Source organism: Mustela erminea, chromosome 1, assembly GCF_009829155.1.
Source record: "Mustela erminea isolate mMusErm1 chromosome 1, mMusErm1.Pri, whole genome shotgun sequence".
Classification (NCBI taxonomy): Eukaryota; Metazoa; Chordata; class Mammalia; order Carnivora; family Mustelidae; genus Mustela; species Mustela erminea.
Window position 1 is genome coordinate 62,613,387 of NC_045614.1, and position 143,683 is coordinate 62,757,069.

The window sequence follows — 143,683 nt, forward strand, 5'->3', positions numbered from 1 at the left end:
AGTGACATTTTGTCTCTTTATCCCTGGGAACAAAAGGACTGGCATAAGCTAATGGAAAACAGTGTGATAAAACAGACTAGTATTAAGCAGGCTACTATGTTCTGAGCCCCCAACTTGTTTCTTTTTTATCCAAATAAAGGAGCAAAACAAGGTCAATCTTTATCAACTTACCTTTATCTTAAAACCTTGGCATTTCTATTAGAGACAAACACACAATACACCACAAAAACTGTTCTGGTAACACCACTTGGAAAGACGGCAGAGCTAGGATACATTTAGACAAGCTCCTGGGCCCTATTTTAAGGTATTTTGCTGTCTATACTTATGGTAGCCCTTGAAAGGATTCAATGTAAACCCAAACCTAGAGATCTGACTCAGAAAAACAGCCAGTTTCCCTTAGAGATAATCAGAATTGTCTTTGAGTCTTTGGCCCAAAGCACCACCTTCCCGATGCTACCCAAGTAGGCAAGCGGGCCCGAGGGAAGCAAACCATGAGCTCGTGAATCTGTGGACACAGGCCCTTCTTAGGCCTCGTAGTCTTTGGAACAAACTGTTCACCTGGAAAGCAAAGAACTTAGCAATTGGGCATCATCTAGTCACTAAAAGAATTGCATCCCTGGAGGCAAGTAGGAGCTCTGGTAAACCCCACGAAGCAATGCCCTCTAATCTTCAAACACCTGTGATTGTTTCTTCCCAAAGAGCTATGTACAGAGTGTTCAAGTCAGAGAACATTCAAGACATTTTGGCTCAATGGCAGACAAGAAACCAAACCCCTCTTAGCAAGTGGGCCCAGAATCACCAAACCCATGTGTATACATTTCTAAGTCAAAACCTCTGTGTCTGGATTACTTCAGTCTGTCATGCTGTCTTTCTTCTTGGCCCCACATGCCTACCTCTGTGAGTTACTTCTTTGGAAAGGTGAACCTTGGACAAAATACTTAAGCTTAATTTCCTTACGTGTAAAATGAGGACAGTGGTATTTACCTCAGAGAGTTGCTATAAGATAATCCATGTAAAGCACTGAGCTTAATATACAGAACACACTAGGTGAGCAGAAAATGTCACTGAGGGCTTCTATAGGGCAGAAATGGAGGACCAGCAGGTCTGTCAGAGGAGCAAGAAATGAATACATAACACAGTAATACATGTGGATAGGACAGCCACAGAGGATATCTAAAAGCCATCTCCAAGACCAACTCAGGTCCTAGAGAAAGAAAACATGTAACACTGGGCTCCAAGAAAGCTGAGGAGATACATCAAAGATAATGCATGATTCAGTGGCACAAAAACAAAATGCCTTCAGGTGCGAACATCCAAAGAGAGACAAAAACAGCGTTGTCCTGTGGTCAGAGTCCTCTGTGAACCTGACACAAGATCGGCATCCAATCTGTAGGTCTTACAGTTTCCTTAATAATTAGTTCCTGTGTCAAATAAAAAACTGACAGAATTTTTTAGATCTTTCATCTTTTGGGGAGAAATTTAGTCTGAAGTTTAGGATTTCATCATTTCTACAAAGCAAAGCCACTAAAACACATGAGCCTGAAGAGGACACATCTTCGGAGAAAAAGACTAAGATTGCTTTCCCTCCAGGATTCCTGACTGCTCCTTAGCTTTGAGTTCTTCTAGTTTCTTCTTATAGCAGTTCATGAAGTAATCATCTGGTTCAATCCCTGCATTCTTCAAATTTTCCATGACCTTTTCCAGTCTGAAGACTGATTGGGCTCCCTCAACTTTTCTTGTGCTCAGGTACAGAGTGAACTCCTGGAAATCCAGGAGCTTACAGGTGTCCACAGAGCAGATATTCCTGATACCACTAGTTCTATCCAAACGAGGGAAAAACACCAGTCCTGATAACTTCTCCAGGTCCTGAAGGCTCACTTGGAATTCACTTAACTGGGGTTGGAAGCCAATGGCTTCATTGGGAACCACGAAGGCCCCTAGTGCCAGCGGTTCAGTAGACATTGGGCTTCTGCGAGCCAGGATCACCTTATAAAGGTGCGAGGGAACAGCCACATTATCCTCACCAATCACCTAAAAACAAAGCAGCTGTGTTAGCAATGCTAACTGATGCTGGCAGTTCCCAAATTTCTCCTAAAAAGATTTTCAACACATTTCTGTAAAGACCATTTATAAATTACCCCACCAATGAATTTAAATTCAACTGTCAAAAGTAATAATAAGCCAAAATACAGATTCACAGAGAAGATGAGAATCTAACAGGTAGATTCTGATTACAATCTTTAAAATAATGCCACCCCAGGGGCGCCTGGGTGCCTCAGTGGGTTAAAGCCTCTGCCTTTGGCTCAGGTCATGATCCCAGGGTCCTGGGACTGAGCCCCGCATCAGGCTCTCTGCTCAGCTGGGAGCCTGCTTCCTCCTCTCTCTGTCTCTGCCTGCCTCTCTGCCTACTTGTCTGTCAAATAAATAAAATCTTCAAAATAATGCCACCCCAAAGAGTAGAGGTCACATCCTCTGCTCTGACTGTAAGACAAAGGGCAAAAGAATGCCCAAAAGAACAGGCAAGAAAAGCTGTTTCATCACATAATCAGAACTTCTGGTGCTCTCAACATTCAAAGGTCAAAACTCCCAGCTTGAGATATAAAAATATGGCCTTAGTTTATCAAATTCGCTAGGGAGCTAAACAAATAGCTCTCAGCCAGACACACTACATCGGTATCACTAGCTCCAGTTTCGCCTAGACTGGCTCATTTTAAATTAAATTAAGTAAATGTAAATGTTGCTTGCTCAAGAGTTTTGCACACTCTTGGGCCCATTATCAAACACAGAACTTCTGAATGTGCCCTCAAACCAAACACTTTGGAAAGATATCCAGACAACAGAGAAGCCAGGGTCAGGCCTGCAAACAACTTGCTTGCCTATGTAGCTTGGCTCTAATGATGAAATAACATTATTATGGAACCTTTTCAAATTTCCTTCCAATTGGCTTAAAAGCCATATCTGTTTTCTGAAAAAAGAAAACTGAATATCCATTTCCTTAATGGTCTCCAATAAAATGATACAATCCAACTACAATAAGCGTATGTACTACTACCCCTCCCAGGCCCTTCCTCGGTCTGCATGGGCATTCACTCCTGATCAAACCTGACTGCTGCCAGAGGCTGTGCTGGGAGCCCAGATAAGGCAGAGGGATGAGAGCTACAAGGATTCTTTCCTGCTTTTTTCCAGCTTCTACCTACATGGCACACAGCCCAAGAATGCCATGGCTATCTGCTGTCTGGCACGCATGAAGGTTCCATTGCCAAGACCAACTGTGGGACTGCAGGGAAGCCCCATATACAGGACTGATTTCTCCAAATACTATCTCTCAAGTTAGTGGAAGCAGCTGGTCAGGGCTCATTTGAGAGTAAAGTTTATGAACATACACAATCTATAAGCATGAAACCCTACAGCCCTCCAACAAGTCATTTACGCAGCTAGGAGAATGAACATACTCTTCAAGAAAAAATACTGAAGGTGAATTCTATGGAGGTCCACAGTTAGGCCACAGGTCACCAACAGATGTTACTGCAACAATACAACTCAGAGGGGCTATGGCTGGCACTGCTGGAAACACAGAAAGGAGAAAGATTTACAGTGAATGCCCTAGTGTCTTAAGAAGTTTCCCATCTAGAGGAGTCAACCCCCACTGCTTTCACGGGAGGCAGAATGTGGTCAGATGCCAATACAGGGCACAAGACAGCACTAAGGGAAGCAAGGGACCGGACGTGAGGGCACAGCTACAGCTGAGCCATAGTTCACAGGGGGAAAGAAGTTTAGTTGGGCTTCCAGGGTTAGCTGGGGCGCCAACAGTTAAGCAAATCCTTGATGCCACCTGGTGGACATCCTTCATCACTGCATCACAGCCTCAGATTCCCAAGTATGAGGAGCCCTCCAAACCATTCACTTGATTGTTTTCTCTCCTCCTGGACTCTCTGCCTACAAATAAATTACATATTCAAGAATAATTAATGGTCACGCCCATCGGCTGCCAACCAGGGCTTCTAATCAGAGTAATTAAACTCTAGCCAGAAGTATAGAAGTTTGACATTTTAGATTTATGAAAATAAATCATTTCTATGAGGTTTTCAAAAACCCACACAATAGCTAGAGGATGTCCAGTACTACTTTTAAGAATTCTCATGGGACACAAAAATTCCTACTAAGAACCAGAAGGCAGGATCATTTCACCTATGACCTTACAGTATTTCAACAAGGAGCTGTAAAATACTATCCCTAAAAATAAAGAGAAAAATGAAAATTTAGCCTCTACCTTCTCTGATTCAATCTGCTTTGTTCTTAGGAAGTAAGCATCTATAACCTGTTAAAATAGGAATTGGCAACATTTGGAAATTCAGAAAAGCCACTGTTTTTTCCTTGAATTTATGACTTAAACAAAATCCTAATTTTCAATCTATCTTCTTCGTAGACAACTCAACCTATGTAATAAAATTCTCCCAATTCTGGGAAAACTAGAAGTCTTTCATAAAATGTTTCTAGAAACTGCTAGGGACTGGAACTCCAGAGACCTGGTCAAGTCCTGACTTTGCCACAAGGCTGCAAGTCATGTCCACTATCTTCCTTCTTCATTCATAAAATAGGTAATAACTACCTTCATGCTCCCCATCTCACAAAACAGTTATGATGAAACAAAGACACTTTAGTTTCCAAAAGAAAAAAAAAAAAGGTTTTAAAATCCACAAGACCTATGAAAAATGCAATTTTTGTAGTGGATGTCATTCAAAAGAAAAGATGTAATTGCATTCGGTACAACAGATGGTTCTGCTGAGGGACTCTGGGGAAACACAGCATCAAGCAAAATTAGACAAGTTAAAGGTGGACAACAGGTTTCAAGAGGAAGCAGGATGGACACAAATGACACCCTCAGCAAAGGACTTGGGGGCTGAACACATACCAAGTCTTCAGTATCAGTAAATCAGCAACAATCTTTGTCATAGAAGATGTAGATATAAAAGTACTTTATAGAGGAAATCCTCACTGCTGTTAAAGTAGCAAAAAGTACAGAACTCTTGTCAGGATTTTAACAAAATACTGGAAATCAACTGTGTGTAACTAGACAACACAATATACACAAGAGCCATAAAGGTGGCATGCACTCACCACCTACAGTTAGTTTGCATACGAGCTGGCCTGAGGTTTCTTTCTGTCCAAAAGACAGAAGCAACAATTTACTCTCCCCCGCCCCAGCGCCACACACACAGGACTGGGCCTTCACACTGACTCAGTGCCAAAAGAGCCTGGCAACAAAGGACATTCAGGCTAGGTGTGCCAGTCATATACATAGAGCAACTGTTATGTAAATAAAATTAACCAGCAGCACAAGGAAAATACATGTACCTGCTACAATCAGATAGATATATTTGGTTACATTCTCCTGGTAGGACCAAAAAAGAAAATCCAAAAATAAAACTGCTGGACACATCAAGAGACCAAGCCTTTAAAAAGTCAAGCCAATCAAGTGAAAGAAATCATGACAGTGTGATAACAGGGTCTCCACACCTGAGGGGACAGAGGAACAAGGGAAGAAGGGAGTCAGGACACGCGGGCAAGCTGGTAGGCAGGTGGTCAACCCTGTGTGGCACAAGCCTCTGGAGGAGCTTGTGCAGCAGTAGAGACCAAGGGAAACTGTGCTGCTCACAGGGGGTGTTCACGCCAGGTAAGGAGGCTGGAGACTGACTGCCTAGTCACAGGATAAGAAGCACCACCCTCTCAGACTGTCGATTCTACCTGGAGATGGAAGGTGGGAGTAAGGAGATACTTAGCAGTAAAATCATTTATTTTTTTCAATAGAACAAACACAGAAATGAACAAAAGCTCTGCCTAAAGAGAAAACAGGAGATTTAAAAAAAAATTACTCCCGATCACTTCAGGTAATGCCTCATGATTCCTGGAGGCATGTTTTTAATTTCCTCCCCCTCTAGGAACAGTTTGGAATTAGTTTGGAGAGTATGCTGTGGAATGAAAACACAGACTGTTAAGCACTTCTAACATTACCACCACCACCGAGTTGAAAAATTTCAAGCTCACTTTCTTGTCAGGTCAATTATAATGTTCAGGCCAGAATCTTCAGGTATGTTCACTTGTCTGGAATCAATCTCTTCTTGAAACAGGCCCATCAGGGAAAGCACATGGATGACCTCAGCTATAATAAAGGGGGTGATTCTGATTAGAGCTGTCAGAAGACTCACTTCTGATAAAATCACTGCTACTTATCTTCCCCTGGGCTCGCATTCACGCAAGTCCTATGAAGCTGGGATCCTTTCCTGCATATTCTAACAGACATTTCTGCCTGCCTATAAGGGATCCTCCTCTTGGCCCATTTTCCCTTCTTATTTTTGCATGCTAGCAGATATAACTTGCAAAGGCTCTCCCTCTTCACCATCTTCTACCTCCTGGCCTTAAGCTGCTGTACGGGAAGAGCACAGAACCCCTCTCCTACAGACTTTCGAGAGCTTTGAAAAATAATGCTACAGAAGAATTGGTGGCTCTCATACAAGTAGACAGACTCATGTCTGGATCTCCCCTTTGATAATGACCAGCTATGTGACTTCGCCTTGACCTTTATAAACCTCAACTTTCTTACCTATAAAAGATAGCCACTACTTCCTTGTAAGAACTGCCTCTGAGGACTGAATGAGACAGCATGTCTAAGACTGCTTGTCTGCTGGATGGTAGATACAGCCCTCCATTAACACCAGTTCACTCGCTTCACCTTCTCCACAGTATACACATACATGTTTCATTGCCCAGAAAGAAAACTAAGTAAACACCCTTGTTTTTATATTCTCCTAAAATCAGGTTCAGAATATAGTTGTAACAACAGAATATAGTTGTAAACAAGCAATAAATATTAAATGGCTGGATCTGATAAACAAAACACTTCCCCTGGCATTCTGAACTGCCATACATAATTGCAAGACATTCCCTTGAAAACAGGAATTCACAATTCAAATATTTATTCCTTGAGAGGAACAGAATGGTTTCTAGGGCTTGGCCATGCTGTGTCCCCTTTCTCAGCATCACTAAAGGACATGGTTTTATCCACAACTGTTTTATTATGAATAGCGAGAGAACAGCCTGAATGCTTTTGAGCTGGGCATTTAAGGTTTCAGCCCCCAGCCCTAACCTTTCCTTTTATTTTAGTCTTCCTCCCTATATGAGGCTCTAACCCAGCTGTCTGAGGAACTTACTGTTTTTCATCACAAATCCTACATTTTCCTCTCTTGGTTTTGTCTCCCATGTCTCTTTTCCTTAACCAAATTTTCCCAAGTTTACGTGCATGTATGTGTGTATACACATTATGTATAAAATGTTTGGCCCAACTAAATTCTTAATATGGCAGGCTGAAACCATTTTTCCAATTTAATTTACCAAAGGATATTTTGCTTTCATGCTAAAAGATACACTACAGATTTTTAACTTTAAAATTCCACCTGAAAGCATTTGATCTGAAAAAATAACATCACATCTAACAAAAGCTGCATTACTACAGAGAAGGTCTTCATAAAAACATAAATATAAGAAAGTAAACCACTTTGATGCAATTCTAAAAAATAAGAATAAAAAACAATATCCCTCTCCAGGAAGATACACTCCTATCAACATTCACCTTTGCATACACACACACATAACACACACTAACAGGTAAGTGTTTCCTTTATGACGAGAGTCTATCAATCTCAAAAAAACACAAAGGAACAATAAAGATGAAGAAAAAACGGTGAGCCACTAAAGGCAACAGAATTTGTATACTATGTTCTTTGGGACTCTCTCCACCCACTATAAAAGGCTAAAAATAAATGTGGTGAACACACATGACACGCCAACAGCAGACCGAGCACTCAAGAATCAACTTGTCATCCAGATCCTGGTTTCTAAATACCAATTCCCATTAAAAGGAACCAGGGCTCCTTGGAGAGACGGCTGATCCCAGAGTATGGCCAAGATGAGCCTGGAATATCACGTTATGCCAAAAAGAAGAAGTGCTAAGAATATGATGAGGATGTGTCAAAGCACATGGGAGATAGCCTTGAAAGGGCTCCCACTGGCCAAACTGAAGACAATTTGAGCATCAAAATGAATACACAGTAGATTGATTAAAAACTGAATTAAATAAGAATCCATCAGTTCATACTGATATAATAAGAAGGAAAAGCTCTTTCCAGGGCACCTGGGTGGCTCAGTCATTAAACATCTGCCTTTGGCTCAGGTCATGATCCCAGGGTCCTGGGATCGAGCCCCACATCGGGCTCCCTGCTCAGTGGTAAGATTGCTTCCCCCTCTCGCACTCCCCCGCCTGTGTTCCTTTCTTGTTGTATCTCTCTCTGTCAAATAAATAAAATCTTAAAAAAAAAAAAAATTGGAGAAGCTCTTTCTTACAGCAGAATATCAATTACTAACAGCAGAAGATGTAAGAATTAGAAAATCATTACTTGGCAACAATTATAGTAATAACTGATTCAGGCCAGAATCTTCAGTGGCTGCTAAAACTCGCAAGTGACAATTTGAAGAGAAAAAGAATACTTACAGGGTCTCAAAGGGCGACCACAGATATCAGATTAATTTCAAAGGGGAAATGATAGCAGCAGTGAAGAAATCTAAAGGATACCACACCTTTATCAAGGAATCTAAGTTAGTATCGCCAGTAACAGGACAACCTGACAGTGTACGCAAGCCAATGCGATACACCGAGGGCACACAGGCTCACAGTGTTCTGCCCGAAACATCAATGAATCTAATCAGAGGAACAACAGACAAACCCAATTTGAAGAGCATACTACAAAACAACTGGCCTATATTTGTCAACAATGTCAACATCATTAAAGACAAAAAGGCTGAGATTAAAGAAGACTAAGGAGACATGACAGTTAAATGCAGTGTGTGGTCCTGGACTTCATTCCAAATCTGGGGGAAAAACTGCATGAAGAATGTTACTGGAGCAACTGACAAAATGTGAATATGGACTGTACTATGGCTAATATTCTTATATGTTGAATTTCATGAACTTGACAACTATACAGTGGTTACGTGAGAGAACGGAGCATCTAGGGGAAAAGAGACAAGGTATCTGCAACAAACGCTTGAATGGCTGAGAAAGTACTGAGAACGAGGTGTGCACATGGAGCAGAAGGAACAAGACCTGTAGAATGCTAAGAACTTGTAAGTCTAGGCAAAACACATTAGGGGGTTCTCCACTCTGACAACCTTTCTACAAATTTGAAATTATTTCAATGTGAAATGTTAAAAAGTATCAATTTGCTTTGCCAAGGATGTGCAAAAACTCATGAATAAAGGTTTCCAGTTCAAGATGGCAACCTGGACCCAGGCTTCTGCTTCTCTCCCCCCTAACCCCCATTTAGAAAATACACACATACACACACAATGGCAGCAAAAAGGACTGACACAGAACCAACTTATGCAAGTGCAGAGAACGGCAGAGTCATGCATTAGTGGACTAAGAAGTGTCATTAATTTCTGGAAGATGGAGGAGCTGACAAATTAGTAAAACTTGAGAAGAGAAGTCAAAGTTTGGATTTTCACAGCCCCTTACACTGTGCTCCATCCAGTAAGTAAAGGGTGTCAAATCAAGGTGTGAGACTGAAGAATCCATCTCCAGAATTATTGTGCAACCAACAAAAAGCAGCACGCCTTTGTCTTGCCTCCAGGATGAAGCTAGAAAAATATTCTCTAAAGGGATGCTTCTCAAACCTTACAGTGTATGTAAAACTGCCCAGGATAGCCAGTCACACCTGCAGATTCCTGAGTCCCACGGCCAGGATTTTAGGACATTTTCAGACAAGAAAGTTTACCATCCAATGACTCTTCCAGAATCTGAGGATGTACTCCAACAAAACAAAACAAAAAAGGAATCCAAGAAGGGGTAAGAGGGAGCCCAAGATAAAAGGGACCTAAGCCAGGAGGGTACTGTTAAGGAAAGACAGATGTGTAGCTGACTGAAAACTACAACAGCTTACGGAGGTTGCCAACGGTCAGTTCATTATTCCCTCAACATTCCACTCATCGTTCCCTTCTTGAAATGCTTTCTTCACTTACCTTCTGGGACACCACTTTCCCTGGATTTTTCTCCTGCCTCAAAAATTGTCCCTTTTGTCTCCTTTGCTGGACCCTCCTCTTCTTGACTTCCAAAATGTCTGAAACCCCCCAAGGTTCAGACCACAGATCTGTTCTCTCCCGCCTGTGCTCACTTACATGATCTCATCCTAGTGTTAAATACCACCTCTAGGGCTGACCACTCCCATGCAGATCGCCACTTCAACCTCTCCTCTCTGACAACCAAACTCACAAACTGCCCTGGACATCAAATTATCTCCCACTCCCATAGCCAAAACCACCCAACTTGCAGCTTCCACACCTGCTTCTCTCTGGTCTTCATAACCTCAGACTGAAAGCCTAAGTGTTATCCTGACACTTTCCCTCTTAGTCTACAACTTACCCATTAGAAAGTACCATCCGTTCTACTGCAAGGCACATCCTAAATCAGACCATTTCTCCCCATTTCTACTACCACCCCCTAGTCAGGCCATTGTTACTTCTCATTTAGACTACTCCGTCAGCCTCTTAAGTGGACTGGCTACTCTTCTATTCCTCACATAGAGCAGCCAGACTGGGCTTTGCAGATCTAAACCAGATTGTGCCACTCTCCTGATCAGTGTCACAGCTCCTGAACACGATCTGCGATCTGGACTTCTCTCCATTGCCTCCCCCTAACTGCCCTCCTTCAGTGCTCTCTCTGCCCTTGTTACACTGGCTTTCTTGCAACTCCTTGAATACACCAAGCTAATCTCACTCCCGTGTCTTTGCACTTGCTGGAGAACTCCTCATAGAGGTTACTCTCTCACTTTACTCAGGTGTCTGTTTAGTCTCACTACCCCTTAGCAGCCTATCCTGTCTTTCTTTCCCACCCCCATGTTCTCTTCTTCTAATTATGGCATTTTGTTTATTATGCATCTCCTCCACTATAACCTGAGCTCCCTAAAACATACAGCCTTGTTTACTGCTGTTATCAGAGATGCCTAGAACAGGGCCAGGTATACAGGAGGAGCTTAATAAATATTTGTTGAATAAAAGGAAGGAGAGAAGGGAGGGTGGGAGAGAAGAAGGGATGGCAGGGAGGAAACAAAAGGTTCATATTAGAACAGAAGTCAGAGGGCTCCAAGAATGATGTCTTCAAGAAACTGATTTCTCTTTTTAAAAAATAGTATGATAGTAAGGTTAAATGGTCCGAAATAGAAAGTGAAAGCAATTACTACATTTTAAAGTAGCAATTATAATACCATGCCACCTTTACTTTCCTCCCCTTCTCAGACTTTTGTTGTTTGTGGTAACATTTATTTCTCCAATGGCACAGACCTAATATGGATTATACCTACTGCTTTACAGATCCAAATGTTCTACTTAAACATTAATGGTACTATACATACTGCTTTTGTATTTTCAACAGAGCCAGGATTATAAAACTCAAAGACCAATAAGAGCTAAACAGGAAATGTGAATGGATGGACTGGGCCAGGAGAAGACATGATGAATGGAAGAACATGTGCTCCACTGAAGGGGAAAGCTGCTACTGTAGCTAGTGAATACACCTACGGGAATCTGTGCCAAGTGTTTTGAGTCCTCTGTTTTTAAGAGAAGCTAATATCTGTACTTTTACGTGAAACCTCCCAAGTATGAAAAAATTACCAACATACTCATACTCAACATATATAATTCAAAAACAACATACTATGGGAAGCAAGTCAAAGCATCTATGGGCTGGATGTGCCACAGGAGGCCTCTGCCTTAGATGTCAGCTACAGGTGAAATTCAGACCAAATTATAGCTAGCAAACAAATGTAAATGCTATGTACCTCAATAATACATAAGTGACAGATAAACAAGTAAAAGTTTAAGTATATTATATAAAATTTATGATGTAAAGTTTACCAATAGAAGAACTAAAACTAACATGAATGACAGATAATGGAACAATGTGTGAACTGAAGAAATTTCATTATTTTGTGTGATAGCATCAACAGAGCCTATTTAAAATGGGCAAAATCAAAATTAAGAAATACAGTTTAGGGCGCCTGGGTGGCTCAGTGGGTTAAGCCGCTGCCTTCGGCTCAGGTCATGATCTCGGGGTCCTGGGATCGAGTCCCGCATCGGGCTCTCTGCTCAGCAGGGAGCCTGCTTCCCTCTCTCACTCTCTGCCTGCCTCTCTGCCTACTTGTGATCTCTGTCTGTCAAATAAATAAATAAAATCTTTAAAAAAAAAAAAAAAAAAAAAAGAAATACAGTTTAGCACCCATTATTCCCAGATAGAGATAATCAGCATAACTAGGAAACTACACAGTGGGACTAGGACCAGGAGCTAACTATCCCTCTCATACCTTACACTATTTGAATTTCATTATGATGTCATATACTTTAGGGTTTAAGGTTTAACATTTTCATTACTATGTACATAGAGTTCCATAACATATTTTTAAAGTTTAAATACAAGGCTCATTAAAAGACCAGCAATTACGGCACCAGGGTAGCTCCATCAGCTAAATGTCTGCCTTCGGCCTAGGTCATGATCCCAGGGCTCTAGTATCAAGTCCCAGATCAGGCTCTCAGGTCAGCAGGGAGTCTGTTTCTCCCTCTCCCCTTGCCCCTCCCCCCTGCTCATGTTCTCTCTCTCTCATGCTCTCTCAAATAAAATCTTAAAAAAAAAAACAAAAAAAAAAAACTGGCAACTAAAGTGGTGCCTGGGTAGCTCAGTCAGTTTAAGCATCCAACCCCTGATTTCAGCTGAGGTCATGATCCTGAGGTCCTGAGATCGAGCCCCACATGGGGCTCCATGCTCAGCATGGAGTCTGCTTATCCTTTTACCTCTGCTCCTCCCCCTGCTCACATGCTCTCACTCTCTCTTTCTCTCTTTCTCAAATAAAAAAAGTCTTTAAAAAACAAATAAAAAGACTGGCAATCATGGCTTCAATGCCATGGAGGGAAGGCATGGACAAAAGCATCAAAATTAAACTACGTTTAATATAAGTATTTAAGGGGCGCCTGGGTGGCTCAGTGGGTTAAGCCGCTGCCTTCGGCTCAGGTCATGATCTCAGGGTCCTGGGATCGAGTCCCGCATTGGGCTCTCTGCTCAGCAGGGAGCCTGCTTCCCTCTCTCTCTCTGCCTGCCTCTCCGACTACTCGTGATTTCTCTCTGTCAAATAAATAAATAAAATCTTTAAAATATATATATATATAAGTATTTAATATCATAACTTCTAACTTCTAATACATAATTAATGAAGAATAGATTCAACGGTTTTCAAACTAACAGAAAGGCATCTGCTCTCTAAAGTTCTGTGTAAGAGAAAGGAAAAAAAAAAAAAAAGAAACTAAGAAATTCTTCCTTACCAGAATCTTTCTAATTCCAGTACCCTGCCCCATGCTTTGATATAAGAACACATGTCAAATTAATAACCTGGGGAGCCTGGGTGGCTCAGTCGCTTAAGTGTCTGCCTTCAGCCCAGTTCATAATCTCCAGGTCCTGGGGTCAAGTACCATGTCAGGATCCCTGCTCAGCAGGGAGTCTGCTTCTCTTTCTCTCTCCCTCTGCCCCCCTCCCTGCTCATTCTTGTTCTAATAAATAAACTCTCAAAAAAATAACCTTATATAATTTATAGTCTAAATATACTGTATCTTTCAGATACTGAAATTTGAAATTCTTGATATGACTATGGACATTTCCTGATTTCAGTACAAATTAAGTTTCCTTTTCTGTTCTTTTGGTTATTACTCATTTCTGATGCTTCTGAGGATGAGAAAAGCAAAAATGTACACTTTCTCTGTCATGACTTCTGGACTCCAGGCAGACTGACACCAACAGAAGTGGAAGCAGAGAAAATCACTGGAGGCCTCTACTATACTGCAGTGTTCAGAGCTTCAGCAAAATCTGAGTAAAAGTTATTAAGAAAGAGATCTGATAACAGTTGTTGACTCAAAGAAATTAGGAGAGATGACTTGTGGATGTGAATTCCAGGAAGAAAGGGAGAAAGTAATCAAGAGTATAGTTTAAGGCATGTCATCTACAATTCTGTATACATTCCTCCTCCCACATGACAGGCACTGGAAGATTTGCTGGATTCAAGAGTGGCCAGTAAGCATGCACCCGTCCTATAAATTACTACAGACATGGGAAACTAACACTACAGGTTCAGAGACCCAGAACTTGAAAATAAAGACCTAAGACCATAGCGGTTTTCACAGAAAAACCAGAAAACAAGACTATTATTCAGAGTCTACTCTTCAGGAAGCTGATCTTGACTGCTCTCCCACATTTCATCACCTTGACACTAATTCGGGTATGGAAAGCTGACAGGTCTCTTTTGAAACTCTTTAAGCCTTGAATAGCAGTCACTGATAAGCTATTTAGGAGAAGCAAGGTAAGTCTTTTTATTGGTTATTTTTATATATTCCAGTGTAATGAAGAATTCCGGTATAGAAAAGATATATTAAAATATATGTACATTATGTAAGTTTCATTCTCAATTAATTTCAAATACAGAGCTTACAAGATGAGCACAAAGAACACCTGTGTGCCCTCACAGATTCATCAACTGTTAATATTTTGCCCAATTTCCTTGATGATTCTTTCTTCCTCTGTATTTTTCTTCTCCCTAAATCCTTTGTGTTTTCGTTTGTTGCTTCATTGTTTTTGCAACTAAATTGATAGAGGGTTTTTTTTGTTTTTTACAATTTCATTTCTTTATTTGAGAGAGAGAATGAAAGAGAGCAAGCACGGGACTGGTCAAGATCAGAGGGAAAAGCAGACTCCCTGCTGAGCAGGGAGCCCAATGCAAGGCTCAATCCTGGGGCTCCAGGATCATGACCTGAGCCGAAGGCAGTCGCTTAACCAACTGAGCCATCCAGGCACCCCAAAGTGTTAAGAGTTTTAAGTGAAGATACAGAAAAAGAGTGCGAGGGGTCCCAACAGGACTCCTTCTCTAAACCCTATGAAAATAAGTCACAGCACATCCTTCAGGACGTATTTCCTAAGAGCAAAGACATCTGTTTATATTAGTATGATTATCAAAATCAGGATATTTAACATTGATATCATATGATGATCTAACCTACAGACCTCAAATGTTGCCAACTGTCCCAATAACGTCCTTTTTAGTAACATTTCTATGCTGACTTGAGATCTGACCTGAGATCAGATCTTGTTTTCAGGACTCTTTAGACTATATTAATTTGGAATAGTTTCTCACCCTTTGTCTTTTATGACCCTAACATGTTTGAAGAGTACAAGGTAGCTGTTTCATAGAATGGCCCCCGGTGGGGTTTGCCTATTTCTGCATGGTAAGATTCACTGCTATGCTTTTTGGCAAAAATACCAGAGAAATGATCCTGTATTCTTCTCAATGCATCACACCATGAAGCACAGCTTATCAGTAATCCTGTTACTGACAATATTAACCTTGATCACTTGATTAAGGGGAAGTTTCTCCACTGTACAGTTACCATTTCTTGCTTTGTTATTAATAATTTGTGAGAGACTCTTTTAACTATATAAACTTCCTCTTTCTCACAAAACTTTCACTCACTAGTTTTAGCATCCACTGATGATTCCTGTCTGAATCACTTATTACCATGATGGCTACAAAATGATTTTTCTCTTTGATTCTTATAAATTTGTTAGTTGACATTCTATAGTAAGCAGAATTTTTTCCCTACATTCATGTATTTACTTATGTGTTAGAAGTAAGGATTCTTATCCAACTCAGTAGGTCTACAGCCCATTATATTTTGATATCAAATAGCCCCAGACATGGTAAGGTGGAACTCCTGCAAGCTGATGTCTTTGTCTTTTTGACACATTCCCTTTATTCTGTACTTTCCCTGAACCAGCCCTGGAATCAGCTACTTCCCCATGTGCCAAGTTCTTCCAGTAGGAGATGTTATTTTAGAGATAAGATCTGGTGTCAAGGTATGTTCACTGCTAACTGCATATCACTGCTTCTAGGCCCATTTAGCAGAAAGACCTGCCAAATACATAACATTTTGTGTACGTTATATTTTTTAAAATTATATCCAATTGAAGAAAAGCAGTATATTTTCCACTACAGCATTTGGCAAACACATACCTAACAAAAATATCCACCCAAAAAAAACTGTTAGTGAAATGCTCTTTCTTATTTACTGGTTAATCTTTCCTTTTAAACTTTGGATGAATTTTCTGTCCACTACACAGTAAGCTAGCATGTAAGTCTTTCAATTTTATGAAAACAAAGCACTCATAAAACTAACTTGATCACTTAAGGTTTAAAAGTCAGGAGAACCTCTTTTCTAGTGGGAAAAGTAAAGAGGATTTACAAAGCTCAAGAATCATTAATACTTAGGGGCGCCTAAGTGGCTTAGTTGTTAGGTATCTGACCTTCAGCTCAGGTCATGATCCCAGGGTCCTGGGATCAAACCCCAGATCAGGCTCCCTGCTCCACAGGAAGCCTGTTCTCCCTCTCCCATGCCCCCTGCTTATGTTCCCTCACTCACTGTGTCTCTGTCAAAAAATAAAAAAAAACTTAAAATAATAATAATAATTAATATTTTAAAAATAAGAGAATATAAGTAGCTTTAAGCCATTTTTTCTTTCTAATGTGACAAAAAAATACTAGAATTAAATTAGCAAATTGATCAGAGGAGAGAAATTAATCTGCTTAAAATACTAACTCCTTTGCCACTTCTTGCCTCCCATCAGAACTCCTGGAATACTCTGAGGGTGAGAGCGCCTGTGTGAACACCCTGGCTACTTACACATCACTGTGCATCTGATTCAGACAGGCTGATAAAAAATAAGTGAAGAGGGACAGAACATACCCTACAGTTTTGTGAGAGTTTTTTTCCCCTAAATCTGTTTCTCAAGTCATTTAATTATATCACAGACTCTCTGAAGTAATCATATAACCTAACCAGTATTTATTAAGTATCTGCTTTATTCCTAGAGCTGAACTAGGTGTTCCTTCCAGGTGTTCTCTGACCTGGAGGGAAGTCCTTCAATCCCTCTGAACTTACTCCATCACGTGTCCGCACTCCACCCAGTCCCCCACCCTGTACAGATCTCACAATATCACTGTATCAATTCAGCTACCCTTCAGGCGCAAACCTCAGTCTTCCACATCAACACCAGATGCATAAGCCCTCACGCCACTCATTATACTCTTCTAGTTTAACCTCCTTCCTTCAGTCTATAAATTTCTTAAGTATCTTGCATGAAAAACACATTTACCTTTTTAAAAAACTCAAGCATCTAAAAGAAAAGCTGGTCCTCCCACTTTTCCACTCACTGCCATCTAAATGTGATCCTGAAATTTTCCTTTTTCCTCAGCCAAAAAGCGAATTCATTATTACACTTTCCTCTATTACTCTATCATCCTCACTCAGCTGCTTGAGTTGGGTCCTGTGTCTGTTCTCATATGAACCACGGAAGCAATGTCCCATTCACCTCATCTCTGACTTCTCTTTCAAACACCCCTTTCTCACCCACCTCTCTGCAGAGTGCTGTCAGAATAGTCTTCATAAAACCCCAAACAAATCACATCTCTCATGCTTAAATCTATGACTTCTCACTGTCTAAAAAGTAAAATCCAAGCCTTCATGGAGTACAAAGCCCTCTACTATCTGGCCCCTGTCCTGTTGTTGTAGAAATCCTCATCCCCTGTGGGCCACCCATACTCTTTTGTACCCAATCTAAGCTCCAATCTTTATCAATGATACCTGTATTCCAGAACTATGCCGTCAATCACAAATGTCCTCTGCTGACACTGTTCCAGCTTTTGAAATTCCCATGCTCCCCTCCTGACTCAGTTCACTCTTTTTTCCCGTTTTTAAAAATTTTAAGTCCAGTATAGTTAACATATAGTGTTACATTAATTTCAGGTATACAACACAGTGACTCACCGACTGTTTACTCTTACTCATCTGTCAAGATCTAGCTCAAAAATCACTTCCTCTGTTAAGTCTTCCAAAACCACACCAACAGAGTTGGTCAGTGCTCTAGTGAAAGCCCTGATCTGTGAATTTATCTCTAGTGCAGCACATCAGACTTTAATATTAGTGATTAACTAGTAACACTTCTGTCTCCCTTCTTTTTTTGTTTCTTTTTCTCCCTTTCTAAACTGTGAGCTCCCTAGAGTCAGTAACTACTTTTTAATCCATCATTAATTATAATCCCTGTGCCTATCATTCCAGCAGGTGTTTAATAAATAAATAAAAAGAAAAATATACAACGAAATTATAATCTCATACAAATAACATAAGCCTGAATGTTAAAACATGTCCCTACCTGGTAACTAACTGTTTTCTTTCCATCAATTCCAGTCTGAGGTAAGGTCAACGGTCCAGATACTATCCAAACATCTTCAAACCTTTCTGTCAGTTCTCGACAGTACATTTCCATTCTGAAAAGCAAAGCAAAAGAGGTGTGATATTCACACAGACATAAATATAAAAAAGAAGCAAACCATATCAAATCCCTAGGAGATACCTAGGAATGCTGAATTTGACAAATGAATGTGAACAAGCGAATATTACACAAAACACTAGTAGCATATAAGCAATTATCTCCCAAATTCTTCGCTGTACAAGAATACTTAAAAATTACAGGCACTCACACGACTACCTACATTTTCCTGTGTGTGCATTCAGTGTACATTTTAGAACTCGAATTTTGTTTTGTCTTCTCCCTTCTCTTTCTATGTTGTAGTTCTCAATCTTTTCTGAAGTGTTAGATATCATTTCAACAAGTTGAAACATGGTTATTTATTTAACCATTTCTATTGTGGGGTAATTGGGTTTATCCTAACAATTGTTATATAATGCAACATTCCTTAGGATAAATTTCAAGGGCCAGAATTGCTTTATAAACATATTTCAGTAACACTTGGTTATATGTAAAAGTAATATTTTAATGGTATTGTACCAATTTACTATATAAGCTACAAAATATGACACCACAGTTTCATGGCAATCTTTACAACACTGGGATTTATCAATTAAAAATGGTTTTGCTAATTTACTAGCTAAAAATGGCAAGTAGGTTTAATATGCACTTATACTGCAGTTGGGAAAGATTTACGAGCGATAACAATGCAAGTCATCATCGCTCAGCTTCCTTATCTAAAAAGTAAAATCAGCAGTATTACACCTCACAGCATATACGCCTAACTATCAGGTAAATTATTCTCCCAAAGATATATCCCTTCGGAAAGGAAAATGTTAAATGCTTCCACAGGAATGCTACCAGTCAAAATAAAAAGGAAACTCCATAAGACAAATATCCCAGATCTTCGATACATAATCTGCAAGGCTTTAAAAAAAAAAAAAAAAAAGGAAACCTATAGATTAGTAAGAGTATTAAAAGAACATATCTATATGTGGACCTTGTTCAAATTCTGATTCAAACTAATCAACCAGAAATAAAAAATTAAGGGCAATTAACAGAAATCTGAACATTAATCGTTAAAATTGACAATAAGGAATTACTGTTTAGTTTTGGGGGTGCACTAATCATGCTCTCTTTTTAAAAATCCTTATCTTCTAAATATATATATTGAAGCATTTATAGATAGAACAATACAGCTGTCCCCTGCTTAATGAGTGGAGTAAGGGAGGGTATGCAGACAGAACAAATATGGAGCCATGACTGCTCAAGTCTTCAATGTGGGGTACTCTCTTAATTATTTTAAACCATAAAGTACTGTTTAAGGAAAATGCAAGGGCCTGAAACACCCTCAATCAGTGCTAGCTTTAGATGCTTAAAGAGATCCCCCAACAGAACTCCTCAGAAGTATCAAAAACCCGCAAAAAGCCCATGATTTTATTGTTAGGTTCTATGAAAAACTGGTTAAGTTTAATTGTACCAAAACTTTTTTAAAAAGCTCAGCAACTCTTGAAATACAAATAGAAAAAAATATAGTGTCCTCTGGACATACTCAAAAATCTCTTACTGCTTCAGTAATAATATTTTGAATAGTTTCTTCCAAAACTTGACTTCTGACCAGTGGCAAATATGATCAAAATGGCTGGCGGTTTTGAAGTCAGTACTGCCACAGACAACCGTACTCCTGGCATACAGCAAAGACAACCAGTCCAAAGTACTTACCTTCAGTAGTGCTAGCTTTTGCTAAACAGAGAAACTAGTACATTCTCCTGGCACATCATTCCTCTCCCATAGAATCGTATTTTAAAACTCTCACCCCTCACCTGTTCCAATATCCAGCATTATTATCAAAATTCTGAGGCACAATATTAGAAAGGTAAAAGGTTTCAGCCATGGCTTTCTGTGAAAAGAAATAAAAAAGATAGTAACTTGCAATGAAATGCCTCCTTTGAGATTTTACAAAGAAACTCTGAAAGCCAGTTCCTTTCATGTTAGCTCAAGGCAATTACAGTGACTACTTGTTCAAATAAATGAAAGCCATAGCTATTCCAGGTCAGAAAGCTCAATAATGATTATTCATAAGAGGGGTATAACAAAATAAGTAGTCTGGTGTGCTAGCTTTTTTTGTACTTCCTAAAATTCAAACCAGTGATGCAGACTCTAAGAGCAAAGTTTCCAATATAAAGCTAAAGGATAAATTCTGGTGTTTAGCCTCTGGGAAGAGTTTCTCCATAAAGGTCAACTTTCAGAAATTTTATGTAAGGAATACAGTACAAACATATTGGTTCAAAGTGGTAGAGAAGATGAGTGCCTGGGTGGCTCAGTGGGTTAAGCCTCTGCCTTTGGCTCAGGTCATGATCTCAGGGTCCTGGGATGGAGCCCTGCATCAGGTTGTCTGCTCAGTGGGGAGCCTGCTTCCCCCTGCATCACCCCGCCGCCAGCCTCTCTGCCTACTTGTGATCTCTGTCAAATAAATAAATAAAATCTTTAAAAAAAAGGGGGGGGCAGAGAAGAATTCCTTGTTCTTCTGAATTTCTGGCCACAGGTGTTCATTCATTTCACATTCCTGAAAGGCTGTCATCATTATTTCCTTCCACTGACCTGTATTTTTTTTTTTTTTTGAAGATTTATTTACTTGAGAGAGAGACTGCATGAGAGGGGAGAGGGTCAGAGGGAGAAGCAGACTCCCTGCTGAGCAGGGAGCCCGATGCAGGACTCTTTCCTGGGACTCCAGAATCATGGCCTGAGCCGAGGGCAGTCGCTTGACCAACTGAGCCATCCTGGCGCCCCTCCACTGACCTGTATTAACCACGAATGCTATCAATAAACTTCTCTTCAAGCAGTAGTTCTCAACCTTGAATGCACACTGGAATAACCCAGGGACCTTTAAAAAATACTGGTGCCTGGGTTCTACCCCCTAGAATTTCTGATTTAACTACTCTGGATTTGGGCATCGGGATTTTTTTTTAAACATCCCCAGGTGATTATAGGGAGTGTCTAAGGTTAAAAACCACTATCTTTTTTTTTTTTTTTTAAACCACTATCTTAATGACAATAATCACCAACAATTGATGCAATAAATGTCATAAAAGACATTTCTCTGCTTTTTTGGCAGAGAACTAAGGAAAAGGAGGCTAGAAAGACAATATGTGATTCATGACTGAACACTGGATCAAAAAAAGCTGTAAAGATCACAACTGCAACAATGAGGCAAATCTGAGTATGAACTGTATGTTATTGTACAAATTTTCAAAAATACATATACATATACACTTTTTGGTATGATACTCCTGTCATATATACAAATATCCTCATTCTTAGATGACACAATATCCTGAGCAATCCCGAACACCATGGACTGTGAAGTCTGCTTAAGATTCCTTCTCTCCCTCTGCCCCTCCCGCTCTCTTTAAAAAAAAAAAAGTTTTTTTCAATTTTTCTGCAGTTAAAAATGTTTTTGCTATACTCTCAACTTTTCTACATATCTAAAATTTTTCAAAATATGAATGAATGAAATGAATAGCTCCTAAGAGCTCTCCGGTTCTCTTTTACATAGCATTTAGTTTTACTTTTTCAACCTGTTTAAGAAATTTCTCACTATCTGAGCAAACAAAGGAATTAAAGTCAGGAAGGAAATACAAAATACAAGTGCAGAAATTCTCAAATATTAAGGTTTGCCTCCTATATTTTTAATACCCAAGTCCCATGGTATACAGACATCCAGTCCCGTATTCTCATCCCACCCAAAAAATATGCCTACAGATGAAAATTTGTTATTTCCTGCTGGAGCCATGTGTCCTCGTGACCACCCACTCCCAACATAGTCTTCATTGAAAGCACTGAAGGTTGGAGGAATGTTGGGATCAGGCTTGAATTTACAACGTTTTCTGTCAGCATCACCTGAAGAAAAACACACAAAATGGGTAAGTTATCAGTGGACAAATATCCCTTAAGATTCTCTAAGCAAGGCAAACTGTTTCAGGCTGGCTACTACCTCTCTGAGTAGCTAGTATTTAGTGATTGCGTGCATGTCTCAAGTTCCTGGGATAGTTCAGATACCTCATCTGAATTTAGCAAGGACTAGTCTAGGAAAGAACGCTTTTCATATGGGGTAGCTATCTCATATACTTCTGTTCCTAGTCTCTGAAATTAAAGGCAAATAATCCCCCAGGTAGTATTTAAGTGAAATAATGACCAAATAGCTGAACTACATAAAAAGCTTACCTACTAAATAAATTCTTGCTTTAAAAAAAAAAAAAAAAAACCCTCACGTATTGTATTTTGTGCGACTATATTTGACAACTTTGTATGTACTGAAATAATGGATATATATATAGACACAAAACTATTTGTTCTGGGCAGAGACAGCCTAAAGGAGGGGGAGAATGTCTCTGGTATCTTGCTTGCTGCCTCTTAAGCCATGACAAACAAACATTTAGGTTATGAGCTCAATCCAGAAATTACTGAAACAAAATATCTGTGTACCACATGGGAGAGAAAAAAAAAAAAAAAATCTCTTTTATTTATATTTTCCCATCTTAGAAGAGTTTGCCACACTAATCAGCAAACCCTAATACTGTATTTTCCACTGTCATTAGACCAGATCTTGTTAAATTACAAAAATAACAGAGATAAATGGAACATATTCAGACTGCTACTCAATAACGTTTAAAATGGAGACCCATGAAGTTACCAATTCCAGTGTTATCTCATTCGGCCAGAAAAATTTTAAATGATCAGACCCCAAAACTCAGAATAGATTATTGGATACTGAGTTTTTCAGAGCTACTTCATAAAGAAAAAAACAAAAAAAGAATTATTAGTAAGCTTCTCTTGCATGTCATTACCACTGGAATCACTTCCTTACATGTCTGGTTGTCTTTGCCTGGTGCTTACCACCCTTGAAATTTCATCTGTGGGAATTTCCAAAGGCCTAGGATAAAGATGCCTTCCTTGAGATGGATGTAAATTTGTTTCTATCAGGTTACCTGGAGGAACTGCCAGTGGAGAACTGTGTTAAACCAAGATCAGGGCTTCTTTGCTTGATCTACACAGGATCCATGACTCCCAGCTGTTAAGTCTGCATGATAGCCAGTCTGTGGCCTCCACTTTTCTGGAACAAGCTTTTTATTTTCCTTTCGACCCTTTTCTGCTCAGTGCCAAGATAACCTTCCATATGGTCCCCTACAGTGAGCAGGCAGGTTAGTTCTGCTTCCCCTGTCCTCCCCCAGGGCTCAGTCCTCTGGAGGTTCCAGACTAATATGGGGAGGGTCCTGTAAAACAATCTACTCTGGTTGAACCCTAAGTCTCCCTTTCAGTCTCCCTCACCCTACAAAGGTGGAATCAAAAGCAATGTATGTTGCTATGGTTTACCAAGACTGCCCTTATCTCTCTGGATTCTGGCTTTCCCCCAGATAGTGGCTTGGCAACTCACCACTATCATGCTAACTTTTTTTTTTAAGTGATTTTTTTCCCCCTACATATCTCTTATTGTTTTTAGCAGACACTCAGTCTGCTAATAACATTTCTTGTTTTTAGCAGAGAGTCAGTCTGAGTAATCTAGTCTATCATTACTGAAAACAGAAGTCTCTTTAGATTAATATCCAGTAAATCATAAGTATACTGCTTCCTGTTTTCAAATAATATTATTTTACCTCCTCAAATTACACATTACAAAGTGAAATGTGGTACTTTTCTTATATGCCTTTCTAAAGAGCAGGATAAAATTAGTAAAGCCAAAATCCCTTACATCTTGGGAAAAGTTCTGCATTTAAAGGAGATTCACTGGCTTGAAACTATATCAAATGAGTTTCCCTTGATATACATTTATAATCAACTCTCAACTACTATGATAAAGTTTCCAACTACATCAGTCTCCTACTAGCAGCAAGCAAAGCCCAAGGCTCCTGCTATTCTGCTGGTGGTTTGACCCTAGGAAGGCACATACCCATTTAAACATCAGCATTTTAATATACATAAACAGAGTGTGTACTTAAAGCAAGGAGAAATAATGTGTGGGCCTTACAACAAATTAAAAGGCAAATAAAATATGAATAAAACAACTATGACAAAAGGTAATATCCTAACACATAGAGAACTCCCTAAATCAATTCAAAAAATAATATCCCAACTGAAAATGGTAAAAATAACTCACAAAGAAAGAATAATTCACAAAATATTAATCTTCACTGGTATCCAATAAATGGAAATAAAATCACCTATTAAATTGGTAATGTTCATTATGAGTGGAAGACAGGACAAGTAGTTAACAGTGGATAGTATAAACTAGAATAATCTACACAGAAACCAATTTAACATTAAATATCAAGGTCTGGTCATCTTAACTACAGGAATCCACCAAGACATTTAAAAAAAAATTTTTTTTTTTAAAGCCATGAGCAGACTTACATGCCCACCTACCTCTTAAATCACATTTCATATGTTCTCCCTTGCCCCAGCTACTCTGGCCTTTTAGTTCCCTAAAAGAACAAAATCTTCACACTGGGGCCTTCAAAGATGCACCTGTGCTTTTCTTTCTGTCTGGAATGCACCTGTCCACAATCCATGGACCATTCTACTCCACTGTCTAGGTAACAGCATCTACCTCCAAGCCACTTTCTTGGAGAAACCTTGCTAATCAAAATCAGGTTCTCCTACATCAGTGCTCATCACATTCTTTACTGTTCCTTGTTTATACTAACCAAACCTACAATCACTTGTCCTTCAGAACAGTTATTACCAACAATAATTACACATTCATGATTATTTGATAGGCCAGTTCATTCCCCAACATTAACTCAAAGTGCCAAGAATGAGAGACCATATGCTCTGATCCCAAGGCTCAGCACAGTGCCAGACATGTGGCACTTTAAAAGTATTTGTGGAGATAATGCACGAATAGTGCTAGTTGTAGCAATACTGACAGAGCCTCCAACTCATATGTCAAGATACTGATCCTCTCAGCCCCTTAGAAAGCTGGGAAGGGTCTGGAGCTCACTGGAGACCAGGTAGTGATTCATACAAACATCATCATTTTCTAAATCTGTTGTAATGTGAAAAAGGTTGAATCAATAATCCTCCTTGTTCTGGTACTTCCTCCTTGTTGGAAGTACCTTTCATCAATGCCTTTACTTCTAACCACCTACCCATTATCTTGCTTTTGGATATATGTTCAAGAACCCATCGAGGCACTCGCTTTGACTGGTCATAAGACAAGGCATGATTAGTGTAATGCCTAGTCTCTGTTCCAGTTAAAGGGACTCCATATTGTTCCAAGAGAGCCTTTTCTGCAGAACCTAAAAATGCAAAGGGAGGCAAATAATTAGTAATTCTTACTAGGAACAATAAGTTATAAGGGAGAGGGGTGAGACTTACACAAGACTGACTCAAAGGTCTAATCAACCAGATCTAATTTTGCAATTATTTCCAACACAGAGAAAAGAGACAGTAGGCTTTGCCTATCATCAGTCCTATAGTTTTAACAAGATAAACTGCAGCTATCTCACTAACTTTTAAAGATTTTATTTATTTATTTGACAGACAGAGATCACAAGTAGGCAGAGAGGCAGGCAGAGAGAGAGGAGGAAGCAGGCTCCCTGCTGAGCAGAGAGCCCCACGCGTGGCTGGACCCCAGGACCCTGGGACCATGACTTGAGCCAAAGGCAGAGGCTTTAACCCACTGAACCACCCAGGCGCCCCCTCACTAACTTTTTCAAATAAGGACCTGATCTTACTGGTCTTTCACATCAAATGTCCAAATCTCTGCCCCTGTATACAAAAGCAGCAAAGGAAAAACAAATCATTACTAGCCACTGATATGATTTAATGGGGGAAAGCCTACTTCCTCATTACACGATAAGAGTTAGCATGGGGACAAAAACAGCCTTTTATAAACGTCTTAAAAGACTATCATCCATTGTTCTGGAACTGAAGCAGAGATGTGCACTGCAGCCAGACAGTGGTAAAACTTGTCTTATTTCTCCTACTGAGAGAAACTAAGCACACATTTAACAAGGACTCTGTTTCAAAATAACCCTAAATCAGGTCAGGGAAAGTGTAAAAAATGAGCATGAGATCACTTTCACTGTTAAATATGAGGTACCCCTGGTAGCTTGAGGACTTCTATCTTTCGAAGAAGGGCTTGGAGGTGTGAAAATTAATAAAGGGAAACCTCAGGAAAGTGGACTCTGTTGCTAGAAGGGGAGGCTGGAAGGGGGAGCCATTCAACTCTATCTCAATTACAGGAAAACTATCAATTACAGACCCTGACAGAAGAACTGTCAAGAGGAAAGAACCGTCAACTACAGGCCCCCAACAGGGAAAGCCTGACAGTGCAACCTCTACAAGAAGTTGACTGCCCATGCAACTCAGCCAATGAGAAATTCATCACCCTGAACCGTGGCTTTTCTCCAATGGACCTTCCAAAACAACCCTCCCAAGTTCCTCCGTCTTCTCCGTAAAGTTCCTCTCCTTTGGCTGCTGGACTTGCCTACGGTTTTGCCATGGCTTGCCTGTTCTGGATTACTAATTCACTACTCTTCCGAAAGAAGCCCACTTTTCTGCTGATAAGATAGCCTGACAGATTTCTTCTTAGCGTTAATGCGGGCACCCTTCGTTTGAACGAGGACAATTAACTAATCTGCTAAAACCAGGTGTTAATGTATTCACTCTTCCACGCCTACTGTCAACTAAGCACCAGGTGCTGGACTGTATATACGGTGGAGAACAAAACATAGTCCGAGCTGTTACGGAGCTAACGACCTAAAGGAGGTCACAGACATTAAAACGTACCTGTGGTAAGTTGCTTCGGGGGTAGAAGAGAAAATGAAGATGGAGAAGTATGCGAAAGAGGAAGGCGAGGCCTCCGGTGTGGCGGGGAGGCCGGATGGGAAGACTAGAAAGGCTGAAAACCCGAGACCCCCGGCTCGGGGCCCGCAAAGGGAGAAAAGCGCGGACAGAGAATTACGATTCATGCCGAAGGCAGGAATCCTGCCCAAAACCCGGGCCAGGGAAGAGGCCTACGGACTTACCGTCGGGCTCCCTCGCTGCCAACGCTGCCTCAGCGCCCTGACTCCGGAACAACTGCATGACCGTGAACCCGCCTCCCGCGGCGCCCACCACACCTCCCGCCACGAAGACACTCAAAAAGCGCCCAGAGCCTCTGAGGCGGGAAGCAAAACTTTTGGCAGCCATCTTATCCAGCGCACCTTACCTTTTGCAGTCGCGCGTGCGCACACCAGCTCTGACGCCTGAAAGCGAATCGCAACCGAGACACGCATGCGCAACCTGGAGTCGCCTGGCACCTAGCCTCTGTGGAGCCACAGGATGTGCAGAGCGCAGGCGCACACCCACCCCGCTGAGGGCCTCGGGAGCCCCCTGGTGACAAATCTGGAGGCGCAGGTGAATCTCTAACAACCTTCCCCCGCACCCTCCCCCGCACTTTCCCCGCAGCGACCGGCCCACGGTCGCTCCATCCCTGGTCCCCTTGATCCGGTGGTGGGTGAGAGGCATAACGTCTTGAGGGCGCAGTGGTGTGTACCTTTAGTGCCTCTTGATAGGTGGATAAGCCATTTGCACATGGTTAGAGTAAGACCTCAGAGCCGCCATTCCAACTCAGGTCTGAGCCCAAAACGTATGCCATATTAGACGTCTTCATGACACCTGGCTTTGAAGTCGCAGTCTAGAAGTCCTAACTTCTAATTGCTTTGTACCTCCTTAGGAGTGTCTTGACAAGACAGTACTCCATGGTGGCTTAGGACCCTCAATCAGAGTGCAGAGGTTTAGATGGCCGCTCACCCACTTTCCTCTTTGGGTGTGTTACTTCACTTTTCAGGGCTTCTTTCTCCTCTTTTTTTAAATTGAGAATAATGGTAACGGTATCATATATGAAAAGTATACAATAAATATTATTTATACATTTATATAAATAAGTTACTATGATGAAGATGATTAGACCATAGGTTTCTTGTGAGGATTAAAGGTTGCAATGTAAAGCATTTAGGGAAGAATCTGGCGCGATGTCATTAAGTGCTCTGTAGTGTTAGCGATTTTTCCTTCGTCGTATTTTATCTTGATGGAATATAAATTTCGGACTGCTGAATGCCTGCTGACAGAGTAAAGGTATGTTTTAGGCACTCCCACCCAATGGATTTTGTTCCTTTTGCAGCACCCAGGTGGGGGTGCTGAAGTGTCAGTGTTGTTTTGATTGCTTCATGGGTCCACACCCCTACCCAGGAATACCTATTATAAAATCATTCTGTATAATCCCCTGTACCTCTGACCCTAACTGGTGGAACTAGGTCAACTGGAATCTTTCCAGGGACTGTGGATCTGGAAGTCTCTCTAGGTGGCAAAGCTGTGACATAGAAAACTCGGCACTATCTGTAGCTTTGTTTCCTGCTAAGTGGACAAAGGACCAGATGCATCTTGCACAGAGCAACAGTGGAGGAAGCTGAGACTTAAGTGAAGGGCTAGTGCTGCAATGTTGTGATCCCAGCTGCCAAGGCTCCTGAAGCCCCTCCACAGCTTGCCTTTACTCAAAGCTTGGTTGCCCCAGGATCTTTCCAGTAAAACCCCCTTTTTGTTTAATGGTTTCTGTCATTTGCAACCAAGAGTCCCTATAAATACAACCAGACAACACTGGTACATCTGTAAGTTTCAATTTACAGAATTTACTAATACATTCATCACTTTAGATTTATTTCTCAAGGCCCTCCTAAATGCCGTGTGCTGTGTTAAACACCAGAATGAGATAAGTGGTAGGTGACTTTTCCTCATCCAGACCCATACTTGGACACAACAGTGAACCCCACACTTGGCCCCAAGATGTCAAGAACTGCAAGGGCTGCCTGACTTAGGGCAGGGTACCTCCCTCCCCAGTGAAGGAATTGGACCAGTAGTTTCTAAACTGTAATTGGCGGGGGTGGGCATCCATAGTGTTCCACAGGGGCACGTGAGATTTAAGGGCAGGGATGGGAGGGCAGACTTAATGGCCCCTGAACCCTCTTCTACTTGCTCACTTGAGCAAGCCTGTTTTTCTAAAATCAGCTTCTTTCTTTGATGAACCAATTCCTTTGCTGAGGGAAAAGTGTGACCATAATGACCTCTCTGGTCCAACCTTCCAGCATTTCTAGTTCTGAGATCCTCTTTTAATGTTAGCCTTCCTTTCCTTCTCTGCACTTATCATTAGGGGCACTCACTAACAAAAGGTGAACAGTCTAAATCTGAGAGAGCAAAATGGGCCATAAGCTGTGACCCCTGGTTCCTAAATAAAGAGTCCCTTAGTCAAAAATTGTTCTCTAAGAGTTCCAAACAGGTTTGTTTAATTTTCATATTAAAGCATGAAGAAAAAGGCATTAACCGTACCAGAAGGATCCAAAGCTGGTATTTCTCCACTTGGCAGATAAAAGTCACAGGCCAAAAAAATCTGTTACTGCAGGAAGCAGTGACATCTGGGGCTTTCTGGTTTTGTCAGGCAGTAGAGACTCATTATTTCATTAACAGGGAACCATGTTTTCATCTAGTGAGGTTAAGTCAAGAATTCCTAAACATGAGACCGGGCTTTGTTGATTCAGATCTGGGGTAGTGCCCCATAAACTATTATTTTTTTATGGATGACCCTGATACTCAACCATGCTTAGAAATGACAGAGCCTGTATTCTGCAGTAGTCCTGAATAAAACTTATTTTCCAGGATTCTCTACTCCACTTACAAAAATACTACTCAGGGGGCGCCTGGGTGGCTCAAGGGGGTTAAGCCTCTGCCTTCGGCTCAGGTCATGATCTCAGGGTCCTGGGATCATGCCCTGCTCTGCTCAGCAGGGAGCCTGTTTCCCCCACCCCCACTGCCTGCCTGTCTGCCTACTTGTGATCTCTGTTTCTGTGTCAAATAAATAAATAAAATCTTTAAAAAAAAATATTACTCAGGGTTGTCTGCAAAGTATAGGACTGGGGGTCGGGGAGGGAGGTGCAAAAATCTTGGAGATTTGGAAAATATACCCCTACCCTGCAGGAACTTACCCCAAGTTCCAGGACAGTCCATTTAGGAGAAACCCCATATTTCCAACTAGATCCTGAGCTTCTGAAGGGAAGAAATAAAGGCCTGTGCTGAGCTCCAGTACCACAGAACCATGGTGGACTAGGCACTCAACCATTAACAACTCATGTGTACAAAGCAGGAACTCACAGGGGTGTTTGAGAGTTCAGCCCTGTAAGTGAGAGAGCGCCACTGTATTGATTTCTAATTCCCATGAAAAGAAACCTCAATCCCCCACCATGTGATTAAGAGAGACACAGGGTAGTTTTATTATTATTATTTTATTTTCATATACAAAAAGATAAAACTTGAAATAGCTCTAGATTTTTCCTCCTATTCTGTTGGGGTGTGGCTGCTTCTTCACACAGGGGGAAAAAAAACTACATTCACATCGGTTTCTTTGAGGACCCAGTGCAGAGTTCAGGCAGCAAAACCCCAACTTAGCAGATCTAATTTCAAACTTGACACTCATTTCTAAAATTACCACAGTAAAAAGGAACAAAGATCCACTGCAAATGAATGAACTATGATACAATGTTCTTTCCAAAATGTCTTCATTTTGCAACTGTAATTACATGGATGTCTGCTTTAGGCCATTTCAGATGTGTGCATGTATATAATATATATAAGTGTGTGTGTGTGTGTGTGTGTGTGTGTGTGTGTGTGTGTCTGAGATAAATCAGTACACTTCAAATCCAGACAGGGTAACAGCAACACGCTTAACTCTGTGTGTGTGTGTGTGTGTGTGTGTGTGTATATATATATATTTTTAACATGATACTTTAGTATAACTTTTGTTAATTCAGTAGTACAAGCTATTTCTGTTCTATAAAATTTTTATTTTATAGCTACAAGGGTGAAAAGCGACCTATTACATTTACATCTCACATATCCTGGTATACAAACAGTACTTACTGAATTTGAGCCAAAAACCAGAAGTCTTTATTTTTAACACTTGAAGAGCTTCCTCACTTCTACAGCCTTAAGTCATATACTAGTCACATTTCCAGAGTTTGTAATTACTCATTGCTTTAAACCGCAAGAAACAGGTGAATCCAGACTTTTAATTACAATTGTTATATACAAGTTAGATAACACAGCTCAGTAAGACTTCGCTATCCATCCTAAACCCGACACACACATTCTCCACTAAGTTAGACAAGCGTTAGGGGTTTCCTTCTTTTCCTTACACGTAATGTACAAATTTAGAAGTAGCTGGTAAAACTGATAGATAAAGATGGCAAATGAGAGGTGACATTTTCTGTTGGTTCCAAAATTGGTCCTGCAAATTTTGTATTCTGCTGTGTTCTTTAACTGTGTGTCTGTTACATGGAGAAGCTCTTCACAAGAATTGACATCAAACTCAATGTGTAAGTTAAATTTACAGTACTGTAAAGTTACTCAGATTTAAGGACAAATGTGGAAAAATATTAACAGGTGAAAAATTCGGCCTTTTGACGCTACTACTAAGATCATGTCAAATTCATAAGCAGATTCTTTTGTACAGTTGAAAAATGGCATTGTGTGGATTTGTGGCATGAACTGAAATCTACAAGTATGCTTCTATTCTGCGGTAACCCTCACCCTCAGTTCTTAAGTACCACTCAATTTTCTTTGCATTTTTACAGAATTCTAGAAAAAAGTGTGTGGGGGGGAGCTGCTGGCATTTTAACAATCCCTCCAACTCACAGGAGGTCTTAATACTTCCAGATGAGGTCTCCTAAGAATCTCTATATGATCACTGGCTCTCAGACAGCCTTTGACAGTGACTTGGACACTTTCCAAATCAAAACCCCAGTGTTGCCTAATATTTCCTACTCTCATCTCTGTCGTTGCTGGTAACATTTGAATGAGCGCATTTTTCCCTTAATGGAGAAATTATTTGGCTAAACATACACTTAGCTTGTGGCAGTGCTCTGAGAAAACCCCACTTGGACTAAAGCACTTGCAGGGACTGCAGTCAACAGTCCACTGATCAGGGCAGAGATCAAACACTTCGAGGGCTGACCAGAACCCACTGGGAACACACTGACCTTAGCATCCCATGGTCAGCAGGACAGCCCAGGCAGGCAGCCTATGCTCATACAGCTGAGTTACCACTTTCAATCTTGGTCTGCCATCTATGCCCCAGAGACAAAAATTCAGATGTGGTGACTGCTGGTTAATTAAACTTTTTGAATTGGTAAAAAAGGCTCTTTAAAAATATATATATATATTTATTTAAAATACATCAAAATGACAAACAGCCATATCCCACAAGGCCTAATTTCACAGCAACATATGCTACAGACATCTTCCCAAAATGCACAGTGGTGAATGGTGGGTTTTTTTAATCCTGCCATTTAAAGGAATGTTCTACATTTGAGTTTTAATGACTGGAAATGTATTACAAAGAGCTCGTCTTTGGAACTAATTTGTGTGCAAGACCTGCCAATTGAATCACTTTACCTATTCAGACACGTGAATACTGAAAATGGCAGAATTCAAAGAGGAACCCAGGAAGCACCGTTCAGATGACACTCTAGACCCATCCCACCACAGTGCAATGAAGAGCTTGCCAGAAGCCCCTTTTTCAGTCCTTGGGAAGAGTTTGACTTTAAAACAAGTGCGTGCCCATACTCGGCAGGGTTCCTACGTGTGTATGTTATAAGCCTGCAGTATCGAGAGGACCCAGATGGTGACACGGTTCAACATGAGGTCTGAGGTAACTGGTTCTTCAAATACCTGGAGCACAGAACTGCATCCAGAAATTACAGCTGGGAGAAAGGAAAAAGGTGGGGTTTCGGGCTAAAAGACCAGTAGAAAAGACCAGTAGAAAAAAAGCTTACAGCAGTTGCTTTTGAGGGGAGGCAGGTGACAAAAACAAAGGCACAACAGAATTACATTCCAAGACACGTGGCTGGAGAGCAGAGAAACATTCTTACACAGGGAGCAGGGAAACTCACTAGACTTACACGGGTTAGTTCCTGGACTGCTACTAGACCTGCTGAAACTAAATTTACTCCAAGTATAAAAGGGGTAAAGTGTAAAACTTCACTATGAACCAGACTGAATAAAAAGCACATCTGGCTTAAAACGACACATCAGGGATTCTCCTGACAAAACCATCCCAACCAGTATACTTCTGGGTGCAGCAGCCTGGGTCAGGGGACAGGTCTTCAGCTGGGCCTCAGGACTGACAATGACGATACAGAGAATGAGCTTCATTATTCACCTTCCCTGTATCCCCACCCAAAAGGCTCACCTAAATAACCATCCACTCTCTACCCCAAAATAAAAAGGCTAACATGAAGACCGCCTCCCATCCCCTGGCGGCCATGCTGACCTTTGCAGGAAGAGCAGGAAGGGCTATGTGATGGCTGGAAGATGCTCTCTGGTATGGGGCTCTGAGTTTCCTCAGAGGGCTCCCAGTTGTGACTCGCTACCTGAAAGCAGAGAGCTGCCCCCAAGCACTCTCACGTCCAAGAGGCCCTGACCAGAGCAGACACAAAGTGCCTGACAGCTCGCCATTTCACCTGATCACTGTGTCCACACACCCCCTCCTTTTCTGAATAATACGTCAACCAGAAATTCTGTCCTGAAAACTGGAAAATTTGGTCCTAGATAATTCAGTTTTGTGGATTCCTCAAATCACAATCTCTCAGTTCAAATGTTTATATAGCCTGAATCTTACTCATCCCAACCCGCCCCAATCCACACTCCCGCATAGTTTCTGTTTCTTAAAACACCCTCAGACAACTACATCCTATGGCAGGAACTCACAAACTCATTTCTAACCTCAGAATCCTTTGTTCAGAAGAAATCTCAGGAGGAAGCACAAATGTAAAACACACCGCAGGCTCTTCCTGCCGCTCCGCAGCCCTTTGCCTCCCAATCTGCAGGGGGCGGAGCTGGAGCATCACTGTCCCACCCAGCCACAAGTGGAGTTCTGGCCAAACGAGACCCATAAGGGCCTGCAATCTGCCAGTGTATCACGAGAATCCATATGAGCACTAGGTAAAAGCTCCACACCACTCACACTCCAGTGTACATTGATCCTGAAAGGTAAAGCTCCTTACTCTGATTACAAAATCATTCTCATTCAAACTCACTAGACTTTATAAAAATAATCTGTGGTATAAAACAATCTCCACACTGTGCAGAAGAATCTGTCAGGTGATAAAACTAAATATATATGTAGAGCTATAGATTTTTTTAAAGTAAAATTTCAAGTGTCATATCTCTATTATAGAACCTATTCTTTTATTTACAATGCTACCTAACAACATTCCAATGCAAACGTGATTGGGAAAAACAGATAATGATCCCATGCCCAATCAACAGCAGAAATTCCCAGGACTCAAGACAGAACATATCCATTTGTTAAAACAAAACAAAAAAATAAAAATAAAAATAAAAATAAAACCCATCCTCATCTGCCTAAAAAGCATTAGCTAATAATGGGTCATACTTTTCATAACTGTGAGCTCAAAAATGTAAACTTTGCAAATAAATGTAACACTTTCCCACAGATGCCCAGAGAGCCCATGTTTGAATAATCCATTGCATACACGCGTATGCCCGAGGGTATACTTCTCTGGAGTCCTGTGGTGGGTGTGCAGTGGCTCTCAGAATTGCATAGGCCCCGGACAGTCCAAAGATCCTCCCGGATAGGAACGGCAGCACAGGGCCCATCACCACACACTGGCATTTAGAGACTGCGCATTCTAATTCATGAGGAAAAACCACTTGTATGATCTCTATAAGCTGCCATAGGAGCAAATAAAGGATCACTGGTTTTGGCACTACAGGGATACGTGGAGTACCACAATCAAAAAGTCCGGCTTCTTTCACACCCGGAAGATAAAGTCACAAAAATTTAAAAGCTTGGTAAAACTTAAACAGTGATAAATCATTTAAATTCAAAATCTTGTCCAAACCAAAGTTTACAATGGACCCCAAATGAGTATAAAATAGAAATATTCAAAATATCCCTCTAGATAATTTGGACTTTTATTTGATGAGTTTATGGGTCTCTTGGACCCACTGTTTTTAAAATGTAGCTGAGTCAACTGAATTAATTTCCAAGGGGGGGCATTTTAAACTTCAATTTCTTTTTGCTACAAAACTAAATCATTACTTTAAAAAACTTGTCCAAGCCTTCTAAAGGTTTGGGATACATTCATAGGTGGACTGCTGGTTACAAATCAACTACCAGGAATCTTACTTAAATAACTATGCATATAACCCTGAATTCATGAAATCTAGACTGAGAAGATAAACAGTTCATCAACTGAATTACTGGGCCTGTTTCTTTACCTAAAACATTAATGTGAACACCTAGAAGCTACTGATTAATTTATTAGTTCAGCTTTTATAAACACCCATTAACTAAAGAATTCATGGCACCCAAATGAGAAATAACTACCTTGTCCTCTTTCCCTTGTGGCTGCTCACCCTAGATGGGAGGCAGGGAGAGCAGATGAGCCAACTCACTGCACTTCTGAGAAAGCTGTGGTCTAGCGAGCCCCTGAAATATGAACCAGGCCTGGCCATATCACCAAAGATAAACCCAACAGGCTACTGAAATAGCTGGGACTGACAATCAATCTAAGTTAGCTACAAGAAAATGCTCTCTAATTCAGATACCCATCTAGTGAGCCAAGTTCTGAGGAATGACACTTGGCTGTTCGACTTCTAGTACCAATTCCAAACAATGACACACATTTGCTTACCATATTGCTAAAAACCACCAAACCCTCATATTACCGGTATGTGCTGGCAACTTTACATGGCACCCTAAAAAAGGGCAAAATTCCACTTGCAAGAGGGCCACCCAGTCATCCCACTACAGATGGAATAGCCGCCTCCCTACCCTCATGGCTCAGAGCATCGGTGCCATATGACAGGCTTTCTGAGCCACACACACATAGGTGCTGGGGTTGCCACCAAAGCAACACCACACACACAGTTCAAGCACTCAGTGCAGAGTGTCAGGGTAGCAGGAAGCAAGAAGGTGGCAACCGGAGAGAAAGGTGACAGACCAGAAAGGTGCTGGGTCACCTGCTTTGCTTTTCTAAAGCATGACATGACAAGCCATGACAAGAAGACTGGCCTGGCCCCTAGGGTCAATGAAGAACTAGTTCGGTGGCCTGGAGGAGAAATTCTGAACTGGGCTGAGAACAAAGGAGTGGGGGGCTCAAGCCACTTGAAGATGTTCAAAGCTAAACACGATCTCTCTTGTTCTGCACATATGCCCAAGTCCAGACAGGAGGAATTCTGAATCAGGAGCAGCTGGCACACATGGGGAACCCCACCCCAGGCAGCCCTGATCCCCCTGGGCACCTACACCTAGAGAGCCATGTTGAACAATGAAGGACAAGCTGGGCCATGTTCAACAGTGAAGGCCAATGATGAGCCAATGATACTCACCACTTCCCTTCACAGCCAGGTCTCCCTTCCTCCTAAGAACACTCCACCTACAGCCCTCACCCTGAGTAACTCACTCAAAGGACTCCTGGGAGGGACCAACAATCCCAGGAGAAAACCTGGCTGATGCAAGTCCCTAAGGACCATGTCCAGGGCCTCCGCTGGCCCATCAAGAGTTCCTTACAGGACAGTGTGACACAGTGGCCTCTGTACCACTCATTTCCTCCTTCTGTTGCTCATTTCTGTCTTTCTCTGGCTTGGGATGTCTTTCCAGTGATCATGGACATTTTCAAACAGAACACATTCTCTCCCAAAGCCCAGCCCACAGCCAGATGCCTGTGTGGATGGAAGAACACCAGAAAGGAAGGAGCAAGGATCCTCAGCCACTTCCCTTTCCTGACTTGACCACCCTCTCACCCTAGGTGGGGCAGCATCCCCCACAGGCAGGCAAAATGATGTGTCAGATTCCTACAAGTCTTCCACAAGAGCTTGTGGGGGTGGGGTTGGGAGTGAGGAGTAGTTCTCTGAGCTCTCCAGAAGCAGACAATACATGAAATTTTTGTGGAAAAGAGCAGACAGAGGCCCTATAACCCAAAAAAGCCTAAACCAGTGCTCTAAATGGTTCACTCCCCAAAGAATACATGACAGCACAAAGACACTTTATCTGAGGGAAAAGACCCACCCAGGCTCCCAGGGGCATGCCCTAGAAAAAGATTACCCACCTTTTTCTGCCATCAACAGCAGTCAAGGATACTGCCTGATGGGTGCACTTTACACCACAGCATAAGGGAAAGGCAGCCTGAAGCCCAAAGAACTCGCGCTCCCAGACTCCCCTTTCCCCAGCCACACCACACAGGAACCACCTCCAGACATTCTGGTGCCCAGGCCCCAAAGCCACCACGGCAGCTGAGCACAGGGTTGGCAAAGAGGGAGCTCACCCAGATAAAAGGCATGAAGGCCAACGGGAAGGCCTGCCCTGTTGGTACTGATAGCTGACCAGCAAGGCCCACACCAAGGCCACAGCTCAACCCTCCACAGCCAGGCCAAACACGTCAAGCCAAAATTGTTACAACAATCAAGCCAAAAGAAAAATCACCCAGAGGAAATCTAAAACCAAATGGAGAGGCAGGGGTTTAGTGTTCCACACTGGGTAGGATGAGGGATCTGGTCATTCCTATGGTGAATCAGCTACATCTGTTAGTGGTTTATTTGTCGCTGAGGGTAAAAAGCAGAGACCAGAGAATTAGAGATGCACTGCCTGAGGTGAAAGCTAAAGAAATTAGATATGGCACTTTTCAATAAATATTTTAAAGCTTCTTAAAGAAATAAGTGGAAAAGAAAAGCAACTGCTGTAAGGCCTGTTTTGCTGTTAAAAATTATTCCGAGGGAAGAAAAATACCACAGCACAAAATAGTTTAAAAAAAAAAAGAAGACAACACAGCTTACGAAACAAAAAAACAACACACACACACACACACACACACACAAACAAACCTGTCCCTGTAACCACCCTGACCAGCTCAGAGCTTGACCCATGAAGCAAAAACACAGCACCCTGTGCCCAAACACAGAGAAAAAGGGACACAGCCAAGTGGCAGGTCCGATGCACATGGCATGCCAAGTGGGGAGTGTGCGCGCTCAGACTGTGACTCCAGGGCACTCGCCACTCCGGACACACCACTCTATCACAGACTGTCCCAAGTCACGGTGTGGACTCACAGAGACACTACTGGCCTCCTCCACGACTGCTGCTGCTCAAAGAAAATCACCTCAAGCACACCTAAGGGCCACAGTCTAACCGAGTTAAAGTGGGGTTACCTGTCATTCTGAACACCGACCAACCACGCTGAGGGAAAGATCTGAACCTCCATTCAAGTCAAGAGGAGGCACCCTTCTCCCCTGCTCACCCAGGTCAACCTCTCCCCATTGCTCACCAACTCACCTACCCTCAAAATGAAAGAGATCCAGTTTTTAAATAAAAGTCTCAAGAAACCAGAGGGAAACACCTTCACAAACAAGAGTGATGAATGCCCAGACGGCCCAGACAGCCAATCTACAGTTGATGACAATTATTTACAAGGGGGCGTTATCAAACAAAAATGGTAGCACTCCCTAGAAGATTCACACTTTTTTTCTTTTTCTCTATTTCTTTTAAACTTTGTCATAAAAGCCAACTTACATTAAAATATACTTACTACAAGACAACACAACTAATAAAATATATAATAAAACTTACACAAGTAGAAAATTCTGAGGTATTTCTGGTTTGAGGTGGTCTGTGGTCGTGAAGTTTTAATTCTTTTACTTTTCAAAATTTAAACCTCGGAAGCCACATCGCAAAGCATGTGTGTATATGTGGATGTGTGTTTCGTTTTTAAAAAAATTTGCATGTTTCATAAATTAAAAAAATTCAAATGTTGAAACAGCAGCATAAGAACATTCACTGACTAGAGCAAGGTTATGGCATAATAGAGAAACAGTTTTTAGAATATGCACCTCTTTGAGGGGTCTGGAGAAAGCCGTGTGCACGAGACACGTGAAGGGACAGCAGTGTCACCACACAAGGCAGAGCCAGCGCCGCAGGATGCTCTGATCTCCCAGGCAGGCCGCAGCAGCCCCGCCCAGGGAGCCCTCTTGCTCTGGCTGTGTAGGGCGCCCGGTGGGCATTTCCCTGACCTGTGCCAGGAGGAAGCAACGTGTTTGAACTCCTTCCTCCGTTACAGATATTTACAGCATTGTCTTATGAAAAACACAGTCACTAAAACATGATGATTTCTACCCTTGCCTAACCTTAAAATGAGGGCAGAGAAAACATTCTGTCCAATGCCCAAGCCCAAGTCAGCGGGAAAAAACTGGTCAGGGCCAAAAGATGAGTCAGAGCCACACCTGCCTTCAGACTTTCTCCAAACCCCTTCTCGCATTAATGCTTGGCCTCCACACGGTCCTTCCCCTCGATTCTTGGTTACCTGAGAAGTAGCCTCCTAACAAAGGATGTTGCTCCGAACGTGCCCGAGTCCAGTGTAGCTCTGTTCCAAACCCCATCCTCAGCTCTGTCCTCCCCTTCCAACTCTGGTCCAAACCATCCTCGTTGTCATCCCCGTTTTTCCTCGGTCAGGACAACACCCGTTAATCCGTGAAAGACACATCTGCTGTTTCTTAAACTCACTGTCTAAAAAGGGAGAAAAACAATAAGGGCGAGGGTGGGGGGGCGAGGGCAGGGGGAAATTCCTCCTCTGAGGAAGGTGTGTTCTTAATGTAACAGTCTTCAAAGGTTTCTCTAGGTAGAGTTTGCAGCATTGAGTTTCCTAAGACAGGAGATGGGTTTCTTTGTGTCACAGATTCTTAGACAACAAACAAAGAGAAGGCGGGAAAAATGAACCCCAAGGGACAGGAGGTGGCTGAGGCTCTTCAGCATGGCGCTGGTTCCGCATTCACAGCTCAGCACCTCAACGCCTGCTGACGCATCCGCTGTTTGCGATACAGTAGAGCAGTGTGCTGGTAAAAACTGATCCAATCCAAAAAATAATATTAATAATAATAATTATAATAATTATAATAATAATAAAAAGTCAAGGTAAAATAGCAGCTGCATTTCATGTGTTTGTTGGTGTTACGGATTTCCAAAACAAAACACAACTTTTTTTCCTTTCCTCTTCAGATCCACTCGTGTCCTGGGCTTATTAGATGCTCGACTCCTTAGGGGGCAGGTCCACATTGGTGACGGAGGTCACCAGGGAGACAAGACAGTCCGAGGTAGTGCCATTAACCGACCTCCGGATCAGGGACACCCGCTCCTCCACGCAGCCCGCAGACAGGCGAGCCTCTGCGTCGTGGTCCCAGCACTCCTCGATGGTCACGCACAGCTGGGCCAGGCCCTGCACATTGGTGCAGAGAGGGAAACGGGAAAAGACAGCATGGTCAGTGGCCCTCAGCAGACAAGCATGGGGGACAGGTGAACTTGAGGATGTACCTGAGGATCAGGCAGAGCCCACTGGTCCCAACCCCAGCAGCCCGTCAGCTAGCAGAGGCCTAGGGGACCTTGCAGGAATCCGGACGCCTTCCCTCCCAGCAGTTACCATCCTGAGCCTGCTGGCCTCCCTCCACAGCCTCAGCACAGGAAGGGGACAGGGCAGGTAATGCAGGCCGCTCCGGGGGCAGACCCAGCTGCTTGCCTTGGGGCAGTGACATTCGAACATCTTACATGAATCTCAAATCATGCAGGGGCCCACTGTGCACAGCTTCAGTTACAGTGGCGACCACAGGAGTGCTTCACCCCACCCATCCCACTCCCCACAACCCCCAGGGCCCCTCCCAAGAATCTGGGGCACATGGCCTGACAACCTCCACTGGCATACACACAGTGGAGCCAGGAAAGGCCAATGCCCATATCCAAGGCATCTCTGGCCTGCTCAGCACCAGACCACACCGAGATCTCTCTGCACCTTGCGCTCCTCATCAGGGAACTGGCCTGGCCGCCAGTTCTGCCCTGGAAGACTGAGAAGTCTGAGGCAGAAGGGACAGACTCTGGCCCAGCCTGTATGTCCCCGTGTCTCAGTTTTCTCCATCAGCAGCCCCAGACTCCAGAGAGCAGCACTGCAACTGAACTTGGCCCCTGATGGCATGTATGGGAGACTGCCAGCCTCCAGTGGCCCCAAGGCTGTCCTGTATCTGAAAGAACCGGGAGGTGTACGGCAGGGAGAGCCTCAATGGAGCTGAAGGCAACTGGTAAACAGTTTACGTGCAGAGGTCTTTTGTATAATATCCCCACACTGGAGAGGACAAGATGCCACTCGGCTTGGTCCTTTGCCCAGAAAGAAAAGGAAGGCAGAGAACAGATAATATTTCATAAGAGGTAACCCATACTAAGCATTTATGTGATAGCTGTCCTGCCAAGTAATTTATAATTACCAGTTAAATGTATTACTACCCTGAGGAGACAAAGGCTCAGAGAAATAAAGCAATCTGCCAGAAGCCACACAGCTATCGATGGGAAGATCCAGGACTCAAACCCAGACGTGTCAGGCCCAGGGCCAGTGGGCTCTCATCCACAAATGGTCTACAGAGAGGCCACATGGGCCCTGAAGGAACAGACCGACAGGCCCCATCACTCCAGGCCCAACTGCAGAGCCACCTCCCTGCCGAGCCAGAACCTCCCCAGACACACTCCTGATGGAAGGGAGACAATGCACTAAGTGGCCTCTGACCCACAGGAGAGGAGGAAACAGTCCTGCTGCCTGAGGCATCCTCGTCCTCCGTCCCACCTAGATGGGCCTCCCTCTCACCTGCCCTACACGGTCCCCTGCCACCCAGGCCGCTCACCGGGTGCTTCAACCAGTGATCCTTAATGGCAGGCCGCATCTTCTTGTGCACGACAACCTCTTGCAGCTCCTCCAGGGACGGGTGCTGGCCGATCTCTTCCTCGAAGGGCAGCATGTACTCATCCACAGGGCCTGGGGGGGAACAGAGAGCCCAGCAGGGTCACCCCGAGGGCTCGTGGCCCCTGAGCCCACAGCCCGGAAACTCGGGGCTGCCGCCTCACTCACCATCCGCAGCCTTGCAGCGGGACACGAGCTCCCACAGCACCAGCCCCATGGCGTACATGTCAATACGCAGGAAGGCGTCTCTCTGGAAGTTGATGGCTCCCTCCAGCACCTCAGGGGCCATGTACCGCCGCGTGCCCACCTACACAAGGACAGGGCAGGGGGCCCATCATAACCACAGCACATGAGAGCCCCGCCCGAGCCCACTAGACGGGGCTAGGACGACAGCATTCAGAGGACACCGCTGGGGACGACAGCCCTTGCCTCACCACACTCGTGGGGAGCTCACGAGAGGTCACGGTATATGTACAACACCCCAAGGAGAACTGAAAAACACCACACACTCAACACGACAGGACTCTCACACGGAACTGCTACCTACTTCCTCGAAACACGAGCACTGCGAGGAGCTACCTACTTGGTGTGCATTTTCCTGAGACTAAGATCAAAAACAGAGGGGCTGAAAAATACTTAAAAATATTGACAACAATTGTTCTAAGAGAATTTCTTCAGGCTTAACTTTTAGGTACGTTTTCTAAGTTTCTGGTTTGGATTCTTAGTCGAGTTCCTTCTATATTATATTGCTTTACAATTCTGCTGAAAGGGAAAAGAGAGACTGAGGCTGCAAGGATGAGTACCGACCCCACTGGGAAAGCTGGGTCTGACTGACTGACCTTCAGGGCTGTGCTACCCTCCAGGGCTGGCCTGCCCCACAGGGAAGACGAGTGTTGCTCTCGGAGTTCCCGGACAGCTCTGAGCTCACACCGACCCTTGTCCCTGTGTCTTGCCAGTTGGGCCCCAGAAGGGCAGTGTCCACCCTTGTGCCAGCCCCCCTCCTGCACCCCTGAGGCTCATTACCTGCCCATGAGTGTCCCCTGGAGGTTTTCCTGGCTCAAACCGAACAGCCAGACCAAAGTCAGCCAGCACGGCTGTGAGGTCACTCTTGAGCAATACATTCTTGCTTTTGAAGTCCCTGAGGAGACAAGTGGACTGAGATGAAGAGGAATACTATGCTTCCTGCTCCTGGCTTCCCACCTTGACCCTGAGATACTGGAGCTTGTGCCTTCCAGCCCCCAGAGACTCAGACCAGGCCATCGCACAGGTGGGCTGCTTTGGGACACCCTTCCACCCCTCACCCCCCTCAATGTCAGAATCGCTCAATACCTTTCTGCCACAGCTGTCAAAGCAACACTGATCACAATGGCTGGGCAGACCCCATTCTAGTCCCCATAGTATCAAAGGCTAGCATCTGCGTTCTTGGAGGGGCCAAGGTCAGGCCTACTGGCCTGGATGAAGGCTTCTGGGGAAAAATGTCCACAAGCTGGGATGGGAGTGACACGAAGAATGAACCTGCCCGGGTTTCTGCACCAGCCCAAGGGGCTCGCGTCAGGGTAGAGCTGGGCGCTGGCGGTGCACGTTCAGCTCCACCTTGTGTTAACAGGGGTGCGTGCGCTCCTCGGTCTCCCCAGTGCCTGTGTCAGTCTTGTTGTAAGGAATGAAGCTCAGGGAGCAGTAAGTATACATGCTCAGGACCACCCAGCTCACTAATTGAGCACTGCCATTAGGTCAAACCATATGGAAGAGTCAACATTCAACTACTTTTGGCCTACAAAAATCACAATTTCACACTGTAAGCCTTAAATGTCATTGATATTATTACCATGAGGGGCCCCTGAGCTTTGAGTCCTGGGACCCAAGATTCTTTTCCCTCCCTCACAGGCACAGAGCTACCCTACACCAAGTCTGACGGCCAACCTCTCAGCTTCTCTGCACTACTGTCCTTGCTCTGTACGATGGAGCTGAGAAACACCCTCATCTCACAGACAACGAGTGTCTGTGAGATACTAAGACGAACCTGGCCTTGTGTTTCTGAGCGTTCAGAGGAGTGCCAGCACTGGGTGAGGACTGTGATGAACAGTCACTACGGCGGTCCTCAAGGGGTAGCCCCAGAACCCCAAAGAGTCCCTGACACTGTTTCAGGGGAACTGCAAGACCAGAATTCTTTTCATTCATAATCCATTCTTTGTCTTTGTAAATTCATTCTCAGGAAAAGAGTGTTCCAGCGGCTACATACATGGGATATCATCACTCTGAGTTAACAGAACGTGAGTACTCTGACATAGCAAATATCTGTAGACATAACCCATGTACACAGAAGCTTTCTTTAAGACTGTAAAGAGATCCTGGGGCCCCTGGGTGGCTCAGTGGGTTAAGCATATGACTTGACTTCCGCTCAGGTCATGATCTCAGGGTGATGACGTGACCATGCTGGGCATGGAACCTACTTCAGATTCTCTCTCTCTCTCTCCCCCCCTCCGCCCTTCCCCCCACCACCAAGCATGGGTGTGCACTCTCTCTCTCTCAGGAAAAAAAAAAAAAAAGGAATGTAAACAGATCCTAACCAAAAAGTTTGAGAACTGCTGAACCAACCCTCCAACTGAAGTAATGGGAGTCAGCACTTCCTCATGTGGCCACCAGAGGGCATGAGAAAACCAGCTTTCGAGGAAAGGGCGGAAGGCAGAGGGAAGGGCCAGATGGCCCCCCCAACACAGAGCAGTTAAGCATCTTTATGAAATGGAAAAGCCCCCTGCCTCCACACCCAGGCCCTGTTCTCACCCTCCAACTCTCTGCAGCTCCACACCAAGCACAAGGAGGGCAACTGCTAAGCCAGGTACCTGTGGGCAATAGACGGCTTATGGCCCTCTCCACGGCACCAGGGCACGTCCTCATGAAGGTACGAGAGGCCTCTTGACATGGTCTCTGCCACGTGACACAGTTCATTCCATGTGATGATGTTCCCCTTGAGGTAATCCGTGAGGGAGCCCTACAGGAGATAGCACAGAACTTGGGCACAGGCTCTGGGAACAGAACAGGACCCAGTCGGGCCCCAGGAGGACAGGACTGTCTCAATGGACAGAGGCAGGCTCCCCTCCTGGGAGACTGTGATCGACATGGAATGTATGTGAAGCTAATAGGGTTGGGACCCTCTGGGGGTTAGAGGGTGTTAATCACGAAGTCACTGCACTTATTCCTAAAAATTTATCCCAGAGTTAGAGGAGTTCTTGTAGGCATTCATGTCCACACTGAGGAAGGGTCGCCCTAGGGTGGAAGGCCACCTCGTCTCAGGAGCCCACAGCCTGTCACAGGATGTCCACAACCTGACTCACCTTGTCATGGAAGGCCGTGATGAGCCAGAGCTCCACCTCCAGGCTGGAGCCTCGCTTCTCAGCGGCAATGAACTGCAGCAGGTTCTCGTGCTTCATGCCAGGTGTGCTGAAGATCTCCCGTTCACTCTGCCATGACTGCTTGTCCTAAGGCAGGGATGCGGCTAAGCCCCGCTGCTGCCATGCCACCCTGCAGCAGGACCACCACCCCAGCCATCTGCAATCCCCCCACCCCAGACCAGCTCAGCTCCATAAGGGAGGCAGGCAGATGACCAGGACTGAGCTGGGCCCCAGAGCAGAGGTCAATGGTGATCCCAGAGATCACTTAGGGCTAGATTTACCTGATTTACAAACAAGGCCACTAAGGCCCAGGGAGGGAAGTGAGGGGCCCACTGCACCCACCAAATGAGATGCAGAGCCAGCCCTGGCTTTGCTAAGTGTTCTGGGCACCTGCTGGGGTAGCCTGGTGTCCGAGGCCTCTAAGCAGAACCTAATGTCAAAAACAAACCCCTGAAAACCAGAGTGGATCAAGGTTTTGCAAAGCCCAACCCCAGCCCTACAAGAAAATGCCAGTGGGGCCCGCCTCTCTCTCATCCCACCTGCACAGGCCTGATGGCCCTGGGATGGGACAGCTCCAGCTGGATAGCACAGGTGGATGACCTGGAAGCCCCTTGCTCACTTACCTGAAGTGGGAAGATCTTGACAGCCACGAAGTCATTCATGAGCTGCGCCTTCCAGACGCAGCCAAAGCGCCCCCGAGCCTTGATCTCCAGCAGCTGCAGAGGCTTCAGGCCAACCAGAGGGGATGGAGGTGGAGGTCCAGGGTCCTGGGGAAGAGGGAGGGCTTACGAGGGTCTGGCCGGGTGACCCCACCTCTACCCCTGCCCTTCACCAGCCCTGTCTCACCTCGTGGATGTCCACATGGCCGTAGGGAGGCTTGCGATGCCGGTACATCCAGAAGGCCAGCAGGACGATGAGGGAGAGGCCCCCAATGGGCAGCAGCGAATAGGCCAGCACCGTGAGCAGGGTGGGGGCTGTCGGGGGTGGCTCGTACGTGACTAGGGGACACACGGAGCCCTGTGTCACACAGCCCGCCCACCCACACACCTCAGGGGCCAGACCAGAGAGCCCCACAGCCACTCCCCACCCAACTCCAGAGCTGAAAGGAGAGCTCCAGGGCCAAGGAGAGGCCCCAGCCTGCCCTCCTGTGGCCCTCACCTTCTGGGCCCCCAGCCTCTGGCAAGTGGGTGAAGCGCTCGTTGCAGAAGTTGCCTTCACAGCAGCAGAAGTACACCTGGGGGTTCTCCTCGGTGGCCACACACTCCTGCCTGGAGGCACACAGTTTTCCATGGACCCCTCAGCTAAGGGATGCAAGCCTCACAGGGGCCTGCCCAGCTAAGCCCTCCCCAGTGACAGAGAAGCCCAAGAGGAGCCATCAGGGAACAGTGTGAACCCACCTCCCCTAAAGTGGGACCCAAATGTCAGGCAGGAGAGCCACGGTTCCACACAAAGAGCTCTCCTATGCATTGGGACAGAGCACACACATCTGCGGGACAGCTAGGACCCTGGCACCATCCCTACTTGACCAAGCAGTAAGGAGAGGCCCGTCTCCCCCTACCCTTAAATGCCAGGCTCGCTTTCACATCCTGAGGCCTAGAGGGCCCTATAGCCACAGGCAGGCTCCAGTGGGACTTGGGGGGCAAATGGAAGGGGAGGGCAGGCTCCAGCAGGACTGAATTGGGGGTGGTTGGAGGGTAGGTGCCAGTGGGACTGAGGCAGGGGTGGGACCGGAAGGGAGGACAGACTCCCCCACGGGCTCTAGAAGGGGAGGGGGGGTTCCAGTGGGACTGGGGGGCAGGTACTCCAGTAGGACTAAAGCAGAGGTGTGCCAGAAGGGGAGGACAGGCTCGCCCCAGGCTGCAGGGCTAGGGGAGTGGAGGGTGGACTCCAGGGGACTGGGTAGGGCACTCCAGTAGGACTGAGGCAGGGATGGTGCCAGGAGGGGAGGACAGACACCAGCGCACCGAGGGGATGGGGGGCAGTGAGGGCGGGCCCCGGGCTCCAGGCACCTGTCGTAGCAGTTGAAGTCGTCCAGCCAGCAGCCCTTCTTGACGAGCTCGATGGTGCCGGAGCTGTTGCGCCAAGAGGCATAGCAGTGCAGCCGCTTGTCCTGCTCGCCCTCGCAGCGCTCCAGGCCGCTCTGGTTGGTGCGCTCCAGCTCCCAGTTGGCGTTGTAATAAATGCACTCCCGAGTCTCGGCCTCCCCGCGCCCGGAACCTGTGCCCGGGAAGTGAGAGAAGGGCTGAGCAGTCCACAAACCCCTGTGTCTGCCTTCCTGAGTCCCCGGCCACTCTGAGGGGGACTGGGTGTGGGGGAGTGTGTCCAACAGCCAGACTGACGGCCACACGCACAGAAAGGGGCTCCACAGATGCCTGAGTCTCCTGTGTGGGGGTGGGGACGGCTCCCTTGCAGCAGCAGGAGTGGGGAGACCTCAAAACCCCCATGCGTAGCAGGATCACTGTGTTGGGGGGAGGGGAGACTGCTGAAAGTACCTATTCCTGGGCCTTGCCCATATTGGACATTTGAAAGGGGGGGCAGACTCTACCACAGTTTTAAACACCACCACCCTCCACCTACAGGCCCCCGCCCCCAGAACCTCCAGTGGCTCTGATGCAGACCTCAAGGACCATGTCTGGGCAAATTCCCAGAGGCAGCTTCCTGCTGCTGCTGTCCACCTCACCCCGGGAGACTTGTGTGTCCCCCACCCCACCTCAGACCCTCCAGTCCAGTGTCCTTCCTGCCTCCAGCAACAACACCTGGTGCTCAGCAGGGAAGGAGAAGGTCCTAAGAAGCAGGCCAGCATGCTCAGGGCGAGTCTCCCAAAGTCGCCACGCAGAGTATGTGCCCCAAGCAGAAAGAGGGCTGGCTGGTGGCTAGACACGGTTAACAGAATCCTCCCAGCTGGGCTTGGCCCCTGAAGACCCCTGTGAGCACTCCCCACTATTCCTGTGTCCTCTTCCACCCCCTACATGAGTGCCATCCAGGTGGCCAAACACTTCAACTCCCAACTGCCCCCTTCAAATATTCTCCTTCCAAATATATTCCTTTCCAAATATGGCCTCAAACATTCACCAAATCCATCTTTCTCACTAACCCCTCTCAGGCAATCCTGCCCAGCACTCCCATCTGCCCCAATGGCCCCCAGTCCCCCAAAGCCCTGTAATGGGAAGGAGGAAGGAGATGCTAAAGGAGGTTCCCAGGAAACAGATTATGGCCCCTGCCTGAAGCCTGGGCTGAAGAGCTCTCCAGAACTCAGTGCCCTACTATGGTCCCTTTACAGACACCCATGATCAACTTCACTGCCAAAAACCACACAGACACCCAAGGGGAAACCAGCACCAAGCATCCACCTAACCTCTCCACTCTTCCTGGGCCTACTGCAAGCCAGGGACCTGATGCCACCCCAGCTGGTATTCCTGCCCCAGGAAGGAGGAAGAAAGGGTCAGAGTCACCCCCACCGATGGACAGTCAGCCAGCCCACCAGCAACCAGGAGAGAAGGCCCCATCCTGACCCTGGGGGAGAGCTCAGTTCCCTGAGTCGTAACAGCCCAAAGCCTCCCTCATCCTCCACTCCACGGCCAAGGTTATCACAGTGGCCATCGAGAGTGAAGAACTTGATATGCACAGTACACCCCGGGAGAAGGACAATGACTGGTTGTCAGGAGGGAAGGGCCCCCCACTGCAGATCATTCTCTAGTCAACCCACCCCTTCTGAGCTCTCTGCAAGGACAAGAGGCTCCCCCAGAGGCCAAAGGCAAACAGCACATGTCAAAGCTCCAGGTAGGAGCACATACGGCTCAGAATGCCATCCTATCAGAATGCCAGTGTCTAGCCATGGCTCTGGCATGCAAGGACACCAGTAAGAAGAAAAAGAATGGCCTCCCCACCACCCAGGCAGCTGGGACCCAACCTGGTCCACATGAAGGGCATCAGGGTCTACACAAAGGGGCTCATGCAGGGGTGCATGCTGGCTTCTCCCAGCCGGGTCCCTCATGGAGCACAAGGCCTAAGGCTTGAGGGGAGAACCTGAAGGGATGGGCGGAGCTGCAGAGAGGGAGGCTGGCCCCTCCTCGATCTTGCTTCCCCCACTGCTGTCATACCACACTGCCAGGCCCCTCAACACACTCTGCTTCTGGACTTAGCACAAGTTACTACCTCTGGCTGCAGGACGCTCCCCACTTTCTCCTTTAAATTCCGGCTCTTCTCTCCCCAGAGACCAGGCGAACTATCTACTGCTTCCTCTACCACCTCAATTACCACTCTGGACCAATGGCCTGTTGTTTTTTAAAGGACTGCTTCAGACATTCAAAACGTGTAGAAATAATGTAAACAAAGACAACCTCCAAGAGAAAATAACACAGTGAATACTCATATTAAGAAATAAAACATTATAAGTGTACTTGAAAGTCCCTTTTGAAATATCAGCCTTCCCCCTATGAGCCTGCAAGGCTGAGAAAGGCACAAGCCTGACTTATCTTGAGTGTTAGAACCAGTTTCAGACACATGACACGTAGACAGAGGGAAGAACGAATGGACAGACAGAAGGCCATGGTCATCACCTGGCAAGGGCAGAACTTCGAAGGGAAGGGACAACAGGAGGCGTGGCCTAAGCCCGCAGCCCAGACTGAGGGTCCCTCAATGGAGTTCCCATCTCCAAGCAGAAAATAAGCAACAAGCCCCCTGTGCAAGGCAAGGAGTCCCAACACTGACAGTGGCCACGGCCAGCCCAGCTCCTCTCCTCATGCCACACACCAAGCAGAGGTTCCTCTGGCCATTACCATGGGCAGGACCCGAGTGGACAGGGCTGATGAGGCCAAAGCTCCAGGTAAGACCCAAGGGCTCAAAATATAAGTGGACCCCCGACCCCGACCAGATCCTCCTGCAGACAACTTCGAGTAAGGCAGCCTCGAGCAGGCTGAGAGTACTTTAATATGTACTATTTATGCTAATTCATTCAAGTCCTAGCTGTAACACTTCCTGAGTGAGTTAATCCATCTTGTGCCTCTGTTTCCTCATGTGTGAAAAAGGGATGATAAAAGCACCTAATTCCTCAGGCTGTTCCCAAGCCAAATGAGTTGATGTGTTTTAAGAGTGGTTATGACAGTGCTTGGCACATTAGCTGTCACATCAAGAGCCACACCCCTCCCTGCTGCCCGTGACAGTCCTTCACATTACAAGCCCCCAAGAAGGCTCCCAGCACCTACAAAAGATTTGCAATCACAGCCCAGGAGAACCTGCAAACCTGGGAGGCTCCATATCCCTCCCATACCAGGGCCAGGCCCTGCTTGCCAACTGCAAATCCAGGGCCTCCCCCTTTCTCCCTCCTCCTCATGCTGGCTTCTGCACACACTCAGCTATTTATAGCCTCTGGCAACACTCCAACCTCTGCCTTTTAATAGACACAGGGTTCCTGCCTGTGCTTGTTCGCATGAGGTTCTCCGACCCCCACCCACTCACTGGCCTATCCCAGCAGGAGAGGAAGCTGCACTCCCAAGATGGGGTGCCAGCAGTACCCCTCCCCCATATTTGCTACCTCAGAGCCCTGAGAGCAGCCTACCTCCCAGATACCTGGGCAGTGGCTCACTCCATCCCTGAGTCACAGCCAACCCAACTGCTAGCCTCCAGACGAACTATGTATACAAGTAGCAGTGTCCCCAACAGGCAGTCCCTAGATTCCAAGGGGCTTAGACTTTGTTGGAAAGAAGACCCCAGTATTTCCCAAGCCCTCAGCCCAGGTGAGCAGAGAAACCCCACTCCTGGACACATACCACCCCCGAGAGAAATAAAAATACATACTCCACTCTGAACCAACATTCCAGAGCTTGCCCCAAAAAGACCAGTTCTGACACTCGACGACAAGCACAGGGAGGTGTTTCCCAGTCCAGCTGGCCTTGGACACAGCCACTATGTGCTGGGGAGATGCAGGGGAAAGCCCACCCAGATACTGCCTAGGAGGCACTGGAAGCACAACAGGGAGGGAAGGGAGACAGAGGGATGCAGAAGTGGGGGGGGGGGCGATTAAGGCAGACCCCACGCAGGAAGATACAGAGCTAGCGTGGCCACACCACACCTCCCCTGGGGCTCCCTGAGCTCTGGGCTTGGAGTACATCCAGCCCGGCCAACATCTCCCAGAGCAGCTTCAGACCCCAGCAACCAGCAACTGGCTGCATTCTACCCTTGGCTCCTGAAGCCCCTCGGCAGTCCCCCTCTCCCTCCACAGGAAGCAGATGCCCAGCCCCAACCACAGGGGCATCGCAGACCAGTGAGAAAGGGATGCCGCCCACCACATCCACCTCAGTCCTCTGCCGTCAGCATGCCAAGGTGCACCCTCCTCCCAGAAGCCTCCAGGCCTCCATACTTGAGTGGGGGCCAGTGCTCTCCCTCACTCCCCAGACTCCAGGTGGAGCGGCACAGACAGAATCCACAATGCATGTATACTTGCACCTTTGAACTGGCACACAAGAGAAGAGCTCCAGCACGTTCCCAGCAGCCAAACAACCTCTTGACACACTGGCTTGTTTGACTTGACCCATTTATTTGTGAGCCATCCACACTGATACGCATTCATTTAACAAACACACAGCAGGCACTAAACTAAGCATTTTGCAAATAGTAATTTAGGGGTGACTGGGTGGTTAAGCATCCAACTCTTGATTTCAGCTGAGGTCATCATCTCAGGGTTATGAGATCGAGCCCAGGTAGGGCTCCACACCTTAAGATTTTTTTCTCTCCATCTCCCGCTGCCCGCCCCAAATAAACACGTAAGTAAATAAATAAATGTATCCTAAGCTGAGGCACAATGAGGTGAAGTATCTTCCCCAAGTAACTACCAAGTGTCAAAACCAGGCAGCCCGGTTTTGGAACCCAGGCAGCCCGGCTCTGCAGTCCGAGCTTACAAGGGAAGTGGCCAGCCTGCCACTGCACTTCTAGGTTATTTACAAGGGGTAAGGATCTGAGCGCAGCCACCAGGAAGCCTCTGGACTCGTCCTGTGCTCACACGCAGGCAGGGGGTATGTTAGAGATGCTGGGTCCTATCATAAGGTAGGAGCATCTTCAACTCAACCAGAGGCTGTCAAACTTTCCTCCCAAGGACCCTTCTGGATGTACCAATTCATGTTCCCAGAAGACTACAGCCCCACTGAGCTACACACTCACCCCAGTATTTGCTCACCTGATCAGTATGAAACGGTGTAGGAGAGTTTTGATCCCCATTTCTTAATTATGTGTGAAACGGCTCATCCTTTTGTGTTTATTAACCCCTACTTCTAAGAAATGCCTATTCACATCCTTTCCCATTTTTCTGCTAGGCTGCTTTTCCCAGGACTTGCATGAATTCTTTACATAGTCTTGGTATTAAAACTTTCTAACCATATAGTAACTCCCTTTATTTGTTTATTTGCTCTTCACCAAAAAGATTAATAATGTAGATATACAACATTTTGTGGTTAGTATTTTCTGAATTTATCTTTTTCTTTTATTTTAAATCTTTATCTTTTTCTTCCAGTTCAACTTAACACTGTCTTTGACCTAGACCTGAATCCCATTATATTCATGATTACTGCTATATTTACATTTTTTTTTCTCTCGACTGCTACCACCTTTGAATATCTTTTTTTAATTCCACATTTCAGCCACTCTGGTCTTGAAATAACTCACTCTGTATCTATTCTATTACAAGCTAGCCTTTAAACTTTAATACGTACTATTTATGCTAAAGTTAATCAATATTTCTACCATCCCTCATAGGAACTTAACTGCTTTAGACCCAACTACCTCCTTCCAACAACACGTAATCAATTTGATGTAATATTGGTGTTAAATATTTAATCTGCTACCACTGTTCTTATCTTCCTTCCAAAGCAGAGATGATCTCTATTGTATACACTCGGTATTTTCTTTTTTTTTTTTTTAAAGATTTTATTTTTTATTTGACAGAGAGAGAGAGATCACAAATAGGCAGAGAGACAGACAGAGAGAGAGATAAGGAGAAGCAGGCTCCCTGCTGAGCAGAGAGCCCAATGCGGGACTCGATCCCAGGCCCCTGGGATCATGACCTGAGCCGAAGGCAGAGGCTTAGCACCCACTGAGCCACCCAGGCGTCCCGGTATTTTCTTATTTGTCCAAACTTTCATCAGTTCGTCTGCTCAGCCAACCCTACATCTCTGCTCTTCCTTCTGAAGCCACTGTCCTTCTAAAAGAACATCCTCCCTCAGTAAAGATCTTTTGGTAGAAAAGCTTTTATTTGCTTTTCTGAAAATGTTATTTTGCCCTGTTTCCCAACTGACAGTTTAAAAGAACATAAACTTTCAGGCTGAGTTATTTTCTCTGGTCATTTTGAAAATATTATTCCACAGTCTTCTGACTTCTACTGTTGTTGCTGAAAAGTCTGCTATTATTTTAACTTTGTAGATACTCTGTCTTTTCAGCGTTCTTAGATCATCTCTTTACAGTTTCAATATGAGCCATGTGTCTAAGTATATGTTTATTTACACTGCTTGGAAAAATATGCTTTTTATTCAATGATTTACTTCTATTATCAATTCTGAACAATTCTTGGCTTTTTATTAATTTTAGTATTGCATCTCTCTATTCTATGATTCTGAAATTCCTATTAAAGTATATTAGACTTGGGGCACCTATGTGGCTCCGTCAGTTAAGAGTCTGCTTTGGGCCCAGGTCATAATCCCAGAGTCCTGGAATCAAGTCCTGCATCAGGCTCCCTGCTCAGCGGAGAGTCTGCTTCTCCCTCTTCCTCTGCCCTTCCCCCGCTGCTTGTGCTCTCTCTCTCACGTGCACTCTCTCAAATATACAAAATCTTCAAAATATAAATAAATAAATAAATAAATGAAGTATATTAGACTTTCTCATTCTATCCAGTATTTTTTTTTAAGATTTTATTTATTTATTTGACAGACAGAGATCATAAGTAGTCAGAGAGGCAGGCAGAGGGAGAGGGGGAAGCAGGCTCCCTGATGAGCACAGAGGCCAACGCAGGGCTCAATCCAGGACCCTGAGATCATGACCTGAGCTGAAGGCAGAGGCTTAACTCACTGAGCCACCCAGATGCCCCTCTATCCAGTATTTTAACTCTGCCTTTATGTTTTCCAATTCTGTCTCTAGGCACCACTATGGATTAATTGTATATGGCCTAACTTCCAATTTATTAATTCTCTCTTCAGTTGTGTCTAATTTGCTGTTTAGCTCTTCTACTTAATTTATAAATTCAATTAACCTATTTTTTCACTTCTAGAAGCTCTATTTTTAAAAAAAGTTTCTTGATTAATTTTGATACTGATTAATTTTGATACTTATTTGTCATACTCCCAAACCCTTATTTTATTAACTCCATAATTTAATTTCTTGAACATTTATCTCTGCCACCTGTTAGATGATGATTTTTCACTCATGGTATCTTATTTCCTGGTGTGTTTGGAATTTAGGATCCTCAGAATTTTGGATTCTGTTTTTGGATACATATCTTATGTTCATCAGGCCTCTTCTGTGAGAATACTCGAAGGCCAAGTTTGAGGGGGCAATGTTCCAAAGATAATTTATTTTTTTGCTTCTGCCAAACTTTCTAGGATATCATCAATTTGGAATCACTTTAATTTCTCAACTTCAAGTTTCCCAGAGAACACTAGTTGGTATAAACTTCAACTCCAAGCTCATGTAAGCACAGACCCATGGTTATAAATTCTCAAGGTAAACTCCAGCCTCCCTATCAACCTAGGCCAAGACCTTTCATTATATACTCCCTTTATCAGCAAAAGAATGTTTCTTCTAGTCCATACTTTCACTGAAGGTATAACCCCACAGAAGTTTTATCATATGAGGGCCTCAGTCTCAATTTCATACCTTATCTCTAAGTGCCTTACACACTGTCACTAAACCAACACCTCTAAGTTTAGGGATAGGGACAGAGTCCTAATTAGAACTAATGCAGTTCTAATTTTCAGTCTCCTCTTCCTTCTCCCTTACTTTCCTACATATGCAGCTATGCATATCCATTCTAATTTCTTTAACTTTTTTTAAGATTTTATTTATTTATTTGAGAGAGAGAGAGAGAGAGAGAGAGAGCACGCATGCACGCACAAGGGCCCACAAGAGAGGGGAGGGGCAGGTGGAAAGAGAAGCAGACTCCCTGTTGTAAAGGGAGCCTGAGGCGGGACTCCATCCTGGGACTCCAGGATCATGACCTGAGCCAACAGCAGTCTTGAACCAACTGAGCCACCCAGGCACCTGCACATCCATTTTAAAAGGATATTAATTATATCTTATCCAGATTTTATGTGTCTTGCATGAGGACATTTATCAACTGTTTTACTATTTCACTATTATTGCCAAAATGTAAATCCAGAAGTATTTTCCAAGGGTGATAGGAAGAGCTCTATATGCTTTCACAAGCCCAGCCTAGCAACAAGGAAATCAAGCCAAGTCACCTCAATTCACTTCCAGCTTCGACTCTATAAACAAGTCCCAGACACCATGCTCCCATAGAACAAAGTGTGGGTCCAGGGCCTTCTCTGCAATCCTTGCCTTTCTCCAAGCGACACCATTTCTAAAGAATACTAAAAAGAGAGCTTCTGGGTAAAGGTTACAGATTATACACAAGTATTACTTTTTCTATCTCCAGTACTTCCATGAAAACCACAGCACAGAGAAGTTTTTAAAACATAAACCCATAGAGGTAAAACAACAACAAACAAACAAAAGGAAAAAAACACAGAAGCTGGAAAGCAGACACACAAGTAGTCAATAACCACAAAGACTCCTGAACTGGTTGTGGAGAAAGCTGAAAAGCAACACAATTTCTACCCAGGATCCTCCAAAACTCAGGAATCTATGTAATCAGATGTCTCTGTAAGAGTGGAGGTGAAGATGAATCCAAAGACAGAAAGGCTGGCCAGATTCTCAGAGCTCACTACCAGTCACCATGGCTGGGGGCTGCTTCCTCCAACCCAGCAGACAGTAGATTATTTTCTAAAGAAGATAAAATAAAGAGCCTCTGGAAAGGGAGCAGTGGGAAAATTTGAGGACACAGGTACCATACTGACACAAGACGTATACAGAACAATATACGAAGTACAGAAACTCCAGCTGTCCTCCCACTGTGGTTCCTAGGATGTTGGCAGCCAGACCTTTACTACCCTCCCCCACCAATCCCCAAACAGAAAGCAGAAGATACTTTTCAGGAGAGTCTAACTAGCTAGTCTAACTAGCTTCAAAAACATCAGATCATCCTACAGTTGGTAGGTTCCACTCAGAAGCTTAGAGCTCTCAATCAGTATTCAGGTCCATCCTTAAATATTAAAAGGTCTAGGAAAGCCACGTACCTGAAAGACAGAGATAAAAACAGGCGGGGGTGGGGGGGGGGCAACTTGGAGAAAACAGAGATTATGCAGGGAGAAGATAACTTCACTTCACAAAAATCCTATCAATACCTTCAGAGAGCTAAAAAAAGAAAATCAATGCACTCATGAAAAATAAACAGAATGGCATTGTTAAAAAATCAGAGAATGAAAGAGCTTTAAAAAAAATTTTTTTAATATATATATATACATACACACATACATATATGGTGGCAGAAATTAAAACCAACAGGAATAAAAGATAACACTGAAGTAATCTCACAAAGTCAAGTAAACACACACAAATACAGAAAATATGAGAGAAAACAGAAAAGGAATCTAGAGGCCCAGTCCAGAAGTTCAAGACCTAAGTAACAGGAGTTGTGGAAGGAGAAAACAAAAGAGAAGAAATCAAAGACCATCACAGTGAATGAAAACAGGCCTCCCAGCAAGGTCTATCACTGTGAAATTTCACCACAGTGGGGACAAGAAAAGAACCCATAACAAATGTCTATCAAGAGAGAAATGTCACCTATAAAAAATTAGGAATCAATGGCTTTATACTTCCTGCAGCCAACTTGGGGGAAGGGGTCCTATTTATAAGCTCATACCCACTCAACTATTAATGAAATGTGAAGGAAGAAGAGAGAAAAGTAAGATCACCCTTTCTCAAAAAGGTACTAAAGGATACGCTCCACCAAACAAAAAAAAGAAGATACAACAAGGATACAAAAACCCAAAGATGCAACACAAGAGATAGTGATAGGTATCTTGAAGATGAAAACCAAAGGAGATACAGGGTGACAGCCACACTGGGATGGGAGCCAGAGTCTACATGTAAACTCTGTTCAAACTGCTGGCTGACCTTTAACACAGGCACCAAACACACTTCAAGCAACCAAGAAAGCCTAAAGGAGCTAAAACAGATATTTCAGGAGCTACACAACATGGAAGAGTTTATGAATTCAGCCAATATAACCACCTATTAACATAAAAATAAAAAAATTTAAAAAAAAAACACCACCAGCAAAACAAAACAAACTCAAAACAAACAAGGTTTTTAAGAGGAACATAACGGAATTCAGAGCCTCTACAATTATCATTCACAATATTTAGATATAATCCAAGATTATATAAAAAACAGGTTATGTATCTCGTATAAAAGAGAATAGATAATTGCTGGAGACTAATTCTAAGATGATCAGATGTTGGAATTAGCAAAGATTTTAAAGTAACTATCAGAAGTACACGTTCAAGAAACTAAAGGAAAATACGTTCCAATGAAGGCATTGATAGGATACATCAGCAGAGAAATAAACCTACAAAAAACGGGTGTCTGCATGACTTAGTTGGTTAAGCGTCTGCCTTCAGCTCAGGTCATGACCTTGGGGTCCTGGGATTAAGCCCACATCCCACCTCCCATCTCCCACCGTGGCTCCCTGCTCAGCAGGGAGTCTGCTCTCCCTCTGCCTCTCCCACTCATTCCTGATCACTCTCTCAAATAAATAAATAAAACCTTTAACAAAAAACCTACCAAAAAAAGGAACCAGATGGAAATTCTAACACTGAATAATCTGAAACAAAAAATTCATAAAGACAAGTTGAAAGTAAATGAAGGGAAATAAATATACCATGTCAACATAGCTAAAGTGGTTATTAAGATGAAATTTTATAATGCTAAGAGACAAAAATGGGTGATTTATTCCCCTGTTGAAGCCCCATCAACTAGTACCACTTCCCAATACTGAAACAATTTCTCATGCCTATGAAATATCACTTCAAAAGAACTGAAATGCTTTGACTCTTACGGGAAAAGTGGTCCATTTTCCAACTTCTGTGTTTCTCCTTTGTCTTAAATTAAGCATCCATATAGGCATGGATATATTTCTGGACTTTCTATTCTATTCCATTGTCTATTTAGCTATCTAACACCAAAAGCTTCCCATTTTATTTATTTTTTAAAGATATTTTACTTGAGAGAGAGAGAGACAGCATGAGCAGGGGGAGGAGCAGAGGGAGAAGGAGAAGCAAACTCCCTTCCAAGCAGGGACCATGATGTGGGGCTCAATCCCAGGACACCCAGATCACTCCTGAGTCCAAAGCAGACACTTAACCCACTGAGCCACCCAGGCATCCCAAAAGCTTCCCATTTTAATCCTCAAATCCAGTAGGCACCACTTGTTCTTTTTCTTGAAGATAGCCTTGACTCTTTGTAGTCCTTTGCATTTCCAAACTGTTTTACTCCAAGAATTAAAGATTATACCCTACAGGCTTTTTCTGCAGCTACTGAGATAATACTGTTTTGTTTTTTTGTTTTTTGCTCTGTTAACATGGATGGCAGATTAGATTTTCAATTGTTAAACCAGTTAAAATAGTTGAGACTAAACAGTTGGTCATGATGTTTTGTTTTGTTTTTTACATATTGCTAGATTCTATTTGTGAATGTTTTAAAGACTTTTGCATCTTATATTCATTAAGGATATTAGTTCTATTTACCTTTCCTGCTCTATGTTCCCTTATCTCACTTTTATTGCTTTCTTTTCAATTTGTGAATTCTCTACTATTCCATCTGTCCCTTTTATTAGCTTGAAAGTTATCACCTTTCTATCCTTTAGTGATTACCCCAGAGATGCCTCCTTGAATTATCAAAACCTAACATTAACGGGTAGTTTCATCTTCATGGTGGCCAATGTAAGAACTTTTAGAACAATTAAATTATATGTTCACTGCACTCTCCATATAGCATTGTTGTCATGTGATGCTTTTATATGTATTTCAAACTCAGTAACACACTTCTTTCATGTCCAAATGCATATCATTTTCAGTGTCTGCCATTCTTTTCTGCATCTATGACCTCCCATTTAGATCATTTAGCGTCTGCCTGAAGAACACTCTCTTTACTTGATACCCTCACTCTTTTTTTTTTTTTAATTTATGTATTTATTTTAAAGAGAAGAGAAGAAGGGCAGAGACAGAGAGAAGGAGAATCTCAAGCAGACTTCCAGCTGAATGTGGAGCCAGACATGGGGCTCGACCGCACAACCCTAAGGTCATGACCTGAGCAAAAAATCAAGAGTCAGAAGCTTAAATGACTGAGGCACCCAGGTGCCCTGATACCTTCATTCTTGACAGATAGTTTCACTTAATATAGAAGTTTAGGTTGACAATTATTTCTTTTAGCATTAAAGCTATCATTCCATTGTCTTCTGGCTTCCACGGTTACTGAGACGTTAGATGTCAATATAACCATTACTCTTTTGATTGTAAATGTGCCTTTTTTCTCTGGCTGCCTTTTAAGATTCTCTCCTTGGTGTTCAGAAGTTTGGCCAGAATAAGATTAGGTGAGTAAATTTTATTTATCTTATCTAGGTTCACAGGGCATCTTAAACCCGTGGCTTGACGCCTTTCATTCATTTTGCAAAGTTCTCAGCTATTATCTCTTCTGCTTCTTTTATTTCTGGTTATTTGTGTGGCTCTGATTACATGGATCTTAGCCCGTTTCACTTTGTCCTCTCTGTATCTTTCCCTCTCTTCTGTATTATCTTTTTCTCTTTCCAGGACTAAGTCTGTTTACTATCCTCTGATCTGTCTTCCTGTTCATTAATATCTCCTCAGTTTTACTTAATCTCTTGATAAAATCATCCACTGAGTTCTTAATTTCTGTCCATATACAACGTAGATCTATAATATCGTTTTCGTTTAGCTCTTCCAGCTCTCTACTGAAATCCCCACTTTCATTTCCTTGATCGTAGCAAGCATAATTTTTCAATATACCTATGATAACTCCAGTCTGGAGCTCACCCAGGTTTTGCTTCAACTGTGATGTTGAAACTATTTATTTATTTATTTATTTATTTATTTATTTATTTATTTATTTATTTTAAATGGCTACTTATTTAAAATGATCATGATCACCCAGTAATGAATGATATGTGCAAAATTGTCTGTAAAATAACTTGAGGCCTAACATTCCTATAATGTTACATGTATTCCTAGCCGGCAGCTAAGGGCACTAGTAACTCCAGAACATCCTAATCCTGCTTTAGATTTGTCTTCTTTTGGTTCCCCTTTGCCCCAAGTTTTTGGAGTTCCAACTCAAAAGGAGGGGTTCACCATACTTGCCCTCATTTGAAAACTCCAATCCCTGTCTTCCTTAGCCCCACAAGGCCATCAAATGCAAATGCAACCCTCTTGGTTGCCCATATGGAAGGGCTAAAAAGAGACTCAAACATCAAAGTCACCACCCAGGGTCTCACACATATCCTGTCCTGGTAGGTCTTCAGTATCTTCTTAGCTGTAAGTTGCTTTCAGCCAAAGATGTTGTTGCAATCTGTCCATCTTTTCCAGATGCCTTCAGAAAGAGGGCTGGTCTTGGTCATCATAGGAGGAAGCTTCCATATCTACTTTTCACCCAGCTTTTAGGCTATTTTCAGGAACACATAATACCCAAAGGGGCTCTACCCATACAAAGAAATTGAAATCACCTATGTAGATAATCCCATCCATGGAAGTGTTTAATCAGACCCTGGAGGCATGGAAAAAGTAACTTCCACTCCAAAGTGTAACTCAAGAGGGAAACAGAATTCCCTTTCAACCAATTTTATTATTTCAAACTGTTGGGGACTGAACTGAGTGTCTCCCCTGCCCCAAAATTCTTAACTCCCAATGTGACTGTACTGAACGTAAAGCCTTTAAAGAGGTAATTCAGGTCAAATTGGGCTGTAAGGGTAGAGCCCTAATCCTACAGGACTGGTATCCTCGGATGAAGAGGAAAGACACCAGAAGTGCATGTACACACAGAGAAAAGACCATGTGAGGACACAGTATGTAGGCAGCTATCTGCAAACCAGAGAAAGTCCTCACCAGAAACCAACCCTGCTGGCTCTCCGAAGAGAACTTCCAGCCTCCAGAACTGTGAGAAAATACATTTCTGTTACTGAAGACACACAGTCTATGGTATTTCAAAGCCACCCATTCTATGGCTGCCCTATCAGTCTAAGGCACAGACAGTGCACATCACCTGCACAAAGTGGGAAAGCTGACCGAGACGTCATTCATCCTAGAAACAGTACTGTAAGTCCACAGTCACCTAAATCCACAAGCAGAGCCTGACAAATGGGTTTACACAAGGAATCCCCAGGGAAAGAGTGGTGAAACAGCAGACAGCATGCTGAAGAAGCAGACTAGGAAAGCAAAGGCTCTGGGAAAAAGTTATCTCAAATTATCTTCCCTAGTTCTGTGGCCATTCGTGGCAGAAAGTTATACAAGGGAATACTGCACACGCTCAGACAGAAGTGAAGCTCACCAGAGCCCCTTCTGTCATAAGAAGCTCCTCACCAAATGCTAAAATAATTCTTCTACAAGTGTCTCCTATATCCCCTGCCACCATGATCCCTACATGTGAAATCAGGGTCCTGCCATGCCACAATCTTGTCAAATGCACTGGGGTCACCAGTGCTGGTGCTCTGTTATGCACAGCTCCTCACAACCTTCAGCAAGTGCCTCCTTCTCTCTGGAGGCTGAAGGCAGTGTAAAGCCTGGTTGGTGAACTCACACAGACACACACATGCATAGCAATCTCAAACCCAGAGCAGCATTTACTGGCAAGTCCATTGCTACCTCTCCTCTATCAACACAGGAGGCTCAGACACAGGAAGGAGCCTCTCTGGCTCTCCTCAGACACTAGACCTTGTCTGGGCACCTTTTACGAAGTGGGCTATTTCCAACCTCTGCAATCTCGCATTTTTGGAGGGGGAGGAGAGGCCTACAGATAGCTGCAGGAGGCCACCTGCCATCTCACCCAGCTTCTGTCCCCACTGCCATCACCTGGGTAGCCTCGTGGGGGGAAAAACAGTATAGCCATTTCTCAGTACCTATTAAAATTTAAGATATACATGTCCTGGGGGGCCTGGCTGGCTCAGTCAGTACAGCACGCAACTCTTGATGTTAGGGCTGTGAGTCTGAGCCCCACATTTGGTGCAGAGATACCTTAAAAAAATAAATCTTGATAAAAATAAAATATGCACATCCTATGACCCAGAAATTCCTCGTCATCTGTCCTTAAGAACCAACCTGCATAAGCTGTATACAATCAGAAAATCCATCAACAGACTAGATAAAATGTAGTCATATACAAACTTTGAAATTTCACACAGCTATTAAAATGATCAGGTAGATCCATACATAGGAGAAAGACTCTGAATTTAAAAGCCATGACATGTAACAATACAGATATTAAGTCATAAACTTGGTAAGCAAAAGATGGACAAAGAACAATTCACTCTGTTAGATTCCATTCATATAAAGCACAAGAACAGGCAAAACTAATGTGGGCTGTGAGAAGTCAGGATGGTGATTACCCTTAGGGATGTAGGGGTAGAGACTGGAAGGGAACAAGAAAGGGCTTGGTGGAGATAGGGGCTGGTCAATTTCTGATTCTCCACCTAGATGCTGATTCCACAGGCATATTTAGTTTGTGAAAATTCATCAAGCTGTCACTTGGGATAATTACACTGTTCTACATGCATTTTATACCCCAATTAAATGTTTGAAAAGAAACAATACAGTTTTAAGTTAAAAAATCCTATTTCTTGGGGTGCCTGGGTGGTTAAGTGGGTTAAGCCTCTGCCTTCGGCTCAGGTCATGATCTCAGGGTCCTGGGATTGAGCCCGGCATCGAGCTCTCTGCTCAGTGTGGAGCCTGCTTCCCCCCTCTCTCTCTGCTTGCTGCTCTGCCTACTTGTGATCTCTCTCTCTCTCTAACAAATATATAAATAAAATCTTCAAAAAAAAAAATCCTATTTCTCTAAGTACTTCCACAGATGCACAGATAAAATGTGTAGAAGGACTCAGATGGGACCAGGTGGGGACTGAGGGTAGTAAAAGGCTCTGGTTTCTGCAGTTGAATGTATGTGTATCATTCATAAAATCAGAAATTAATAAAATTTAAAATGGGAAAAGAAATATGGCCCAAGTGATACCATACCCCCCAGCTATACCCTGGTAGCTAACCAGGAGACCCTTGAGTAAAGGGAGGTTTCAGAGTGGTTATTCAGGGCAGAGGAGGCAGAACTGCATTGTCCTAGTTCTCCTTCCCCTGAGTGCCCCTACAGGACCCACTCTCAGGTTGGGGGTTCACAAGAGGGGCCAGCCTGGTGGGAGGGAAAGCAGAATTCACCTCTGTAACTTTTCAGCCCCTCTATTTCTAAGTCCTAGAGCAGCTGAACCCTGATCCCCAGTTTCTCAGGCAGAAAGGCTAGACCTCCCCCCCAATGAAACATGAGCCACAGGGCTCCTCTTTAACCCTCTTCCCACCCAAGCCAGTTCTAAAGCAGGCCCTGGACTGCCTGGCTATTGAGCACCTGAAGGGAACATCAAAACTTGAGTGACGAGGAAATTCCCAAAAAGTACATAAAAGTACATGGGTTTATTAACCCATGGCTGTCGGCCCAGGGCTCTGAGAACTCACACATTCTTTCTGAATCAATGGGGGAGGGTGGTGGGAGGTAGAAAGAGGACTGTCAATGACATTAGACATTAAAAGGCATTGTCCTCATACCTGAAAACACTGTGCACCACTACACAAGCCAGAAGAAAAAAACATCCTGACATCAACCCTCAAGAGAGTCAGCTTCCAAGTCAGCCTCCCATTTCCATTGGTTCAGGCTGAGGAGGCCGGCAGGGCCCCACCCTCTCCTCAGATGGACAGACAACAGCTGGTCTGGTCACATCTTCCGAAATGCTTGACCACAAACTCCGGGAAGCAGCCTTCTCCATCCTCCAGCCAAGGGCTTGGGTTTCCAATCAGCCTTCCTTTTCCTTCCCAGAACTAATTTTAGCCTCCTTGGTTGTCAGAGTGGAACTGAAATAGTCAGCAGAGGAACATTTGCAAACAAGAACACCAGCTCACCTCATAAAACACCTCTGCTCCAGCCGAGAGGCTGACCAAAGAGAAGTCCCATTGTGTGGCAGGCCCGGCCCCTAGAGAAGGTCCCTTGGGATGAGGGCCACACATCTGCCCAGTGGGCCAGGCTGTCTTTCCAACACCTGCTCCCAATAACCACATGTCCATGAATGAAAACACCCAGATAGGGCTTCCAGTCCCTGAGTCTGAAAAAGGCACATATATGTGTCCAGCAAGACTGTAATAACCAGGGCAAAGCCTGGGGCTGTTCAAAGGCAGGAAGCCATGACTGATCCTGGGCCAGGAAGCACAGCTCACCCCCAACCCCTATAATCAGCACAGCCGATAGAGACATCACGGAGAAACTTACAGAGACTCAAAAGAAGGCAGCAGCATCTCCTCTCCCCCATTCCCATCCTCACCCCCAACCTGGGCATCCAGGAGCAGGGCCACCAGGTCCTCTGGAAACAGGCCCCAGTCTGGTAAAGAAAGACCAAGAAAAAAAAAGCCCCAAGGGGGTGGGTGTCTACTGCAGAACAAAGACTGAATGGGTAGGAAGGAAAGAAAATAAAGAATTCTGAGAAGGCAACAAGACTGAACCAGAAGTGTCAACCCCTTTCAATAAACAGGGACACAGCAGTGGTGTGGAGAACCTGGAAATGCAAGCAATGGGCACAGTGTCCTCCCACCAGAAGGGCCCAGTCTGCAATCAGGGTCCCAGTGCAGCAAGCTGTGCCTCGCTGAGCTGGAGATTAGAGAGGAGCCCCCAGAAGGCCCTCGCTAGCAGAGGCTGGAATGGAGCACAGACAGGAGGCTGCCGCCTGCCAAGCCAGCACATCAGCACACACGCCCAGAGAGACCAACCCCCTGGGTGAGGGCCGCCAGTGCTGGCCCCTACGCTGCCCAGCCCACCTCCCAGGGCCTACCCGCCAACTCCTAGAGGCCAGGGTGGAGGCCTGCGCCCATACCTCGGGGGAGAGGCTGCCCCCCTACGCTGGCGTCCCCGGGCTCGGCGGGGCGCCAGGCGGCCGGCCTGCTCGAGGGCAGGGGCATGCCCACGTCCTGCTGCAGCCCGGCGCTGCTCTGGCCAGCCTCAGCTCCCAGCCGCAGCTCCGGCGGCTCCCAGGCCGGCAGCCCCAGGGTTCCAGGCGGCGCGGTGGCCTCGGCAACACGCACTGCCTGACATTCTGCGCGAGTGGGAGGGCGAGGCCCCTGTGCAAAGCTCAAGGCGGTGGGCAGAGGAGGGTGGGCGGGTGCGGGCAGGCAGGCCGCCCAGCCACCTACAGCTGCCACCTCCCTGAAACCCAAACCGCTTCTGGGAAAACTCAAGGACGCCAGGATTCTCCTCGCCGGCTGGCGGAGGGACTCCTGAGCCGCTCATTTCAAATCAAATTCTCAAGACTGAGCAGGCTGAGCAAGCAGGGATCTCCCAGGCTTTGAGGAGACTCCAACCTGCCACCCTGAATCCGGGAAGAGAGGGTGCTGTGGGCATTAGCGATAACCCCACCTCCCACAACTGTCTCTTTGAAGCATGGGAACACTCTAGATTGGAGTTCTCAACCTGAGGTGATTTGCAAGCCCTCTACCCAGGACATTTTTGTTGTCACAATGAGAAGTACCACTAGTATTGAGAGAACAGAGGCCAGGCATGCTGCTAAACATCTTACATGGCACAAGACAGGTCTCCCCGCCACCACCTCCAAACACACACACAACAAAGAATCATGGGGTCCAGATTGTCCATAGTGTCAAGACTGAGAAACCCTGTCCTAGAATGAGGTCTGCCCAGCCAGGACCCTGAGAACTGTCTATCCAGTGTCATTCTCAAAAGTATTCCCACACCAGCTCCTCCTCACAGCCCCCAAATCTCCATCCACAGTAACAGGCCAGTATCTACAAGGGAATCTTAACTCTTCACTTGATGTCCCTTGGTCTCCAACTACAATACCCCGAGCTGCCAGGAAGGGGCTGAATGCATAGGCCCTCCAGGGAGGGCTGCTTCTAGGAGGAGAGAAAGGAGGGGAGCAGGGCTGGAATGTAAACACTACACAGGGATCACAAAAGGCAGAAATAAAAAAGTCCCATCCTGCAGTTAGAAGCAATGTGGGAAGAAATCCAGTGCACCCCCCACCAAGGGAAACAAGTTGCCCCTCAGGCCTGGTACAGTGGCTACATGTAGGGCAGCCAGGACTTCACGGAGTCCAATGCAGGGGGCTACAGGCTTACTGGTATCAGTGCTAAAGGGAAAGTGTGCATGCACAATACCTGTCCTGGCTCTCATGTGCATGTGCTCTCTCTTTATTTGTAGTCACCTGGGGGAAGAGTCCACAGCTTTCATCAGATTCTCAGAGGGGCTCACGATACACAGGTCCACAGTACAGAATGGGCACCCTTCACTGGGTTCCCTGAAAATTCCTTAGCTAAGTGCCAGGAGAGGTCTAGGTGCTATCTGAGGATTCTCCATGCCCAGAAAAACCCTGCAGAGTAGTACACCAGAGGCCCACCCAAGCTGTGGGAGGCTGTGGGGTCCCAGGACTTGTTTATTCACATAGCTACAGAGCCTGGAAGACTGGGTGAGCTTCTCATATCATTTAGCTCAGAAGAGCCTCTAAGAGATAAGAGTGACCACTCCTCTTGAAGGGCAGCCCAGCCAGCCAGCAAGGAGTACCCAGCAGGTATACCACTACAACAAGCCTGAGGGTCACCTCACTCAATATACACACACACTTCTCTCCTGAGGAAACACACAACATCTGTGGATCAGAGTATCCAGCCCTGAGGAAAACTTGGGGCAAAGCTGGTGGTTCCTGATGGGACAGATAAGAGCCAAGTCCCCCTCCACCAGTGGCTCCTGACACTCCACTCAGAAAGCATACACCCCACCCCCACAGGCCCTAATCTGAACCCCAAATACAGAGACAGATGTCAGAAGTTCTAAGGAGACCCACAGAAGTGTGTCTTTCAAGGCAAGAACCAAATGACTTATTTCACAAGGATACTGAACCAGGCACAGACCACAAAACACTTGAAGAACAAACTGAACAGTGGTCCTGTAATAAACACCATGTGCCATTATTACAGCATAAATTCCCCCTTTTCTTCTAGACTTGCACCATACAATATAGTAACCACTAGCCAAATGTGACTACTGAGCACCTGAAATGGGAAAGTCTGAGTTGACATATTCTCTAAGTTTAAAATACACACTGGAAGGGCACCTGGATGCCCCAGCCATTAAGCATCTGCCTTCGGCTCAGGTCATGATCCTAGAGTCCTGGGATCGAGCCCTGCATCAGGCTCCCTACTCGGAGAGAAGCCTGCTTCTCCATCTCCCACGCCCTCTCTCACTGTGTCTCTCCGTCAAATAGATAAAATCTTTAAAAATAATAATAATAAAATAAAATACAACTGGATTTTGATGATAGTACAAAAAATGTAAAATGTCCCATTAACCGTTTTAATACTGATTACATGATGAAATGATTACTTGGTATATATTAAGGTAAATAAACATACCATTAAAGTTAATTTCACCTTGTTACAGACTGAATGTTTATTTTTTCTTGTTTTATTTAAATTCAATTAACATATATGTATTATTAGTCTGAGGTATAGACTGAATGTTTCTATGTGTCCCCTCAAAATCGGTATGTTGAAACACTAACCTCCAATACGATGGTATTTGGAGCTGGAGCCTTTGGGAGGTAATCAGGGTTAGACTTAGCCCTCAGTTTGGGATCAGTAGAAGAGGAAGAATCATCTTTCTCTACCTAGCCCTCCAAACACAGAGGAAAGGGCATGCGAGGATGCAGTGAGAAGACAGCCATCTGCCAGCCAGAAAGAGGGCCCTGACCGCAACCCTACCATACTGGCACACTGATCTCGGACTTCCAGACACTAGAGCTGTGAGAAACAAATTCTGTTATTGAAGTCACACAGCCTATAGTCTTTATTTATAGCAGCCCAAACAGCCTAAGACACCTGTTTCTTTTTCCTTTCATTAACACTACTACAAAATTTTATGTTATATACATGGTTGATGCTGCACTTCTGCTGGACAGTGCTGTCCCTGATCCTCCTCCTGTGTGTGCTGCAGGTGATGGGGTACTTCTGAACAGCAAGTCAAGACTTTGAAGGAAGGCAACCCATGAAATCGAAGGAACAGGGGAGCCAGCTCTCCCCCTCCGTGGGCCTGGGGCAGCTCCTCCCAGCGCTCCTCACAGGTGAGGGCAGTGGCCACCACTGTTGTGGTCACAAGAAACACCCAGCCACCCCACCTTCCTTTCTGGACAGGAACATAGGTACTTGGATTTCAGTCTAACTCCAGCTGCCTCACTTCGCAGAACATACTGCTCAGCACTGCCCAAGCCAAGTGGGGGGGAGTAGTGGGAAAGAGGGAAATAAAGTCCTTCCAGGGGTCCAATCCCCACCCCACCCCCAGCCCTGCCCTGCCTCTTCAGAGAAGGAGATGAGACTGGTGAGACTAGATGGAGACAAATTAGGATGAGGGTTCCAGATTTGAGGCTGCCCTGCCATAGAAGGAGGTCCCCTCTGCAGGCTGGGGCTTGGAAGAGCCCAGGACCTTCAAGAGGGATCTAGACAGCCAAGTGGGCTACAGCGTGTCTATTAAGTCGGTTTGCGCGGCCCTATCCTCTGAAGAGCAATGCCTTCCTTTCCCTTCAGAAGCATCTCAAAGCAGCACTTAAAAGAGAGAGCCATGAGTTCAACAACGCCACTTTGTTTCTACCACACGGGAAATGGCTCCAAAAGAGCCGCGACGCTCCCTCCCACACTATGCCCAAGTACCAATAAGAGGGTCTTCATCCCCTCCTCCCCGCGCTCAGGCTACGCAGCTCCAAACTCCACGCCAAACTCCACGCAGACAACTCACACGTTTAGCTGTAGACAACTAAGCCACGCTACATTAAAAGGAGGCCTAGAGTGGGGGTGGGATGGGATGGAGATTTCCCCACCGCCACCGGCAGGAGCGCGGGGATCCCTGCCCCGCCCCTGCACGCCAGGCCCCGCCCTTCACGGGTTTCCCAGACTCCGCGCCGCTGCCAGCGCGGGCGGCAGGGGACCCGCGCTGCATGTGTAATGGGGGCTGGGAACAAAGACGCGCAGGACCCAGTGCCCTGGCTTCCGCGCACCAACCGCCCCGACCTCCCTGGTCTTCTCCCTACAGCCTCAAAGAGCGGCTCCCCACACCTCCCGGGTCTACCTGGAGCCAACCGAACCGGAGTGCGGAGCCCAATGCTGCGCGCAACCCGAGTTGGGCGCGCCCCAACACCGCTAGAAGAGGAAAATCACTGCTTCTGCCTTGGGGAAAAGCGCTTTCCCAGCGGGAATTCCGCGTGTATACATCCGCACACACACACGCTCAACCACAGGCACGCAAGCTTAACACTAGCCCTGCCGGTCACCCATCTCCGCCACGTGCTTCCCAGAGGCACAAACGGACCTGTTAATTTTCCTTCGCACCCCACCTCCCTTCTCAGGAGCCCTGAACAAAGCAGTCCTTTGGGGTGACCGCATCTCGTGTCCTGGGGCCGCCGCAGAGAAAGCGGGCGTAGGTGGGAGCTGGCGCCAACCGCCCGCCTTGAGGGGAACACAAGGCAGATGCCGGTGGGACGGGGTGCAGGGGACTCCTCCTAGCTGTGTGAAGGCAGCCCCCTTCGCTTCGCAACACCTAGTGGCTCTAAGGGTCGCGCAGTCCTATCCCCAGCCCCTCCTGCACCTACGATCTCGCCACCCGGCTTTAGATCTGGCCACCTTCTCCACGCTTTGGTTTTCCTCTCAATCTCCCTGGGTTCCACGCGCCCAAGTAGCCTGAACCCCAATCCTGAGGTTCTGGATCCCAGCCCCGAACATGCGGTCGCCAGACCACCGAACGAACAAGATCGTCCCCCCAAGATCGGCAAGCACGGTGCCCAGCGCGCCCCCAAGTCCCCGCCCCGGGAGGGGCAAGCTGGATGCAGGTGGAGCGGCGAGGAGGCCACGGGCCCGCCCTTTGTTGGTAAACACCGCGCGGCGCCCGAGACCGGCCCTGCGCGCCCTCCCCGCGCCCCCCCCACGCCGCGCCCCGTCCTCACCCGCGCACAGCGATCCCCAGAGGAGGGCGAGGGCCGCCCAGGGCGCCGTCATGTTCCGCGGCGCCGCCCCGCGGACACCCGGAGCCCGCGGGCAGGGCCGCGCGGCGCTCTCGGGGCGCGCAGGGCCCAGCGACGGCTGCGCTCTTCTTCCCGCTTCTTCCTTAGGTCTCGTTCCCCGCGCGCTTCCTGCGCCTTCGTCCCCGGACAGCGTGCAGGCTCCAAGGGCCGGGCGGCGGGACCGGGCTCAGGGCCGTTGCGGGCGGCGCAGGCTGCGGCCCGGGCTCCGGGGCGACGCGGGGACCGGGGGGCGGCGGCGGGGCGCGGGCCGGGGCGCGCCCGACTCAGGCATAGCGCGGCGGGGCTGGGCCCGGGCCCCGGGCGCAGGGGCCGAGTCCGGAGGGGCCATGAACGGGGGGGAGGGGTGGGGGGAGGGGAGCTGAACCGAGTCCAAAATGGCTCCTAAGCCGCGGCCGCGGAGCCGAGCCAGCGGGGAAACCCGGATGTTGGATACAAAGAGGCGGGCGAGCTGGGCGGGGAGGGGGAGGGGAGGCGGGCCCTGCGGCCGCGTGGTCCGCGCCCCCCTGAGGGGCGGTGCCCGGGAGAAACAACAACAAGGAGGCCCCGCCCCCAGCCCGCGCCCTCCGCCCTCCGGGAGGTCGCGTACCACCGCGGGACTAGAGGGCTTGGCCCTGGGCGCTGGCAGAGGTGGCGGCGGTGGTCGCTGGGACGCGGTGGGCCCCGCACCTGTGATTCTTGCTCAGTGCTAGAGCCCACCCTCCCGAACGCACTGCCCTGCGATGCGGGCGGGAGTGGGTGGACAGTCCCCGGACTCGCCAGGATTCACCTCCGCGTCTCCACTTCCCCACCTTTGAAATGGGGGTCAGTGTCAACCGTGGGAAGGTCGTTGTCTTCCGTGCCGAGGTAATCGGCAGAAAAGCCTATCTTTTCTGAAATGACAGGTAGTCCTCTACGTCTGCAACCCTAATACACACACACACACTCTCCCTCCCTCTCTCTCTCTCTCTCTCTCTCTCTTTCTCTCAAAGGCATCTGGGCATCCTGGAGTTGGACCCACCTGTGTGAGAGAGGGCGCTGAGCCCCTCCCTGCACAGCAGCCACCGGTGGAAAAGGACCAATGGCAACTGGTTTCCCCAAACTTACCCTTGTCCTCAGCACTCCCACCGCCCACCCCCACCCCTGCTTCAGTCTGTACCTTCAAAACTGTTCTCAGTTGCCTCCAGTCCACCCTGTTGAAGATCTTGTCTGGCAAATGGTTCTGCTGCCCTCTTCCCCTGCCACGTTCCTCCTCGGGGCCCCTTGGTCTTCATCTCAGATTCCACTCTCCTTATCACACAACCAGACCTTGGGAAGGTCACGATGGGGCTCCCAGCCAAAGAGGGAAAACCCATCACAACTCAAGGATGATGTGCAGGATCCTTGGATACAGAAATTGTCCCTTGGCTTCTCATGACTTGCCACAGCCTTTCTTGGAGCAGCCAGGAAGGAGGCGGTGCCTGGAAATCGGAGTTATTTCACTTCTTTAAGCCTGTTTCCTTACGCAGAAAGTGAAGAGGTTAGATTACTCTGCTTTGCATTTTTCAAAAAGCAGAAACCTTATTGAAACAAGATATTATGTAAAAGTCCACCATACAGAACGAAATTGCCTTGATTGATGTTGAAATGAGGGCCCACCACCCCCCAGTTTCAAAAAGCATCAGGAGCTTCTGGATAGTGGCCCCAAAGTGTGGGATCTTTGGGGTCACCACCCAGGAAGATTTGAGTCTCTAAAGGTCCCTTCCAGTTCTGGAAAAGTCCTGTGGAAAAGGACAGCACCTCCACAATCCCTGTGTAGGCCTTTTAACACAGGATTGAGTGCTGCTGTGTGCTGAGCAAGAAGCAGTGTAGTATGGGATCCCCTGGTGGTGTATCTGGTGTTTGGGTAATCCTACAGGAGGCTGTATGGATAGATACATGATGGCAGTTGGAGCAACTCCACATTCAGAATGAGTGGCTTTTCTAGAAAAGATAAATCGCTGCCTTCTCTCTGCTGGAAGATAGCAACTATAAAATCCACTGTGGCAACAATTAGATTGGCTGGTTCCTCTCTTCTATTCCACACCAGGATAGGTATCATAATGACTCAGGGCGGTCCAAGTTGCCAACATATCTGTGTCTTCCACCTTGATGTCTTGATGTCTCTGGGAACTCCAAATGTGTATACCTAACTGCCTACTTGACATCTCTATTTGACAGCCTATCAGCCGTCTCCAACCTGACCTAGCCAAAGCAGAGTTCGCTATTTTCACTGCAAATCTGCTTCTCCAGTTGTCCCTCTCTGAATCAATGGCATAACCAAACAACCAGTTGCTCAAATCAAAACTTTATGAGCCACCCTTGATTTCTCCCATATTCAGTCCATCAGCAAGTTGGCTTCAAAAACATATCAACCATCAAGCCACGTTCTCCATATATACCATAGCACCGAACCTCTCACGTCTGGACCACTGCAACAGCAGTGAACTGGAAGGGATTGTAACTAGTCACCTGCTTTCATTCTTGCCTGTTACATAGTACAACTTCTATACAGAGCCTGAAATTATCTTTTAAATCTGGAACTAGTATCACATTACTCCCTTCCTTAAAAGCCTCCCATGGCTTCCTGTTACAATGCCTAATAAAGCTTTACATAATCCACCCTTCTTCCTCTCCAACTTCCTCTCCACCTCCCCATTATTCCCGGACATACTGGTGTGCTTTCTGCTCCTCAAACACATTAAGGTTGTTTCTACCTCAGAGCCCCTGCGATCCCCACCACCACTGCTATCTGACTCTATTGGAGAGCTGAAATCTATGTTGCTGAGCTCATGAGATTAGCCTGTAACTCTGCTACCATTTTGTTCATGAACCAATACTAGGCTGATAGGGAAAGATGATGTGGATATCTGAAAATCAAGTTTGGTTTGGGTTTTCTGTTCTTCTGAACTACAAGAACATTAAATACCTCATTTGGTATCAGAAATGAGGTAACTGGAGGCTGAAAGGCAAAAAAACAACAAATGTGTACTATAAGACTTATGGCAGGCAGTTGTGTCATTCAGGAATTCTGTTTAGGACCTTTCTTCCCCTACTCCCCGCCCTGCTCAATGGTCAAAGTCAGAGACCAAGGAACTGGGAAGAAACAACTGAGCATGGCTTCCCTCAGTATCAAGCTAATGGAAGAAGATGGACAATTATAGCATTAAAATAGGATTTGGTATCTGAATTGTTATAGGGCATTATATGGTGAAGGTTAAATGCATTTATTTGTCGAGATAAACTCTTAAAATAACCACAACTTCTGTAATTTTACTCTGAGAACTCTTCATTAAAAAAAAAAAAAAAAAAAGTGAAGGGGCCCCTGCTCAGGTCATGGTTGCAGGGTCCTGGAATTGAGCCCTGCATCAGGCTTTCTGCTCAGCAGGGAGCCTGCTTCCCCCTCTCTCTCTCTGCCTGCCTCCCTGCCTACTTGTGATCTCTCTCTCTCTCTGTCAAATAAATAAATAAATAAAATCTTAAAAAAAAAAAAAAAAAAAGTAAAGTGGCCCCAGCCTCTCTCAGTTCATTGTTTAAAGATATGCTATGGTGGGTTATTATTATGAGAGATATAGGGTAACATACATATATTAGAATAGTGGGTAATTTAGTTACAGCAGTACCACATTAAATGATTTCGGAGGGTACTATTCACCCTATATAATGGGGGTGGGTGCATAGTTCTTTGGCAATACAATTCCCCCCAAACTTAGTAAGCTATCCATTTATTTCCAATCTATTCTGTGTGCCATCAATGTTAAAAGTTATTTCCTAGACAATTCTCAAGCTGGTTTATTTCTTTTCTTCCTATCTTCTTATTTCTCCTCACACTCTCTCTTAACTTACAGTGACCACATTCAGGTCAACTAAATTTAATTGGGTTGGGTAAAAAGGTCTCTCAAATAGATTAGATTACACTGTGGTAATGGGAAATCCTCAAATCTCAATGGCTTAAAACCACCAAATTTATTTTTCATTCATGCTACCTGCCCATTGTGAGTCACCAAGCAAGTTATATTCATTGTAACAACTCAGTGACACAAGCTAATGGAGGTTACATTTTGATACATGCTTCTACTATTGCAGTGAGAGAGGGAAAGTAAATTATATTCAGGCTCTTAAAACTTCTATCAGATTCCAGGAAAGCGGTAGCAAGGTTGGTGGCTACATGGTTTTTGAATTCTTCCATAGTTCTCACAGAACAACTGCATGGAAACAAAAACAAAAAACAGAAAACCCATGTACATTTACAAGAAAACTAGGTGACAAGGTTTTCCCCCAAAACACCAAAAATACAAGAAAATGGATATAAACTATGAACTACCAACAGCAATGCAATCTGCATGGACTAGTATCTGTGCAAGGGGAACCTGAAGAACGCAGCAGCCTAGATAAGGTTCCTGAGAACAACAGAATCCCCAGACGGCTAAGAGAGGTTCATCAGAAAGCATGGTTCAATAACAGTAGGTGAAACTGGGATGGGCTTCCCCAGTCTGAGCACAAGGGAATGCAAGGAGACTCTGGTAAGAATAGAAAGAGCTAGGACAGTTTGTCCCTGTGAACTTTTAAAACTAATTAGCCAGGGACACCTAGGTGGCTCAGTTGGTTAAGTGTCTGCCTTTTGGCTTGGGTCATGATCCCAAGGTCCAGATCGAATCCTGTATCTGGCTCCTTGTACAGTGAGAAGACTGCTTCTCCCTCTGCCTGCTGCTCCCCCTGTTTGTGCCCCCCCTCTCTCTCTCTGACAAACAAATGAAATCTTTAAAAAAAAAAAAACTGATTAGCCAGGCTTCTGTTTTAGATCAGACTCCTACATTAAGGAGAAACTTCTAGAAATGGAATCAAAATTGAGCTGGATAAGATTTTTCTTCCAGTCATCACACAGTAACTGGAACAGCTTTTGCCCTTCTACCATAACAAGAAAAATGGACAAGATATAGGAGGGAACTATTTTTGGACATTATACAAGCTGTAAGACAGCTTTTATAGAGAAGAGGAAAGAGGAAAGAGAGAGAGAGAAGAGGAAAAAATGAAGGGAGCCTTTAATTGACCCTGCTTTCTGCCTGAAGACAAATTGCAGTCCACAATGGAAGAAGCATATCCCAAGCAGAGCCTAGAAACTTTGCAGAGTTGAGAACAGAGAATGAGATTGAAGATGGAGAAGGCTGCAGCAAATTTACTCTCTGGCGGAGTACCAGAGAGGAGGGAATTACATAAAGAAAGCTGAACATCTGCAGAGGAGTCTCCTTGTGTCTTTTCCTGAATTCTGAGTTATACATGCATACAATGAAACTCCATGGGGGGAGAGAAAGAAAGACAGAAGCTGAATAGCTCCAAGAACTCACACAGGAAAGGGAAGTTTTTATAGTTCTAACCATCCACAGTGGAAAGTCCTCATTAAACAGCCAAGACTGTCAGAGTGGAAACACAAAGGGTCATTCCATAGAAGTAGAGGTAAACTTGCCAAGAATAAAGATTCCCCCTATAAGTCCACAATAGCAAGTCTTGAATTGATCCAGCTGATACATAAGCAATTTAAGTATTTACCAGACAAAAGTTTAACACTTTTAAATGAAATTCAACAAATTCTGACACTCTGCAATAAAGCATTAACAAAACCCAAAATCTAATAAAAATTTCCTAGACATGAAAAAAAAAAGGAAAATGTGACCCATTAGCAGGAGAAAAATCAGTCGATAGAAAAAGAAGACAGAGAATGATGGAATTATAAATCAAGGATTTTTTAAAGCTACTATAAATATACCGAAAGATTTAAAGGAAATATGAACACAATGAAGAGAGAATTAAAATATTTACAAAATGGACTTCTAGAAATAAAAGAAATGTAGTATCTTTTTAAAAAGATTAACTGGATGAAACTGACAGCAGATTTAGACACTACAGAAAAATAAGATCTATGAATTTGAAGACATAGCAATAGGAACTAGCCAAATTAAATATGGGGAGAAAAAAAGACTAGAAAAAAATGAACAGAAACTCTATGCTCTATGGAACAATAACAAATTGTCTAACATATCTAACTGAAATCCCAGAGAATACAGCAAAAGTATTTGAAGAAATAATGGCTAAGCTTTTTTCCAATTTCATGAAAACTAGAATCCCATAGATCCGAAAATCTTGATAAACACCAGAGAGGATAAACACACAACACATCACATCACATCACATCACATCACAACACATCACATCACATCACAACACATCACATCACATCACAACACATCACATCACATCACAACACATCACAACACATCACATCACATCACATCACAACACATCACATCACATCACAACACATCACATCACATCACATCACAACACATCACATCACATCACATCACATCACAACACATCACATCACATCACAACACATCACATCACATCACATCACAACACATCACATCACATCACAACACATCACATCACATCACAACACATCACATCACATCACATCACAACACATCACAACACATCACATCACATCACAACACATCACATCACATCACAACACATCACATCACATCACATCACAACACATCACATCACATCACATCACATCCTGCAGCTAACATGCAGTTTACCATAAAAAAAAAAAAAAGAAAAGAAAATCATCTCCTACGACCAGGAATAAGGCAAGGATGATTGCTCTTCCTACCTCTATTCAACATTATACTGGATGTTCTACCCATTGCAACAAGGCAAGAAAAAGAAATAAATATTGGAAAGGAAGAAGTAAGACAGTCTTTTTTTCACAAATGACATACACAGAAAATATTACATACTCTTTTTTTTTTAAGATTTTATCTATCTGTCTATGTATCTATCTATTTGTCAGAGAGAGAGAGAGAGAAAGAGAGCGCACAAGCAGGCAGAGTGGCAGGCAGAGGCAGAGAGAGAAGCAGGCTCCCTGTCCAGCAAGGAGCCCAATGCGGGACTCGATCCCAGGACCCTGGGATCATGACCTGAGCCAAAGGCAGCGGCTTAACCGACTAAGCCACCCAAGCATCCCAGAAAATCTTACCTATTCTATGAGTACAAAAATACTATCAGAGATTATAAGTGAATTTAGCAAGATAGAAAATACAAGATTAAGCAAAAACCCATTTCTGTATGCTAGCAATGATACCACAGAGCATTTCTATAAGCTAGCAATAAACAATTAAAAATGAAAAATCCTTACATCAGCATCAGAAAACATTAAGTATATATGAATGGCCAATGAGCACATAAAGATATTTGACATCATTAGTTATTGGGGAAACACAAATCAAAACAATGAATACCACTTCACACCCACTAAGATGGCTATTATCAAAAGCAAAAAACCAAAACAAAACAAAACCAGAAAATAACAAGTGCTGACAAGGATGTGGAGAAATTAGAATCCTCGCACATTGTTGGTGTGAATGTAAAATAGTGCAGCTGCTGTGGAAAATAATAATATGGTGGTTCTTCAAAAAACTAAACACATGGGGTCCCTGGGTGACTCAATGTGTTAAGTGTCTGCCTTCAGCTCATATCATGATCCCAGGGTCCTGGGATCGAGTCCTTGCTCAAATTGGAGCCTGTCTCTTCCTCTCCGGCTCCCCCTGTTGTGCTCTCTCTCTCAAACAAATAAATAAAATCTTAAAAAAAAAATTAAACACAGAATTACCATATAATCCAACAATTCCACTTGTAAGTAAATGCCCAAAAGTATTGAAACAGGGACTTAAACAGAAATTTGTACATCAATATTCACAGCAGCACTATTTGCAGTATCCAAAAGACAGAAATAACTGGACTCAAACATCAAGCAGCCAATGAATGGATAAATGAAATGTGGAGTACACATAAAATTATTCAGCCTCGCTGCATGGATGAACCTTGAAAACTCTTTGCTAAGTGAAACAAACAGGACACAAAAGGACACATGTTGTAGGATTCCACTTACAGGAAGAATCTATTTTAGGTATGCATAGAAGCATTCGTAGAAGCAGAAAGTAGAAGAGTGGCTATCAGGAGCTGGGGGAAAGGGAATGGTAGTTGTAGTTTAATGCTAAAGAGTTTCTGTTTGGGATGATAAAAAAGTTTTGGAGATGGACAGTGGTGATGGTGGCACAACACTGTGAATGTATTTAATGGCCTTGAATTATATACATAAAAATAGTAATTTTATACATATTTTATAAATATGTATAAATATATTATATACATATTTTATAATATATTATATATTAATATAAAATATATACATATTTTATAAATATGTATAAAACTTTATACATATTTCTGCATAATTACAATATAAAATACAATATACAATTACAATATACATAAAATAGTAAACTTTATGTATATTTCTGCACAACTTAAAAAGCACTTAAATAACAATGATTTTAACAAAATCCTTGTAAGACATGAACACTGAAAATTAGAAAACTTTGGGATGCCTGGGTGGCTTAGTCAGTTAAGCATCTGACTCTTGCTTTCAGCTCAGGTCGTGATCTCAGGGTGGTGAGACTGAGCCGTGTGTTGGGCTCTGCATGGGGCGTGGATCCTGCTGCTTAAGATTCTCTCTCTCTCCCTCTGTCACCCTCCATTCTCTCTCTCTCTCGCTCCAAAGAGAAGAAAAGAATAGAATAGAAAAGAAAACTTAGCTGAGGGGAATTAAAGCAGTAAATGGAAGGAAAGAAGTAAATAAAAATGGCCCGTGTTTGGGGAATCAGTACACACAGATCTTCCTTAGTCTTTTTTCTTGTGTACCATAATCCATTCAACTGGTCCTATGTTAATCAATACTTGCTTTTTTCCAAATATTTTGCTTTATTAACACCTTCACAATAAATGACCCTGTATAGATGTTTTGTATGTTGGAGTTCTGTCTGTACGCAGATTCCTAGCGAAACTGTTAGATCACATTCATACTTAGTTTTGTTAGTTGTACTCATACCAAGCTTCACAGCCTTCGTGACAGAGCATTTTATCAAATTTTTGGATGTTTGTCAATTTTATAGGTGAGAAATGATATCATAGAGGAGATTGAGCATTTTTTTAAAACGCTTTAAAAGTATTTGTATTGTTTCTGTGCATATTTTGTTGTTGTTTGTTGCTGACCATTTTCTTTTTTTTAAAAAAGATTTTATTTATTTATTTGACAGAGAGAGATCACAAGTAGGCGGGAGGGGGGGCCGGGGGGAGGAAGCAGGCTCCCTGCCGAGCAGGGAGCCTGATGCAGTACTCGATCCCAGGACCCTGGGATCATGACCTGAGCCGAAGGCCGAGGCTTAATCCACAGAGCCACCCAGGTGCCCCATTTTCTTTTTTTAAAGATTTTATTTATTCATTTGTCAGAAAGAGAGTGCACAAGCAGAGGGAGCAGCAGGCAGAGGGAGAAGCAGGCTGCCCACAGAGCAGGGAGCCCAATGCAGAACTCGATCCCGGGACCCTGGGATCAGGATCTGAGCTAGAGACAGACACTTAACCGACAGAGCCGCCTAGGCATCCCTTGCTCATCTATTTTTACATGTGTTTTGTACATCTATTTTTATACCTCTATGTTAAGTATTTTAACTTTTTTTCTGCTATTGTAATTGGGCTCTTGTCCTTCACAGCATATCCTTTTTATTGATTACATATGTCAACACTGCTTTTTATATTAAATAACGATGTTCTGCTACTTTACTGGATTTTCTTATTCGCATTATTTTTAACATTGATTCTCTTGAGTTTTATCTCTTCCTTTCCTATTCTTATGCTTTGGTTTTGTCTGATCTAATTGCACTGGCTACTGCTTTAATACACTATTAAATAGTAGTGGCAGTGATGGACTTCCTTGACTTATTCCTGATTCTAGCAGGAATGCCTCTAGTGTTTCTTCATTAAGTTGATGCTGCCTTTTACCAGGGGTGGGTGTGTTTTTCCTAATCAGAAATGAGTGTTGAATTTTGTCAAAAGACTTTCAACAGATATGATCAAATTGTTTGACTTCTTAGGTCTATTAAAATGGGGAACTGTATTCATTGATTTCCTAATACTGAACCACTCAGGAATAAGCTGCACTTGATCATGACAGATCATCTTCAATGCCCTATTGGTTTCTGTTTATTGATCTTTTCATTTGGGATTTTCTAACTGATATTAATCCAATAATATTTGATAAATTCATCATTTATAAATATGATTTTTACTAAATCATAGACAGTTTGACAAAATTGCTAATAATTTCATTAATATTAATAAGAGATTGATACCGGGGATGCCTGGGTGGCTCAGTCATTAAGCATCTGCCTTCGGCTCAGGTCATGATCCCAGGATCCTGGAATCGAGCCCCGCATTGGGCTCCCTGCTTAGCGGGAAGCCTGCTTCTTCCTCTCCCATTCCCCCTGCTTGTGTTCCCTTTATCACCATGTCTCTCTCTGTCAAATAAAGAAATAAATAACATCCTTAAAAAAAAGAATTCTTTTTAATTATTTAATTCTTTTTTAAAGCATTTTATTTATTTGAGAGAGAGAGTGAGAGAGAGCATGAGAGGGGAGAAGGTCAGAGGGAGAAGCAGACTCCCCATGGAGCTGGGAGCCCGATCTGGATTTGACCCTGGGACTCTGGGATTATGACCTGAGCCAAAGGCAGTCACTTAACCAACTGAGCCACCCAGGTACCCCCCCCAAAACAGAATTCTTAAAAAAAAAAAAAAAAAGAGATTGATATGTAGTTCCTTATTTTGTGTAATCGTTATGAGGTTAGGTATTGTAGTAGTTATCTATCATTAAAATAATGCTGCCTAACAAGCAACTGGAAAGCTTGAGGCTTACAACAGTAAAAGGCAATAGATCCTGTGACTGAGGTGATTCTGATACGGGCTGGGCGAGCATACACATCTGCAGTTCAGCCAGGTGTTGGCTGGAGCACCCGGAACAACCAGGCTCTTTCCATGTGTCTGTCACCTTCTCATGTTATCATAGTAATGCTGTTCTTGCAAGAAACAGAAAACTCACTCTTGCAAGTTATTTCAAGCCTCAGCTTGCATCTCATTTACAAACATGGCCAAAGCCCGTCACACAACCAGTCCTGAGTCCGAATAGGAGAGCGTGGCAAAGTTGTGCAACAAAGCATATGAACACAATGAGGAATGTGGGGGTGTTTCTGCAACTATCTCAGTTTTCCCTCATGGCCAGTTATACACACCATTCCCATATGTAAAATATACACATTCCCATCCCAAAGCGCTGCAAAAATCTCAATCAGGTTTAGGATTTCACAATCTAAGTAAAGTCTGGTTGTACCCACTGTTGTTTTTTTGTTTTGTTTTTTTTTGAGAGGGAGAGAAAGCACGTGCTTGTGCACAGTGAGGGCTGATGGAAGAGGGAGAGAGAATCTGAAGCAGACTTTGCACCCAGCGCAGAGCCAGATACAGGGCTTGAACTTACGACCCTGAGATCAAGACCTGAGCTGAGATCAAGAATTGGACACTCAAACGAGGAGCCACCCAGGTGCCCCGGTTGTACCTACTCTTGGTCCAAAGACATATGAAGCAAAAAGTCAAATTACTTGCTTCTCAAATAACCAACATAAGTGGGTAGAAACAAGTGCAAGATCATTGCAAAAGCGCTATCATTTGGAAAGTGTAAGGATGAAAGCATATAGCCGTCACTTGCCCATAGCAATTCTAAAGTCCCACCCGGAATGTATATCTAGAGATGGGGAATGGTTTGTGATTAAGGCTTCATTCCTTGGATGTATGAATTATCTAACACTGCATAGTAGTAACTACCGTTATAACCACAAACTTAGTGGATTAGAACAACATCCATGTATTATCTGAGTTTCGGTGGGTCAAGAATCTGGATATGGTTTACCTGGGTCCTCTAGTCCTCTGCTTCAGAACCTCTCACAAGGCTATAATCAAGATGTTGGTCAGAGCTGAGGTCTCATCTGAAGCTTGGCTAGGGCAGGAATCACTTCCAAAGTCATGCAGATCCAGCTGCTTGTGAATTGCTGGACTGTGGGCCTCATTTGTTTGATGATCATTAGACAGAAGCTGCTCACTTCCCTGCCATATGGGTCTCTCCATAGGGTAGCTTTCTTCATCAAAGGTAGCAAGGAAGACTCATTAGAGCCTGCCAGGAAGAGAGCAGTTATAATCATAGGTAACATAATTACAGAAGTGACTCCCCATCACCTTGGCCATTTTTTATTAGAAGAGAGTTACAGGTCCTGCTCACATTCCGGAGGTGGGAGTAACACAAGGGTGTGAATACATTACGGGCCGTTTTAGAGTTTATCTGCGACACTGAAAGTGGCATCCAGTCCATCGTTCTCCATGGCCCCTGGTTTCACCCTCTACATCTTTCACTTTGCATTGCTCTCCTTGGACACTTCTGAAGAAGGCATTAGAAAACATGTCTTCTGAATAACTTCCTCAGTCTGCTTCCTGTCCAAAGAAAGTTGGGGGCCCAGAGTCTTTTTACATTTAGTCCCTTCTAATCTAGGTTGATGTCACTTTTATTAGTATAGCTCCATAAAGATGTTCTGTGGATCTTCTGTGTCTGATCTGAATCCACTCTCTACACCAAAAGCCATACCCAATAATATTGAGATATCACTTGCCCTCTGGGCTTAATCACTGATACTTTAGGTATCAGGCTACTGTGGGACAAGAATCTTATATTTCCTGGAAGTCATTTTAGTCAACTGGAAAAGTCCATTAGACGATGCCCTGATTCTTTCAGAGGTCTTAGCAAAGTGTCTTTCAGCCCTTGATTTTGTTTTCACCTAAAGCTGTATCATTAAGTCTGATATCTTTGTAGGCTTAAAGGAATGGAGATAAGAAAGTTGTTGTTCTGGCACCTTTACGTTCCATCTAAATTGTACAATCTGGTTAGTTCTTTTCTGAGTAATAGTCAGCTGACATTTTCAATATTCTGCCTAGAAATGTCTTTTCTCAAGCCCAAATGTTCAGGAGGTACATTTTCTATCTTCCAAGTTACCACAGGTGCTCAGTTTCTTTGCATTTTTCAGCCCCCTAAAATAATTTTCTCACCATTTTTTCAAGCCCCACCCAGAGCCCAGCTCCAATGTCACAGATAATTAGTTTTTTTATTTGGCACCAATTTGTGTATCAGTTATCTATTACTGTGAATAAATCACTTTAAATCTTAATGCCTTAAAATAATAAACATGTATTTAGCTCATCAATCTGCAGGCTGGGATTTAGGTTGGACCTGGCTGGGTAGTGCTTCTGGTCTCACCTGGACCCATTCACAAGTCTGGGACAGTCAGTGACCTTGACTAACCCAGGATGGCTTTGGTCAGGCAAGGTTGGGCACAAATAATTCATAATAAAGGCAGAGAAGCAAAATGAGAGAAATCTCAATGGCATAAGGACTTTCCAAGCCAATGCTTGCACCTTGTTTGTGAAAATCCCATTGGCCAGACTTGCATGGCTGAGCCCAGAGTCAGAGAGGGAGGGCACAGCAAAACTTCATGACCAAGTATGTAGACATAGGGATAAGTGGAGAATTGGGGTTATTTTTGCAACCTAATATTAGGGATCAATGTTATACTTGCTTCATAAAAATCTGGAAGTGTTTCTTCTTTTCCAGCATTCTGGAATACATTATGTAGAAAAGGGATTACCTGAACAATGAAAGTTTGGTAGAATCCTCCTGTGAAACCATCTGAACTAGAGCCTTTTTCATCTTACAGCTCTTTGAATATCTTTTCTAGTTCCCTTATGACCTAGAAAGGCTTAAACTTTCTCTACTGGAGTCATTTTAGTACCTAAGGTCATTACCATTTCATCTAGGTTACCAAATTATTTGCCAAGTTGTACAAAATAGTCCTTAAAATTAAAATTTATTTTGTTTTAATGTCAATTTTTCACTAGTATTTTTACTTTTGATATTTCTTCCTCCCCCTTTTACTTAAGTTAGCTAATGCCTTGTCTCTTCTGATTGTTTTTTCTTTTTACCTTTTTTAAGATATTTTTTTAAATTTGAGAGAGAGAAAATGCAATCAGGGGAGGGGGCAGAGGGAGAGGAATGAGCAGACTCCATGCTGAGTGCAGAGCCTGATGTAGAGCTCTATCTGACAACCTGAGATCATGACCTGAGCCAAAAACCAAGAGTGGGGTACTTAACCGACTGAGCCACGCGGGTGTCTCAGTTGTTTTTCAAATAAGCAAAATGCTCTTCATTAATTTTATTTTTTCCTGTTTTCCTAATGTGTGATTTTATCATTACTTCTTATATTCCTTTTGGGGTTTTTTTTGTTTTTGTTTTTTGCTTTTGAGTTGTATTTTTATTTTGCTTTTTTATCAATGTTACAGTATTTTAAAATTTTTGAGTATAATTGACACATGTGATAGTATTTTAAAGCTATATTTCACCTATCAGTGCTTTAATTATTTCCACAGATTTAATTATCAATCTTTTTTTAAAAGCTCTGAAAGTTTGGTTTGTATTTCCCCTTTGCCCCAAGAGTAATTCATAGAAAGTCTTTCCCCAGGTGAGACTTAAAAATATATATTTATTCATTTATCATTTTATTTTATTTCATTTTTAAGATTTTATTTATTGGGGTGCCTGGGTGGCTCAGTGGTTTAAAGCCTCTGCCTTCGGCTCCAGTCATGATCCCGGGGTCCTGGGATCGGGACCGAGTCGGGCTCTCTGGTTAGCAGGGAACCTGTTTTCTCTTCTCTCTCTCTCTCTCTGCCTGCCTCTCTGCCTACTTGTGATCTGTCAAATAAATAAATAAATAATCTTAAGAAAAAACTTATACATATCCTTGATATTTAAAGGACAGCTTAGCTTGATACAAAACACTTATTCTTAGTTCCTTTGTTTTTCTTTATATTTCTTGAAAATGTTGCTCCATTGCTACTTACTTTTTGAGAAGTCCGATGCCAATTTGACCCTTCCTTTGTAAGAAACTAGCTCTTTGGGCCCAGAGGGGTTTTTTCCCCTCACCTTCAAAATTTGATAGTTTGCTAGGATATTCATCATTCTGGGTCAATTTTTCTATGTAACAAAGGGGCCCTTTCAAGATAAAGATTTAGGTCTTCTTTGTGCTTTTTCAGAAATTTCTCCTGGGGCAGGTTTTTTGTTTTATTTTGTTTTAAGATTGTATTTATTTATTTGTCAGAGGAAGAAGCAGGCTAGCAGGAAGCCTGATACAGGACTTGAACTCAGGACCCTGGCATCATAACCTGAACCAAAGGCAGATAGATACTTAACAGACTGAGCCACCCAGGTGTCCCTCTCCTGGAGCAGTTTTAACTATTAACCAATTCCACTGTCTTCTTTTTTGGTAGCTTCTGGGAGCTCCAGTTTTGCCTGTTACTTCTTTACCTATCATTTTCATTCTGTACCTTTTCAGCTCTTCCTCTGTATTTTTTGCTCTCTTAGCTTTTGTCATTCCCAACCTCTATATGCTTTACTATACTTGTAGTCATCTCTATTGATTTTGTCTCCCTATCTATGATGATTTTAATTTTTCACTCAAATTGTTTCCCAAGCTTGGTCATTTCTCTCTTCATATATTCCTGTTGCTTTTTCATTTTTATTCTGAGTTTTAAATTTTCCGAACTGTGGTATCTTTCCTATCCACAACTGTTCCAAAATTTATTTTAGAGTTCATGTTGGAGGGTTGTTATGGTTTACTCTCTTCTGTTCTCTTTATTTTGGAGTATTTCCTTGGCTTGAAAAGTTATGATTCTCACTCTGTTTACTTCCTGTATTTGTATACACAGTGAATTCCTTGTTCTATTTATGTTGACATGCTTGCAATAACACGCAACTCTTTGGGGGCAGAGGTAAAATGGATTGATCGAATGGCTTTCTCTGTTTCTTGGTCCAAGAGAATCTTTTCCAACTGGTTAATGTTGTAAAGTGTCTTTAATAAGTAATGTCTAGGAACTAGGGGTGGGGAAGTTGTCCATTTTCTTCTGAATCTTTGACTTGCTACCGATAGGCTGTTATCTTCAGCTTTCCGCTTTCTTTTTCTTCTTCATCCGCCAAGCCTGCTAGGGACACTGCTTCCTTTCAAGACTTCATCTCTCTCAGAAGAGATGCCACTGGTCCCACTCATTTTCTAAGTCTCTTCCTTTGATGTCCACCTATCCACTGCCTTGACCGACCAGGTCTCAGACCCGGTTTGCAGCACTTTTCCACCCCGGGTGCAAACCATAAGTAGTCTGGTTTAACTGAGGTTCCAATTTAGGCAAGGGCCTGCAGCAAAGGTAAAATTGGGGGGACTCTGCAGGAAGCAGATCACACAGGACTTTATCTGTAAGCTTTTGGGATAACTTGAGCATGGAATAAAGGGGCCCAAAGTAAAACAGGAGGGAAGGAGAGAAAGGGACTGCTTTAGGAGTTAACAAAGGAATAACCAAACTCAGCTTGGTGACTGATCTGAGGCTGACATGGGAAAGGGGGAGGACATCTGCATTTGGGGTTTGGGTTCCTCAGTCAATGGATGGATGAACAGTGGTGTCAATTCACTGAAACAGGAACACAAGAGGAGGAGGTTTGGGGAAGGGCAAAGGAAGGTAAGTGGAGTATGAAGTTCTCCTCTGAGTGAGAATTCTGGTAGACTCCAAGGAGAGTTCTGGATGGAAGCAAGGATCAGTGCTCCTGGCCTATAAGTAGTGGAAACCCAAGAAGAGACAAAATCATCCAATAAAAGAGGACAAAATGGGAGAGAAAGAGGGATGAGGATAAAAACTGGGGGCCCAGCAGTCATTAAGGACTACACAGAGCGTTTGTACCTGTAAGTAAGAAACGGCAGATCAGGAAAACAGTAGAAAAGTTGCAGAGAATGACTATCAAAAAGAAGTCAAGGACAGAAATAATTACCATAATGGATTAAAATACATAAAATATATCAAATGTATCCTATTGGCACTAAAAACAAAAAACTACTGGCTGTTAGATGATGCTTGGGAATCAACCCATTATTTTGAAAACTGGTGAACAGAGGAAAAGCCTCTCCTAGCTCTTTTGGGTAAGTCGATAGGAAATGTCTGTCACATAGAAGAATCCCGGGTAAATGAAGAGGAATAACAAGACTGTATCCCTAGTGAACTAATGGAGCTAGGCATGAACATCCCTCAAATGAGAGAAAACCAGACACATGTGCCTCCTGATGGAAGAACACACCACCATCTTAGGAAGCTGTCTGACATAAACAGGGAAATAATCACATGTGCATCAGATCAAGCCTCCAGGTCAGTGGTTATCAACTAGGGGCCATTTTGTCTTCCTATCCCCACCAGGAGGTAACGTGGCAATGCCTAGAGACATTCTGGATTGTCACAACTTGGGGAGGGCGTGTTACCGGCATGTGGTGGGTCAAGGCCAGTGACCCCGCTGCCCCCACAACCAAAACTTACCCAGCTCCATGTCAATAGCACGGAGGTTGAAGAGCCAATCACCAATTTATAGGAATTTATAGGAAATACAGAAGATAGAGAATATGTTAAATGACAAAACAGAAACAGAATCAAAGAAATCCAGAATTAGGGAAATTCTTCCTGAAGGAAGGGACGGAGGGAGAGAGGTGCTACCCTGTACCACTTGGGAGAGGGCTCCTGCAAGTGGTCTGGTGTTCTGGGGAGTAAGGCAGCCAGTGGGCAGGGTGGATGGGAGGGGGACAGAAAGCTTGGTCATTAGGCCTGTCAAGCTTTTTGGGTAAGAGGCAGTGAGTTACAAAAGGTGGGCGTGGGGAGGAAGGAGAGATCTCGAAGGATGAAGGGGCAGATGCTGGAAGGTGACAAGGGATGGAAGGTGCAGGGGTGAGCAAGGAAAGACAAGAAAGGAAGCTACTACGAAGCCCTTCAGACTCTGAAATGAGGAGGGAGGCAGCAGCTGAGATCAGTTTGGCGTGGGGAGGAGGAGGATGGACTGCAGGGTCACAGTACGGAGGGGGCGGGTGGCTGTGGGTTACAGTTTGAGGAGGAGTAGCCAGAGTGAGAGTTGGGGAAGAGGCTGCTGGGGTCGGGATATGGGGGGACAGCTTTGTCTCCACCGTTCACCCAATTTAGGTCCCTGTATTCACTTTACTTCTGCATTTGAAAGGAGGCAAAGTCACAATTTTTACTGGATATATCCCAGACTCACTGCTTTATCTTGCCCCCCGAGATAAAGGGCAGGAGAAGACAGAGGCTTTCCTGCCCCGGGCACAAGGGTACAGAATCAGGAACAGCCCATTTACATTCAGGGAGATGCGCTAAGGTGGGTTTCAGGTAGTCCCAGGCAGCACCACGAGGAGTCAGACGGGCAGGCAGAGTCACTTAGGACAGGGAAGAGGATCCCTGCTGTCCAGGAGGAGCACGTACGTCTCAAAGTGGGATCTGTGAGCCTAGGCAGGCAGGGTTAACGGGCTGCCTGGGCCTGAGGAATTCACTCTGGAGGCCCCGGGGTCTGGGACAGGATTCTCTGCTCAAGCTTGGCGTACTGTGGGAGAAGGTCCTCGTAGACCTGGAGGGGCAGAAAGAGCAGTTTAGAATGGGGAGGGAGAGGTGCCTCTCATCTCTTTGCAACTTGCAATTTTAAAATTTAGCATGCCATGTACTTGCAATTTAAGCGTTTGTGCTTGGCAAAAGAAAGGAGGCATCAATTCACAAAAGAGGAAACGCTAGTAGTTCCCAAACCTACAGCTTAAGTTTTTTAAAAAATGCAAATCAGGACCAAAAAGTTTGTTATCAAATCTACAAAATGTTTAAAAATTCTGGTGAAGATATCTGGAAATGCCATCTTGTTGCACAACTGGTGAAGTTGGTGGTGCAACTCTTCTGGAAATCAACTTGACTATACATTGGTATTAAAGGGCTTGAAAATGCCCAGTCTTTGGCCCAGTTATTCTACTTCTACAAAGCTCTCCTAAGGAAACCATCCTAAATGTAGGGTGCCATACCACTAACTGTCCAATCTCCTAAGACCACCATAGGCCACACACACTCTGTCCCTCAGGGTACAACCAGTACGACACACTGGAGAAGCAAACTCGAGTCAAAGACGACGTAGTGGTCCTAACAGCAGTTAGGACCAGTGTCCAGGAAAGGGTCTCCCTGCCCCCTATGCTACAGCTCAGATGCAAGGGAGTGAAATCCACATGGTACAGGTGCAAGAGGCACCCTGGCTTTGAAACCTCATGCCCCATGGGAATATCTCTTACAACAACTCCGCCGGCAAGACACATGCCCATGAGACATCACTGGGCTCAGGGAGGCCCTAAGTATGACTTCCCATCAGGCATATATGGTTTTCCCCCCTCTAGATGCAGGGCCCCACTTAAAGGACATTTTTACATCGGCGATGTTGCATAGTAATACTGTTGACATTCCAAAGGAAACAGAGCTAGTAGTTGAACCAAAGTTCAAATTCTCATGCAGAATAGGAAAAAGTTTTCTCAACCTTTTACCCACATAATTTCAATACAGTAATTTAAAAACTAGAAGGCATGCCTGGGTGGCTCAGTCGGTTAAGCATCTGCCTTCGGCTCGGGTTGGGGTCCCAGGATCCTGGGATCAGACCCTGCGTCGGGCTCCCCTGCTCTGCAGGGAGCCTCTTTCTTCCTCTCCCTCTGCTGCTCCCCCTGCTCGTGTTCTCTCTCTCTCTCAAGTAAATGGGCAAAATCTTTTGTAAAAACAAAAACAGAAAACAAAGAAACTAGAAGCAACTGCTCTAAGACATATAAAATCACAAGTAAATTACGGCCAAACAGAATATTTTGCAGTCATTAAAAATAATGTATATGTTCATTTTTAAGAATATAAATACTCATGTTATACTGTAGTGTTTTTTTTTTTAAAGTGGGCTACAAAATTATATATGCAGTGTGTTGGATAATCAACCCAAACCAAAAAACAATAAGGGAAAAGGGTTTTTTAAAAGATCTTATTTTTGAATAATCTCTACACCCAATGTGGGGCTCACACACAGCACCCTGAGATCAAGAGTGCCGTGCTCCACTGACTAAGCCAGCCAGGTGCCCCTCACAGCTCCATATTCTTAACCTTCCTTCCCCCCTCCTTTTTTTTTTTTTAAAGCTGCTTTCATCCGTGACTCAATAAGCCTTGCCTGAGAAATGTGGGCACTTCCGGTCAGCACATGGGGTCTTATAGACAAGCAACACTTAACCAAGGGACCCAGATTTCCTTTCGACTCACAAATGCCACTACTCGCTCATGCCAATCCCACTCCTTCATTTGGCTTAATTGGCTCCAAAGTCAAGTGCTTTAGTCACTGATTATGTACCCAGGGCCCACTCTGGGCGCATCTGGGGCAGCTTGGTGAAGGTGACAGAGAACAGAGAACTCATCGAGAGCTTGGACCTCCTCTGTTAGGAGGAAACTGCAATGTTCAGCTGAGCAGGCAGAAAACACTGGTATGGTTTTGAGTTTCCCATTGAGCACACTGATTGCTGTACGTGCCACAGAAAGAACACAGAGCACGGTCCCCCATTCCCAAGGAGTTTACAGACCAGTCCTCCAATAGGTCATTCCACCAACAGACACAGCCTGCTGCTGCTTATAACCTGGCATTCCAAAGGATTCTGATGCTGCCCTTGGGTTGAAGGGTATGGAGTTCCAGGAGCCCTTAGTGACTCTGGTCATGGGCAAGCCAGGGAAGGTGGTGGTACACACACACAGAGTGTTTGCTACCTGTAAGGAGACACATGCAGTTGTCTGCCGCCCTAAAGCTTTCTCCAACTATCTTCTCCCTCGTGGGTCTCCTTCTAGAGGACAAAAGAGCCAGAACCTACCCCAGCCTTTTCTTACAACCAAGTGTGACCATAGGTCCAAGCGGCAGCCTGGTCCTATTGGGAGTTGAGAGCAGACCAGGATTCTCTCCCTGATGAGCAAGAAGTGTGTGAGGAGGGGCTGCCCAATGCCAGGCTCTCAGTCCTGCCTATGGATACAGTGTGGGGAGGGGAGTGGGATGTCTGGAGCAGCTGCAGACATCCTGGGGTCACCTGGAGCACATTGAGAGCTGGGCTACCCAACACAGGAGCTGTAAGTCATATACAGTTGGAAGCACTTGAACTGGGATGAGTGCTACAAGACTAAATGCCCATCAGATTTCAAAAGCTTCTTACAAAAAAGAGGAATGTAAAATAGCACATTAGCGATTTTTCTTATTGACTGCCTGTTGAAATGGCAGTATTTCAGACATACTGGATTAGATAAAAAATATATTTGAAGTTAGTCATTTATTTATTTTTCCTTTTTTTATTTTTAAATGAGACTTCTAGAAAATTGTAAGTGACATAGGTGGTTATCATGTTGCCATTGTCCGTTACTGATCTGTAGAACCACAGGGACTGTAACCCAGAGCCCGACATTGTGGAACCACAGAACCAGCCCCCTGACTACAGTCAGACTTCTTGTTACATAATAAAGCCATTCGAGCCAAGGAGTTTTTTTGTTTGTTTGTTTTGTGTTTTTTTTTTTTTTTTTAAGAGATCAGAAGTAGGCAGAGAGGCAGGCAGAGACAGAGGGGGAATCAGGCTCCCTGCTGAGCAGAGCCCTATGTGGGGCTCGATCGCAGGACCCCAAGATCATGACCTGAGACGAAGGCAGAGGTTTAACCCACTGAGCCACCCAGGTGCCTCCCAAGGAGCCTTATTAAGCCTCACAGTTAGCGGGTTGAAAGTAGGCAGGACCAGATGTTATCCCCACTTCACAGACGAATAGGCTCAGAGATGAGAAATGCTGCTCAAGGTCAGATGAAGGTCACATGCTGTAGGACAGGCAAGGTAAGAATGAAAACGCAACGGTCCTTTATATCAGTTGAGATCTTCCTATAGCCTTGAGCTGCCTCTTAAAGGTAAGGACACACAACTTAAGGACAAAGTAATAGAAGCTAGGGCACACCTACATGTGTGGGTTTTGTGGTCACCCGGAAACGGGGAGCTTCTGGCCCAAGATAGGTTGGGAGACAATTCTCCATCATGTGTCTACATATCCAGTGACAGCTTTTGTTGCAGACTATCTTTTCAATGTTTATACAGCAAATAGCACTGGCAGATAGAGATAGAGTCATCCTCAGGGCAGAGGGAAAATTTACTTGCTGACCAGGCTAGTACAGAAAATGTTTCCATCGAGGGCAAAGGTTGGGCAGATCTGCCTTGCAGGTCCTTTATAATTTGGGAGTTTCCTAAGCTTGGGGTCACTCGGTTGTGACACAGACACAGTGCGTGCACAGTATCTTCCTGGGCCCACTCCATACTGTCCCATGGCACTTAAGGGCCAAGGCAATCTGGGACAAGCATGAAGCCCCTACTGCCTGCTGCATCAGTAATAACGCCCTCTGTCTGCACAGCCCCAGAATGTTTTGCAAGAACATTCTGCAAACAGGAAGAGAGGCATACTGGATGCATTGGCCTACCACCCAAAGTGCTCCTTAAGAACAAAGGCCTTATTCGTCCAGCCCTCAGCTGACAGCCCCCTTTGGGGATGGCTTTGGCTAGAGAGCGCTGCCTTACCCCATCCTGGGGTGGACTGCATACGGAGACCAGGTGACATGAGGTGTAATGGCCCAGCCCCCTCACCCTAGCTAGGTTAGAGTCCAAAGAGTCAGCCCAGCTTCAGAACTTGCCTTAGGGCTGGTTGAGGTCTCCACAGGGATTGCCCCATGGCTCACCTCCTCACTGTGCCCCGACCTGCCTCCTCATTTCCCCCTCCACGGATGTAGATCCCAAGAGCACCTCCAATAAATGTCCTGCACCCCAATTAGCATCTCAGGGTCTGCTTTCCAGAGAACCCAAGCTGTAACAAGGGGGGATTTCCTGGCCTGGGGAACTGCACACCTGTGTTGGATCCAGACTTCAGATCTGAGGGCTAGAAATGCAGCACGTCTTACGCTTAAGTGACAGAGTCCTTCTGTGGCTTCTGTAACCCTCGAAGTATAAGGGCTCGTTCTGAGGCATATGGAACACTGAAGACATACCCAGCAATCGATCTGACCCCTGGGGCTATAAAATCAGCAGTATCTGTGAATCTCAGCTGACAACCTGGCTCCTTTTGCTCTGTTTCCCTGACAGTTAAAACCCAAAAAGGATGATTTCCCCATTAGCTGAACACATCAACTTCAACATTAAGTGACAGAGCCAAACTTACCTTTTGGAAAGAAGAACCAAACCTACTGTTGACCTTGAACATCATGGGTTTGAACTGTGTGGGTCTACTTACAGGTGGATTTTTTTTCAATAGAGTAAATGGTAAATGCATTTTGCTTATTATTTTCTTGGCAGTTTCTTTTCTCTAGTTTATTTGGTTATAGTACTATATAGCACATATAATATAGAAAATTTGTGTTAATTGACTAGGTATGTTATAAGTAAGGCTTCTGGTCAACAGTAGGCTATTAGTAGTTTTGAGGGAGTCAAAAGTTATATGTACATTTTTGTGTCTGCAAGGGGACTGGCATCCATCACTCCTGTGTTGTTCAAGAGTTAACTGTGGCTGGTTTTCACAATGCAAAGGCTATGACCAGACTCTGAAGGTCTCTCACCTGAGAAGCTCCTGGGGTTGGGGTAGCAGCTAATCTGGGATTTGGGGCTAACTTCACCACCTCTGAAAAGGGCACGTCTGTTCCAGCTGCAAGGCCTAGAAGGGAAAGCTCATTTCATATCAGTGCATGTTGCAAATGAAGACATTAACTAAAAATAGCATCTTATCTCTGGGGTGATAAAATATTCTAAAATGGGATTATGGTGATGGTTGCACAACTCAGTAAATTTACTAAGAAATCACTGAGCTGTACACTTAAAATTGGGTGATTTTTTTGTCATATAAATTGTGCCTCAGTAAAACTGTTAGAGAAGAAAAGAGAGAGAAGAGAGAGAAATTTGATGTGCAGACCTCTCCCCAGCGGGGCCTACGTTGTCTTGCTCACTGGGACAGCAGCTGTCCCAGCAGGGCAGCTAACACCAACCCCCCTTCCCACTCCCCGCCACCTCCCTGACCCCACACCTGACAGGAGGAGTTGCCTGCCTCTCCTCCCTCACCTGGCTCCCATGGCTCAGGGCACTGAAGCCACCCCAGGCTTCTTAGGATTCCTTCTACCTCAGAGCCTTTTCACTGTGTGGAGAGTCTCCGTTTCCTCTCTTCATGGACCTATGCTCTTCTCAGACAACCTGTGGTTTACAATGTCACCTGTTCCGAGGTTCCCTAACCCTCCACCCCTAAGTACCATCTGCTGTCCCCAGAGACTTCATACAATTTCTGGCCCCAGATTTAAGGTCCTGCCCTTGCTGAGCCCAAAGCTCTGTGAAGCCAGGCACTGGGCCTCACATAGCACCTGCATACCTGAGACACTCAATAAATACTCCCAAGCAAATGAGCACAGGGCTGGGAAGGAGGGAAGTCTACCATCAGTGGGCAGAAAAGTGAGGAATTTCTAGACAGTTTTTAAGGAGTGCTATCAGATTGGCAGGGAAACACAAGACCACCGTGAGTGAGGCAGGGCCTGGGTAAGACATGAGGCCCAGTTTCCAAGAAAATGCTGGGATATCTCGGCTTAGAGCTGCCTGGGAACAGGGTGGGGCGGGGGGCAGCAGAGATACCGCTCAAAAGACACTGGTCCCTTGTCTATTCATTCAGAGACCGCCTATGTGTGAGGTTCAGCCTGGACGCAGCTGGGAGAACAGACGTGAAGTGGCTGAGACACCTCAGGGTGAAGGCCGGTGTGCTTGGACTTTGCATGGGCTGCAGTTTTGAAGGGCAGAGTGGGGTATTGCCCCAGGTAACCTCTGGCAACACAATAGGCATAGAAAGGGAAAAATAAAAAAGAAATGCAGTGCCACATAGCAGTGGAGGCCCTAAAGGGCAGCGCTTTTCTTGCTTTAGCAGGAGGAGGAGTGAGAAGTAGGCCCTAAGCTGCTTCTCATGGGCAACACTAAGGGCCAGAAGATTATGGAAACAGTATTTTCAAGGTGCTGAGAGAAAGTATTTTGAAGTTAGGGTCCTTTGCCCAAAAAAGGTAGCATTTTTTAAAAAAATATTATTTATTTATTCATTTGAGAGAAAGAGGGAGGAAGAGCACAAGTGGGGGGAAGAGCAGAGGGAGAGAGAGAAGGAGACTCCTCGCTAAGCAGGGAGCCTGACTCAGGGCTCAATCCCAGGACCCGAGCCAAAGTCAGATGTTTAACCAACTGAGCCACCCAGGTGCCCCAGCAGGTAGCATTCTTGTAGAGGGTAAAACAAAGTCCATGCAGGGTATGTAACGCCTCCAAAATTATCACCTATTAAATTTCCTCTTAAACTTATCTAGGTTGTAGAGTCCAACAAAACTACCATGGAAAAGAAAAAGGAGAAAGAAAATGCACAGATTTAGAAAGAGAGAGAGATTCATAAGGAAATACAAATAAAAGCCAATATGATGTAAAGTTTAATTAAAAACACAATCTGGAAATAAATTACCCAGTGATCTTGACACAGGAGGTGGCATGAGGTGGGGTGAGGTAGACAGGGTAAGGAGGGAGGGGTGTCAAAGAGTAAGAGGTTAATTATTAAGAGAAGGAGCTGGTCCCTGATTAATTCTCAATGTTGATAGAAACATGTAAGTTTAAATTGGTGTGTTAAAAAGCGAAGAGTAAATGCATGAATAGAACTGCCAGAGGGAAGAGAGCCCTTGAGATAAATGGGCAGCTGGAGGAGCAGTCGGAGCCAGCAGAGCACAGGGCAGATTGACTAAATGGGCCCCTTGTGGGCAGGGGCAGCTCCCAGGAGAACCTGCCTGGAAGGGGGAGATGGGAGTTTCAGCAAGGGCTCCATCAGAGTGATGGGCCCTCGTGGAGCTGTCCAGGGTACTGGACTGTTTGGCTCTGAAGCCTTCAGCTTTGTCTCCACTTCCTGCATTCGCTGAAATGATGGCCCTGGACTTCATCCACTTCTCCCGCCCACCAGGTCTCCAGACCCACCCCCATGTGCCCTCCAGCATATCCCACGTCCTTTCTCAATGTCCCTGTGCTGAGCCTGAGTGTGACCAAGCCTCATTCAGTTAGGAACCTACTTTTCTTTCCCCACTTTAAATACAGAATAAAAGAACAGAAGATTTGAAGTTGGTTCTTGCCTGCTAGGAGGGAGAAAAATGAAACTGAAGCTCAAGACTCCAATGTCCCTAAAGACTGGGAACATTCCAATCTCCCCTTTTCTATCCCCCTTAGCCCAACCAGTGCCCCAACTCTTCCAGAAGGCTCTACTCTCCATCCCTCGACCTACCATGGAAAGCTCGGTATGCGGAGCCCACACAGGCTGAGTTGGCAGTGTCTGTGACATATACTGGGGCGCCAAACACATCTGCAAGCACCTGAAAAGGAGGGAGGTTCTTACTGGGGTAAGCCGTTCCTCGGAGGGAACACAGACATTTGGCACACATTTTCTATGCTCTCTTTCCTCATGTGTCTTCTGATGCCTTCCATTTCACCTCTACTGCCTTACAGTAAGTATACTCGGCCATGCCACCCTAATAATAATAGAGTCAGGGTGGCCTGGGGGCCTTAGCATCTCCCCTGGCCCTACCGCCCCCCTCACTGTCTCCTGGGAGCACTTTCTCAACAATCCACTTATAGAAGAATTCCCAACTTGGGGTCTTCTTTTAGAGAATTTTTATCTAAGACACGTATATTATAAGTCAATAGTTGACACAGCCTCAGGCTACATCCGAAACTGCTCAGTGTCCCAGTAAGACACTGACAGCCCCATGATGTGATAGTCTGGTGTTCAGACACCTGCAGCAGTGGGAACAGAGGCAGTCCAATAAGGACAGCATCTGGCTCTTAGAAGTAACAGACATGGAAGAGGCCCTACTGCTTGGGCTGCTATCATCACATACCTGTAAGATGTCTCTGTTGTGAGATGCCCCTCCAGTGGCCAGAATCTTTGTCTTGGGCACTGCAAGGAAGAAGAAAACATTGATGGCTGTAACAATCTCCCCAAGACAAAAAAGACTTTTGCAGAGTTCTTCAGCCACAGAGGACTTGTACTGAGCCAATGCCTCTTGCTTATCACACAGGGCTCAAGTCTTCTTGAGAAGAAGACCTCAGCCAGAATGACTGAGTTATGTTAATCCAAAATTACTGACCAACAGAAACCATGTAAGATAATACATGTTCACTGTTATTTTAAGCTGCTAGGTCTTGAAGAAATTTGTTACATAGCAATAGATAATAAATAGTAGGAACAAAACAAAGACTTAATATCATCCACTACTCTGTCACATAGTACTAGTTATACTAGCCATGCCTATAAGGCAAGAAAAATAAATAAATGTATCAGGATTTAAAGAAAATAAATAAAACTACCATTATTTTACAGATAACAAACTAGTTACTTAGAAAAATAAAAAATAAGCAAACTAATTAAAGTTTAATAAGGTTGCCAGATACAAAAACCAACTTATAACAAACAATGGCATTTCTAGCAAAAATCAATTACCAAATGTGATAGTTGCCATTCACAATGGCAACCAGAAATACAATGTAGCCAGGAAATACCTTAGCAAAGAATTCAGAAGTATCTATGTGGGAAAAAAATGGAAACTTATTAAAGTACAAAAGGAATACCTAAGTAAATTAAAAGATGTCCCATGGTCTTGGATGGATTTGAACTAACATTATAAAAGTGTCAACTTTTTCAAATGAATTTATAAATTCAAGGCAACCTAAACATATATTCCAACTGGATTTTTTAATAAAAGAACTGAATCAATTTAGTATATTTATGGAAAAATAAAGACCCATAAATGGCTAAAACAACAATGAAAAAAGAAAAGTGAGGGATGAGTTGCTATATTAGATATTAAGACATGTTTGGGGCTGAACTATGTCTCCTCAAAATTTGTATGTTGGAGTTCTAACTCCTAGTACCTCAGAATGTGACCGTATTTGGAGATAAAGACAGATACATGTTTTAAAAGGTAGTTAATTGAAATGAGGCCATTAGGGTGAGCTCTAATCCAATATGGCTGCTGCCCTTATAAGAAGAGTCTATTAGGACACACAGTGGGAAAACCATGTGAAGACACAGGCATCTACAGGTCAGGGAGAGAGACCGTGGGAAAAACCAACCCTGCTGATACCTTGATCTCAGACTTTTAGCCTCCAGGACTGTGAGAAAATAAATATCTGTTGTTTGATCCATCCAGTCTGTGGTACTGTGTCATGCAGACCTGGCCAACTAGTACATACTACAAAGCCGTAATGATGGTTTGTCCCAAGAACAGATGAATAAACCAATGGAATGGCAAAGGGGATGCGGAGAGAGACCCACATATATATATATAAACTTGCTAAATGAATAAGAGGGCACTACAAGTAGTGAAGGAAAAGGGAATGGGGTCATCATGTGGAAAAAAATTAAACCGGATCCTGATTTACACCATTCACAAAGGTGAACTCCAGAAGTTCTAAATGTGGAAGTTACACGAACAGTACAAAATGTAAAAAAAATTTCTGTGGCACTGGAAGAGGGGAAAAACCTCTTCAACAGCATCTCAACAGCATAAAATTTAAAAAGAAATATTGGCAGATTTAATTTAATCAAAATTCTGTTCAGTTGCCAACACTATAAATAAGGATAACAGACAAATGACAGAAGATGCTTGTGACACAGAAAGCTGACAAGGATCTAGTACTATTCGAAGTATATGACAAACTCCTGCAAATGGTTAAGAAAAAGATGGGAAATCCAATGTGGGGAAAATGGTAAAAGATACAAACAGCCAATTCATGGAGGAAAAAAACCCAAAGTTATAAAGAGCTGTTCAAAATCATTATTAATGAAAAAAAAAAAAAGCAAATGCAAGTAACACTGAGATACTAGTTTATATCCCTCAGATTAGCAAAGGATTCAAAGGTGCTTAATGCTAAGTGTTGGTGGGGACCCGGAAGCCCTCATGCACTGACAGTATACCAGTGATTTCAGAACCTCAAGACTCTCAACCTCTGTCCCTACCCACTTCCACTGATCAGCAGCAGCATCTGACCCCCAGATAAAAAAAAAAAAAACTGCCCTCTGGGGTGCCTTTGTGGCTCAGTGGGTTAAGCCTCTGCCTTTGGCTCAGGTCATGATCTCAGAGTCCTGGGATCAAGCCCTACATCGGGCTCTCTGCTCAGTGGGCAGCCTGCTTCCTCCTCTCTCTCTCTTCCTGCCTCTCTGCCTACTTGTGATCTCTGTCTGTCAAATAAATAAATAAAATCTTTAAAAAAAAAAAAAAAGAACTGCCCTCCAGCCAAAATGAGCTGCTGCCTAGGGAGGGGGCCTGGAGGTCTTGAGGGGAATCAGAACTTGAAGTAATACTGAGCTAAGGGGGCAGACATGGAAAGGGACAGGCAATCACCTATCAGAGAAATAAGATGCATTCATCTTCCAATCAGAATGAAATGCTGCTGGGGCCCCTGGGTGGCTCAGTGGGTTAAGCCTCTGCCTTCAGCTCAGGTCATGATCTCAGGGTCCTGGGATTGAGCCCCACATCGGGCTCTCTGCTCAGCGGGGAGCCTGCTTCCCGCCCCCCTCTCTCTCTGCCTGCCTCTCTGCCTACTTGTGATCTCTCTCTGTCAAATAAATAAATAAAATTAAAAAAAAAAACAGAATGAAATGCTGCTGATTTTAGCATGTGGAGAGCCTTTGTAGGGAGGACTCCAGCTTTAAAGCTTATCCGATGCTCACAAGTTTCAACTTAAATCTGCCTGTTGTCACGCCATCTACTTCTGCAGCTTGGAGAGGGCAGGTTGGGTGGGACACGGAGGAGGGGCCTCGTACGAGAACAGCAACCTAGGCTTGCTGTCTACACTGAGACCCAGTTACTCATTCGGTACTACCAACCCACAGCCAAAGTGATTGAGAAAAACCAACGGTGTGAAAGAGAAGGATCACGTGAACAGACTACCTCAGAAGGAAAAGAACCCAGGCAACAAAAGGCAAATTTGAAAAAATTCCAATATTTTATCATCTCGTGTACTTGAACAGGTATAGAATCCATTAAAAAGAATAAACCACTACGAAGAAGAACTGGGACACAAGACAGAGTTCTAAAAATTAAAAAATGATATATAGGGGCGCCTGGGTGGCTAAGTCGGTTAAGCATCTGCCTTTGGCTCTGGTCATGATCCCAGGGTCCTGGGATCGAGTCCCACATCGGACTCCTTGCTCAGCAGATAGTCTGCTTCTCCCTCTGCCTCTGGCCCCTCTCCTGCTTGTGTTCGCTCTCTCTCTCTCAAATAGATAAGTAAAATCTTTAAAAAATAAAAATAAAAAATGATACACGATGACAAACACGTTTAGGTGGAAAAACTAAATAGTAGAATAAACACGGCCATATCTAATACAATAAACTGAAAGATGCAGTCCAGGAAATTCCCTATGATTTAAAATGACAAGGAAAGTGACAGAATGAAGTCAGAAGACACAGAACTCATTTATCCTTTAGAGCTGTTCAGTCTACAAATACTTAGGGGGTGCCCAGTTACCACCTGGCAGTGGTTTATTAAGTGGGAATAGATGGTTCCACAAGACGGATGAGATTCTCCTTCTCAAAGAGCCTATTTCCTAGTTGAGGAAGGACAGTCCATAAAGAAATGAATTTAAAAACAGAGTATGATAGTGACAAGTTCATTTTTTAACAGTTTTATTTACTTATTTATGTCATCTCTAAAGCCAACATGGTTGAACTCACGACCTCAAGATGACTAGTCGCATGGTCTTCCGACTGACCCTGGGGCCCCCAATAATGACAAGTCTATGATGAAATAAAGCAACATGCATTTAGGGCCAGAGAGCCCACACCTGGCCTGTATTAGACAAGTTTCTCAAGCTGGGCACAGCTGACACTTGGGCTGGATAATCATTGGCTGCGCAGGGGAAGGGGGAAGGGAAGGCTGTCGCGCACACTGCAGAATGTGCAGCGGCGTCCAGGCTGGTGGGATGCCGGAGGGCTCCCCGTTTGTGACACCAGAATGTCTCCAGATATTGTCAAATATCCTCTGGGGGGCAAAACCACCTTAGTCGGAAACCACCGGTCTAATATAAATCTTAGTAAAAAGAACGGGGGAAATGAAGGAAAGAAATCATTGGAGAAATTATGTAATAAATTTTCCCACGCTAGAAAAAGTCATATATATTCAGGCAAAAGGGGCCAGCAGGTGCTCAGCACAATGAAGGCATAAGGCCTGATATCTAGACTTTAGTTGAGAAATTTCAAAATCCTAAGAAAGAAGATTCTAGAAGATTCTGTAGAGGAAACAAAATCATTCAGATGGGCTTCTCACTGGCAACACTCTAAGTCAGAAGACTACAGAATGTTATTTTCAAAGTTGCAAAATAATATGATGTTTGAATTCAGAATTCCACATATTATAAAAAGTAGCATTTAAGTGTGAAGGCAAAATTAACCTATTTTCATACAGAGACCATACCCCATATCTCTACCTCTACACGAAAGAATTAATCAAGGATGTCCTGAAGCAAAGATGAAAGATACAAAAACACTTAGATGCGTGATATAATAAATAGTGGTAATCAAGGAAAGCCACCAAGTGTACAATTTAAATAGTTATTGATGCATAATGCACACTGAACAGTAGCATTCTGGAACTGGAAAATGGGAGGTAAAGAAAAGAGAGAAGAGGGGGTGCCTGGGTGGCTCAGGAGGTTAAGCCTCTGCCTTCAGCTCAGGTCATGATCCCAGGGTCCTGGGACTGAGCCCTGCGTCTGGGCTCCTTCCTCAGTGGGGAGTCACTTCTCCCTCTCCATCTAACCCTCCCCCTTCTTGTGCTCCCTCTCTCTCTCTCTCACATAAATAAATAAAATCTTTAAATAAGAAAGAAAAAAGAGAAAAGAGGGAACATAATATAATGTCTTTTAGTGGGGGGTATAATTACTAAAGAGAATATAAATTCCAAACAGTGATCCAAAGCAGTTAAGTGTTGGTATCTAGGTTGAAATTTTAAGTCATTACTAGAAAAAAAACAAGAGGGCACCTGTGTGGCTCAGTTGGTGAAACGTCTGCCTTCGGCTCAGGTCATGACCCCGGGGTCCTGGGATGGAGTCCCAACACGGGCTCCTTGCTCATCGAGGAGCCTGCTTCTCCCTTTGCTCCTCCTACCTGCTCGTGCTGTCTCTCTCTCTCAAATAAATAAATAAATAAATAAAATCTAATTTAAAAAAAGAAGAAGCAGGAGCTGTAGGCCCAGGTGCCAACAACAGGACTGTCTGCGGGGCCAGGGGAAGGGAGTAACTGAGGGGACTGGGCTAGGGAACGGCTGCACCTGTGCCACACTGGCCCCGGAGTGAGCAGGACCAGCCCAAAGGTATCTGATTAGCAAAGTAAACATTATGCTAGCCAAACATGACAAGTTCTAGAAAAAAAATCCGTACACTCAGGTGGTCAGTTTACTGATCCCTGTCACACAGGAGGGATGAAGTAAAGAAAAATCAGCCAAGGGCATGCACCGTTCACGGCACAGTTCATGACACTGAGCTGGGAAGCGCAAACGTCCGTCAGAGAACAGTGGATCAGTCGATCCCGGTACAAGCCCGTGATGGATCGCCACACCACCGGGGGAGCCGACAATGAGCGAGGTATTCACACGGAGGAATTCATAAACATAATGTCGAGTTATAGAAGCAAGTCCCCTAAGAACACGGGTCAGTCCACACAGCAGCTGGGAGAATGATGCCTCACGTTCGTGTAGCCCTGCTTGGTTCCAGGCATGTTCATTTATGTAATCTTACTGGAAAGGAACCCAGCAGAGCCGGCAGGGCAGGTTTGACACTGCCTTTAAGCTTGCTAAGAGGATAAAGAACTTTATGTGGGTTTGCACAAAAATGCTTTAAAGGCTGGGAATGGTGGCATAATCCCTTCCCCTCTCCAGTGCCCAGGAGGACTTCTCTACTCTCACCCCCTCTTCCTGCACACTGCTCGGGGCCAGCTCCCGACGAAGTGCCACCTTCTGCTGGCCGGAGAACCCTTCATGCCAGACGTGGGCGCCAACCTCAGCCCCATCCCTGCCCTGCTCACCAGTCTCACTTTTCAGGAGATTCTGAAATCTTTGGAGATCTTTGGAGAATGTATTTCTTTCTTTCTTTTTTTCTTTCTTTCTTTTTTAAGATTTTATTTATTTATTTGAGAGACGCAGAGAGAGGGTGTGGGAGAGAGAGCACGTGGAGGGAGATGGGGAGAGAGAGAGGGAGAAGCAGACTCCCTGCTAAGCAGGGAGCCCAACATGGGGCTTGACCCCAGGACCCTGAGGATCATGACCTGAGCCAGCGGCAGATGCTTAACCGACTGAGCCACCTAGGTGCCCCAGGGAATTTCTTTTCAGACTTTGAGTGATGGAATGGAGAGAAATGGAAATGTTTATCATGCTCATTTTATTTACTTTCAAATTTGTGGTGAACTTATATACCCCAAAAAACATGCAGAACGCCTCATAAGCTGACCGCTTGACAAATTCTCACAAACTCCAGGCTCGCGTGTAACTTAGAGAACACCAACAGCACCACAGAGGCCCTCTACCTCTGAAAGGCAGCAGGCTCGCCACCCTGGCTTCCAGTGACAGCAAATCGTTTCGTCCGGTTTTGAACTTGACAGACATGGGATCCCACCCTGCGTACTGTTGTGCCTGGCTTCTTTCGCACTGAGTGACATGTGCGAGCTTCATCCATTTCGTTGCCCAGGGTGGAGGCTGGTTTATTTTCATTTCTGTGTCACGTCACATTGCATGAATAGCCCACAATGCACCTGTCCTGCCTACCACCCATGGGCGCCGGGCTGCAGCATGGGGCCGGTGGGCACCAGCCACGATGATTGCTCTCCTGTACGTCTCTAGAGCCCACGGGTACACATCTCCGTTAGGCCTTCACAGAGAGACGCGACTGCCGGGGTGGGTGTGCATGTGCGGCTTCCCGGAAAGGCTTACCTAGTGCTGACTTCCAGAGTACGCTTGCACTTGGTTGGCTCAAAGGCAGAAAACATACTACACCGAGCTCAGGTTGTCCACAAAAGTATCATGAGGACTCCACCCTTAGGGCAGAAGCCTGTGCCCCAGACCATTCCAGGGCCAGCAGTAAGGAGAACTCGCTGCCCCCCTGAGGCTGCCCGTTCCATAGCTCAAGTTCTTAGAAATCCCTTTCTTCCCGTGGGTGCCTGCCCCAATCCATCCTGCCCTGCCTTTCCATTCCAGATCTCTCGGTGGGGACAGTGGTTCTGTATCCCCACTCTTCTCTGTCCAAATTGAAGTGCTTAGGCTGTGCCCCAGAGGCAGGTGGCCCCAGCATAGACCTCTCCCACTGGCATTGCCCATGTCCTCAGGGTCCAGGGCTTGGGATATCATGTTGTCTCAGGTCTGGGCTACAGAAAGGTCTCTAAGTGCTACAGCTACTTGCTAAGAGGTCAGGCTACTGGGGACAGAGCAGAGAAGCAGGAACAAGTGCCCCCTCGTCCCCTGCCTGCCTGCATATCCCTGCCCACTGACTCACCTTCTCCCTAGCCACCTGGGGCTTGATTCCCTCTCCCCCCGCCCCTGGAGTGAAGCCTCGACAGACAGTGCCGAGCGAGGTCTGGCCTGAAGGCCAGGAAGGATCACAAGCACCTCAGGGTGTGAGGGTCCCCGCCCCAGAACACAGCCCGCCAGCCACTCACTTACTGACTCGGTAACCCAAGCCCTCAGCATGGATCCTCTTGGCCATGAACTGCCCTTCGATCAGTGCCCGGATCTCCACAGCCCCAGGGAATGCTGAGACCTGTCCCCAAGAGAAAGTAGGCACCGTGAAAACCTTTGCTGTCCCTTCACTGCGTGTGCACGCGTCTGTGCGTGCGTGTGCATATGTGGCCCGGATTTGGAACTCAGGACTCGGGTCTCCTGGGCAGCTCACACACAGCTGGAGCTCTTGACCCACTAAGCACCTGCCATATGTATGCACACAAGCATGTCCCCCACACATACGTGACCCCCAGCCTCAGGTGTGCTCACTTCAGGGAGCTGGAGCATTGGGGAGCTTGGTCTCAGGCCACCGAGGGTTCAGCTCTGCCACCTCGAATAAGTTATGTAAATCTCGTTGGGATTCTCATTTTCTTTCTTAACAAAACCAAGGCCATAACGGTACCTGAGATTCACGGTGGTTCTAAAGATCAAATGACACAACAGGGCCAGATCTTGGTGTTTGGTCCCAAGTGAGAACCCGGAGCTTATGCTGAGAACCCACAGAACACTGTGGAGTGTCGCACAGGCTACTGCTGCTAGGTGGCAACCCCGGCTTCACCCAGGCCTTAGCCCCTGAGACCAGTGACAAACCCTACCTTCTCCCTGACAGACCTTGATGGGTTTATGCAAAAGGGAACAGGCACGTCTTCTCTGTTGGAACAACAGAAACCAAAGAGACCCTTCCTCAGAAGACTGAGGTGAGCCCCTCCCCGCTAGAGTTTGTATAAGGCTTTCCACTTACAACCCAACATAGAGTGACTTCATCAGCCACAAAGCTGATGCCAACTCTAACTGTAACAGTTACTAGACAGAGGGAATTACTCAGGCCCACGCAGGAAAGGCAGCACAGTGGAGGGGAAAGGAAACAGCGCTTCAGGGTCAGGGAGGGTAGGGTCTGGAGGCCCCCTCCCTCCACCTCCTAGGTCCTGCTGACTTGGGCACATGATTCGGCATCTCTGGACCTCAAGATGCTCTGAGCAGTCAATGGAGGATGCGGGAAGCCACCGGCACGGTGTGCTTGGAGGGAAACAGCGCTCAGTAAATGTTCATGCATCCTGTCCCCGAGGCTTTCGATCAGGAAGGAATTCCTGATCTGGAGAAAGTGTGAGTCTTTGGGGGTGCAGGGTTGAGCCTGCAGAGGGAACAGGCTCTACGGCTCTCAGTGGCGGTCAGCGTGGACATGTGTTAGCTCAGGGGAAAGCCCGCAGGCTTTTTTGTTTGTTTGTTTGTTTGTACTCCTCTTTGTGAGAGACAACAGCGTCTTAGATCCTGTGGGTTCCCCAGGACGGAAATGCACTTTGGCCCATCCAAATGTTTGCTCAAGCAATAGCGGAGTACAGGAAGTCCCTCAAGTAGCAGAACCTGGGAGGCAATTGTTGAATTCAACACTCAGAACTGGAGCCGATGTCCCTCCCATACCACACATACCTGGCGGTTTTCTGCGCTAAACCGGTGGCGCCCAGTAATTTCAGGGGTGATCTCCATTACATCAAAATAAAAACCTGAAACCAGACCAGGAAGAGATTCACTGTCAGTAATCAAAAGCAAAATATAAGCTTCTCAAAGACTTAGGACGGAATAGGGTGACGTGACCCCACATCTCTGGCCCCCAGAAGAGACGGGAATACTCCCCGTCTTGCTCTCTAGCAGGAAAGACAGGAACTGGAAGTGCTGGGGCTATATCTTCTTAGAGACAGTTCCGCCAACTCTCACCCAACAGCCCGGACCAGAGGCAGCTGCCCCAATGCCCCGAAAACACCAGCTCAGGTTTGGCCAAGGGTGGCGCGTCCCCTCCCTGCTCAGGAGGCCTGGCCCAAGGTTGGGCCCTCTTCTGAACAGAACCCTGCAGCTGGGGCAGAAAGCTATGGATGGGCGCACACCAGAGTGGAGCAGGAGCCGTGGCTGCCATCCCTGAGGTAGTCACCAGGGGCTCTGAAGCGGACAGAGCCCTCCACTCAAAGCACAGAGAATGGCCCTACTAACTCACATCACTGGGTCTCATGCTAGCTTGGAAGGCCCACGGAGCAGAAGGACCGACAGCTGGGGCTCCCCTGGCTTGCTCCATGGTCCTCTCTCCCCATTCCCCTGGGGCCCTCCTGCCAGCAGCTGCTGCCCTTCACAGGCCAGTGCATCACCAAACAGCCTACCCAGGTTCCCGCCGTTGCCCATCTCCGTGGACCGCAGCGCCTCAGAGAAATCACTCCAGGAACAGGAAGCGGACTCATCGCGGATCTTCTCTCTCATGAGGGAGCCGTTTTTAAAGCTGCAGAAGTGCACAGAACCCGGGGAGGGGGCACCCAGTGCTTGCTGGCTGGACCCATGTGTTTTGGGGGAGTCCCAGGTTGAAGGGCTGCAGGTCGGGCTGGACCACAACCCCAGGCAGTGGACAGCAGAGATCTGAGGCTCTCCCTCAGGTATTACGCCCAGCGAACGTCCCTGGGAGTAACTGGGGAAGGCCTGTCTTGGGGTCTGTTTACAGAGGCTGCCACGAAGACACCCCAGGGAAATATGGGGAGTTGTGGCTTCTACACGTTATACCACCTGGACAATGGAACAGAGCCAGCTATATTCACTAGACCTACATATTCTCCAATGGTTCCTAGAGTTTAGAGGCTCAGGAACCTCCCTAGGTGCCTCTGGTGGGTTTCCAAAGGCCTGTGATCAGGATGCAGAGTACACATCCTCCATGACAACCATCAGGGGCAGGGCGTGCTTCCTACTATTTACTGAACGTCTACCATGTGCTACGTGTGTCCTAACAACACATTTCATGAGTCGAGACTGTGGCTGAGACACGCTCTGGGGTCTGCCCCAGCCACACAGGATATGGGTGTTGAGGATGGGATTCGAATCTGGATTTGGGGAGCACTCCATGTCCTGGGTTCCTCCCCACCCAGCTCTGCTGTCAGAAAAACCCAGTGAGTCCCAGCGTCTCAGCTGCCACGAAAGCCTGCTAAGAAGAGCTCGAGGGCTCCAGATAGTGCCAGACGTGCCCACTGCCCACCAAGCTTACCACAGGAGCGCCATATAGTGCTGGGCATCAACCGGGTTGCAGAAGATGTGCCCTTCCAGGGCGGGCGTGGGCTCCTGGAGCCAGAGAAATAGGGTGTCGCTGGTGCCCAGGCTGACCTGGGAAGAAATGGCCAGAGATGAGGCACCTCTGCCCCCCTCCACCATCCCCGAACCTCCATCATTTCACTCCTCATGCCGCAGACCTCAGAGTACCCGCCACTTCCTCAGAGAAACCTCTGCTGACCCTCCCACACCAGACAAACCAATTAGCAACCAGATTTAGGCTCTCATGGAAACTGTGGGCCCATTTTCTAGAACTTAACCACAGTTGTATCTAACTAACTGTTTGGGTGACAACTGGTTCCCAGATGACTCCCATTAGACCCAGAAGGGCATAGGTTCTGTTTTCTTTATTCATCCGGAGAGCTCACAGTCTTCCTCTCCAATGCCTGACCTCTCTGCCACTGTATCCACCAAAACTGGCCAACAAGGGGACCTGCCTACCGGGCAAAAAACATGACCTTCTAAGAGAGGAGATATGAGCAGGTCCTGGGGCCTGGGTCTTCCTATCCCCTCCCTCAGCTGCCTTTTGGGACCGCCAGACCCTCTAATAGGCAACAAAGATGCTGCTGGGGCCCTTGTCCCCCTGGGCAGAGAGAGCGGGCTTTGCTTATGGGTGAGAGATGTGAGAAGTCGCCTTACCGCAATGTCACCTTCCTCCAGCTTCATGCCTGCCAGCGATGCTGAGAATGGGAGGGGAACCTATGGTTAGCGGGAGGTCACACAGAGCCACAAAGCAAACCAGTCACCCCCAGGTGGGAGCCAGCTCCGAACCTCCCGTCCCAAGCCACATGCCAGGGTAGAGGTAGGAAAGGATGAGCTGAGGGTTTGGGAGAGCCCAAGGGGAGGACCCCGGTGTGAAAGGATAGAGTCCCTGTAGTCTCAGATCAGTAGGGCCTCTGATCTGAGCTGGGAAGCTTCTTCTAAAAGGGTCCAACTCCCCACCATCAGGTGCTCCCAAGAGTGCAGAGAACCAAGGGAACCGAGTCAAGACATCAGATACATGGCAGGGAAAGAAAAGGTGAGGCTGGAGTGTGAAGGGGCAGAATGTAAAGAGCGGTCTGTCCCCGAGACGGGGGCCCAGAATAGCAGTCCGCATCTGCTGGGCTCACTGATGCACTCTGGAACTAAAAGAAGGTCTAGCATGGACTGGGCCGGGGGCGGGGATGGGGCTGTTCACTAAATGGGACTGACTGAGCGAGTGAAGGAGAAATGTGGGAGGGACAGGTGTCCTCCACCACTGCTGCCGTGTGTGTCAGAGCCTTGGATCCAAGAGCCCCATCTTGTAGAACTTAGCCTGTAGGGATGAGGGACAGGACAGGGTGTGCACATCATCACTGTTTGCACTGCCAGCGCACAGAAGCCCCACCGACCTCCACCACAGGGGACTAGGGAGAGAAATGTGGGACCACTGGGCCCTAGGCAACCGTTGAAATGATGCTGCCCACTAAAACAAAATATGTTTATTTATGAGCACAGAAAGAAATGTGGAAGGATAGCCATCAAAATTTTAACTGTGATTATCTCTGGGTTAAGAGATTATGGATGATTTTTATATCCTTCTTTTGGTTTGTCAGTGTTTAATTTTTTTTTTTTCTTTCCCTGCAGTGAAGAGGTATCCCTTGTGAGTAAGACAAAGAGCATGAGCTTGGTTAGTCTGCTTGCTCATCACTGTTGTTTTAATGAAGAAGCAACTAATGCATCATTTAAAACAGCCGCACACTCAAGGTCACACTTCGGGAGGGACTGACTGAGGGCTACCTGCCTGGCGTCGCCAACCTTCAGCCTGAAACCAAGGTCCAGGAGGTAGGATAGGAAAGCTGCTTCTCTGTCATTCCTGCTCAGACAAACCCAGGCACTCACTTCAGTGGTTATAAAGGCCCATTCTTCCCCCTGACATTCTTCTAGTTGACAGAGGGGGTACGAGACTATACATGGCCTAATGAGACTCAACAAAGTTATTTTCATTCTGAAAGGAAAACAGATGTGGCCCACAGAAGTGGAGAACTTTCCTAAGTTGGTGTTCCTACACCAACTGTTCTTCTTTGAGGGAGGCTGGACCTCCCAGCTCTTAGGGATATGGAAATGGGGGCCAGGAGCACCAGAACCCACACACTGCAGCCTGGAGCCTCCTCTCAACCCCAGGGACAGCCTGGGCCTTCATGCCTTGCCACTGTGGAAATCTGGCTTCCAAACACCAGCCTCCGCCTCCCCTCCACCTTCCTACCAGGAACACTGGGATCACTTCTCCCAAACCCGCTCTGTTAGTTTCTGTGCTTGGCCAACAGGTCCCGCATGACCGTCTCCAGAAATGGCTCAGGGATGGGAAAGGCCCTTGTCTGGCTCCTGGGGTTCCCTCCAGATGCCAGAGCCAAGGCTGTCCCAGGAGGGAGGGGTCACACCCAGGACACTGAGGTGGCCTCAAGTGTGGCAGGGACGAGCTCGCCGTGCCCTCAGCTCCAGGCTGGAAGGAGACCGAGGAACGCCATGAGCATTATTCTTAGTGACGCATATAACAACAGTAGCGACTTCGGTGCTTTTTCCTGATCACAAAAATATACAGAAACACTGAAGAAAATAGGGACTCTAATAATAATACTGATAAAGTAACTCTCGCTGTTAAGAATGAATTTTAACAAGGACCATCCACTCTATTTTGAGGCATACAACTCGCAGACATATGCATCTCTCTCAATTTGTTTTGGATGCCCCTGTCCTGCTTGTCTACACAGCCAACAGGAGGAGAGTACAGGGAGGCTGGTGGGTGCTGAAACCGGAAGGAGGGCTGAAGGCAGAAAAAAAAAAACTTAAAAGAAATGTGTTTAAAAGGAGAGCAAAGCATAAGAAATAGGGAGCCACACTCCCTGACCACAGAGAGAAGCAGGAGAGGCTCTAAGAAGGAAGTGAGCCTCCCTAGGACAGCAAACCCTGGCCCCACCTGTGCAGCAGCCCAGGCCCTCTACTACGTACTTTACATTGACCTTCTAAGAGCAAATTTGAATTTCAGAGAGACATACTTTGGGCCATACTTAAACTAAGAGATCATTTCTTATGTGAAATTCAAATATTGCATGGAATGCGCTTATTACACTAATTATTCATAATTCCTCTGAAATTCAAGGCACACTGGGTGTCCTTGTATCTGTATTTGCATTTGCCTGGCAACCTGAATTTGGTGGCTCTCTAGGAAAAGGGCTGCAGGGGTGGGGCTGAGGCGCCACCACATACGGCACAGTGCGGTCACCTGCCCTTTCTTCAGAGACCTGATGACTCTTCTTGGAGCGGCTAGGGGAAGGACAAGGTGTTTGGATGGAGAGTAATTCACACCTATAGATCAAATGATGAGAAGGAGATACAAAACCAAGTCCTAGAGGAAGGGCTGGAGAACTGAGAAGATTAGCTTGGAACAGAAAAGGCAGTTAGGGAGGGGTGGGCATGACCGCCTGCCTTAACTGCTGATCATTCACACCGGAAGGGAAAGGCAGAGGACAGAGTCGGAGCCAAGATAGGGCAGTACAGGGAGTCAGATTTCAGGCCAGCAGTGTGGCAGGTGGCCAGGGAGGAAGGGGCCTGCCACAGAAGGGTTTCCAGAGGTTGGCATTCTCAAATGTCCAGCATGGACCAAGTCAGGCTACTTGGAGAGTGAAATCCTTCAAGATACTCACCAGGGTTGTCCCCAGTGAAGGCCACCACTTTGCATCCTGGAGGAAATCCATAGCGCTGGACAAAGTAGGAGGAAATGGCTCCCTGAGGAAGAAAAGCAAGCATGCCCTCCTGAGGTAAATCTGACCTACTCTGCATAGCCCTCCAAGCCTCAGGTCACCACGCGTGCAGGTACATCAGTCCCTGTCCTAAACCAGAGATGTCCCTCCCGTTCACGAGAAGCCAGAGGAGCCCAGCCCAGGACTGGAACCACAAATATTAGGTCACCTCGCCTTGAACACCATTGGATTTTGAGAGGCAGCTTGAACAAACCAATCCCCAATGTGTACTTATTTTGTAAGTTCCAAATTCTGAGACAGCATTAGTGGTAAATAAGTAAGGGGAGGGTGCTTGGGTGGCTCAGTAGGTTAAGCGTCTGCCTCCGGCTCAGGTGGTCCTGGAATGGAATCCCGCATTGGGCTACCCACTCCCCCCACACCCCCTCCCAGTAGGAAGTCTGCTTCTCCCTCCACCCCTCCCCCCTGCTCATGATCTCTCAAATAAATAAATAAAATTAATTTAAAAAATTTTAAAACAAATAACAAGAGGACACACAGGAAGAAATTCATGGAAGAAGAGAAGGCCCCATACCCTTGCTCTATCAGCCCAGCAATCTGATTTACCAAACACACAAGTGCACAGGTCAAGTTTCTAAGGAAAATAAACCAAAAACAGCAGTGTGGGGAGGGAACACCCCTGGGGAAACATGGCCTCCAGGTCTCCTCCCAGGGGAGCTGTGGGACCAGACAGCAGTGACCCCTCTGGACAGACTATAGTCTTTAGAGAGCATAGCTATAAAAGAAAAACATTTTTCCCCTTTCCCTGACTTTACCGAAACTCCAAAAGTTTAAAATGAATGATGGGCCATCCTGGTGTCTGGAAAGAATATTTTGCTCGATTGTAGGGGAGGTGTGTGATATGGTGAGTGCTGTGAAACGTGTAAGCCTGACGATTCACAGACAAAATAATACATTATATGTTAATAAAAGTAATTAATTTTTTAAAAAAAGGAAGAGAAAATCTTGCTCCTTCCAGGAAAAATATCAGATTTACATCAGAATAAGCCATCTCCCAGGAGAGAAATGTGTTGGCCCGGGTTGCCTGAGGAAACAGAGCCCGACACAAGGTTCGTGTGCAGGTGGCTTATTTGGGAGAAGCAATCCCAAGAAACGAGAGGGGAAGTAGGGAGGCAGGAGAGCCCACCTAAAGGTACACTGTCAAGCTGGTCCTCACTGTGGGCAATGTCCAAGGAGCTGTGCGTGAAGGATGCGGGGGCTGTCCCCCTGGGGTGTTAACTCCCTGGATCTCCAGGGTTGCAGGGCGCAAACATGGAGTCACAGAAGCCCCAGGCAAGGTAAGACAAATGAACACAGCTGGGGCAGGGTGCTGCTGGGTAACACCTGCACAAAGCCATGGCTGCTGGCAAAATAACTGGGTGAGGAGGCCGCAAACTGGGGCTGGAGAAGTCTGATACCATATATCCCAAACCCGTTCCTGCCGGAAATGACAAAGCTGTATGGGCACTGCCTGCAGAAGAAGGGATGCTGGGAAACATGAATTCGGCTTGTTTCCCCCCATCACGTGGGTACGTATGTACAAATGAAAAGACCCTTTCAGAGTCAGTTCTTTTCCATTCCTCAAGCTGCCGGTCTGTGCACAGGCCCCCTCCTGGAGGCATGTGTTCCTGGCATAAGGCAAACAAAGCCCGCTGCCATGGACCAAACACTGCTCTCCGTCTCACACAAAACCAAAAGCCATGCATGGAATACCAATCTCAGAGGCTTGGCCAGTTCCTGCTGGCCCTTTCTTATTCTCTCCACTGGGCTTCAGCAGGCCTGGGTCCTGAACTGTCCCCTTCCAAGGCAGGGACCTCTCCTCCCTCAGCTCCGTACATCGGAGTCAATCTCAAAGAGTGGCTGGGACTTGGAACAGGCAGCACCAGCGGGCTTCAGGGACCTTCTGCTTCCTTCCCACCGACACTCAGAAACACTGAGAATTCTCGCTCTTCTGAATGTGTGGTGTGTGCTCCCACCAAAGGTCCTCTGAAGGCAGGGCCCAGTCTCCCTCTACTCCATTCTCCCCACAGAACAGCCACGAATGTAGTTAACTAGATGTCTATGCTGAATGGGGATTCTGTGCTAATGGTTAAATGTTCTAAACCACACTATCTTGCCTTTTTGCTGTGGAGCAGAGTTCTTTATATACTTTGGATACTAACTCCTTGTCACATATATGATTTTTAAATATTTTCTCCCATTCCATAGGTTGCTTTTTTGTTTTATTGATAGTTTCCCTTGCTGTGCAGAAGCTTTTAAGTTTGATGAGGTCCCACTTAATTTTTGCTTTTCTCGCCTTTGCTTTTGGTGTCAAATCCAAAAAACTGTCAATAACACCTGTTTTCTTCTAGGAGTTTTTATGGTTTCAGGTCTTACATTCAAGTCTTTAATCCATTTTCAGTTAATTTTTGTGTACGGTGTAAGGCAGGGGTCCAATTTCATTCTTTTGCATGTGGCTGCCGTAAATGTTTTTAATATTACTCTTGGGACCAGACACTATCTTAAACACTTTATTTGTTTTTATTCTTTTTTAAATTTTTAAAAAGATTTTATTTACTTATTTGACAGAGAGAGAGAGAGATCACAAGTAGGCAGAGAGGCAGGAAAAAGGAGGGGAAGCAGACTCTCTGCTGAGCAGAGAGCCCGATGTGGAGCTCGATCCCAGGACCATAGCGGAGGCTTAATTCACTGAGCCACCCAGGCACACATATAAATAAAGCTTTTATTTGTAAGTGATCTCTACACCCAGAGTGGGGCTCAAACTCACAACCCCGAGATCAAGAGATGCATGCTCTAACTGAGCTAGGTAGACACCCCATCTTAAGCGCTTTAAGTGCACTAACTCATTTATTCTGCACAAGTCTGCATGACACAGAGAATATCATTATTCCCACTATTTCAGGAATTATGGAAATGATGGGGAAACTGAGGTACAGAAGAAAGTCACAGAACTGGTGAGCAGCTGAGGCAGGAATCCAGCCTGTGCAGTCTGCCACACAGCCTGCGTTCTCCCTCAGCTTGTTCATATTTCTATTTTCTCCAGACTGCCCATTTTAAGCTTCAGAGGTGGTATCTAGCCCTAGAATGTCAGCATTCTGTGTACTTTTTCCTAAAGTGCGTAATCACCCACCACTTACACCTTCTACTTTTCTTCCTGTTCTAATAAATTTCTAGTGGAATTTTCCCAGGTCCCCTTCCCCACACCTTGCTGCCACGAGGCAGTCATCTGTATGTGCACTTGAGTCCCTGCTAAATGCAAGGCACTGATCCAGACATTTGGCTTTGCTGTACATCAAATACTTCCCTTACACTAGCCTGAAAATCCGCGTTTGTATGCCTGTGTGTAAAGAAATGAATGAGGGTGACTCTGTGTGCGTGCGTGTGTGTGTGTGTGTATTCTGCATTGCTTGCCCCAGTAGCTGCCCGCTTGGAAATGAGCCATGTCACCTGCACGGGGACCTACCAACACAGAGCATGACGGTACAGGTGAGCCAAGCTTCTCCTCTAAATGAGGTGCACAGGCGCGAAGGCAGACCTGCGACCAGACTTTGTCCTGGATCTGCAACAAATTCATTCCAGAACCTAAGGAATGAAGGAAACGAGAAACAGAAACATCTTTGCAAAGGACCTGTGGTGAACATGCGCCCATCTGGTGGAAAGCTGATCCAGTTCTTGCCACAAAATCATACCTGGAGCTCTTCCCAATGGAATGCATGCAGTGTGCCTGGGTCATTAGGCAACTAGAGAGCTGGAGAACCAGAGGTCAGCAGGGGCCTTGGAAACACACAGCCCCACCACCTCCTCCAAATATTCCTCATGTCAGCCTAGGAATCTGTGGTCCTAAGACCTGGCACTACGCTGATGAGGAACTATTCTCCGTGTCCCCTGGGGCTCGAGGGGTCTGTGCAGAGGTGGCTCCATGCCGATGTGGGTCAGCCCTCAGGCTTCCCTAGTCACCTCTAACTTTTCAAGAACATCACGGGGATCAGCTCCCAAAGTCTGTCTGAAAACAATCTACGTCTCCCAACGCTTTCCTGAGGACAGCAAAGGGGAGAGAAGCCAGAGCAGAGAAGGGCTCTTCTCTTCCTCCTCCACTGGGCCCAGGTGGAGGCAGACAGCCATCAGCAGGGACCCAAGGAAGGAAGTGAGATGCCTGGTAAATCAGGGAGTGACTTCTCGGGGGAGTGAGGAGAGTGGAGCCGAGGGCCCAGCAAGGCTATAGAACCCGAACTTTGGAACACCAATGGGAGCAGGGCTGTGACTTTTCCCAGCAGCACATAACAGCCCCAGGGTGGGTATGGTGAAGACGGGTGGACAGGGGCTATTCCAGGTTCAGGGTCCTGCTGGCCTGACTTGTGTGCAGCTACCTGTGGGAACCCTGTCTTCCCCAGATTGTGAGTGAAGCTCGGGGACCACCTCTTTGACACCTTACTTTCTCTCCCTGAACGCTAGAATAGTATGTGGCCAACGACAGCACTCGGACAACTCCAGCTGGATTCCAGGGGGCTCTGAGCCTTCCGAGACTCCTCTGAGGTCACAAGCATCAGTCTGGGCTCTCGCTCTGCACTCTGCTTCCTTCTGCTGTTTGGCCTTTAGCATGGCCTCATGCAAAACTACCTTCGGCAGCCTCATCCCGGCTCTCCTTCCTCACTGGCATCGCTTACATTAATTTTTGGCAAGGCACTGACTCAGAAACTCACCACTCCCTTGAGTTCCCCAGATGTGAACACAACTTCAAGAAACAACACCTTGTGAGAACCAGGCTCCAAGCGGCCTACGCCCACCCCGAGCCCTGCTGTTCCCACCTAGTGAGGTCCCTGCCTTCCCGCACCTGGGAAGGTCTGTGCGACCAGCAGGGTGAGCCAGAAGGGATGGCACATCACTTCCAAGGTTAAGGTGTAGAGATTCTGCGGCTTCTGCTTGGCCACACTTTTGTCTCATCCCTCGCTCAGGCGGGGTGGGGCGGGGGGGGCGGGGATCCACCCACTGTCACTGTGTCCTATGGGAGGCCCATGTGGTGAGGAAGTGAGGCCTCTGGCTAAGAAGTTTGGCGCTCTGGAAATGGATCCTCCAGCCCTAGTCAAGCCTTTCGATGGCTGGTCCTGGCTGCCAGCTTGACCACCACCTCATGAGAGCTCCTGACCAGGCCCACCCAGCTTACCGGCTCCCAGACTACGGACCTGCAGAAATCCTGTGAGATAATAAACACTTGCAGTCAGGGGGCCTGGGTGGCTTGGTCGGTGAAGCGTCTGCCTTCAGCTCAGGTCATGATCTCAGGCTCCCAGGATCAAATCTGGCAACAGGTTCCCTGCTCAGTGGAGCCTGCTGCTCCCTCTGCTTGTGCTCTCCCTCCCTCCCTCTCCCTCTCTCTCTCTCAAATAAATAAAATATTAAAAAATAAAGTTCCTACTTGGGGCGCCTGGGTGGCTCAGTGGGTTAAAGCCTCTGCCTTCGGCTCAGGTCATGATCCCAGGGCCCTGGGATGGAGCCCCGCATCAGGCTCTCTGCTCAGCAGGGAGCCTGCTTCCCCCACTCTCTCTGCCTGCCTCTCTGCCTACTTGTGATCTCTCTGTCAAATAAATAAATAAAATCTTTTAAAAAAAAGTTCCTACTCTGCTAAGCATTGGAGCATTCATTACACAGCAAAAGATAACTAACACACTCCCTTCATAGCAAAAGATGACAGGGCTAAAAGTCTGCCCTGCCCACGCTGCCCACAGGCGCACCCATCCACCCACATACTGAACAGGCACCGCCTGCCAGGACTCCGAAGGCTTACCGTCACTGTAGTCGATAGGGGCGTAAGACCCAAGGAACAGGGAAGCAGCGAAACTACTAACCAAAGAAATTCTCTGTGAAAGAGAGAGAGGCAGTGAGATAGGCCATACCATAAGCAACTTAATACTCTGATACCCACCACCTGAGAAGAGTTTTAAATCAGGGAGGGAAGCGGAAACGTGGAGTGAGATGGCCCAGTAATGGCGGTGAGAGAGTATCCTAGAGACAGGACTGTTGGCATATGTATCTGGAATACCAAGAACCGAGTCCTTGGGGGAGTGCCTCACTCTGCAGTTTCTGACCAGCCAGAGAACCATCAAGTCCAGCAAAGAGGAAGAGCAACAAGGCCTGTAGAAAAGCCGTGCTCAGGGAAGTGGCCCTTCTGCCGGGCATCCAAGGAGCCCGATTTCCTTTCTCTGTTTCTGTGGTCTTTATATCTAGTCACAAGGGAAGTGGGATGCGTGGCCACAGGATTTAGAATCAACAAAGACACTCTTGGGGATTCAGAATAAGTGTGAGTGGAAGTCGGTCCCTCAGAAGCCACAAACCCCAGGCATGAGCTGGAGGAATGGATAACAGACTTCCAATGTCCCCGAGGGTCTGTGCTTCCAGGCAGGAATCACAGCAGAGAATGCCAAAACCTCCTGTCCCCCTCAGGCCACCTTTGTTCTACACACAGAATGTGGAGAGGGTTTTTCGTCTCTGCCCTCTCCTCCCCGGGAATCTACACAGCTAATGCTGCAGAGAAATCTGGAAACTTGAGTCGTCACGTAATAAATGGGATGTTGTTAACTTCCAATATTAAAAAGGCACTTTGGTTTAATATACACTGATCATTTTCTAATGATGCGGAGATGAAAATCACTAGCCAAGGTATGGAACTACTTCCCAGGCAGCATTAAGTGCTGCCTTTCACCGCCTGTGGATCAAAGAATGAATCTGAGCTCCTGGGACACAGGCTCTGGCAGAAGGGCCACAGCTGCAGCCACATGGGTCCAGCTTTCCCCATTTCCAAAGAAAACAGTGAGCCGGCGCCAATCGAGTGCCTGGTAGCCATCCTGCACTAAGCAGGCAGGAAACTGAGGAGCACCTGGATCTCCTACTCAGGAGGCCCCAGGAAGACACCAGTCCTCAGGGCTCCCACCCTCTCCTTGACCTCTGCCCCTGACCTCCACCCCACTGGTGGGGAAAGGCCCTGATTTTTCTTTCCCATGATTTCCTTTTCCCCTCCTCTTTGGAGATGGCTTACCAGTGAGAAATAAGTAAGCCAAACATACACCATTTCTAATGTCTGCTAATCAATATTTTTGGCCAATGAACATGAGATCTATTTATGCTAAAGGTAGTATTATAAAAGAAATTCAACTAGGACTTAAATCAAATTAAGATCATTTAACTAACCTCTGTGTGTGCATAGGCCTCAGGATTCTGCTGGTAAATCTTTGCAATCTGGTTTCCTGTAAAACGCTGGAAAAAGAGCGCAAATTCTTAAAAACCCAAATCCTATGTGCAGTGAGGTCGCCGTAGCATGCTCTGGATGTGAGTTAGTATCGTGAACGCTTTACAAAGGCCTCAAACCTAGAAATGTTTGCGGCACACCCTTACTGGAAAAGCCTTGCTCCACCCCACGCCACCCCCCACCGCAGGGACTGTGCTGACCAAGGGCACCTGTGCAGGAGAAGAGGCTATGTTCCCTACCCCCAATCATGAGCCAAAGTGGGCTAGTCAGAGCCAGCTCCAAGAACAGGGGCTGAAGCCAGCAGGAAAGAGGCATTCCTTTTATTTATTCATTCCTCTTTTACTTTTCCAGGAGCTGTACTAAATGCCTTGCATACATTGACTCCCTTCGGCTTCAAAACTGTCCCAAGCATGAGTGCTATTTTTATCCCCAGGTCAGAGGAAGTGCCATCATCACCCTGCAGAGAGCATGGCTATGAGCCCACCTCGGTCCCCTGCTGGGCAACAAGAGACCCATCCTTGCTTGTGGGCAGCAGAGGGAGGCAGGACAGCCTTGGGCAGAACCAGGGGCCAAAGTGCCCAATCCTGGCTTTGCAGGGGCAATACACACAGGGCCTCATGGGATCCCCACTGGGGCAGGTCACCAGCTGTGTCCCAGACACCCAGGGACAGGGGGCCAAAACCAGCAACAGGACCCTCCTCCCAGGACCAACCCTGGCCCCCAGCCCCAGGCAGGCACTGCTTACCTCATAGGCTCGGGAGCCGGTGAGGCAGCTGAGAGCCTGCGCCCCGCCCACGGCGGCCTCTAGTCGGCGGCACTGGACTGTGGTGCTGGAGTCCATCCATACTGGGCTGTCCCTGATGGAGAAACACTCCTGGAAAGGAGGAACAAAGGCACAGGCTTGAACTCTGCCTGCTGACTCTGGAAGCCGCCCCAGCACTGGTGGTTCCACCACCTATGACAGCAGGTATGGTCACCTCCCCACTGGACGTGACCTTGGGAGACCCGTGGTTAAGCCCTTCCCACCCAAACCTCGGCTTGGTCCACTGGTGTCTCTCCCCAGAAAGCTCAAGGTAGAAGGTTCTGAGGAGGAAACCTGAGCACCACTGGCGATACTGGAGATAAGCAGGGGAGGGCTAGAGCTGCCGCAAAGTGCCATTTCCCAGGGGCATTTGCGGCGGGGAACCATGGAGAAGACGGAGCCTGCCTTCCCAGCACCACCCAGAGGCATCACACGCCAAGGCAAGCTCTCTGAGGGGGAAGCTAGCCAGAGCCATGCCTACAAGGAAGGGACCCAAGACGAGGGCTATCAGCACCTGACCCTCCATCCAGACACCAGCTGTACCCAGCAGGAGGCAGGGCAGACCCTGTTTACTGCACTACTGCCTGAGCCAAAGTTCCCAAACCCTTGACAATACACAAAAGCCCCAGACTTCAGGGCCCAGAGGGGCTTGGGCCCTTCTTCCCACGGTTACCTGCAGCTGCTTATGTAACAGGAGGTCTGGTGACAGGCTTGTCAACACGCGGCTGGCCCCAGCCTTCCAGTATACACTTCCATGTTGCTGTCAAGGGAAAACCAAGCACATGCTCACATGGCCACACACTGGGATCACCTCCCAGAGTCCAGAACACACCCCAAAGAACTGGCTCCAAGCCTGGCCCTGCCACTTCTTACAGAACTCACCCTTTCTGAGACTTGGTTATCAGCTCTAGAAAATGAGAACTCTGCCCTGTCCCCCTCAAAACTTAAAGGAAGGGTCCAAGAAAGAATTAGTGGTTTGGATCTTGGTATCCTCGTAAAATTGTACTGTAAAAACATATCGCTCACAATAGTACCTGAAATTCATTCCTTTATTCAGTTACCCATTCGTTCACTCAACGAACATTTACAGAGCACCTAGGTCATGCCGGGCAACGGGGTGGATGAAGAGAATAGTACTGTCCTTATTCTCTACGATGTGGTCGGTGAGTCAGGGAGGAAGACACAAACACACAATTACAAAACCCTGTGGATGTGCAGTGGCAGGGCAGTGGGGACACCGAGGAGGGCCATTGAACGCGCTGGCAGAAGGGGCCCTGTTTAGTAGGAAAGGGGCTGGAGCTAAGCGCATGGGTGCTCCATGCAGAGAGCAGGCATGGCTGAGAGAGGCTGGCAAGTGCAGGGAGCGGTGGCACCTGACACAGTGGGCTGAGTCTTGGGCAAGAGGGAGGTGGTGGGGGCTTAAGGGGGGAGGTGGCAGCCTGAGCGCCAGGGCCTGGAGGTGGGGACTTATCTCAGAGGTGTGGGAACTCTGGGTTAGCAAGGGAGTGCCATGGCCAGGGCTGAGTGTATGAAAGGGTTTAGGAGTCACGGAGAAGGTACCTGAGAGTCAGGGAGGCCCAAGCAGAGTCCCAAAGAAAAATCGTAGATATTCAGCTTGGGGCAAGAGAGGCAGGATTGGAGAGGAGGTGGGAGATTCAAGAGTCACGTAACAAATCAACAGGGCACGGAGACCCCTTAGACAATCAAAGATGACAGGTGGGTTGTGGCCCTGGGGTAAGCTGGAGGTGTTCTTGGGGACACCTGGCATGGGATCAGGGGATGCCCAGGAGGGACAGGGTATCCCAGCCTGTGGTTCAGATGAGAGAGGTGGGCAAGATCTCCCGGGGAATCTGTCGAACAGGACAGGAGCGTTAAATTCCTGTTAGGCTGGAGGACAGAGGAGAAGAGGTGGCTCAGAAAAATCTGTAAGCACTCTCTCACAAGGATGTGAAAGCAGGCTAATCCACCACGGAGCAAAGTGATTCAGAGGGTAAGACTCAGCTTGGGTCCTGATTCCTCCACCAGGCAGCTGTGTGACCTTGGGTAAGTGGCATCACCCCTCTGCGCCTCAGTGTCCTCAGGTAAATGGCAATGATACTAAAGGTAGTAGCTAAAACTTACATGAAGTTTTTATGCACTAAGTATTTCACATTCACATTGAACCTCAGGCAGAGGAGGACAGGAGGCCCCAGAAAGTTCGATGACATGCCCCAGTCACTACTTTTAAATGGCGAGCCTGGGGACAGAGCCCGGCAGCAGACCCAGTGTTCCTGTGCTAACCACACCCTGACACCGCCTCCTAAAACACTGTAACGATTAGGTTAAATCGTCTAAGTAAGAGGCGCCTGGGTGGCTCCTCGGTTAAGCAGTGGACTCTTGGTTTAGGCTCAAGTCATGACCTCAGGGTTGTGAGCCCCACACTGGGCTCCACACTGAGCACTGAGTCTGCTTGAAATTCTCTCTCCCTCTCTCTCTACTGCTCCCCCTATTCATGCTCTCTCTCTCTTTCTTAAAAAGACAAAAAGACAGTCTATGTAAAACGCTCAGCGGGCACCTGGCCTGCACTAAGTGCTCAGTCGGTGTGTTTTGTTATTATTTTTACAAATATTGCTACTACTAAAACTGCTCTCATTAGAAGTCGAATGTTTGACTTTGCCTCTACTTCCAGGAAACAGAAAAGCAATGCCAGTGCTCCCAGGCAGGCATCATCAATGCACGCCAAATGCTTCCTCTACCTCAATCGACGACCTCTATCCAGTTCTTCCTCACCCGGGGTCCTGTTCTGGATAATGCTGCACATTTCCAGCCACCTCCGATCCTTTGCAAGAAGGCACACACTCTACAATCTCCGAGGTAGCAGAGCAGCAGGGCTCTACCAACAATAGAAAGTGTGCAGTGACTCTCGAGGGCAGCATTCCCTCTAGGGGAGCCCCCACCCCTTCCCAATGGCCGCCCACACGCCACAGGGGGGCTGCTACAGACAAACCTGGCCCGCCCCAGACAGGGCGAGGACTTGAGAGAAATTGAAGCCTGAAGCCTTCATCCTCTCCAAGATGATATCCAGAGCCTGAAAGACAAACAGAGCCCACCATAACTGTCCAGAACCACCGAGTCACGCAAACCCATGGGCTGAGCCCTGAAACCCTAGTGCTTGCCGTTATCCCGGAGATGCAAGAGAGCTGATTGCTTAGGATGGATAAGGCCTGGAATAATTCATTAAAGTCAGCACCAATCAAATAAAAAGATGAACCACAGTAAAAATAGCTTAAATAGAAGGAGTCAGAAACCATGGGTCCCTCAAATTCTGCTTCTCCAATCTGGGATGCCTAAGCACTCAGGAAGAGCAAAAACAAAGTGCATCAAATTGTGGTTTCTTGGGATGGCTGAGCGGCTCAGTTGGTTAAGTGGCTGCCTTCGGTTTAGGTCATGATCCCAACGTCCTAGGATTGAGTTGGGCTCCTTGCTCAGCAGGGAGCCTGCTTCTCCCTCTGCGTCTGCCTGCCACTCTGTCTGCCTGTGCTCACTCTCTCTGACAAATAAATAAATAAAATCTTTAAAAAAAAAATTGTGGTTTCTTTTATTTGCATTTTCAACCTCTGAACTACTGGTGTGATTTCACTGCAACAGAGAGGGGAAGAGCAAAGTAGACAGCCCCCATCGGAGGGAGAGGGGACCAGGCCTAGACTCTGTGTCCAGGAGCACCAGGCTGGAAAGGGTAGGCAGAGATGGCCATCTGTCCCAATCCCCATTCCACCCCCCACCATCTGGGTGCAATCTTCTTTCTTGCAAGACCCCAACTGTGGGATCGATGATGCTGCCCAGCACAGCCTAATGCTCCCTAAGACTTCAGGGCAGGAATCAGAGAGTCACTCCAGGCTGTGTTTCCCTCGAGGGTAGAACAGCCACTGGAGCTTTGACCTGACTCCATCATCCCTACCCTCTGCTGGGAGGGCTCCTCTCGCAGCCCAGGTTGTGCCAACTGGGCCCTCCTGGCCAAACCCTGAGCAGGGGATGGGGCATAGCTGGACAGGGGACTGGCAAAGCTAGAACAGATCCAATCCTGGGGCGCTGCTCACAGTGAGAAATCATGGGGCCCCACCCCCAAGTCTGGCTCTCTACCTATTGCTCATCACCTCAAGTTAAGGCCCCAATCTATCAAAGTCCCTGACATTATCACTGGGACCTCTAGACACAGACTCTTGCCTGTCACCCCAGCACCCCTTGGTCTGGCTTAGCCTTGGGAAGTCCATTCTAGCTGGCCTGGCTGGTAGAAAGCTGTCTTTTACCCTAATCCTCCAGTATGAGTCAGGGTTAAGTTGATTTAAAAAAATTTTTAAATTACACTAGTTATCTTAACAGAAAGAATTCAGGAGAGGGAACTGCTTAACCAGGTACCAGAGGACTGGACCAGCTTTGGCAGACAAACTGAGCATTGCCTTTGGCTGGCTTCCAGTTTCAGGGTCTCGGGACCCCCGAGGCAGACCTAGCCCTATCATGCTGTTCTGTACTGGCCATACCCCTGGTCCCACGGCACCATGGGTCACCCATGTTTGGCAACAGGCAACTTCCTTTCCTGTCAGTCCTGAGCAAGCAGGCCTGGCCTGGGGTCCATCTGAGCCCGAACCCTAAAACGTCAGTGCTGTGTCTGCATCTCAGGGTTTGAAGGTTGGCCAGAGGGCCTCCCGCAGTGTCTGGCAAAGGTTTGGGAAAGGCGGTATTCTCAGGATGGCTACTTCCCGGCAGGGCCTGCCAGTGCTCTAGCACCAGATCTGCTAGACCTTTCTGTGCCCTCTTGGCTCGGAAGTACTGACACGTGCTGAGGGGAGTCTAGCCCGAGGAGCCAGGCTGACTCCCTCACCCAATGAGGACCTGGTCTCAACAAAGAGTCTGGGCTCCCTGTGCTTACCTGGACCCACATCAGGACTGGAGAGGTCACTGTCAGTCCGTCCTCGTGAACGTGAACTCCACCCTGAGTCCTACAAGAACAAGACAGAGTGCTGGGCAGGGCCTTGGGCAGGGACCCGGTGGGGACAGAAACGCCCCTTCCCCAACGTCAGTGGGAACACTCTAAACTGAATGAGGCTGAATAACGCTGGCAGGAGGGAAAGAGGAGACCTAGGGAATCGCTCAGGGGTGGTGATTCTCAGAAGACACCAGCAAAACTAAGCCTTCTAAATATGAGGGGCTCGCCCTGGAAGGTAGGCATGGCGCCACTTGGCACTGTGGTCATGAGGGAACTAGGGGGTGCAGAGTTGGATTAAAACCCTCCCAAGCCCACTGGGTTTGGAGAGGTAGAAAGGATGTGCCACACAGAGGTGCTGTGTCTGCAGGAAACGTTCTTGGCCATCAGAACAGGGAGTCCTTGAATTGCAAGCCTGGAAAGTTGCCTGGACCCCTCTCCCTACCCTCGTCCCCCCATAAGGCCCTCGTGCAAATAACTGATTTGACAAAATCCAACTCTTTCAATGATGCATTTATCTTTATTTTTTAAATGTTGTTTATTTACTTGAGAGAGAGAAAGCACAGAGGTATAGGGAGAAGCAGAAGCCCACTGAGCAAGGAGCCTGATGCAGGGCTCGATCCCAGGACCCTGAGATCATGATCTGAGCCAAAGGCATATGCTTAACCGACTGTTGCCACCCAGGCACCCCTCAAGGATGAGTTTAAAACAATAACAACAACAACAACAACAACAGGGAGCCTGACTGACTCAGTCGGTTAAGCATCTGCCTTTCAGCTCAGGTCATGATCCCGGGGTTATCTGGGATCGAGTCCCACGAGTCCCTGCTTTACTGGGAGTTGGCTTTCCCTCTTGCCTCTCCTGCCACTCATTCTCTCAATCTCTCTCAATCAAATAAATAAATAAAATCTTTAACAAACAAACAGCTCAGAATCCATAGCTAGATGCTATGAGATAACCATGGGACCCAGAGATTCTATTCCTAATTTTCCAGCCAAGAGAAATGAAAGTAAAAGTTCCAAGGCAGGTTTATACACAAGTTTCCACAGCAACCTTATCTGTGGCAACAGAAAACTGGAGTCAGGGGCGCCTGGGGGGCTCAGTCGTTACGTCTCTGCCTTTGGCTCAGGTCGTGATCCCACGGTCCTGGGACTGAGCTCCGCATCAGGCTCCCTGCTCAGCGGGAAGTCTGCTTTTCCCTTTCCCACTCCCCCTGCTTGTGTTCCCTCTCTCACTGAGTCTCTCTCTGTCAAATAAATAAAATATTAAAAAAAAAAATCTGGAGTCAACTCAGGTGTCCCCAAGCAGGTGAATGGATAAATTATGGTATGTATGTGTGTGTGTGGTGGAGTACTACATGATGATGATAATAGTAATAATAATAAAGTGAACTACTGGGGCACCTGCGTGGCTCAGTGGGTTAAGCATCTGCCTTCCACTCAGGTCACGATCCCGGGGTCCTGAGATCGAGTCCCACATTGGGCTCCTTGCTCGGTGGGGAGCCTGCTTCTCCCTCTGCCTGCTCTGCCAGCTCTGCCAGTTCTGCCTGTAGCTCTCCATGCTTCTGCTCTCTCTGAGAAATAAATAAATAAAAATCTTAAAAAAAAAAAAAAAGTGAACTACTGATACACACACTGACAGAGATGAACCTCCAATAATCATGCTGAGTGAAGGAGGCCAGGCCCACAAGAGTCCGTATTATATGACGCCATGTGTATCAAATGCCAGAAAGCACAAATCCACCTGTTGTGGAAAAGGAGGTCAGTGGTTTTCCAAGTCCAGCGGGGAAGAAAGGATGGAATGCAAAGGGGCACAAATAATCTTTTCGGAGCGACGTAGATAGTCTGTATATCATAATTTTGGTGGCACTTTCCCAGCTATAGGTCTGCCTCTATGAAAATGCACTCGAGTGTACATTTTAATGGATGTCCTTTTTTTATACACAAATTATACTAAATAATACTGACATTTTTGAAAAGATACTATTAGGGAAAAGGTGAGAAAGAGCAGCAAACTTTCCAATAAAAAGAGACAATAAAAACCATCAGAAAAAAATATTGCCTTTACAAAACACATGATAATTGCAACTAAACAGTCCGCATGTATTTAACAACTTAAAATTGGCAATTTCTGCTAGGAGGGAAGACTGGAGCTCCCCACACCTGCCAAAGCACCAGGCCCAAATGTTTCACAGAAAAGTGCTCTGAAATCTTTAAAAAACAAGTATTTCTAATAGTATTTATATTGTTCCAGGGCACCTTGGAAATTTCCAATTTTTTGTGTGTGAAATACAAAATCAACACCAAAACCTAACAAATACTGTACCAAAGTACAAGCAACAAAGAAAAAAAAAGATTAAATAGACAATTAAAATTTAAAACTTTTGTTTCAAAGGATCATCGAGAAAGTGAAAAGACAACACACAGAAATGTGAAAAAAGTTTTGAAATCATGTTGTCTGTTAAGAGACTTGTCTTCAGACTAGCCAAAGAACTTTCAGAACTCAATAATAAAAAGACAACTAAGGAAGCTGAAAAATGGGCAAAGGATCCAAGTGGACATTTCTCCAAAAAGGATACACAAATGGCCAAACATATTCAACATCATTGGTCCTTAGAAAGATGCAAATCACCATCACCATGAACCACCATTTCATGCCCACTAATACAGCTATAATCTGTAATTGGAAGAATAGTAAAAAACCAATGTGGGCAAAAACTTGGGAGAAATTGCAATCCTCCTATACCACTCATGGGAATATAAAATGGTACTGTTGCTTCGGAAAAGTCTGTTCATTCCACTCCTAGGTATATACCCAGTGGAAATGAGAACACATGTCCACACAAAAACTCATACACTCGATTAGTCAGCTCCGGCTGCCGTAACAATTACCACAGATGGAGTGGTCTAAACAGGCATTTATCTTGTCACAGTTCTGGAGGCAAGAAGCCCAGGATCAAGGTGCTGGCAACTTTGGTTTCTGGTGAAAGTGTTCTTCCTATGTGCAGAGGGCCATGTTCTTACCGTGTCCTCACATGACCTTTCCTCTGTGCAGACTCGGGGAGGAGAAAGAGACCTTCCTCTTACCAGAACACCAGTCCTGTTGGATTAGAGCCCCATCCTTACCACCTCATTTCCCTGACTTACCTCCCTACAGGCCCTATCACCAAATACCAAATACAGCCACACTGGAGGTTAGGGCTTCAACAGGATTTCTCAGAGGACAGGAAGGGGGCACAACATAGTTTATAACATCCATGAATGTTCACAGCAGGATTGTTGATAAGAGCTCAAAGATTATCTGGATTATCTTTGCTGGATATCTGGCAACTGATGTATGGATAAACGAAATGTAATAACTATACTAAATGGAGCGTTACTGAGTATATTATAGAAAGGAATGAAGTACTCATAGCATACAACAGAAACTCTGAAAGCATTATGGTAAGTGAAAGAAACTTGCCAAAAATTACCAGCCATTGCACAAATTCATTGATAGGAAATGTTCAGAATAGTCAAATCCGCCAAGACTGCTTGCCAGGGCTGGAGGAGGGGGCGTAAGCAGTGACTGCTAGTGAATACAGGGTTTCTTTTTTTGAGGAGATGAAAATGTTCTAAAACTAAATAGTGGAGACTATGACCCAGTTCTATGAGTATATTAAAAACCATGCAACTGTACATTTTAAAAGAGTGAATTTTTTGGTACATGAATTCTATCTCAATAGAGCATTTAAAAAAAAACAAGTGATGGGAAGGGATGACCCTGTATTAGTTAATTTCCCTGGTTTGACACAGTTGAAGTTAGTTCCCACTCATGCAAAGCATCATCAGTGGAGTGCTGGGGACCAGGAATGTGGAGTGCGGGGGTGGGGGCGGGGGCAGTTCTCTGTTCCCTGCGGTTAATCAGAGACCCAGGAGGACAGGGGCTCTTCTCATCTTCTAAGCGGTTTCCAAGGTGCCCTGGACACTCGCATCCAGCCACAGGACCCAGAGAGACACAGGGCAGAGGATCACAGCCAGGGTTGTATGTTCTGATAGAGAGCCCTGTTCACTTTCTCCCACGTTCTGTTGGTTAGGACTTAAGTCACACAACCGACCAAAACTGCAAGGTGGGGGTAAGCCCAGGAGAAGGAAAGAAGCCTGGTAGATCGTTGCTCAATCGCTACAGAAAAGTCCCCATCTACATTAGTAAAAAGATACAACAGTCAGAAAGTTTAAAATGAATTAGAGGTACCACGTGGTTTTGCCTTGTTACAAACCACCTCATGGCTAAGTAACTTGAACCTACTAAGCTTGTTTAGCTCACAATTCTGTGGGTCACTGGGCTGAGCTTGGCTGGGCTCCTTCTGTGTGTCGGCTAGCAGTAGTGAGAGGGCCAGAGGGCTCTGCCTCTGGGGGCCAGCTGCTGCTTCTCTTGGCTGGGGATACCGGGGTAACTTAGCCATGTGCCTCACATTCTCCAGCAGGCTGGCCCGAGCTTGGTCACGTGGTGGCTGGGCAGGGTTCCAAGGATGAGAGCAGAAGTCAGCAAGGCCTTCTTGAGGCTTAGGTCTAGAACTGCACAATGTTCCTTTCCTCTCGTTCTACTGGTTAAAAATCTGCAGGTCAGGAAATGACTCCCATCTCTCGATGGAAGGAGCTACAAAGTCACTTTGCAAAGGGGCTGGGTATAGGGAGGGGTGGGTAGAATGGTCCTTTCTGCAACATATCCATAGGTCAAACCCAGGCACCTGGGTGGCTCAGTTGGTTAAGCAACTGCCTTCGGCTCCGGTCAGGATCCTGGAGTCCCAGGATCTAGTCCCACATCGGGCTCCCTGCCTGTTGGGGAGTCTACGTCTTTCTCTGCCCCTCACCACTCTGATGCTCTTTCTCTCTCATTCTCTCTCTCTCAAATAAACACAATATTTAAAGAAATAAATAAAATTTCCAGTAATTAAAAAAAAAAAACATATCCAGACCATGTGAAGTATTCAAAAGAAGCTTGAACAAACGGAACAAACACATGCTTTGACAGGAAAACTCAATCTCATAAAGTTGCTAACTCTCCGCAACTGTTAATTTATAAAGGTAATATGATTTCAATAAAAATATTAGTAATTTTGCTTTCTGGAACTTTAAAAGCTGATTCAAAAGTATATATCAAAAAAGAACAAGAGGGCGCCTGGGTGGCTCAGTCGTTAAGCATCTGCCTTAGACTCAGGTCATGATCCCAGAGTCCTGGGGGGAAAAAAAACACCCCCCCCTCCTCAGCGGGGGGCCTGATTCTCCCTGTGCCTGCCACTTTCCTTGCCTGTGCTCTCTTTCTCTGACAAATAAATAAATAAAATCTTTAAATAATAAAAAAAAAGAACAAGAATGTCCATGGACACTGTACAACAGTCAGAGGGGACCAACAATTCTATATATTAAATCATATTATAAAGCTGGAATATTAAAACACGTTACTGGCTCATGAACAGACCCAACTAATGGAACAAAAGAAAAGACCCAGAAATCGACCTAACCATACACAGAAATTAGCAAATAAAGCTGGCATCTCAAATCAGTGAGGTAAAGATGAGCTTTTAAAATATGGTAGCAAGACAATTGAAGAGTCATCAGTAAAAAATTGGAGCTGGATACAAATGTCATGCCATACACCTAGATAAACTTCAAATATTTTTATGTAAGAAAACGGAAACCTTGCAAGAACTAGAAAAAAATGCAGGCAAATTGCTTCACAATCTCAGAATGGGGAAGGCCTTTCAAACTGTGACTCAAAATCTGAAAGCAATAGGAAAAGGCTGAGAAGTGCAGTAGCACAGGAAACACCTTCACCTCTAACCCCATGTTAGAAGAAAAGAAATACTAAAAATGAGAACACAGGGATGCCTGGGTGGCTCAGTGGGTTAAGCTGCTGCCTTCAGTTCGGGTCATGATCCCAGGGTCCTGGGATCGAGTCCCACATCTGGCTCCTTGCTCAGTGGGGAGCCTGCCTCTCTCTGCCTCTGCCTGCTTGTGTTCTCCTGTGCGCGCGCTTTCTCTCTCTCTCACAAATAAATAAATAAATAAAATCTTTAAAAAAAAAGTCTTTAAAAATGAGAACACAGATCAATGAGATCAATGAGAGATGAAAAGAGGAAAGCAGTAGAGAAAAATCAACAAAACTGAAAGCTGACATTTCAAAAAGATCATTAAACTGATAAACCTCTAGCCAGGTTAACCAAGGCAATAAGCAAGAAGACACAAATGATCAATATCAGAAATGACAGAAGGGCCATCACTACTGATCCCACAGACACCAAAGGAAAATAAGGGAATATTATGAACAATTCTGTAGCCACAAATTTAAAAGCTTAAATAAAATGGACCAACCCTGGGCATCTACGTGGCTCAGTCATTAAGTGTCTGCCTTTGGCTCAGGTCATGATCTTGGGGTCCTGGGATGGAGCCCTGCATTGGGCTACCTGCTCCACAGGAAGCCTGTTTCCCTCTTCCACTCCTCTTGCTTGTGCTCCCTTTCTTGCTGTGTCTGTCTCTGTCAAATAAATAACATCTTAAAAAAAAAAAAAAAGGACCAATCCCTGAAAGACAAAACTACCAAAACTGAAACACATAGTCTACAGTAATACAAACTACAAATGCAAGATGGCTTCCAACATCGGCTCAAAGCAAGTCTACAACATGAGCAGCAGTGATTCATGCCAAAGAGCCAACAGGGAAGTGATATCTTTTTTTTTTTTTTAAGATTTTATTTTTAAGTAATATCCACACCCAACAAGGGGCTCAAACTCACAACACTGAGATCAAGAGGGGCACGCTCTACCGACTGAGCCTGCCAGGTGCCCCACTTCTGGGGCATCTAAAACAGTTGTGGAGGGACACTTCCACCACAACCCCCTCTCAGAGACACCTCAGAATCAACAAGTCCACAGCTATTATGGACTGAATTATATCCCCCAAAATTCATAGGTTGAAGTCCTAATCCCTAGTACCTGTGAATGTGACTGTATTTGGAGAAAGAGCCTTGAGAAAGGCAATTAACTTACAATGATGTTATCAGGGTACACCCTAATCCTGTATGACTGGTGCACTTATAAAAGTAGACGGGGACACAACACAGTGGAGGCAACAGGGATGCAGGGGCAGAGGATGACAGTGTGACAGGCAGCAAGAAGGTAGCCATCTGCAAATGAAGGAGAGAGGCCTCTCAGAGGAAACTGACCCTACGAGCACCTTGATCTAGGACTTCCAGGCTCCAGAACTATAGGAAAATAAGTTTCTGTTGTTTGAGATATCCAGTCTGTGGTATTTTTTTTCTGGCAAACTAATACAACAGCTAAACTCATGATCTTTCTCCCTAAGACAAAATCTTTTCAGTCTACCATCATCCAGAAGGCCACCCAGAAACCTCTCCTTCATATCTCAAATTCAGTTCTTCCCCAGGACTTGTCAATTTCGCCACCCAGCTCTCTCTTCCAAGATGCTATCATTTCCCATCCAGATGATCTTGACACACCTCCATGGTCTCCCAACATGCATAATGACCAACCCCCAACTGATTTCCCACTGCACCCAGAGAGATCTGTTCAAAATACAAATACAACTGTGTCACAACTTACTCCCATCTGTATGGTCCTTCGGGGGCTGTTCATAGGTATTAGTATCCTAATAGAGAAACTTGTACCCAGGCCTATGTGACCCAGCCCAGCCTCCACCTCCCTCTCTGCTCTCCAGCCACACTGGCCTTCTTCAATTCACTGAATAAGCAGTGCTCTTTCTTGCCACAGGGCCTTTGCACACACTGCTGCTTCTGCCTAGAACGCTCTCTCCTTTCCATCACCAGGCAAACTCCACTTACTCAGACCTTGGCTAAAACACTACTTCGGGATGCTTCCTGACCACTCCCCAAGTTTGGGTCACATTCCTTTCTAATAAACATTTGGAGAAGTGAGTTCCTTTCCTTTAATGGCCTTCTCTGAGTCTATAATCAAATATTTTGTCAGAGTCCTTGATTGGTATCAGTCTCCCCTACTTAACAGGAAGCTCTGGGAAAGTAAGGACCACATCCCTGGTTCACCATCAAATCCTGATACCCTGCATGGTGCCTGACACAAAGCAAGTCTCAACTGATACCTACTGCAAGTATGGATGAACGAGTGCATGGAACTGGGAAGGAATGGAAAACACATTCAGGGCACAGGAAAAAAAGGATGCTGAGAGGTCTACCCAGACCAACACGCCTGCAGTTTGATAAAAATGGATCTATAGATATATCAGCTCTCAGATTCTTGGACGCAACTCTAATATGGTGGGGGACAGGTAGGGATGGTGGTCCTCTACACACACCACCAAGCAATTCTTGGATACCAGAAGATGATCTGACATTACCTACCCAGAGACAGCATCAAATCCCAGTGTAGGGGTCAGTCCTACAACACTGCCCACCCAACCCACTTTAGATACCTGGCACCAGCCCTAAGCTTTTCCCTGTGCTTCTGACCAACCAGTCACAGATGTTGGTTCCAGTGGCCTTAGGTTCTTTTAATTTGCTTGAGCAGCTCATAGAACTCAGGGAAACTCATACTTAGGTTTACCAATTTATTAAAGGACATGATAAAGGACAGGAATCCACAGCCAGATGAAGAGGTACATAGAGTGAGGTATGGGGAAAGTGCAGGGAGCTTCCATATCCTTTCCAGGCATGCCACTCTGCCCAAACCAACCCAGAAGCTCTCCAAACCCAGTCCTTTTGAGTTCTTGTGAAGGCTTCATTATACAGTCAGGACTTAGTCATTGGCCATTGACCTTTCAATCTCCAGCTGAAAATTCCAACCCTCTAATCACATGGTTGGTCTTCTGGGCAACCAGCCCCTACCCCCAGGTGGGGTCCAAAAGTCACCTCCATTCACATAACAAAAGACACCTTTCTAACTCTCAACTCTTAGGAAGTTCCAAGGGTTTGGGGAACTGTGAGGCAGGAACTATGGATGAAGACCAAATGCATGTGAGAAATATATTTTGGCCATCTGAATGACCAAATATGTATTTCTTCTAAATCACAATATCACACCAGAATAGTGTGGTTAATGAATGTAAAAGGTTAAGGGACAACCCCAAAACCAACCCCCCCAACACATATATACTATGTACATACCCAAATTCTAGAAGGTCTTTGTCAAAATTCACACTGTCCTCATAGAACACATTCAGCTCTGCATCAACAGCAACAACTTTCACCTGCAAGGCATTTTTAAAAATGGTGTATAGAATTTTCCTCAGCTTCTACACTGGTCCAGGGGTAGGAACATCACCAGGTGAAGCCCCACACCCCAGTGAGTGGTTCAGCCTGGAGACCTCCCAGAATGCTGGGGGTACATCATTGTAACCACAGTAACAGAGGCCTCCTCTGGGAACATACCCAAAGAGTAGGTAAAATGAAGAGGCTGAGGCAAAGTAGAAACACCCATACAGCTGAAGGCATCTTTGCCCCCTAAACAACCAAAGCCAAGATCGTCTTAGAACCAGATGTTCATAGATGAGCTGATTCCAGAGCCTGGCAAGGATGCCTGAGTAAGTCTTGCAGGGGAAAGAATGAGAGGCAAGATTTGGAGATGTCTCTGGGGACCCCGTCTGCAGGGACCTGAGAGACCAGACAAGGTCCCTGGGCTGTTTCCACAGGCTATGATCATGGTCCAGAGACATACAGGTCGGATGGAGCAGACCTCCAAACTCTGGGGTGTATACAGCTCCTCTCTCGGACAGATGGGCACTGAGACCCAGCAAGGCAACCTCACTGCCCAGTCCCACAGGAATTTCTGGTCAAAACTGGTCTAACCCTGCCCTCCCAGACCCATCTCGGAGACCGTGGGGTTTGACTGCAAGGATGCTGATTTCCCAAGTTAAGGGAAAGTAGCCCCTTGGCACCCCACACCCAGTTTGAAGGCATTTTGGCTCTGCTCTCCGTCCGCAGAGCCCCGGGAGCAGCACAGCCCGTCCTGGGGCCAGCAGTGCCGGGTACGTTGACCTGGGCATGCTGGTGCCAACCACGGGTGGAACAAAGTTCATGCGTACATCGTGCCCATTCCACCTAAAAAGTTTCAAGCAGTGATCTGGTTCCAGGTCACTGGTTATGCCCGCGTGCACCTCTACCGTCTGTCTGTTGCCGAGTCTCAGGCGGCCAACTAACGTCCTTCCTTTCCTTCCTTTCCTTCCTTCGAGGGGCGAGCGCTTCGGGACCCCGGCCGCTCCGGGCACTTCCCGCTACGTGCCCGCGGGATCCGCCGGGGCTGGGGGTGGGGGCGCCCACCGTTTCCGGGAGGGCAGGAGTCCAGGCAGGGTCGCGGCCGCATCTAGCCGGCAGGCGGCACGGGTTAGACATCAGGGGGAAGGGGTCGCCGGCACCCCCAGGAAGCCCAGGAGGGAGGCTCGCCCGCGGCTCGGCCCAGGGTTCCCCGCGCCCGGGTCCCGCCAGCCAGCCCGCGGTCCCGGAGGAGGCAGCCCGCCCCGCCCCGCCCAGCCCGGACCCGGGGCCCGCGACGGTACCTGCTGCGTGCTGAAGTCCCAGCCCAGGCAGCATGGGCGAGCGGCGTGCTCGGCCATGGCCGCGGACGGTCCGGCGGCGCGTCCGTCCGTCCTTCCCGGGGCCGCAGTGTCGCCGCGCTCCAGCACCCAGAGACGCCGGGCCCGCCCTTCGCTCCGCCCGGCTGGACTCCCGGACCCGTGTCACTCTCGGGCTTGCGCTCTGGCGCCGCCTGCCGGGGGACGGGACGGGGACACGCGTCCCGCCGGGCCCTGGCGCGCTTCACACCTGTGCAACAACACAGGTATCTCCTCCCCTGCCCTCCCCCTCATCCATCTATGCCTGTACTCTCCTGCACATCTCTTGCCCTAACGCGGCCTCGCTTCCCTAGGAGGACGTCTGGGCCAGAGTTTCCACCTTTAACCTAGTTTATCTCTACTTGTCTTTCTGGTGGCCCTGACCCTGGAGGCTTCCATGGCTGTCTCTTGGGTGCTAAGGCAGCTGTCCCCTCATGCTGGTGACACGGAGGTCACAGGTAAATGTACCCTGGAGCGCTGGGCTTTAGTGGGCCCTGTCAGGTCCTAGCAAATCTGAATGGTTACCCAGGTCTGACATGGGCCACATCCCGCCTCTGTATTTAAAATCAGAGCTTCCCATGTTCTGGACAGGGAGGCTCATTCGTTCCTGGGGTCAGCAAGTATTGGTAGTCTAATGTGTGCCAGACATGTGGCGGGCGCATGAGAAACAAAATCAGACCCACTCCCTTCTCCCCTGGAACTGAGAACACCATCTCTTTCCCACATTCTACCTGGCTGTGTCATTCTTGTTCCTAGGACTGACTTCTTCTGGGAAGATCTGCCAGGTGAGATGCTTCTCCCAGGGCCTTCTCAGCCTATCAGAGCCTCTCTCATACTTTTGCAAAGGTCTGATTACCTTGCTGTCTCTCTTGCTGAACTTGAACTGCTTAGAGCCTAGATTCTCCCTTTTGCCAGAGGTTCTTAGATCAGTGGCAGAACTGGGCTCAAACACTAGTAAGTTTGACTCCAGAATTTGAGTGTTTAACCACGAAACAAGACAATTTTCTGGGCAGTCTTGTGAGAAGGCCCATGGCAAAATACAAATCTCTTTGAAGGACAAGGCTGCTGGCTCTGTCTCAAGTTGTCTCACAGGGAGGCCTTCTCTTGTTCAGGGTGCTTTTCTCTGTGGGCTGTGGCACCCACCCCATTCTGGTGACTCATCCTTTCTTTTGGTATAACAGCCCTTTCACTGTGGCCAGAGAAGGCTGGAAATCTGAGGGCCCGTTTGCCTACATAAGAAAGCACCCATCTGCGACTTAGCCCATTAGCAAGGAATGAGGACAGAAAGTGTAATTCCAAGTCGTTGCTGTCTCTCAGGTTGTCCTCTCTTCTGATGCCCTGAGAAAGCACACCGAGCAGTAGAGGTGTTTCTGGGGGACCCTGCGGAAGAGCTGCTGTGGCCTGAGTGAAGACAGTCTTTTGCTTATTTTACTCCAAGCTTGAACCTGTCTCCCTGCGCAGAACCCATTAAAGAGCCCCTGCACTGACTTGGGAACAAAGCAGAAACTGCCCTCGTGAAGTCTCTTCTCAGTGACCAAGATACCCACAATCCCCAGTGAGGCTCCTTTCCTCATCTGGGGCTCTAACTGATACTCCGGCATCCGGGCAAAGCCAACCCCTAGGAAGTCAATGGTCGGATTTGCATAGAATGCAGTGAAATATTATTTTCTCCTCCAATTTATGTGCATTGTTTTCTTCAAATACTACTAAGTTGTTAGAACATAAATATATATTCACCTATTTGGATGTAACTACTTAATACACAGAATTCATAGCCATTGCTTTTGGCCTAGGAGTTGCATGAAAAATTTGTTGGGATTCTAAGGGTGCTGTGAAGTGAGAACATTTGGGAATCCCTGATCTCGTTGTTTGCTTCTAACTGCTTCATCATACTCAATAGTATGCCAACTCCGCATTTTACTGTATTTCATTGTACCGCATTTTTGTGCCACCCCATGAGTGACACCTGGGTGGACGTCAGCTCCCCATTAATGCAAACAGCACTGCACACAACGTCCTCATCCATGGCTCTATGGATCCTTGTGGGGGAATTTTTCAGGGTTATATATCCAAGAGTAAGATTTCTACTGTGTGTGCATAACTAGTTTGATTGAAGTGCTGGATTACTCCTAATCTCTGCCAGTCTACACTCCCGGCTACAGTGCACAAAGGTATCTCTAACCCCACATCTTACATAAAGTCCTTGGTATTCCCACTGCAAACTTCATTTCGAATAAAGAACAGAGAGGCCAGCAGGGGGAGCTCTCACACCCTACCACTAGTCAATTGCAGACTCCATAGGAAGACAAGGACCTTACCCTAGGCTACTTTAGCTACTACTTTACTATCCCAGCAGGAGGAAGGAAGGCCTCTTCATCCCCATCCCCCCATCAAGAGCCCCGCCAATGAGAGACAATCACAATTCAGCCAATCAAAATCCACCATACTTCAAACTCCTAGTTTCCACCAATGGACTTTTTGTTTACATCATAGGCCCCCCACCTCCCCCATTTCCTCTATAAAAGAGTGGTCCTCTCCTGTGTTCGACAAAGTTGCCTACGGTTTCGTGGTAGTGCGGTTGTGCGTGATTACACTTCTCTGCTGTTCCCAAATAAACCAGCTTTTGCTGATGAGATGGGCACTTTTTTTTACTTTAAGGATAACACTATCCTTCTAATATTTGTCAATCTAGTAAGTGAGGAGTGATTTCTCATTGTTTTAATTCGCATTTCCCACATTACTGATGAATTTGAGCAATTCTTCATATATACCTATTAGACATTTGGGATTTTCCATTCAGTGACTTAATGCTTATGTCCTTTGCCCATTTTTCAGTTGGGCAAAGGACGTTAAGACGTTTTTGCTTTTTTGTGTGAATTTGCAGGAGTTCCTGACATTTCAAGGTATAAATCCCCTGTCTCTCTCAGATGTTGCAAATCTTTTCTCCCAGTATGTAATTTATCTTCTGACTTTCTCCATTTTGACCTTTGTTGGTTGGAAATCTTTAACTGAAATATAAAATCTATCGATTTTTCTCCTTAGTGTCAAAGCTATTTGATCTTGTTTAAACAGTATTGCTGTCAGACCACAGAGCTATTATCTGACTTTTTCTACAGAGATATCAGCCTACATTTTCTTCTAGTAGGAAGGTCTTTGATTTTTGAATTATGGTGTTTTCTTTGTAGGTGCATGTCAGCTGGATAAATTACATCATAATACAGAAATCAGTGAAAACTAATCAGTCTGAGGTAAACACTAGATACAAGTGTTTCAGAGAAAGAAAAAACTTTTCATTTAGTACATACAATAATGAAATTCATTGTAACATAGGAAAATGGAGACAAGCCTAAATTCAAATCTGGTCTCTAATGAAGCAACACCAGAGTATCTGTTCATTTTTTGAAGTTGGCAGACACAACATGGATTTTTCTCAAAATAATCCTTTTTTCTTTGCAAAAGTCCTGAAGAAAATATGCTTTCTTTCTAAAGATGCAGTGTGTATAAATCCCAAAATGTTTTATTTCGTTCATGTAAAAATAGAAAACTAGTTGTGTTTTTTTTTTTTTTTATCCCACCCAGGCTGAATCTATGTTCATTAGAACTGAACTGTTGAAATCATCCAGGCTTATAAATATTTTTTTCTAAATAAGTAGTCTTAAGAGTGAAAACTTAGGAACAGTCGATAGCTTTAATTCCCACTCCTTTCACTTCTAAGACAAAGATAAAAATAAAATAATAAAATAAAAAATAATCAGGGGGTGCCGAGGTGGCTCAGTTAGTTAAGGATCTGCCCTCAGCTCAGGTCATGATCCTGGAGTCCTGGAATCCAGCCAAACCCTGAGTTGGACTCCCTGAGTCTGATTCTCGCTTTCTCTTTGCCCTTCCCCCTGCTTGTGCACCCCACCCCCCATCAAATAAATAAATAAAATATTTTAAAAAAATAATCAGAAATTAGGGAATGAAATAGATAATCAATTATAATTCAGGTTCACTAAGTTATTATATCTCTCTGAAATTCTATAGATTTCATCTTGGGATATGTTACAAATTAAATAATTCTATTTAATTCTATTCTATATCAAAGGTAGTACAAATTCTTTGTAAAATGAGTGGGAAGCTGTTATGAGGGAAAAGAAATATTTTGAACTATAATCTCTAACAGGGCAGATGTCACAGAGATTTGTTTGTCTAAGTTTGAGGGTAAAGAGTGGTCCAGCCTCCAGTTAAATCAGTAACTTATTTAGCTGAGGTCAAGATTTTTTTTTTTTTAAGATTTTATTTATTTATTTGACAGACGGAGATCACAAGTAGGCAGAGAGGCAGGCAGAGAGAGAGGAGGAAGCAGGCTCCCTGCTGAGCCCCTGAGATCATGACCTGAGCCGAAGACAGCGGCCCAACCCACTGAGCCACCCAGGCGCCCCAAGATTTTTTGAAGCTGATTTTTGTGTTTATATCTGGAGAAAAGTTTGATGGACTTTAATGTTTAAGCAAACGGATTCTCAAGAGCCGCGAGGAGGAAAGTGCTTATTTTCATCAGAGTGTGGATACACCTGCTGTGTATGTGTTTGTACTCCCCTCAGAAACAAACTTGATTTAGGAAAATTAAATGTTGGTGTGGGTATCTTGCATTTTTCTGGTTTTATTGCATTTGTGCCTTGGTATCTGCCCTTCCGCCCTCCATGAGCATTTGAGGCAGATAATTAAACATGTATATGTGAAAGAAAGGTCTGGAAAGATTAACTCCAAGTAATTAACAATTATCTGTGTGAATGGGATTTAGAAACTGGTGGTTAGTGGGTAACTTTGCCATTTTAATTAACTCAGTATTGTGGGGATTTTTTTTTTTTTTTTTACCATGGTTGATAAACTATTGAACTTTCAAGTTTTGGACTAAAAGAACTTTTTAAAAGATTTTATTTATTTATTCGACACAGAGAGAGAAAGCATGAGCAGGGGGGAGGAGCAAGAGGAGAGGGAGAAACAGACTTTCCCCTGAGCAGGGAGCCAGATGTGGGGCTCCATCCCAGGACCTCGGGATCTTGACCTGAGCTGAAGGCAGACATTTAACTGACTGAGCCACCCAGTCATCGTAAAAGAATTTTTTAAAAAAGAGAACAAGCAAACAAAACAGCAATAATGGGATATCTCAAGGTGTTTAGGACTTTTAACTCATTCTCTTAAATAATTGTGGGTCAAAAAAAAATTCTGGGTTGAAAAGGAAATCAAAATCTAACATGCTCTCTAGGAAGCAAGAAAATAAAAACATCTTTAGCAGAATCTTTGGGATTAACTCAGAGGTGAATCATATTCTTAAATGCAGATTCTTGAGTGTTTTCATTAACGAGTGAAAAGAAATTAACTCTGTGTAGTAAGCATCATTGTGCTCCCCCCCGCCCAAATATAGTTCAAGTTTTAACTCATAGTACCTGCAAGTGTGACCTTCTATGGAAATAAGGTCTTTGTGGATGTAGTCAGGTTAAGATGAGGTACATACCAGATTAGGGTGGGTCTGAATCAAATGACTGGTGTCTTTTTGTTGTTTTGGGTTTTTTAAAGCTTTTATTTATTTGACAGAGAGACAGTGAGCACGGAGAAGGAACACTATGGGTGGGGGGGAGTGGGAGAGGGAGCTGGAAGCCTGATGCAGGGCTTGATCCCAGGACCCTGGGCTCATGATCTGAGCCAAGGGCAGATGCGAAACAACTGAGCCCCCCGGGCGCCCTCCAGTGACGGGTGTTTTTATAAGAGGAGGGAAATTTAAATATGAACACACATACAGGGGAGAAGGCCATGTGAAGATAGACAGAGATTGGAGCGAGGCATCCACAAGTCACAAAGCCCCAAGGATTGCCAGGAACCACCAGAAGCCTAGAAGGGGCAAGGAAGAATTCCTTCCCAGGTCCTTTGGAAGGAGTGTGGCTCTACCAAAATTTTAACTTCAGATTTCGAGCCTATAAAACTGTGAAAGATTGTTTCCCTTTCAGCCAACTAGTTTATGGTACTTTTTTTTTTTTTAAGCAGCCTTAAGAAACTAATACACCCCATAATTCAGGAGGTTAGGAAACAAAAACAAAAACATGAGCCTGAACGAAAACAGAACAAAGGTGAACAAGGCAAAAACAATAAGAATATAGCACATTCACAAAAAAGATAAATAATCCAGGAGCTAGTCTTTGACTCCAGAGAAAAAGATCAACCTCTTGAAAAAAAACAAAATCAGAAAAGAGAAAAAAGAACCCAAAAACTTCCTAAGGTTAAAAACCACAATGTTGAGCCAGGCCCTGTTATCACAGCACTCAGGCCTGGTCACCAGCTCAGTCCTCAAAGGGTACAGGAAACTGCTGGTCTCCAGTCTAAAGAGAGGCTGACTGCAGGCATCCAGGACCCAGCTCTCCTGGCTCTGATGAAGCCCGGGGTATGGTCCTTCCCTGAGTGCTCTCCACTGGGCCCTGGGTCCCATGCCCTGTGAGTCTCTGTGCTCCCCCTCTTCATCCGGGTGAATGAGGGAGGGGAGCAGCAGAGACAGTGGCCTTTCCTCAGTGGTGAGTCAGGGGCTGAGGACAACCAGATGCTACTGGAAGACGGGAACAGGGCAAGGACGTGGTCAGGGTGTGCTTCTGTTTAAACTGGGGTCTTGTTTTGAAAAATGAAATTGTGAAACTATATTAATTTTGAGACATTGGCAATATAGAATCATATCTATATGTGAGTCAAATGTTAATTTGCTGGCATAACCTTTTGACAAACCATAGCCTAGGGAATACTTTACATTTTAAGTATTTGTACATGCTTAGAGGGTTTGGCAAAAAATATTCATGTTTTCCCAAAAGAATGCTTAGTCTTGCTCAAACCCATTTCTCTTTTATATCACTAAAATTTTAAAGGCTTTTTAGTGGAGATTTCTTTGAAAATCCATGAAAGTAGATAGAATGGTATAATGAACCCCTCTGGACCCATCAAACAGCCCCCAAATCCACCACCCATGGCCCATATCGCCCAACCCCCACCCAGCCACACGTTTCCACCCATCATTTCCCGTACTTTATTATTATTTTGAAGCAATTCCAGATGCTACATCATTTCATACCAATGTAATTTTTTTAAATAACCTTTTTTTTTAAAAAAAGATTTTATTTTATTTATTGAGAGAGTCAGAGAGAGGGAGAGTGGAGGGAGCAGCAAAGGGAGAGGGACAAGCCGATTCCCCACTGAGCCAGAGCCAGACACAGGGCTCGATCACACAACCCTGAGATCATGACCTGAACTGAAACCAAGAGTTGGACACTCAACTGACTGAGCCACTCAGGCATCCTGAAAAAACCACCTTTTTAAAAAACAACCACAACCCCATTATGAAACCTAAAGGAAAACTTTAAAGAATGTCTTAGTATAGTCAATGCTCAAATTTCCAATTGTCTCATGAATGCCATAAATATTTATTTGAGTCTGGACTCCCAAACACGCACACACTGTGATCAGCTGATTGTCCTTTTACGCCTCCCTTCGTTTGCG

The 143,683-nt window shown here is 45.8% G+C and overlaps 3 protein-coding genes across 10 annotated transcripts; all 3 read right to left on the bottom strand.

The window, feature by feature from the left end:
• Positions 1 to 715: 715 nt before the first annotated feature.
• On the bottom strand, positions 716 to 27,750 carry EXOG (exo/endonuclease G). Of its 2 annotated transcripts, none has more exons than XM_032351848.1 (6): positions 27,651 to 27,750; positions 25,585 to 25,734; positions 22,200 to 22,339; positions 20,263 to 20,339; positions 18,344 to 18,458; positions 716 to 2,031 (listed from the first exon to the last, which is right to left on the bottom strand). In XM_032351848.1, exons 1-6 carry the CDS (start codon positions 27,715 to 27,717, stop codon positions 1,570 to 1,572), a joined length of 1,011 nt encoding a protein of 336 aa, XP_032207739.1. In that variant the 5' UTR covers positions 27,718 to 27,750; the 3' UTR covers positions 716 to 1,569. The 2 variants fall into 2 exon arrangements, with proteins under 2 accessions (XP_032207739.1, XP_032207653.1); XM_032351762.1 differs by having other exon boundaries at positions 27,469 to 27,668.
• Positions 27,751 to 31,074: 3,324 nt separating this feature from the next.
• Positions 31,075 to 71,480, bottom strand: ACVR2B (activin A receptor type 2B). 4 transcript variants are annotated; one of them, XM_032351393.1, is made up of 11 exons: positions 70,987 to 71,480; positions 47,654 to 47,861; positions 46,803 to 46,912; positions 46,491 to 46,642; positions 46,268 to 46,411; positions 45,588 to 45,731; positions 45,096 to 45,244; positions 43,279 to 43,393; positions 42,424 to 42,562; positions 42,200 to 42,330; positions 31,075 to 40,755 (listed from the first exon to the last, which is right to left on the bottom strand). In XM_032351393.1, the coding sequence occupies exons 1-11, from the start codon at positions 71,036 to 71,038 to the stop codon at positions 40,561 to 40,563; spliced, it is 1,539 nt and encodes a 512-aa protein (XP_032207284.1). In that variant the 5' UTR covers positions 71,039 to 71,480; the 3' UTR covers positions 31,075 to 40,560. The 4 variants fall into 4 exon arrangements, with proteins under 4 accessions (XP_032207284.1, XP_032207344.1, XP_032207204.1 ...); XM_032351453.1 differs by lacking the exon at positions 70,987 to 71,480 and adding an exon at positions 65,863 to 66,262; XM_032351313.1 differs by lacking the exon at positions 70,987 to 71,480 and adding an exon at positions 65,863 to 66,144 and having other exon boundaries at positions 46,491 to 46,618.
• A 15,364-nt stretch (positions 71,481 to 86,844) lies between these two features.
• Positions 86,845 to 136,280, bottom strand: XYLB (xylulokinase). 4 transcript variants are annotated; one of them, XR_004287741.1, is made up of 20 exons: positions 136,118 to 136,258; positions 134,730 to 134,812; positions 125,541 to 125,610; positions 123,621 to 123,701; positions 121,308 to 121,394; positions 120,578 to 120,706; positions 119,775 to 119,840; positions 118,375 to 118,447; positions 116,059 to 116,177; positions 112,503 to 112,584; positions 109,480 to 109,520; positions 108,779 to 108,894; positions 107,913 to 108,028; positions 107,194 to 107,267; positions 105,705 to 105,805; positions 97,899 to 97,957; positions 97,286 to 97,373; positions 94,575 to 94,669; positions 89,443 to 89,537; positions 86,845 to 89,410 (listed from the first exon to the last, which is right to left on the bottom strand). XR_004287741.1 is itself a non-coding variant. In XM_032352272.1 (20 exons), the coding sequence occupies exons 1-19, from the start codon at positions 136,172 to 136,174 to the stop codon at positions 89,460 to 89,462; spliced, it is 1,611 nt and encodes a 536-aa protein (XP_032208163.1). In that variant the 5' UTR covers positions 136,175 to 136,280; the 3' UTR covers positions 86,845 to 89,410; positions 89,443 to 89,459. The 4 variants fall into 4 exon arrangements, 3 of the variants coding, with proteins under 3 accessions (XP_032208163.1, XP_032208091.1, XP_032208023.1); XM_032352272.1 differs by having other exon boundaries at positions 105,709 to 105,805; positions 136,118 to 136,280; XM_032352200.1 differs by lacking the exon at positions 134,730 to 134,812 and having other exon boundaries at positions 105,709 to 105,805; positions 136,118 to 136,200.
• Positions 136,281 to 143,683: the final 7,403 nt, after the last annotated feature.

What these genes read in the sequence shown, in the direction of transcription:
- EXOG (XM_032351762.1), bottom strand. Translation starts at nt 27,631, where the DNA reads ATGGCTGCCAAAAGTTTTGCTTCCCGCCTCAGAGGCTCTGGGCGCTTT. An exon ending in ATCCAAAAGCAAGATAATGG is followed by an intron (nt 22,340 to 25,584) that starts GTAGGTGGTTAG and finishes GTTTTTCTTCAG; the next exon opens with GTGATGCTGACAGAAAACGT. An exon ending in AGAAAACAGTTAGTTACCAG is followed by an intron (nt 2,032 to 18,343) that starts GTAGGGACATGT and finishes CTTTGTTTTTAG; the next exon opens with GTGATTGGTGAGGATAATGT.
- ACVR2B (XM_032351453.1), bottom strand. Translation starts at nt 65,947, where the DNA reads ATGCCCCTGCCCTCGAGCAGGCCGGCCGCCTGGCGCCCCGCCGAGCCC. An exon ending in AGAGGCTGGGGGCCCAGAAG is followed by an intron (nt 46,643 to 46,802) that starts GTGAGGGCCACA and finishes TGTGTCCCCTAG; the next exon opens with TCACGTACGAGCCACCCCCG. An exon ending in CCGCTGCAAGGCTGCGGATG is followed by an intron (nt 42,331 to 42,423) that starts GTGAGTGAGGCG and finishes GTTCCCCCCCAG; the next exon opens with GCCCTGTGGATGAGTACATG.
- XYLB (XM_032352272.1), bottom strand. Translation starts at nt 136,174, where the DNA reads ATGGCCGAGCACGCCGCTCGCCCATGCTGCCTGGGCTGGGACTTCAGC. An exon ending in GGGACTTCAGCACGCAGCAG is followed by an intron (nt 134,813 to 136,117) that starts GTACCGTCGCGG and finishes AATGCCTTGCAG; the next exon opens with GTGAAAGTTGTTGCTGTTGA. An exon ending in GGGCAACGGCGGGAACCTGG is followed by an intron (nt 107,268 to 107,912) that starts GTAGGCTGTTTG and finishes GTCTGGTTTCAG; the next exon opens with GTTTTTATTTTGATGTAATG.